At 44.9% G+C, this 144,179-nt stretch overlaps 1 protein-coding gene across 3 annotated transcripts; it reads left to right on the top strand.

Moving 5' to 3' along the window:
• The first annotated feature begins 33,518 nt into the window (after positions 1–33,518).
• Positions 33,519–92,597, top strand: ICE1 (interactor of little elongation complex ELL subunit 1). 3 transcript variants are annotated; one of them, XM_082454356.1, is made up of 19 exons: positions 33,533–34,088; positions 47,184–47,242; positions 47,886–47,914; positions 50,210–50,234; positions 51,001–51,112; positions 52,622–52,698; positions 53,674–53,711; positions 56,209–56,291; positions 56,509–56,548; positions 56,629–56,685; positions 63,255–63,341; positions 65,075–65,484; positions 67,755–72,437; positions 73,666–73,834; positions 76,428–76,588; positions 79,424–79,614; positions 81,488–81,594; positions 87,841–87,939; positions 91,566–92,597. In XM_082454356.1, the coding sequence occupies exons 1-19, from the start codon at positions 34,005–34,007 to the stop codon at positions 91,745–91,747; spliced, it is 6,693 nt and encodes a 2,230-aa protein (XP_082310482.1). In that variant the 5' UTR covers positions 33,533–34,004; the 3' UTR covers positions 91,748–92,597. The 3 variants fall into 3 exon arrangements, with proteins under 3 accessions (XP_082310484.1, XP_082310482.1, XP_082310483.1); XM_082454358.1 differs by lacking the exon at positions 81,488–81,594 and having other exon boundaries at positions 33,519–34,088; positions 91,566–91,704; XM_082454357.1 differs by lacking the exons at positions 47,886–47,914; positions 50,210–50,234.
• Positions 92,598–144,179: the final 51,582 nt, after the last annotated feature.

Raw genomic sequence — 144,179 nt, 5'->3', positions numbered from 1 at the left:
CCCCAGCAGGGAAGTAACGTCTTGTGTCCTCGGAGGACCCGCACTTGTGATTGGACCTGTTCCACGGCTCATCGCAAGGGAGCTCCCTCTGTAGCAGGTGTGGACTCTGGCCATCCTCATGGCCTTACATTGAGACTTTTTATTCACGTGATAATAAGCACCTCACACAGTCTTCTGCTCTTTCTTCCATTTCACAAATGCTAGTTTAGCTTCTTCTATGCAGAGTGACTTACCCCAAACGCCCATTTGTACTGTGATAAACCTCTACATAGATCCTCCTCAACTTACTATGGGGTCACCTCCTGGTAAACCCTGGTAAATTGAAAATGTGGTAAGTCAAAAATGCATTTAATATACCTAAGCTACCAAATGTGGCTTAGCCCAGCCTGCCTTAAACGTGCACAGAACACTTACATTAAAAGACAGTTGGGGGGATTCCCTGGTGGTGCAGGGGTTAAGAATCCGCCTGCCAATGCAGGGGACACGGGTTTGAGCCCTGGTCCGGGAAGATCCCACATGCGACGAAGCAAATAAGCCCGTGCATCACAACTACTGAGTTCGTGCTCTAGAGCCTGAGAGCCACAACTACTGATCCTGCGTGCCATAACTACGGAGCCCGCTCGCCTAGACCCCGTGCTCCGCAACAAGTGAAGCCACCACAGTGAGAAACCTGCACATTGCAATGAAGAGTAGCCCCCGCTCGCCGCAACTAGAGAAAGCCCGCGCGCAGCAATGAAGACCCAACACAACCAAAAATAAATAAATGGACAGATAAAATTTAAAGATCGTTGGGAAAAACCATCTAACACAAAGCCTATTTTATAATAAAGTACTGAATGTCTCCCTTAATTGATTGAACACTGTGCTGAAAGTCGTATGGGCACAGGCTGGTTGTCAATGTATCAGTTGTCAACCCTCATGATTTTGGGGCTGACTGGGAGCTACAGCTCGCGACCACTGCCCAGCATCATGAGAGAGTGTTGTGATACATATCACTAGTCCGGGAAGAGATCAAAGTTCAAAATTCAAAGTACAGTTTCTACTGAATGTAGAGATATTTTGTGCCATCATAAAGTCAAAAAATCATAAGTCAGTATTTCTCTTTCTCTGTCTGACTTACTTCACTCAGTATGACACATTCTAGGTCCATCCATGTTGCTGCAAATGGCATTATTTCATTCTTTTTAATGGCTGAGTAATATTCCATTGTATATATGTACCACATCTTCTTTATCCATTCTTCTGTCGATGGACATTTAGGTTGCTTCCATGTCTTGGCTATTATAAACAGTGCTGCAATGAACATTGGGGTGCATATATCCTTTCAGACCATGTTTTTCTCTGGATATATGCCCAGGAGTGGGATTACAGGATCCTACAGTAGCTCTATTTTTAGTTTTTTAAGGAACCTCCATACTGTTCTCCATAATAGCTGTATCAATTTACATTCCCACCAACAGTATAGGAGGGTTCCCTCCTCTCCACACCCTCAAAAAAAATGATACAAATGAACTTATTTACAAAACAGAAACAGACTCACAGTCACAGACTTAGAGAATGAATTTATGGTTACCAGGAGAGAAGAGTGTAGGGAGGGATAGTTAGGGAGTTTGGGATTGACATGCACATGCTGCTATATTTAAAATAGATAATCAACAAGGACCTATTATATAGCACAGGGAACTCTGCTCAATATTATGTAACAACCTAAATGGGAAAAGAATTTGAAAAAGAATAGATACATATATATGTATAACTGAATCACTTTGCTATACAACTGAAACTATCACAACATTGTTAATCACCTATACTCCAATATAATATAAAAAGTTAAAATGAAAAAAAAATTGCATGTAGAACCATCGTAAATCAGGGACCATCTGTATATGTCAGTCTCACCAAAAACAAAGGTGTCATGTTCTTTCTTGTTAAGTGAAATGAATAAGGAGGATGCAGGGCAAGCAAACACACTCTTGGGGTGTTACATCTCCTCCTAAGGTCTTCAGATATTTATATTTACTTTCAGGATAGTCAGTAGGGTCAGACCCTCATTTGCACAATCAACTTTACCTGATAGCTCCTGTTCATGCTTGAAAACTCAACTCAGAGTCATCAAAGGCAGGGATTCTGTGCTAAGTCCTCAGCACCTATGCAAACATCTACCAGAACTAATTAGATGGCATTTACCCATCTGTCCTTCCCCAGTAGACTCTGAATTTCTTGAAGAGGAATTTTCTTCCTCTTCTTACAAGGGCACTAATCCCATCACGGGGGCCCCACCTTCGTGACCTCATCTAAACATAGTCACCTCCTAAAGGCTCCACCTCCAAATACCATCACAGTGGGTGAGGACTTCAACATATGAATTTGGGGAGACAAGAACATTTAGTCTACTATAGGTAACCACTAGCCACATGTGACTATGGAGCCCTCGAAATGCACATAGTGTGACTAAGGAACTGAATATTTAATTGTATTTTATGCTAATTAATTTAAATATATATTTCAATAGCCAGATACTGGGGGTGGCACTCTCAGCTGTCTGCTGGGAGAAGCGGCCTGGCCAGAAGGAGAGGCAGAAGAGGGGGAGCCAATGGGCCGTCCTGCCATTGGATCTGAGGACACAAGAGGCCCACAAACACTTCCAAGAGTGAGGTCTGCGGGGAGGGGGAGCTACCAACTGAGAAGGGAGAGGTTCCAGGGATGCTCAGGTCGACTCAGGGAAGACATGTGTGCAATGCCTATGGGACCTCTACGTGGGCATCTCAAGGATAAAACAAGCAGGGAAGAGCCTGTAATGACTGACTCCAGAGCCATCACTCTGTCTCTGAAATATGAAGTCTGTCAACAGGACAAGACACTGCATTAGAGGCGGTCCAGCAACGTGTCTGTTTTCTCTCTCAGAGAGGACCGGGCAAGTCATACAGGTCCTGGTCAGCCACTCAGCTCAGATCCAAACAGCTTGTCATGGGGCTGGAACATTTATTTAGGGGCAAGGGGATGGCTGAAGCCCCTTAAATCACCCCCACGCTCTATTTCCCACATACCTAACTGTTAGATAAAGTTGTTGAGAAATCCTGGAATGCCCCCCAGATTTCCTTAAACCTTATTTCTCACAGTGAAATCTCAGCAAAGAGATAAATTTAGATCCCCCCGTTCAGCAAGCCCCGCACCCTGGTGATTGTGCAGGATGATGTTTTCGATTACACTTTTATTATCTCGTGTTTCTCTTCCAACTGAGAATCCCACTTTCTCATCACTTTCCAGTTCCTCCTGATCTGTATTCCTTTCTCCTCCTCACAAGACCATCATGAAACTGCTTCAATCACCAGTAAATGGTGGAAAGAATGAATGAGTTTGGCTTTAAACACTCCTAAGTAGACAGTTGGGAAGTGGCTGAAAATTAAAACCAGGCAGCTTAATGACATTAGTGAGGCCTGCTTGAGAAGATGAGCCTGACCTCCAGACTCTGGGCTCAGTGTATCGATGACATCAGAACTCCGAGGGGGTGGCTGAGGCCAGGAGCCCTGGAGCAGAGGAAACCGTGCAGTAGGGCTTGTCTCTTCTGTCCCACAGGAGCCCAGCTTGTCTCACGTTGAAGTAGGAAATCGCAGCTTCCTCCAATCAAGGAGGGGAGCTGAGGGTTCCTGCAGAGAGGAGCTTGGCATGGAGGCGAAAGGGGGATAATCCTTTAGCATCTCCCCAGGGTTCAGCCCTCTCCCCCCAACACTGGCTGAAAATGTGGAGCTGCAACCATCCAATCGCTGACCCCAGGGAGCCTGGTTTGACTAGATGTTTTCACTTGCTAGATTTCACTAAAAACTTTACAGAGTGACTTTTACAAACTTATGATCCAAAACTCAGAAAGGGAGATTAGGTGTAGCTTGGGGAAAACAATGGGTTGGAGCATGTGATGCTTTCCATATTAACAAGTCTCAGTTTGGAGGTTTGGGATGGGGGGTTTCTTTTGATGTCTCATTGAGAGCAAACAAAACGTGAATTGTCCTGGCACCCCGTAAAGAACATCAGTGCCACGATTGTTAATTATCTAATCGCCTCAAATATATTGAGCATTTTATCAACCACAAGTAACAATGAAGCTTAAATAGACTCTTATTAAAATATTCATTAAAAGGCAACCATGGAACCACCACACAGATTCTTTCAATCCCCAGAACAGCAAGCCAGGCAGCAGTGGGGAAAGTGATTTTGCCAGACACGGAAAGAACTTTGCCAGGTTCTCAGCATCAACCTCTTGGGAGGCTCTCTGCATATGCCATGCATTCTACTTCCCCCAACCAAGATCAAATCTCTTCTGACTCATTTTTATTTTCCCAATCACACACGGAACATCTCAGTAGCACAGAAAATATCTAAAGCCAGTGCAATCCTGGTGCCCCCAACAAAAAGGCAGTGAGTGTGGAGTCAGTTCTAAGACAGCCCCCAGATTCCCACCATGGTCCCTCAACCCCATGGTGTACACATTGGCTCCCAGTCTCTCAGTCAAACACTTATCTAGGTACTGCTGTTATGGGATCTTGTTGTTGGGATTAAGGTCCAAAATATTGAATACGTTGACTTCAGGTTCGGGAGCTTACCCTGGGTGAGCCTGACCTAATCAGGTGAGCCTACACACGGGATAAGACTCTTCCCGAAGAAAGAAATTGGAAGACTGAGGGTGAGTCAACATGAGGGGGACTCATGTTGCTGACTTTGAAAATGGCGGGGGACGACTCACATGGCAAGGAATGTGGATGGTCTCTGGGACCTGGAGTCCTCGGTCCTACAACCATGGGGAAATGAATTCCAACACCAACCTGCATGACTTTGGAAGCAGAATCTCTCCCTGAGCCTGTGGAAAGGAAGGAAGCCCAGCCAACACCCCGGTTTCACTGTGTGGGACCCTGAGCAGAGAACGCAGCCTCACCGTGCCTGGCCTTCTGACCTGCAGAACTACGAGCTTATAAATAGCTGTTTGTTTACACTGTTAAGTTCTGTGACTTCACACAGCAAAGGAAAACTAACAAAATCTGCTGTGCAGTCAACAGATGCAGACTCCTGAGCAGAGTCCCCCGTCGCACAGCCGCAGGACGTCGGTGTTCTCAGCAAAGAGGGCTGTCCTCCAGCCCTCATTGGAAAATGGGGAGGGCTGCCCAGAAAATGCACAGAAGTCGGTCAGAAGAGTCGAAACTGACTCCAACATAGCGTGCATCCCGTTGTCTTATCAGTGCTCATCGTTAATTCCACCTGCTTTCTTTTTCACTAAGAGAGATATTTTGTCTTTTTCACAATTTTGCTTGAAAAAGCATAGTATCAGGGAAATACCGTTTCCTGGGCTACAGAGCTTAGAAAGCTGGTATTCACGGGGATACCACCAGGCAAGTCCCTGTTTTTAACTTTTTAAAAATGATACTTTGGGGCTTCCCTGGTGGCGCAGCGGTTAAGAATCTGCCTGCCAATGCAGCAGACACGGGTTCGATCCCTCGTCCGGGAAGATCCCACATGCTGCGGAGCAACTAAGCCCGCGAGCCACAACTACTGAGCCTGCATGCCGCAGCTACTGAAGCCCACATGCTTAGAGCCCGTGCTCCACAACAAGAGAAGCCATGGCAGTGAGAAGCCCGCGCACCGCAACGAAGAGTAGCCCCCACTCACCGCAACCAGAGAAAAGCCCGCGCACAGCAACGAAGACCCAACGCAGCCAAAAATAAAATAAATAAAATAAATTTTAAAAAAAATGATACTTTGACAGAAATTTGGCAAAAGGATATTAAAGTCCTCAAATGGATGTTTCTTCTCTGCAACAGTAATTTAGCATCAAGGAATTTACCCTCTGGATATAATTGGATAGATGTGGGAAGACAACTATAAGGAAGTTTGGGCAACTTTGTTTAATGAGAGCCAAAAGAAAAAAAAAACCAACATACATCACTGGTTCTCAACCCAGGGGGATTCTGCCTCCGAGAGATGCTTGGCCGTGTGTGAAGACAGTTTTAATTGTCACAGCTGCAAGGGGCTGCTACTGGCATCTAGTGGGCAGAGGCCAGAGACGCTGCTCAACATTCTACCGTGCCCAGGACACACCCACCACAGAAGATGACCCAGCCCCAAATGCCAACAGTGCCAAGGCCAAGAAACCCTGACCAAAATGTACAACTGCAGAGATTAGGCTGAATCAGTTAAAGTGCAATGTTTTTTGCAAGCATAAGAAAAAACGATGGTATTGTAGGTCTAGATTCATATTTATGTTTAGAACTCATTGCTCAGTGAAAAAAATGATTATAAATTTATACTTGAAATTGTCATATGGCTAGAAAAAACATAATAAATACTTATATATTTATAGAATATTATATCTCATGTTTCCCATGGAGAGACTAATTATATGTGTCTATAGAAAGTAGCATATGAATGAAATATAATTATATATATACATATTATCATATTTATTCTTCTGTATCTTTTGTCAATTGATTTATATATCAATTGACTTCCTTTGTGGTGTGGTGATGCCTGAGGTTCCTTCACTAAGGAGTCCTGTCTCTAAGTGAAGACACAGTTAAAGCTGTTATAATGTGGCACATATATACAATGGAATATTACTCAGCCATAAAAAGGAACAAAACTGAGTTATCTGTAGTGAGGTGGATGGACCTAGAGACTGTCATACAGAGTGAAGTAAGTCAGAAAGAGAAAAACAAATACCATATGCTAACACATATATATGGAATCTAAAAAAAAAAAAAAAAGAAAGAAAAAAAAATGGTTAGAAGAACCTCGGGGCAAGATGGGAATAAAGATGCAGACCTACTAGAGGGTGGACTTCAGGATACGGGGAGGGGGAAGGGTGAGCTGGGACAAAGTGAGAGAGTGGCATGGACATATATACACTATCAAACGTAAAATAGATAGCTAGTGGGAAGCAACCGCATAGCACGGGAAGATCAGCTCGGTGCTTTGTGACCACCTAGGGGGTGGGATAGGGAGGGTGGGAGGGAGACGCAAGAGGGAAGAAATATGGGAACATATGTATATGTATAACTGATTCACTTTGTTATAAAGCAGAAACTAACACACCATTGTAAAGCAATTATACTCCAATAAAGATGTTAAAAAGAAAAAAAGCTGTTATAATGCATGTGCCTGGAGAGATAGCACATAGACCCTTTATGAACATGTACCCTTCCTAGGAAGCTATTGATTAAATCGGTTGGCCTGCCTGTCACTCAGCTGAGGAGCAGACAGCTTTGGTGCTGAGCTACAGGACTACTCCTAAGAAGGGTGGACCTCTGAACAGCCCAGGAAAGGGATGCAGATGGGGTGGACACAGGTCCTGCCGCTTTCCCTTAGGCCAGCCCTATCCCTCCACTCGCTGAGTCAGCCTGAGAGCAGCAGACCCGAAGAGATAGGGACACACAGGACTGTCCATCCCAAACCTGGCCTCCAGCCCTGGCTCTGCCTGTGACTCCAGTTTCCTCGTCTGTGAAGTGAGCGCGTTAACCAGCGGTCTCCAGGAGTTTTGCAGTGCTCTGATCCTCTGGATTCCCCATCAAGTATCTGTCCCTGCGATTTTGCAATGAATGGTCTCCACAATGACCACTGATGTTCCTGTTGAAATCGTTCTCTTGGCTTGACAACTTTCTTCTGTTACTTTCAAATGATCACAGACTCCAGGGAGGAGTTTAGGTAAACCTCTTTCCAAGTTCTGGGTCCCAAAAGTCCCCCCAAAATTTCTTCCTACAAAACATTCTCAATCAGGGATGTGTAACCGTGGAAATCCAGAGGGTCAGCCAGCCCTGCTGCTCCCCTGGGAAGGAGGCTGGACGTGTCCTGCGTTTTCTAATTTTTGGTTGGTTCTGATCCTTCACTTGATAACATAATTTTCCCCTTTTTCCTTAAAGCCCAATAAATATCCCACTCTCCAGTGCTTTATTCTGGGAGTAATATAATTTCTGCCTGATCTGTGAGTGCATGTGAATATCTACTCAAGATTGTCATGTGATTTAAGGAGTGTTGAATTCTGTAGATGCTTTGAAACCAGGTGACTTTTGCACCTTATTTCTATTGGGTTGAGCAGTGCGGTGTGATTGAGAGAGAAAGGAACAGCTTTGTGAATAAACAAAATCCCCACAGTATCTTCAGCTTCACTACCCTGTGTGAGGATGAGCTCAGGGGTCCTCAGCCTGGGCGCTATTGATGTCTGAGGCTGGACAATCGGTGTGTGAGGGTCTGTCTTGTGTGTTGTAGGATGTGTCACAGCTTCCTAGGTTACACCTACTGATGCCAGTAGCCCTCCCTCAATCCAGACAGTGTGACAATCAAGAATTCAAGAGTGTCACATCACAGGCCACATGGGGCTCCAATGGCCTCCACTGTTAGGTGGGGAAGGAGCTCTGGAAGCTTCTCTCTCTCCAGTGAGGAAGGAAGCCTGCTCTCTGTGCCCCACAGGAATGTGGTCAGTCCCAGACCACGTTTCTGAAGAGTCATCTGTCATGTTGAGCAGTCAAATACCATCAAAGTAAATCATGACTAAAGAAGCTTGGATGATACAAAACACTGGGTCCAACACATACATTTAAGTGTTATAAGTGATCATCTCTTCATGGTAGAACTAATGATAATTAGGACCTATTTTATTTTATTTTTTGTATTTATTCATTTAAGCTAGATTTTCCATTTTTTTAATAATCATTAAATTACTCATTTAAAATTTTTTATTATTTTATTTTTATATATATTTTGTTGAAGTATAGTTGATTTACAATGTTGTGTTCATCACAGGTGTACAACAAAGTGATTCAGTTATACATATACATATATTCATTCTTTTTTAGATTCCTTTCTCATACAGGTTATCACAGAATATTGAGTACAGTTCCCTGTGCCATATAGTAGGTCCTTGTTGCTTATCTATCTTATATATAGTAGTGTGTGTATGTTCATCCCAAGCTCCTGATTTATGCACCCCCCCTAACGTTTCCCCTTTGGTAACCACAAGTTTGTTTTCAATATCTGTAAGTCTGTTTCTGTTTTGTAAATAGGTTTGTATCATTTACAAACCTATCTGTATCATTTTTTAAAATTAGATTCCACATATGAGAGATACCATATGATATTTGTCTTTGTCTGACTTACTTCACTTAGTATGATAATCTCTATATGTATTCCTTTTGAAAATTTTGAATGCTTAGAAAATAGAAGAATGCATACAAATGTTTAATATACACTTAGGTGATGTAGTGGACACACCCTAAGTTGACTCCAACCCAGTGATTTATGTCCTATGTAATCTCCTCCTCTTGAGTGTGAGTGGGGTTTGTGACTTACATTTGAACGACAGAATATGGCAAAGGTGATGGGTTGTCATGTCCATGGTTATATGTCATGTAAGATTCTTCCTTGGCAGGCTAGAGGAAGAGAGACTCTCCCTTGCTGACTTTGAAGAAGTGAGCTGCCGTCTCTTGGGACCACCTACAAGAGGGCCATGTGGCAGGGAAGTGCAGGGCAGCCTATAGGAGCTGAGAGTGGTCCCCCGCTGACAGTTGGCAACAAGGTGGAGACCTCAGCCCTACAACCTCAAGGAACTAGATTATGCCAATAATCTGAAAGAACTTGGAAGCAGATCTTTTCCCACTTGAGCCTCTGATGAGACCAATGCTCTACCTGACACTTGATTGCAGCCTGGCAAGACCCAAGGAAAGGACCCAGCCAGGCTGTGCCTGGACTTCTGACCTGCAGAGAGCATGGGATCACTGATACCTGCTGTTTGAGGTGAGTTGTTAACCAGCAATAGATGACTAATACAGGCAGCTTCCTCTCCTTTGAGAACACATGAACAAAATAACCTCCGTAAGAGGTTTATAATCTCCATCAGAGATTTCATAAAATAAAAATAAAATTCAGGGCAACTTGTAGCCAGTTAAGTCATCTACCTGTCAGCACTGACTGTCATCACTGATGTTAGGAATGAACTAATGGGCTAAAAAAGTGAAGCTAATGAACTTCACAGTCTTCATATAGCAAAGAATCAGTCAATATACTGTATTTATATAGTGTATATACTGTATATTTTATGTGGATATAACAATTACTGTATAGTATAACACAGGAAATTGTAGTGTGTATTTTGCCAAGGTTTGGCCATAAAAGGAGGAAGGGAAGAGGATTTTATCATGACCATCACTTGCCCAAACATTCTGGTAGGTTAGGAACGTGCTATACTAAACAGAAACAGTGGGTGGGTTCTTAACCTTGGTTCCACCCATCATTTCCCACCTAAATTCTCTGAAGTGGTGACAACAAACTGTACCTAAATCTTCAGGCAAGAGGGCCCTCTGTGACTGCTTTGGGGTGTTCACACATTCCAAGGATTCCCTGAGACCAGCCTGCGCTTCTGGGCTGCAGTGGACACTCCTCCTCCCCGCTGCCAGGTCTGTGCCACCTCTCAGCTGTCCAAACGTTGGTCATCCACCCCGACCCAGCTGCTCAAACTGTCCCCATGCCTTTCCTCCACTGCCCTATAAGCCAGTGACTGGTGACTCATGAGGTTTCCAGTTCTGGCCTCTTGCTGTCCCAAGCCTGGCCCGATCATTGTTCTGTGTCTCTGTCGCATGCAGTGCTTGGACGAGGCTCAGAACTACTCATTGTCAGAAGAAAAAAAAGGTACACAGGGCAGGAGCCTGTCACACCTGGAGAGATGAGGGCTGTGCCCCTTCACAGAGGTGCATCTTCCCAGGTGGGTGGCCAACCAGGCCAGGGCTGCCTTTAGTGTTAAGGGAAGATGTTCCCAATGATAACGCCAAACCACGTGTTCAGTAAAGATTTTTAAATGCTGGTTGTTCCTACAGTGATGCGAAGCTGCTTTCTTAGTGAGGGGAAAGGAGATGGTTTTTTTTACAGCACCCTGTGAAAACAGAATTCTGGAAACCTGCTTTGGAGAATGTCTTTTTTAAATTAAATATTTTAAGTAATTAGGATAAAGTACTCTAGCCAGGAATAATTTTTTTTAACATCTTTATTGGAGTATAATTGCTTTACTATGGTGTGTTAGTTTCTGCTGTACAACAAAGTGAATCAGCTATACATATACATGTATCCCCATATCCCTTCCCTCTTGCATCTCCATCCCAACCTCCCTATCCCACCCCTCTAGGTGGACACAAAGCACCGAGCTGATCTCCCTGTGCTATTCAGCTGCCTCCCACTAGCTATCTATTTTACATTTGGTAGTCCATGCCACTCTCTCACTTCGTCCCAGCTTACCCTTCCCCCTCCCCATGTCCTCAAGTCCATTCTCTACATCTGTGTCTTTATTCCTGTCCTGCCCTTAGGTTCTTCAGAACCATTTTTTTTTAGATCCCATATATATGTGTTAGCATAGGTATTTCTTTTTCTCTTTCTGACTTACTTCACTCTGTATGACAGTCTCTAGGTCCATCTACCTCACTACAAATAACTCAGTTTCATTTCTTTTTATGGCTGAGTAATATTCCATTGTATATATGTGCCACATCTTCTTTATCCATTCATCTGTCGATGGACACTTAGGTTGCTTCCATGTCCTTAGCCAGGAATAATTTAGATCTTCAGAAAATTTATCAGAATTTTCCAAAACTAAGGAAAAGTAGATGATTAAAAAAATCAGATTATATAGAAATGTCTCATTATAAAAGATTTGGTAAATAATTTTCTAAAGAAAGAGAACATTTTGACAGAAAAAAATATAGCAATAAAAGCCCATGATTCCATGCATCCTCAGCTATTATTTATAACCATTATCACGTTTGAGATACATTTGAGAAAACTGGTGTTACACTGAAGAGGATATAAAGCACAGAAAATTTGAGCTGAACCATTGGGATTGACCAGTATAACCTTGCAAAGGGCCATTGTCTTCATACTGATGGCCAACCGAGGCTAAGATCCCTATTTAGCGAACGACCTGTGATCCTCATTGGTGTGTGGGGCAGAAGAGGTACACTGCCTTCAAAGCTGACCTCGACAAGCCATGCTGCATTCATTATGTGTGTATTCCTCTCTCTAACAAACCTCCCTCTGATAAGAATACCTGAGATTACATTTAGAGCCCTCCTGGATAATCAAGAAAAATCTTCTCACCCCAAGATCCTTAACCTAAACACATCTGCAAAGTCCCTTTTGCCGTACAAAGTAACAGGGGTGGGATGTGGATAAATTTAGGAGCCATTACTCAGCCCACCACACCAAAATGACACCAAGAGCCTGGGTGCTTGGCCAGGATGACAGTGCAACCACCCTGCACGTGGCCCCTGATGGCCCTCAGAGACACACGTCTTCACCACAGGGCACAGAACAGTGAGGTGACAGGAAGGACCTGGGCATCGAGGCATCCATGCTGCTGAATGTCGGCTCCCTGAAAGTCCCACCCGTGCAGGCTGAGGACAGAGCAAAGCTGAGTTTGTCACTCACCAAGGTACAGGCAAGCACTACCTTGATTATCTTAGATTTGTCTTGGAGGGGGTGGGGCAAAGCTGGGATATTTATGAGATTTCTGGTGTCTGGTTTAAGGCTGGTCTTTCAAAGTGGGGTGGGATTAGGATTGCTTAAAGTTCATGATGTAATAATTTAGGAGAGGCAGACTCAGCAAGTCTTGAGGGCATATAATCATACACCATTATCCATTGCAAATCGAGTAGCCTAATGTTCATTTAAATTAATATTGAGGAAGCTCCTGAAATTAGCAATAAAGTTATTTGCAAGTTTTATCCTCCTGGGCAAGAGTTATCTGGAAAGGTGACGTCAGGTTGATTTAGACAGTGGAATGGTAAACCGATGTTAATGTAGACAGTCAGTTATGTGGGTAGACTTTTGGGTTCTCAACACCCAGCCTACCAAAAATTCCTAAATGAATCAGATTCAAGCAGAGCGTGCTTCTGGGAGGTCCCCACTTGATAGAAAACCCAGAAGGCACCCTTAGGAACTGAGACGGTCAGACCAATGGTGAGGGCAGGACGCCGTGCCCTGGGTAATTTGCAAAGAGGCAGCTGTCAGAGAGGAACATTCTCTCCGCATGATTTCCAAAATCCACGCCCCGGATGACTTCCAAGGGTGTGTTCAAATGACAGAAAATGTGGACATGGAGATGGGAAGGGGGAAGAATGCCTTAAGTGACAGCCGCATGTGTTGCAAGTGACCAGCGCACAGCTGGATGCCCTAACCAACCACATGGGATGCGGTTCTGCTCCGAGGAGAGGGTGGGTCAGTGTCCCACACCGAGGTGAATTCTGGATGTGGGCAAAGTGTGAGACTTTTTTTTTTTTTTTTAATTCAAATAAAACAACGTGGTGTTAACCACATAGACCTGCTTCTAATGAGAGGTCACTTGTGGCAACGGAGGAGAAGAAAGTTAACAAGCACTGAATTTATGAACACGAGGTGTCTCCATATTGTAACATCTGCTTCTTACTAAGCACCTACCGGTCGCTCAGATATTATATATGCAACTAACTCGACAAAGGAAAGTCTCGTTGCCCCATCTTACAGATGAGAGAATAAAGACCCTCTCAGAGATCAAGTGTCCAGCCAAGGCTTCACAGTGAGCGGCTATGTCCTAAGGCTGGATGTCTTTGCATGATCCCACACTGCCCCCTGGCATTTGCAGGAAGCTGCTGCTGCAGTTGCTGTTGACTCGGCAGGGTTTGCACAATACGTACGACTAATGTGTGCACTTACACCTATACGGCTTAACATTAATCATCCATAGTACTGTGTGTATTTTTATGTCTGTCCTTCAGAAAAGAGAAGAAATCCGTCCGAGAAACTTGTCTTCCTTGGAGGTCCAGCTTGTTAGACAAAACCCTTCTCTTCTCTGACTTTCCACAAAATACAGTGTCCTTGGGGCCCAAACTCCTTTTCTGGAGCTTAAAGACCACCCCACAACCCACCCCTTGTTCAGTCTTCCCTCACTTTGCCCTACACAGTCTTCCCTCTGGCCACATGCTATTACTCACCTGCCCTCGATAAGCCAGTACTTTTATGCCCAGTAAGCTTGCCAAAGCTACTTCCTCCCCTGGGAATGTTCTGACCCTAATGGCTCTGTTCTTGGCAAAATCCTTCCTTAATGTGCAGCTCAGAATTCCAAGCTCATCTCCTCTGTGAAGGTCCCTGAATATCTAGTAAAGTTCCTGCTACCCCACACACTGTACCTCTCTGCTCCTCTAGCATAGTGTTTGGGGAAGAACATCACAGCACAGGAGGTGCTCACCTGGCCAGGTAGTGTCCCTCGGCCATCTCCACACCCAGAGCAGGGCCCAGCCTGGAGCAGACGCTCTGTCCACATGTGATCAATAAACAAAAGTGGAACAAACGTGCTGATTTCTAACATGGACCCTCACTTTTTGGGGGAGACTTTAGATGAGGAAATAATGCATCCTACTCCTATAACAAATGGGTGTTTCATCAAACTTAGTGCGAAAAAAGAATTCCCTTTAAAAAAGAATAAGAGGGACTTTTTGGATAAGGGAATTGAAAACATATACGCTGGCAAGAGCAAGGTTTTGGGTTTTTTTTTGCCTTTTTCTTTGCCAAATTAGTACCATTTGGTTCAAAGACAATCGATCATATTTGTCCAGTTTAAAATTTATTGGATTCCTTTTATTTTTCTCAAATTTCAGATCTATGACTTAAACATACTTCACAAAGGAAATGGCACCGTCCTCTTCTTGTTGCTATTTATCAGTGAGAAACAAGGTGCTTTACAAATTACACTGCACTTCACAGGATTCCTGTTAAGTGAGTCAATATACATACCCCCATTTTGGGGACAGAAAACTTAAAACACACATGAAAAAAATGTTCTAAGCTCACAAGAAATGCATGCCCGGGTTGCTATTAGAATGTAAAGTATTTAACACCACCCTCCAAGGTTGATGGCAGGAGTTATACTTCCCCATCTGTTATTCTCAAGTGTTCGTTTCAGTTGCATGACTATGGAGTAAAGCTTGCTTTATGAATGGATTTGTGATATGCATTGTGGAAGGTGGCAATAACACAAGTTTCTAAGCAGAGGCTCAGGCTAAAACAACAGCAACACAAAGCAGTGTGGGATTTAGTGCATAGCTCAGTTGTATTCTAAATCCTGTAGGAATTCATAGGACAAAGCAATTATCCCGAGCTAGATAAATTAGGGGTTTGCTATGGAAAATGTGGGCTTGGGCAGGATATCAAAGGTGGCAGCATTTGGGTGGATGAAGTTATGGGCAGGCAGTTCTCTCCGTGAGGGAGATGCTTGGAATGCGGGCACAAGGTGAGGTGACCCAAGGAGTGACTGGGAGACCCAGGGTGGATTAAATGTACTAATTGGTAATAAAGCTTCAGAGGTGCGGGAAACTTGGAGGGAGGGGTGAGGCAGGAGGATGTTTACCCCATTCTATGGCATCTGGGCTTTGTCTTGTAGGTTACCTTAGTGACAGAGATTTTAGGGAAAGAGAATAACCTGGTTTTTTAAAAACTGATTTAAGAGAACAAATGTGTCGATGCTATTAAAGACAAGTGGAATGAGATGTCTGAGGCTGCGTGGGTCAGCCGCAGTCTGGGTGTGAACGGGCAGTGATGGAGCCAGCCTGAGCCAAGCGAGAGGAAGTAAGGATGGGGAGAAGAAGAGGGAGTAGGGCGGAAACAAGTGAACTGAGAGCCGGTGGGGAGACTGAGGGGTCTTTGAGGGAAACAAGGGAGATGGGCAGAGGAACTAGCTTAGGGATCAAGAGTTCAGGTGTAGTTTTCACTCCTGCCTCCAAAGCCAATATGCATGCTACCAAGCCAGACGCAGGCATCACTAGGTATTTTAAACAGAGAGGGATTTAGTGCAAGGGATTGTGTGCTTCCAACAGGGTCAAAAGGAGGAGGGGTCTGTACACTCACTGGGCTCGGGGAATAATTCCGGAAGTCCTTTCTGGCTGTACTTCCTCTATAAAGAGGAAGGTGGAGAATCATGGTGGAACCGGTGGCTTCAGGAACACACAGCCTTCGCTGTGTTCCAGGTACCAGAAAACTGTCCCTGGAGGTGCAGGAAGTGAGGGCCTAGACAGTGGACCACGGCTACAGGAGCCCGACATCTCTATTCTACGAATCAACTGAAATGGCCGAGGTGGCAGCAAGGTAAGCACGGTTGCCCTTCTGTCTGGCAACTGTCCTGGGAGGGTATCTGCTTCTCAGAAGTTAATTCCCATCCAGACCGAAACTGGAAAGGAATAAGAGAAACACCGTCTCAACCTTGGCCCTCTGGGAAGACACATCAGGAGTTTGGAATGGACGTTGAGAGCTGCCACTCCAAATGTGCCACAGGATCAACCCACACTGAATCTTCCAAACCACTAGAAGGGCAACAAAGCTCCTGCCCAACATAATAGGTTTATTCTTCATACAAATAAAAAGTAACTCCACCTTCTCCGCAAAAGAGGAGAGATCCCAAGTCTTGTCCGTCAGCGTGTCCATCATCGGACCATTTCCTCTGACGCCACAATATCACCTTCTGCAACCTAAAGACTAAATGAAGAAGCTAACCATGGCCAACACACCATGTGTAGAATAAAAAGAGAAAAGTAAAGAATGGAAAAAGGAACTTGGCTAAGCTATCTTTACAGAATAGGAAAGAAACTTCTGTAGTAACTGTGGTCCTCACTCCCACAAGTGGTCACAAAGCCATAGATATTATTTATATTTATGTGATTACTTACAAATTACTGCCTTTTCTCCACTCAGAAAATAATTCCGCTATTTACCTGGTAAATTGAACCTTTATTCTTAGCAGACTTGAGCCCTTTAGGGTCCTGTCTCTGTTGGATGATTGAATCTTCCATTAGCCTTTGCCCCTGGTTGGGAAGTTCTAAGAGCTGTCCCTGAGGATAACCTGGGTTTCAGCATCTCTTACCTGGGAACTAAAGCCTTTAGACAAGTAAACCTCAAAGTTGAGGACATGGAAGCAAATTTTGTGTGCTGGTCACTAGGGGTGATAACAAAAGGAGCCAACCCTACTTCCAAGGGTCTGGGGTCCATGTATTTCAGCCACTGGGAAAATAGCACCAAATATTGGTCACCATTTCAAAGCATATACCGCATTCTATAGGACATCACCCACCCTCATGTGATGTCTCCTGATGGATGTCTTGTCTGGGTACCCAATACATCATTCCAATATTTTGAACCTCCAGCTGCCTCTGGATGTTGGGGAAAAAAGAAAGACTGCAGAATCCAGAGGCATATGTCTTTGCCACACTACTCTTTCCATAAAATGTGTACTTTGGTCAGAAGCAAGGGTGGATGTGCCACCATGATAATGAATAGCACTCCTTCAATGGTAGTGTAGGCAGAAGCTTTTCATACCCAAAGTGTCTATTCCAGAGAGGACAAATCACGGTCCCTGTCAAAATGGAAGGGTCCGATGTAATTACCTTCCTCTGGGTGTTCGTCTGACTCCTGTCGACTGTAAAAAGAAATGAACCACCTAAAAGTTGAGAGTGTTATGTTTTATTCGGCGGACATTCATAGGACTTCAAGCCTGGGAGACAGAATCTCAACTCTGAGAGACTGCTCCAAGGAGGTGAGAGGGGAGCTAGGATCTACAGAAGTTTTGCAACAAAGGGCAGGTAGTTGGAACATCAAAAGATTATTGTTAATTAAAGAAAACCAGATATCTCAAGTAAAGGAATTTAGCGCTTTTCTATGTATGAGAAGATGCAAGAGTTTGGGCTCACTGAAATCATTCTTTTGCTATGCACCTCAGCTATCTGGGGCCAGTATCCTGTGCTTTCTCATCCTGAGTTTCCTCAAGCTGCACCGCTGGGGTGGCTGCAGTCTGACGATGGCTAGATGGCCGGCCGGCATTCCTTGTGTCCATCCTGAGTTCCCTCAGCCGTATGGGGTGGCTGCAATCTCTGATGGCTGTTACATCCTCTGTTTACTGCTATGGCAGACAATATTTTATTTCTCACTCCCCATGGAATGACACCATATCTGACACTTGGTACTGTTAGCTCTTGGCACGCTGAGCCCATGGCAGGCTGACAGATCAGCTTTGTGAGGGAAAGCCCATGCTGTTGTCCCACCTTCATCTTCACCATGGCCATCTTGCTCGTGGAAAGCCAAGGTGATGTGGGGAAAGGCTGACTGACTGTCACAGGTAGACCATCTGGTCCACCTAGTTGCTGCAAATGTCTCTGAGATTGGTGCCCTTTGGAGAGCACCTGTAGGAAATAGATTCCCTTATACTCTGCGTCTGTGCCTCTGCTCCAGACCCCTTGTCACCAACCCTCCAACCTTATTCCTTCCAAGTCCCTAAGCAATCAAACTCCATCAACTTCCCATGGATCAGTTAAGGTCTGCACCTCCGGCCATAGCTCCTTCCAATAAAAATGAGGCATTACATGAACTGCTCGATTTCTGCCCCAGGGAGAAACTTCTTTCACTCCTCAGCTACAGGGACAAACCCAAGAAGAGCTATAATTCTGCAGAAATCTATCCTGGCCTGTTACCAGCATACCATGCAGGACCCTCTGTGAACTAGGCTTAATGTTTCCCTCCTTTGACAGCTGGGCATAGGACCTTTCCATGAAGCCCGTCAGGAAAGGAGCAGTGAAGCGTTAGTGGGGACGCCAAGAGGGGGAGCCTCTTGTTCAAGCGATTTTAATTGACCTTCAAGACCTGCTGATGCTCGGGCTCACCTATGTCACTTCCCTTTGACCAGGTGCTACTATGGAAGCCACACGTCATGACCCAGTTAGCTCATAAGGACACACAATGTCCCTTGGTTAGGCAATCTCCTCCAGGGCTCAGTAGAGGAGAGCCATTTTAGCAAAAAAAAAAAAAAAAAGTTATACTTATTTCCATAAAAGGCATTACTTTTTGTGCCAAAAGTGTAAGGGCTTCACCAGTTCCCCTAGGAGGGCCTGCAATAGGTTCCATGACACATCTGGTCTGTCCCTCTGCATCTGCTGGGAAGCCAGGTGTCAGAGCACCTTGCCTTCTCTTGCTTCGACGCCCTCTAAAGTTGCTTGTCTTTCAGGTTACTCAATAAATGGGTCAGGGCTGCACACCCAAATGTGGTGCATTCTGCCTCAAAAAAAAAAAAAGTCTGGCGTCTGACGAAGCCTTGAGCTTCTTTCTCAGTGGTAGGGTCTCAAAGACCAATAAACTGTCCTCTCCCATGTTGGGATATATCTGGACCTGCAAAAAATTCACTGGTTGTGGTGGGCTATGAAACTTTTCATAGTTTTATCTTGCCTGCTCTTACACGTGATAGGATATTTCTGGCTCACGAAGCTCAATAAGCACGATGCCGTCAATAAATTCAACCAATATGGTGCCCTGTAGAGTGGTAAGATAATCAAACTCCCTATGAGTCAATTGTTATAGAGAATGAAAATACTGATGCAGATCAAAGGTTAAGAGTCTAGAATATCTGATACAGTTTGCCCAAACTAAAGTTATATTCCTTTTACTCTAGTTTATTTAGTGTGTTTCTAATCCATTCCAAAACGTATTACCCAGGCTTCTTCTCATGTAATTAAATACAGTCCTTCCTAGGTATCCAAGGGGGATTGGTTCCAGGACCCCTCTAAGGACACCAAAATCCGTGGATGCTCAAGTTTCTTACGTAAAATGGTGTAGTATTTGCCATATAACCTACAGACATCTTCCAGCGTACTTTAAGTCATCTCTAGATTAATACCTAATACGATGCAAATACTATGTAAATGGTTGTAAATACAATGTGAATTCTATACAAATACTTGTAAATACAATGTAAATGCTATGTACGTAGCTGCCAGTGAGTGGCAAATTCAAGTTTCCGCTTTGTGGAACTTTCTGGGATTTTGTTGTTTTCAAATATTTTTGATTCACAGTTGGTTGAATCTGTGCATGTGAAACCCATGGATACAGAGGGCTGACTGTATAAACAAATTATAATTATTTTGATGAGTATGCATTCTCTTCCTGAGTCAGATTTCTATACTTTGCTTCTAAGGCATGTGGGGATCTGATTCTAATTACAGGTCTAGGGGCGATGGGGGAGGTAGGAACGGGCTAGGAGAGAACTAGCATTCCTTTCAAGGAAACTCTGTCAGATGCAGATAAGACTGACCTCATCAGACAAAGAAGGAGGAAGTTCCGTTAGCAAGGGAATCTCCCCGCTTCAATTCTCTGGTTCCAGCTCAACCAAACAGTCCCCTGTATTTCAAAGGAGACCTGGCCAGGCTTTGAATTCAGCAGACATTGCAACTCAGCAATGTGCGCGATTGGATCCTATGATAATTTTGGCCACGTCGGCAGCTACTAGAGAAGGAGCAACACACATCAGACTTAGGAGCTCCTTGTGCGACTGTGCCTTAAGCAGATTGTAAACCCTTGGGCTTGACCCTTTCTTTGAAATCTGCAGCTTAGCCACAAGCAGCCAGCCCACCCACCCTCCTTATGTTCCTCATTCTCGCCATGAGGTTGTAGCAGCCACTCGCCCACCAGTGTCTTGCCTTAACAGGCTCTTTATTCCTGCAAACTTCAGGTGACGATTTAGGCAGCTTTGTTAACACGAGTTCGTGCGTCCGCCGCACAGTGAGGCCAAACAAACTGAAACGTTGGAGTTTGGAGCAGAGAAAGGTTTATTGCAAGGCTTTGCAAGGAGATGAGGTGGCTTATGCCCTAAAAAGCCTCGAGCTCCCCGAAGGGTTTCGGCAAAGTCTTTTTAAAAGCCAGGTGAGGGGGAGGGAGTCTCAGGGTAGGTGATCCGATCGTGCACAGTTCTCTGATGGGCTGATGGTGAGGGAAGAGGGTGGTGTCACAGGGGTTCACATGACCCGTCCTTAGGCTCCAGGAGGCCTGGAGCTATGTGCTCATGGTCATCAAGTCGTTAACATCTTCCATTTGGTGGGCGTTTTTCACATCTGCAAAGCAACTCAGGAAATCTGCATCAAATACTATTATCTGGGTACTTCAGAGAGGAGCTAAAGCAGAGGATATGGGGGAAGGCCCCTTAGGGTCCTGCTCGGTTACAGCTTTTCCTATTCTGTGCCATAAATGCCCAGTTTCTAATTTTCTCATGGTGATTGAATCCTTACTGCCCTAGAATTCCATCAAGACAGATAGATCATCTCACAGTCTCAGTCTCTGAGGGTCTGTTGCCTACAACTACTTTTGTTGCCAAATTCCATACGAGTTAAGAATTAAATTGCAAGAAATAAAAAACACTCCAACCACTTTAAGTATAAAGGGATTTAAAACAAAGTATCCATAGAATCATTGGACACTGAGTTGGAAAAGTGGCCCCAGGCTGTGCCTGCAGGAATGGCCCAGTGCTCTGCAGGCCAAAATTGATCAGGAGTGTCTACCTGGGCCAAGTGGGGAAGGCCCATGGTCAGGGAGTCAGTGTCAACCTGGTGTCTCCAGGGACCTCTTTTCCTAGCTGTGCAAAGCAGTTCCAGCCATCACTGCTGCAAAGGGCTCTCAACACCTAAGAAACTAGTGACGGCATCCTGGAATACTGCTGGAAAAAAAATCAAAAACAAACCTTACACAGTCACAGCAGCAGAAACATGACCTCCCCCTTGCTTATTTCTTCCGAAATACTTGTGAGTGCATCTAATTGGCAGAAGCTAGTTCACATCCATCAGTCTAACTGAAAAGACATATGAGCACAGTCATGTTTGCTTTCTAGACCTTAAATCTGAAAAAGACACGCCAGAGAGACAGTAAAGGGATGTGATTGCCAATCACCTCTCTCTACCACATGAAGTCATGTTTAAACAACAGCATAGTGTCTACGTTAATTTTACGCAATCCAGTGCCTTGCTTTGAATTTACTTACTGTATGTATCGTTTTTCTTTCAAAGATAAAGATTTGCAAATTCAGTACCACTGGAGAAGTTTGTTGTTTTCTTTTCTACTATCTATATTTTGTCTACAATTTGATGTAATTGCCATGATTTAAGTTTTGGTGTCCTGGTTTATAGCTACTTAATCTCAACAACTAATCATTGTTAAGCAGTTAACTAAAGAAGTGCTGAGCAAGCATTTTTGCTCATCCTTTTAAAATAATTGTTTGTATAGGGCCAAGCCCTTGATTTTTATATGATATTGATATAAAGTTCTTTATTTATTTATTTTTGGGGATTTTTTTGGTTGTTGTTGTTTTGGTTTGGGTTTTTTTTTTTTTTTTTTGCTACGTGGCTTGTAGGATCTAAGTTTCCAAACCAGGGATTAAACCTGGGCCATGACAGTGAAAGCCTGGGACGCTAACCATTAGGCCATCAGGGAACTCCCACAAAGCTCTTTAAATAAATATCCAGGTGTAACTCAATTTCCCAATGTTATTTGACCATTAGGCTTTTGCAAGGCTTCCTTCTTCTTCTTGCATGGTTTCAATGACAGGAACTCTTACCTCCTAACTCTCGGTTACTTGATCCAGAAGTGAGCTCCTGGGGGTGAGGTATGATGAGCTTGCATCTCCTCATCCCAGCACAGTGCACAGGGCCTGCCATGGAGGAGGGTGGTGGCCCATAAAATATGTCCAGTGAATGAACACATGAAAAAAATCTGCTGTCATAATCACATAATCACCCTCCCACATCTGGTTTCCTCTTCCTGAAGTCGTTGCTACTATTGGTCACCTTAGGAATAAAGGGAGCCACTGGAAACCACAGCGGACAGTGCAGTCACAGAGTCCCCTGGAATCGCCACTTGTGCTGGAGGGACGCCCAGCATCCAGTCTTCTACCTTGAGGGGAAGAAGCGCCTGCCTCCGTTTCGGTATCCGGCCCCGCCCGTATGCCACGGGGTGGGAGGCGGCCTGTGCTCCTGGCTGTCCAGCAGGACACGTGATCCAGACCTCAGCTTCTCCCAGCCCAGAGGCTGGTTTGGGTATGAGCAACTGATGTAAGTTAGCCAGGATTTTGCTTGTAGGAGCAGGTACTTCTCTCCTAGTGGATGGGAACCCAGAGGACCCACCCTACCATGTGGCTGGGCAGGGAGGGCCTGTCTGATCCCTGAAACAGAGTTAAAAGGTCAGATGTGCTGACCCCTGGATGAGACCAGTTAACATGAGTCAACACATTCTTTTAAAAGTCAAATGAGGTTAAATTTCCTGTTTCTTACAACTGAATCATTTCTAAGTGATATGGCTACCCAGCTTTAGCAGAGCGTTGAGTCACTTTGTCTACTTGAAATTCCCATGATTGTTTATATTTTTGCAAAGAAAAAGGAAGCGTCATTATCCTTTCCCCTTTGCTCTTTCCTTCCACATAAACTGGATGTCCTAGTTCTCGAGAACCAAGATGGACTTGACAGCCTGCAACTCCTACTTCCAGAGTTAAAAGATGGGATGTGATCTGTCTTCACAACAGCACTTCTCAGATCTTACTTCTGAATTTTCAAGGAAATTTCAACCTATGCTTAAGCAGATATTTAATTTATTTTCCTCAGAAGCTGTAAGGTTCCTTACTGGATAGAAAAGGTATTTTTTTTTTTTTAAATAGGAATTCAAAATATAACAGCGAATTCAATAGGATATATCCAAGAGGCATTTGGGGTTCATACTTTCCTATTTTTTTAATGAAGAACATTAAGCTAAGATATATATTTTTCACTTTAGAATATGTTGAATGATTGTCTCCACACCACATATCTGGAATGTATTGTTAAATTTTAGCACCATTTTTCTTTATGTCAGGGCTGGAGAATGAGGTCAAAAGAAAATTTATGGCCAAAGATGTTTGGTATCATTTTATCTAAAATTCAAACAATCGCTAGACATTTATTCTAAATGAAAGCCATTTTGTTTTTTCCCCCTTGGCAATCCTTTCCTGCCAGGATAATTTACAGAATGTGCTATATTCTCATGATCTTAGAATAAAACCATCCCAACTCGCAGTCCGGACCTCCAATTTCAGAAACAAAGAAGTTTTGAGAATCATGGCTTCTTAAGGCCAGTAAAAAACTCAAAACATTACTTTTCAAAACCTTTTTGTCATTCGGGGGCCCAGATAATTCTATCATGTGATCTTTCCTTGTGAAATCCATAAACAACTCTTCTTAAGTTACGCACATCTTTGGAGAAACACATCCTTGATTTCCTGCCTGAAGCTGATGCTTTTACCCAACTCAGGTAAGACACCCGGTCTCCTAGTCTATTTCTGTATGACAGCCAGAATGAGAAGTTTTTAATGCAAATCAGATCAGGCCATTCCATTTCTTAAAACCTTTAATGACTGCCCATTGCACTTAAAATCGAAAGCATTTCTAGCCTGGCTTACAGGACCCTGTAGGATCTGGTCCGTGTCACCCTCCTCACCTCAGTTAATTAACACCGCTGGCCCCTTGCTCACTACACTCCCGAGTCCCTGAGCTGATTTATGATGCTTTAACATGCCAAATTTCCTCCTGACTTGGAGACTTTCTATTGTTATTCCCACTGCCTACAACTTTGTGTTCTTTTTTTAAATTAGAATTTAATTTTTAGAACAGTTTTATGTTCTCAGCAAAATAGAGTGGTTAGTACAGATATATTCCCTGTCCCCCCCCTACACAGCCTCCCCCTGTTATCAATAGCCCCTTCCACGTGGTACATTTGTTATAACTGGTGAAGCCACACTGACACATCATAATCACCCAAAGTCCATAGTTTACGGTAGTGGTCACTCTTGGTGTTGAACATTCTCTGGGTTTGGACAAACGTAAGACATGTATCCATCATTAGCATATCACACATAGTAACATTTTTTTTTTAAATAATTAATTAAGTAATTAATTAATTTGGCTGTTCCAGATCTTAGTTGCTGCAGGCGGGCTCCTTAGTTGTGGTATGTGAACTCTTAGGTGCAGCATGCATGTGGGATCTAGTTCCCTGACCAGAGATGGAACTCAGGCCCCCTGCATTGGGAGCGTGGAGTCTTAACCACTGCGCCACCAGGGAAGTCCCCAGAGTAGTGTTTTCACTGCTCTAAAAATCCTCTGTGCTTCACCTACTCACCTCTCCCTCCCCCCAATCCCTGGCAACCACAATCTTTTTACTGTCGTCACAGTTTTGCCTTTTCCAGAAAGTCATAGAGTTGGAATCATACAGGATGTAGCTTTTTACATTGGCTTCTTCCACTTAGTGATGTGCAATTAAGGTTCCTCCATGTCTTTCATGGCTTGAGAGCTCATTTCTTTTTAGTGCTGAATAGTGTTCCATTGACTGGATGTACCAGTTTTTTTTATCCATTCACCTACTGAAGATCATCTGAATTGCCTTCAGGTTTTGGCAATTATGAACAAAGCTGTTATAAACATCTGTGTGCAGGTTTTTGTGGAGACATATGTTTTCAGCTCATCTGGGTGAGTATCAAGGTGCACGACTGTGGAGCTCTTGGTTGCTAACCTCACTAAACTATATTTTTTATCCAGATATTCATTAATTACTCACTGATTCTTTCCACAATGAGATCTGTTGAATAACTGCCACGTGTGAGGTGTGCTCTAGGTACGGGGACAAAGAATGATAAAAAGTGCTTCTCCTCCATGAAGCGCCCATTCTTGCGGAGGGAAGCCGTCAGCAAACGGACAGATGATGCTGGGTGGTGACGAGAGCTCAGTGAAGAGGAAGGAGGACGGACAACACGGCTGCTCTGGGCAGGCGTGTCAGGCAGGCCCTCTGGTCGGGTGGCCCTGGAGCAGAGACGTGACTGAGGCGGGGGAGGGAGGCCAACAGATGTGGGGGGAAGGAAGAGCCTTGCGAAGACCTTGGGGTCAGAGGTGCCTGCCGTCACGATGCAGCCTGAAGGCCAGGAGCCGGGTCGGGGTGAGTAGGGGAGAGAGAGAGGGCGTGAGAACACAGAGGCAGCAGATCTTCCAAGGACAGCTGTGACTTCGCTCTTTCCTGGTCCAAAGAAGAATCTGATACGACTTCTGTGCGAAAGCATCATTAGGATGAGTGTTATGGGGACAGACGTGGGGGAGGGTGGTAGGTGTGATGGGAGCCTGGGAGCTCCACGTGCTTTGACTGCAGGCTGCCCAGCTGCCCGCGAGCTGGACGTGGGCTGACGCAGGAGAGGAGGGAAGGGTCCTCCTCGGCTTTGGGTCTGCAAGCGGGAGAACACGTGGCAGTTAACCAGGTGGAGACGGTCAGGATGCGGTGAGAGAGCACACAGGCGGGTGACGTGCTCTTCTGGAGCTCAGGCCAGAGGCCCAGGCTGGACGGAGTCAGACGGTACTTAAGGCCGGGTGGCTGAAGGCCGCTGTACAGGTAGTGAACCTGGAGGGAGGAGAGGGGGAGGGCAGCAGCGGGGCCACCTGCACTGACACCCTGCGAGGTGAGCCAGTGGGCCCAGTAAGAGGGACTTAGCAGGAGCACCCTCAGAGAGAGGGTGCCGGGAGCCCGGTGAAGACCCAGATGAAGGAGGAAAGGGTGACGGGCAGCTGCGACAAATGATGCTGAAAGTTGTGCAAGATGAGGGCTCCATGCTGAGATGTGCGTCCCCCATCTTCAAAAAATCTCCCCCTCGCCTCCCTGTTTTCCCTTCCAGCCACCAAGAAAATTAAAGACGCAACTACCATGATGTAGGGCAGTGGCTCTCAAACACCGTCCCCCCAACCCCGGGGACACTGAGCAAGGTCAGAAGAGCGTTTTGACTGTCACACTGGGGCTGGGGGGGTGAGGGGCTACTGGCATCCGGTGTGCAGCCTGGAGGGGTGCTGTTTAATGCCCTAATATGCGCAGGAAGGCTCCACAGTTTTCCGAAATTATCCGGTCCCGGAGAGCAGCGGCGTGAGGATGGGAAACACTGACGAGGAGGGAGAATCCGCAGTGCGAATGCTGATGGCCGGCACCGCTCACAGACCCGCCTGCTGCACAGCCACTGCCTTCAAGTCCTTCTCCCAGACTCCAGGTGGGACCCTCGCCTACAGCCAAGCTCACGGGTGCCTGAAAACACTTCCTGGGAGGCGGCTGAGGACATCAACGGGCAGTTTTGTGTCAAACCTCGAATGGGGTTCACCAGACCTCATATTTAATAACCATGGAAAGATGATGGCGAAGTGCTGTTCAACACAAATGTCAGTTTAGAGGACTTCCCTGGTGGCGCAGTGGTTAAGAATCTGCCTGCCAATGCAGGGGGCACGGGTTCAAGCCCTGGTCCGGGAAGATCCCACACGCCGCGGGGCAACTAAGCCCGTGCGTCACAACTACTGAGCCTGCACTCTAGAGCCTGCAAGCCACAACTACTGCACCCACGTGCCACAACTACTGAAGCCCGCGCGCCTAGAGCCCGTGCTCCACAACAAGAGAAGCCACCGCAATGAGAAGCCCGCACACCGCAACGAAGAGTAGCCCCCGCTCGCTGCAGCTAGAGAAAGCCCGCGCGCAGCAACGAAGACCCAACACAGGCAAAAAAAAAAAAAAAAGTCAGTTTAGGAGATGTTCCGCTTAAATTAGCAAAGATGGTTCCCTTTCAATGATGACAAGAAGGGATGCTAAGAGCATGGGAATTACGGGTATCAGAGGCATCATAGAAACAGATCATTTCCAGAGTTGGTCTTCCGAGAGCTCAAGGATACAGGACAAGCCAGCAGAGGCTGCGGGGAACCAAACCTCAGCTCAGGGCACAGACTCTGAAGGGGGTGGGTGGGACAGGAGGGAAGGCAATGCCCAAGGGAAGGGACTAAAAGGAAGTGGAACAGTCACTGTCTCCAAAAAATAGTAGAACAAGGAATGACTTGCAGCCCAGAGAATATCATGGCTAGAGGTGGGCAGAGGGTTTTAAGTACCTGCTGGACCAACCGAGGTGGCGGCAGGACTCCCCAGGTGAGGACTGAGCCGGCAGCGCAGGTGCGCAGGGCCTGGCGAGGGGTTTGGGCGGGAGGACCCAGGCAGGATGTCCAACAGGCAGGACAGCTTCCCCCGGCCCTCGTGAAGCTCCGTCTCCCCAGCAGCTTTGATTCCCATGAAGTGGAAAAAGAAAGCCTGTCTCAAAAGGAGCACCGCCATCCTCGGACAACGCCTGTTAGAGACCCTTCCTTCCGATCTGCCTGAAAGGATCCGGGATCAGAAGGCGTCCACGGGCGGCCTCTGGTGGCCTCTCCACCCCCTCTCACCTGCAGAATCCAGCCTTGTGGTCACCCTGGGCTGGGACCCACTCTCGGCCTTGAGGCGGTAGCAGCGAAGGTTATTCTGGTAAATGCCCTGGTGGGTTTTCTAAGAGCACAGCCCCCTCGGCAGGCCTTCACCCAGACTCCGGCTGAGCCGTGGCTCTGAGAATGGAAGAGGTCCCCAAGCCTCTTCTGGGAGAGAAGGCTTTGCTTTACGTGATAAGTGGAGGAGGCCCAGCGGGGCTGGGGGAGCAGAGCCGCGGGCTAGCAGCTGCGCCTGAGCTGTCAGTCCCTCGACAGGACTCCTCGGAACTGTCTTCTCAATGTGGGCCTGACTTCCGGGCTTCTGGGTTCATCTATGCTTTGTGCGATTTTAGCAAGGGTCTTGCTAAGTCACTTGAACCAGAATCTTCCACTCTGGATACCGGATCTCCCCAGATTTCTAACCCTCTTCCTCATCCTCCACCGACCCCAAGGGAGGCCTGATCACCCGGCCTGCCCTCAGCGAGAATCCTGTTAGCATGGTTTAGCCAGAACTTCTGCCCTCCACCCTCTCATGCCTGATGTTTCCTTTTAGAAATGCTCCTTCCACTGCCCCCCACCCTGCTCCACGGCTATAAATTCCCACTCTTCCTGGTGTTATTTGGAGTTGAGCCCAAACCCCTACCTCAAAGCCCCATCACAGTGGTCCCTACAGCTATCATGATGGTGCTCTGTAAGGCTTCCTTACTGTTCGTTGTCAAGTGCTGTGAATAATTTTTTTTATTCAACAGTTAGGAAATATTTTGTCTTTAGGAGTCCCTCAGAATTTTCCTGGGGTCACGCTGCAGTTATCCTAGGGCTCCCTGGAGTCTTATGACCACAGCCATCGGAGAGAGGAGTGATATACAACAGCGGTCCCCAACCTTTATGGCACCAGGAACCGGTTTCGTGGAAGAGAGTTTTTCCACGGACGGGGGTGGGGTGGGGGGCGGGGGACGGTTCAGGCGGTGATGCGAGCGAGGGGGAGCGACGGGGAGCCATGGGGAGCCATGGGGAGCGACGGGGAGCCATGGGGAGCGATGGGGAGCGAGGGGGAGCGGCAGACGAAGCTCCGCTCGCTCGCCCGCCGCTCGCCTCCTGCTGTGCGGCCCAGCTCCTAACGGGACCAGTAGCGGTCCGCAGCCCGGGGGTTGGGGGCCCCTGATATACAGCACGGGAGGGTGAGGTTATGTGTAACCAGAATCATCAAGGGCCTAGACAGACAGACAGAAAGGAGAGATGGGAGACCCAGGATAAGAGAGTTTGGTGAAGTGAGAAGTCAACCAGTGGTACCTTTGGATTGGCCAGATGCTGGTGTTTCTGAGGACAGGGAGGGGGGCGTTAGATGCGACCATTTGGCAGGCTGAGTCTGAAAGTAGTGATGACACAGCCCTGTACCTCTGGTTTGGGAGGGGGTGGGACCACCCAGGGTGAGCAGGGCTGGGAGCATGTCTGGTTAGAAAGAGGGTGGCTGGCGGGGCCACTTCCTCAGTGTGCTACTTGTTTTGTCAAAGAGTGAGCCACACTCACAAGGGCTCTGTGCTTGTTTGGTGCTTTGCTGTTGCATCTTAAGATTCTTCAGAAGTTTTGAACAAGGGGTCTGGCAATTTCGTCTTACATTTGGCCTCACAAACTGTACAGATGATCCTGGGGCCGGAAGGCGCCAGAAGTTACTGGGACTGTAGTGTAGGAACTTTTAGGAAGCAAATCCCTGAGACCGCAGGAACTGTCTCACGTGACAAGGAGCTACAGCTGCCAGATGTTCACAAAATACCCCACACTCCCCCGGAGAGGGCTTTAGCAACCAAGAAAGTCCTTTAAAATTGTGCTTCAGCTTTAACAATCGTATCAGTTTTGCATTCTATTCCAAATTATGCTTGTTTTAAAACAAAAATGGGTTCTTCTGGTTTCTGAGTGAACTCGATCTTCCAGGAAGAAGTAAGGTGCTTACCCCTCGAACTTAAGAGCTGGGCTGTAAGCAAAGTCACAGGGCCTGCCGCCGATCCCTGGGGGAGGATTAAAACCCCACCATCGCCTAGGGTAGTAAGAAACACCGAGGCAAAGGCACGCTAGAACCAAACACGGTGGACTCGACTGGGCAGGCGGCAAGGTGGCTCCTACAAAATACCTCCACATAGGATGCCCCAGAAGACGGCATTTCTACTCCCGTAAGAAGGGGCTATATCATAAATAAATATGGCTGGAAATTCCATTTGGGCCTAAACCACAGACAGGGAAAGACAGACATCTTGTGGGCTTATGTTAGCATTACATCACAGATGTGGAAACTAATATAACTCCATCAGGTAATATCACTGAGCTGTAGACTGCTAGAGTTGCAGCTACTCCATAAGACATCTCTCAGGGTTTTAAAAGAAAGACGAAACATAGTTTATTTTTCTTATGGGTAAATGCAACAGATGAAAGAATAGCTCTTCATAAAACAAAATACAACAACATTCGAACAACAAACAACTTTCCATTTTGAGTTCCTGTGATAAAAGCCTTGACTTCTAGACAAAATCTATTAGCCATTTCAGTGGAATCATATGTTAATAAATTAAATCATCAATTTAATTAACTTTTTAATTATGTTATACGCTAAAGCTTTAATTGTGAGAAGTTACCAAGTATCTGGGAGATGATGTTGAGGGTGTAGGGCAAGAACTCAGACTTTTATAGTTATTTCTCCTCTAAGTAACTAACTGGACTCTACAGGCAAGGGGTCCACCAAATCAGAGTCAGAATCTAGACATCCCTCCAGGTCTTAGGACAGTCTGACAGAAAAACACAGCTTTCCTTGGAATTTTGACCAAAAAAAAAGCTAAAACACCAAACAAAACCAAACTTTTTTTTTTTTAAATGAGTAGGCTGGGGATATTATTTCTCTATTTTCCAAAGTGGATAACACCATCAATGAATTGCTAATACCTACCCTCTGTATAGAAGATCCTATGGACTTGGCCCTGTCCTTGTCATTTTACACTTAAATTATAGCTAATCCTCTGTAAGGAAATACTAGCTCAAATAGGTCACTTGCTAGAGACTTTAAGGCTAGACATTTGGTTCCAAAGCCATTGCTCACCACTTTCTGCAGTGTAGACGTTTGCTTGCTTGTTTCCATCACAATGACAAAACAGGTGTGGCCCTTCATGTGGGAAAGAGGAAAAATATTATTTTCAGCATTCCTTAACTAGTGGCCAACATCAATTGCCATCATGAACTATAATGACACTTGTTTTTGTACAGCCTGCCAGGTAAGAATGATTTTTACATCTTTAGAAGGTTTTTCAAAAACAAAAGATGACACAGATGTGCAGTAGAGACCTGCATATTTATGGCCCCAAAAGCCTAAAATATTTTACTATGTGGCCCTTTATGGAAAGTTTGCCCACCTTACATTACACAAACCAGACTTTTTTTTTTTTTTTTTTTTTTTTAAGGGAAAGGTTTAAGCATTTACCCTGTCTTTTTTTTTTTTAATTAATTAATTAATTAATTATTTTATTTATGGCTGTGTTGGGTCTTCGTTTCTGTGCGAGGGCTTCCTCTAGTTGCGGCAAGTGGGGGCCACTCTTCATCGCGGTGCGCGGGCCTCTCACTATTGCGGCCTCTCTTGTTGTGGAGCACAGGCTCCAGACGCGCAGGCTCAGCAGTTGTAGCTCACGGGCCCAGTTGCTCCGCGGCATGTGGGATCCTCCCAGACCAGAGCTCGAACCCGTGTCCCCTGCATTGGCAGGCAGATTCTCAACCACTGCGCCACCAGGGAAGCCCCAGACTTTTTTTTTTTTCTTTAAATATCTTATGAGAAAGGCAGAAGTTGAAACAAATGCACTTCCACTTTTGAATGGAAGTGCTTATTCTCTTTCACCTTCAATTAGCTGCAGCAAATTTGACTCACTCTGACATCCATGGAGCACCTACAGTGTACAGCGCTTTGCAGCGTTTAAAAGGAAAAAGCACCTCTAAGACATCAAAATCACCACCGTACAAGTCAAAATGTGGTGTTATTAAAAAAAAAAAAATTGCTCAGTGCTAAGGGACAAAAAGGGACGTAGGTGTTACCTGCAGTTGTGGAGGAGGAGGACGACAGCCTGTCGAGCTGGGGGAAGACAAGGGCAGGGGCCCAAAGGCAGGAAGGCAGTAGTGAGGGTTCCCAGTTCCAGCAAGGGGAGGTGCGCTGTGTGCCTGGGTGCAGTGCAGAGGGAGATAACGCTGGAGGGTAAGCTGGTGCCTCCTCCACGAAGGGGACTCTGGAAAAAACACTCATTTGGGAAACCTTAAATAAAAAGGAAGTTACTCTTAAGACCAGTTGTCTGGGATCGGAAACCAGAAATGGAAAGTCACCAGGACCGCGAGGGCCTCCTTTCCCCTTTCTCTTTCAAGGTACACCTGCTTCCCCGCTGTCCATCTGCTTACTTCTCTTTTCACTTTTAACCCTACTCTTGCTTTCTTCGCATCCCACAGCACCTCTTCGGACAAGTACAGGTGTGTCTTAAGTGCCCACGACAGGTAATCTAGGGATCTGCTGGATGGATACCTTGTCCCTCCACTTCACAGCAATCGTCAGCCACAGAGCGTGTAAGCAAAGGCAGGGGTGCGTTATTTGGAGAGGAACCCAGAATGCTTTCTTGGAAGGGGTGTTTTCAGTTGCAATTTCCATCCTGAAGATTTAGGAAGGAGCGGGTAAGGTCTGGACGTCTCCTTAACACATACAAAGCTTGTACTGAATGCTAAGAATTTGGACTTTCTAACCAGACGTCGGGAAGCCACGGGAGGCTTCCGAGCAAGGTACCGATGGCAGCAAGCTGTGATTATCAAAAAGAGATTCTGGTGGCAGTGGGTATTGGAATGCAGATGGGAAAAACTTCGGTTCAAACAAGAAGATCGGGACCTGAATGTATCCAGGAACTGCGGTCAGGTGAGGATTTCTTTTCTTTTTTCCCTTTCCAAGAGATTTTAAAAATAAGACTTGGTAGTAGCTACCAATTAGTGGCAGGGTCGCCGAGGATTCGGCCAGGCGCTGTGCTTGGCACCTAGTGGGTGGCGGTGCCCACAGCCGAGGCTTCAGGGACGCGGCGGGGATGGGTCTGGAATGAGGCCGAGGACGGCAAGTGGACACAGCAGGCAGGGAGAGCTGCGGGGAAGAAAGACGCTCCCGGAGGAAGGACTGGTCAGCGGCGACGACAAACTAGGCAAGGCGCCAAAGCGCACCGGGCGCGGCCGAAGGAACCACTCGGTGTCCGCCGCCGCGCGTGGCGTTGGGAGCTGTAGTCCTGCCGTCTCCTCCTGGACCCGGCCGGACTCGGACAGCGCCCATCCCTCCAGTTAAGAATCACGCACTGGCCCGTCCGGGTGCGGGGTCCTCAGGACCATGAGGCGCCTGGAGTGACGTCATGCTCAGGTCACCTCCCTCTCGTTGAAGGTTTTAGGTGTCTATGTGAAGTGTGCCACACAGCAAGCCGGCAATGAATGAGTAAACCCTACACCGTGGAAGAAGTGCCCCTCGATGTCTCTTCTCTCCTCGACGTTTCCTTCGCGCCTGTCTTCCCCACGGTATCGGCGCGGCTCCGCTCCCTATTTTGCTCAGGCAGCGCCTCAGGCAGCCCCGCGCCGCGGCGAGGGGAGGAGCGAGCCAGGGCGGGGCGGGGTCCTGGCCCGACTGCGTCGCGCTCGGGGGCCGCGCCGGGTAGCGTTTCTTTCTAGTGCCCGAGGCAGCTCTGGCTGGGAGAGTGGTTCGTCAGCTCCACGGGGACCTCTGTGCACGGATGGACCCGCCCGGACCCGGCGGGAAGCGGCCTGGCAGGCGGCGGCCCCGGCGGTGTCAGCAGAGGCAGGACAGGGCCGAGGTCGCGGGTCCCTGAGGCGCGCGGGCTCACCGGGCCCGGCGGCGGCACCATGATGCCGGGCGAGACCCACTCGGCGGCGCCCGGGACGGCGGCGGACCTCTCGCGCTGTCAGGGCTGCGCTTCCCTGCAGCAGGTACGGCGTCTCCCCCGGGCCGAGGGTACGGAGGGGCTGGGCCGGCCGTCCAGGGCTCCGGCTGGGGGTCGGGCCGCGCGCGTGAAGCCTCCGCGCGCTGCTCCCACTCCCGGGCGGAAGCCCCCCTCCCCCCTGCCCCCCTGCCCTTCTCCTGCAGTTGTTTTGGGAACGGCTTCCTTTGCGTTATTTAGGTTTAGGATCCAGGATTCATTTACTGGGATGCAGTGGGTGGGGAGCGAGTTCTGGAGGGCCCCCTGCTGCCATTATGCAGTCACAGGGTTCCTCAGGGCTGACTTGTAGGTAGATGAGGGTTGGTCAAAATGACAAGGGAAGCCACCTTTCCCAGGATAAGGTTTTTTTTATTGTGTTGGTCCGTCCTCAAAATATTTCTTGCCTGGGGGCAGGTTCTTATGCGGCCTGCGGATTGGCCGAGAGGGTCGTTCATCGATTAAAGGCACGCAGATCCTGGAGGTTCCTAACTGTAGCGCGGTCTGTGCGCTACCGTGACAGAAGAGATACTAGTGTCTGGCCCCAGGTCTCACGGAGTCGTGGAAATAGTCCCAAGTAGTCGTTTCCAGTAGACTCTCCCAGCTATCTGATATCAGGAGTCTCTCTTCTGGCTATCAGTGTCTTCAATGGTAAAGCGGAACTGTCTACCACGGTATTGGCATGTAACTAAATTATCACCTATTTTACTTAGTGTTTTAGGCACCACGGACATAGTGGTGAACAAAGTAGGTGAGATCTGCCGTCATAAATAAGATACATGTATGCAAGTAAGACTTTAGAAGGTTTTAAGTGTTAGGAAAATAAAGGAGGAGTTGGAGTGGAGGTTTGGCCTCTTGGCTGGGGTGGCAGCAGGCAGGGTGTTTTTGAGGTGGTGGCGTTCGGACATCTGAATGATGAGAAGACGCAGACTGGTAGAGGTGTGAGAGGAGCTTTCTAGGTAGAGGGCTTAACGGGCGAGCGGTGATTGACGTGAAAAGGACCAAGGTGTCTTTGAGGAGCAGAACGAAGTCTGGGTGGTGTGAGTGTAGCGCAGAGCGGAGAGCACTGATGAAACCAGAAAGGAATGTAGACTAGATAAGCTTAGGGTTTTGTTTTGTTTTTATTTTAAACTGCATCATCTATGAACTGATCCCAAACATTTAAGGGCTGAGGGTAGGGGAGGGAGAAAAGAAAGTCATGTGCTGGCACTCTGAAATAGAGGGAGAGCTACTAGTAAAATCATTGCCTGAGCTGAGCTGCCTCACGTAGGCATTTAGAACGTGCTTTTGTTTTTTTCTCTCAAAACCCAGGAATGTGAGTGAAGTTCTCTTGACTCTTTCACGAGTTATATTTATTCTTTGGGCCGGTTTATTTACTCAGCAAATATTTATTGATCACCTGTTGTGTTTTAGGCAGTGCAGTTACACAGTGGGGGGAAAAAGCAAATATTCTCCATCTCTTGGAGCTTCCATTCTAGGAGGTGGGGGGAGGAGATAGATTAAACAAGTTATGTGAGAAGGTAATAAATGTGCTGGAGATGAAGTGAGCAGAGAAGGGAGGGGAACAAAAGGGTGAGGAAGGGGCCAGGGGCTAGTGGAATTTAAATAGGGCGTCCTCACAGAGGTTGTATTTGAGCAGAGGTGGTGAGAATAAACTCTGCTGATGTCTTTGAAGAAAAGCATCCCAGACAATAGAAACGTCAGGTGTGGGGGCCTGACACAGGAGCTTGACTGGTGTGCTAGGGGAGAGCAGGGAGGTGCCGTGGGCACGGTGGAGTGCACGTTGGTGTCTTCGTCTGCTTGGGGCTGCTCTAATGAAGTCCCATAACGTGCGTGGCTCGTCAGCGACAGGAATTTATTTCTCATAGTTATGGTGGCTGGGAAGTCCAAGATCAAGGGACTGGCAGATTTGGTACCTGGTGAGAGCACGATGCCTGCCTCATGCGTTCTTGCTGTGTCCTCACATGGCGGAAGCGGGGAGAGAGCTCAGAGCTCTCTGGGGTCTCATTTATAAGTACACTAATTCCGTCCATGGAGGCTCTGCCCTTATGACCTATTCACCTAGCAAAGGACCAGTCTCCAAATGGCTATCATATTGGGGATTATATTTCAACATATGAATTTTGTGGGGGACACGAACAGCCTGTAGCAATCAGGGAGTTTGATGAAGTCAGAGAGAAGAGAGCCTGACTGTGGGAGCCCTTAGAGACCATTGTAAGGATTTGGGCTCTTACTCTGAAAGGGTAGTGAGTCCTGGGAGGCTTTTGTGCAGGAGAACGACTGGTGTAAATTATGTTGTCCAGTTGTGGATCTGATTTTCCTTCAAAAACCTGGTCTACCTGTAGTAGTCCCCATCTTGGTCCAAGTAGCAACTGTATCCTTCTGGTAGCTTAGGCCAGAAACTAGATGTCATCCGTGGTTCCTCACTTTTCTCTAACAGCCTGCATCCAGTCCATCAACTGATTCTGTTGGCTGCTTTGTTAGCCACCCATTTCTCACCATCCCCACTGCTTCCGCCCTTGTGTGAACTGCTGTAATCTCTGGCCCCGGGGGTTTTTGCAGTAGCCTCCTGGCGCCGCCTTCCTTCCTCCTGTGCCACATTCCTGCTACTGGCTCTCAAAACAGCAGTAGGAGTTGTCCTGTGAAGTCCCTAAGTCCCAGGGTGTGCAGGCCTTTTCCGTAAGGGGCAGCATCGTAAATATTGAGGTGTTGTGGTCTCGGTCACAGATACTCGGCTCTGCCTGCCTAGTGTAAAGATGGCCACAGATAACACTGCGGGAGTGGGTGTGGTTATGGCCCATGGAACCCTGATTTGCAAGAACAGGCCAAGGGCCTTAGTTTGCAGACCTCTCTCCTAGATTGCAGTACTCCATTGCATTGGGGTTTTCTGTTGCCTGGAATGCTTTTTTAGGGGAAGAGAATGGTTGTGAGTGGAGTCCTTGGAACAAGTCTTTAATATTGCAAAGTAAGGCTGGAAAAATAGGTTCCTGGCAGATTATGGAGGACTACCTGAATGGTAACCACCTTAAAGTTTTGTGCTTAATTCCGTTCGCATCGTGAACAGTGAAGGGTTTTGCATGGTTACTGCACAAGAGCAGTGTTTGTAGTAAAAATAACCGGTGGTGGTGTGCATGCTGGATTGAGGAGGTAAATGATTTCACTGATGCATGCTAGTGGTAATAAAAGGGTGGCTTAATTTAAGGGTCTTGGTACTGGAAATAGAGAAGAAAAAGGTTCTGAGTATGAGGAACTGCAAAGAGTGGACAGATCGCAAGTCAGGAAAGTAGAAGGTCCAGAGATTTAAATCCTGAGTGACTCTGAGAACTATGGTAGAGGTAGGAAAAAGCAGACACCAAGATGGGAGAGACGTTGGAAATGTAGGAGCGAAGCTTTGGAATGACGTCAGCATAGGGGATTTTCAGCTGTTTTCACATTTGTTTGTAGTGCGAGGTGCCTCCAAGGTACTGTGATATACTTCCAGGGAAATAGTGAAGCAGCTGGGTCAGATGGGCACTGAGTTCACTGTAAGAATTTTATTTGGAGAGGGGTGGGGATAGGAGAATGGAGAAGTGTGTTTGTTCTGTCTCTTAACAGAAACCCAGCGGGCTCATGACTAAGGTGCGCATGGAGTGGTGAAGCAAGGAGAAACAGAGCTACACAGGAAGCATACAGGAAATCAGGATGAGAAAGATGGAGGGCAGAGAACAGGCGATGGCATTTGCCAGGTAGTAGGTCCATGATCGGTCACCGGTAGAAAAGAAGTTTCTGCAGGGTTACATAGTGTCACAGCAAGTTCTGTATTTCAACTAAAATTGTACCAGGGAGAAACGAAAGAGGTTCTGTACGTAGAGAAGGCATCCTGCTGTATAGCTTTAACACACTGAGACTTCTGGATGTTGCAGAACATATACGAGCACATTACAAGCGTGTTGCCTGCAGGAGCCCTGGCGTCAGTGCTGTGGCTTCATTCTGAACCTCCGTGGGAGGCTGGCTGGCTCTGTCCCCAGTGGAACAGTGCTTGGGTGCGCTGCAAGTCTTCCTTCCTGTCTCACTCCTCCCTGCCCTCTTTCTCTTTTTTTTTCGGCTGTGCCCACAGCTTGCGGGATCTTAGTTCCCTGACCAGGGATTGAACCCGAGCCCTCAGCAGTGACAGTGCAGAGTCTTAACCACCGGACGGCCAGGGAGTTCCCTGCCCTCTTTTTCTTTAGTGGGTGCGGAGATACCCACTAGTCTCTCTTTTTCTAGTCTCTCACATCACCTTATCTGTTTGCTCATCCTTATTGGTTATAATGGTTTATCACTGATCTGTAGCCCAGCGTGAATATGGGTTGCCGAGCTTTGGGAATCCTAAGCCAAGGTGGATCCTTACTCTGGTGATATTGTGTACAATTAAACAAGTCTTGAGTGGTTTTAAGTCAAGCTGGCATAAGTCCCTTTAATTCTGGTGAAGGAGAGGCCCTTTTATTTTACTAGTTTCAGTCATTGCCGAGTGAAACAGTTTAACTCTCTTGGGAATCCAGATGGGAGTTTGAAGCACATAGTTATACTGTTTAGCTCATGTAACTAGGATAGAGTCAGAATAAATGGTGTCTGGTTGTCCTTGGAGCAGGTTTGAGCGAATTATTTATATAAACTTTTGTTGGACTCCCACTGATAATCGCCAGTGGTTGGAACTTCATCGTTTGGAACTTGAAACCTGCTTGTCCCTAGACATGCTGATTTGTAAGTGGTTATAAAGAGTGCTCACAAAATTGTAATTCATTCATTCAGTGAACACTTTTCGAGCGTCACCGCGTCTGTGATGCCGTGGCATGTGTTGGAATACAACCATGAACAGAAGAGGCATGGAGCTTGTGTTGTGGTTAAGGTTACGGATGAGTGAAAAAGCAACCACCGTTTAACTGTAGTGTAATAAGTACACGTACTTATTGAAAAATATTTGAGGAAAAGTGGGCCTGCACAGGTCAGCTACATGTTGGTCAGGGGTCACCTGTACTATTTGGGGGGACGTTCAGGGTAGGCACCGTGGGAGCGTCCAGGAGGGACAGCTGAAGGCTGTATAGCGGAAGTGAGTCTAGGCCTGAAGGATGATTCCTGACTAAACAAGAGGGAAGAGATGGAGGGAGAGTGTGGACAGAGGGCGCATCACATGCAATGACTGGGAGGGGAGACTGGAGTTTGTGATAGAGTAAGCACAAGGCAGAAGGTGAGGAGAGGAAAGCGAGGCCAGCGAGGCCGGAGCCTGCCTTCCCGGGCGCCGGAGCCTCTCAGCTCGTCCTGGTGGGTGCATGCAGGTGGAGGGGGGTTGGGGGTGGGCTCTTACCACTGTGCCAGAGGGCATCACCCAGGGTCCTGTCTCACCGTTCAGAGGCACACTCAGCTCTGACACAGCTCGACCTAGACTCTCAGTTTTAAGTAAGAGCAGTTAATAAAAAGTTAGCAAACAGGAGGAGGAAATCTGGCTTATCAGAGAGGATTCAGGCTGACCAGTTAGCAGATCACCCACAGCAGAGTAATCAAGGAGATTAGTGTGGTTTTAAAAAAGAATTTGTTTTGAAATAATTGAGGACTCATAGGAAAGTTACCAGAATAGTGCAAAGAGCTCTGGTATTCTCTTCACCCCATTCACAGGTTGTCAGGATGGTTGCATTCACTCCATCACGGGTGTGCACACACGTACACTTTCCCTCCCCTGCGCTCTCCACGGAGCGTTTCCTCGAGACCTGAGCACTTGTCAGCAGAATGAGCCACAGCTCTCCAGTCAGGGTGTAAGCCTCGGTGCAGGGTGCAGCACTTCTCTCCAGCCCATAGACCCATCCGATTGTGCTTAGGTTAGGCCCAGGTGCAGCTTTTCCCTTTCTGGTTCAAGGTCGTATAAGGAAGATGTGTTGTATGTCATCGTCCCGTCTCTTCAGCCTTTTTCCTTTAGTCTTTCTCTGTCTTTCACGTTCAGGGCAGTTTGAGTACAGCCTTGTATTCTCTGCGGAACATTTGGCCAGGTCTGGAGACATTTTTGGTGGTTACACTGTATTAGTGATCTCAAGACCACACCAGGTTCAGTGATTCCCTAGAGGGACTGCTCCAGGGCGTGGAGTGAAAGGATTGTAGTGAAAGGATACAAAGGAAAGGCGAGTGGGGTGACGTGCAGAGGAAACCAGGTGAGTGACTTGACTCATGAATTCCTCTAGCGGTGTGTTGTGACACGTGTGACGTATCGTCTACCAGGGACTCTCATTAGAGACGCAGAGCCCAAAGACTGCTAGGGGCTGGTCGCGTGGGCACCCCCTGTCTAGCACGTACCAAAACTCCAGACTCCCAGAAGGAAAGCAGGTTTCAGCATCGGCCACATTGCACAGTTGAGGTACAGGGCGCCACTCTTGTCAGTTTGGGGAATGGTGGGAACCCTCCAGAAATCCAAGTTCCCAGACGCCAGTGAAGGGCCCACGTCTCGAGCAGGCCTTTCTAAGGACAGCAGTCTCAGGCCTGCCCTGTGAACTCTTGTCTGCACCACCCCTTGGGGATGAGGCAGTGCTCTGGCCACATCGTGAGTAGAAGCTAGGGAAGCTGGCAGGCCTGTCCGTGCAAAGGGCAGCCCCACAGCTAAGAATCTCCCATCTTCAAATGTTAGTATAATTTGAGGTCGACTCAGGCAATTTAGTTATTCCATTATCATCTGTATATTTCCTTGTTCGCTCTGTGTCTATGTATTGTACTTAGTGGTTCAGTAAAACCGCTTTCCTAACTATACTGCCGTCTCCTCTGTCCACTTCTCAGCCCCCAGGCCCACTGCGTGCTCCGTGCCAAGGCCCCCTCTCCTCACACTGTGTGCTTAGCCACCACGTTGATCCCGCTTCCCCGAGAAGGGGGGGGAGATGGGAGCACAGAGTGCACTGCCTCTCTTTTCTTTTCCTCGGTGCTCCACGCTCACGGTGGCGTTCAGGAGGCTGTTGTATGGCTGAAATGAACAGTGTGCTACGGGGGGGGGGGTATGGGGAGCGCATCTGAGTGGCATGGGGGGCGGGGGCGAGGACTGCTCTGGGGGCTGTGCTAGTGAACACGTGAGTGGGTGAGCGTGATAGAGCTTGAGGAGCTGGGCCCGAAGGCAGAGAAAAACAGAAGGTGGGAGTTATGACAGCAGAGAGGAGAGAACTGGGGATAAATCTGAGCTTTCCAGTAGATGTTATAATAGAAGTTCCAGAAGGAGAGGACAAGACTGCGGGGAGAGAAGCCGTAATCAGAGACGCCAGGCCACCTTCCCCTTGCCTGGAGAGGAAGAACAACACCCTGGACCCTGCGTCCTTCCCTAGAGGCTGGACAGCAGTAGCGAGGGCACATGGTGTGTGTACCCGTTCAGTGAACGTGAGTCAGAAGGGCCCTACTGCCTTCCACCTAGACACAGGCCGCTCAGCATTCACAGTTCTGAGATCCATTAGTTAGAGACCTTGATTGCAACCAACCTAAGTGACCTTTGAATCAGATTGGAGAAAAACCAAAGAATGTTTTATTAGGGCACTGCAGTAACAGACCAGATTCAAGCTGCCACTCAGCCAGGCCATAGGAAAAAAGTTAGGGACTGGAGTTCAGTAGGAAACTAAGAAGTGGTCCTCTCTCAGTTTGTGTTTTATTTTCCTGTGTAATGCTGTGTTTTGTGATTTTAAGTCTTTAAAATCAGAGTTATACATGAGCATAGCTTAGAGAGACAGCTAGATGAACAGAATTTGTTAGCCCCCAGCCAGCCTGCCCCCGTTCTCGAGAGACACCACTTTTGTTTGCACTCCGTGTGTTTCATCTGGTTAGATAATAGATGTATATTGCTGCTTCTTGTTTTTAAGTTTTAGGCGTATTGTTTGATTTCTGACTTCGGAAGGTGAAGATTGAGCTGTCTTTCTGCCCTGTACCCCAGCACCCCTGAGCATTCCCTCCTGCCCCCTGCCCCCCAAAAAAAGTCCTCTCAGTGCAGCTATGATTTCCCTTAGGTCACTATTCGGAGTTGACATCATTATGACTATTTGTTATTCAGAGCCAAACTATGGAGTAACTTACAATGATTTTTCCTTACCTGTGTGTTTTCTTGTTTCCCCGATGAATGACTATTTCCTTAATTCAGTGTTTTCATCTTGAAAATGTTAATGAGTGTTCACTATGTGTCAGAGACCAAGTTAAACGCTTTATATGGCTCATTCTGTTTAACCCTGATAGCGAGCCAGTTAGGTAACCCCCCACCCCCCAAACACACACGCAAACCAGTGTTTAAGTCTCCTTATCTATACCATTGGAAATAGTACTGAGGCAGGGATAAGTTAAGTCAGTTTGCCCAAGGCACCCTTCCAGGAAGTGGTGGAACAGGAATTTGAATCCAGCTGTGTCTAACTGTAGAGCCTGAGGTTTCTGGAACGTCTCTGGCACAGTTCTTGACATTACAGAATGGCATCTGGAAGCAAGACTGGGAAGATGAGATTGGCTAGCAAAGAACTCGAAAGAGAATGGGAAAAGAAGGTTATTTAAAAAATAATCCATTTAAATGCGTGATGACGCTACATGGCGCTTGCAGTTCTCTGCCAGTTAGGTAGAAATATCATCTTGATGCCTTCATTCCACCAGATAATTCTGTCGTTTTGTTCTTAAGGGAAAAAAATCCCCTTCTGGGCCTTTAGAGCTGCTCCAGTCTGGTGTGCAGCTGCCTTCCTGGATTCTCTTTACCTCTGTCCTGCGCCCACCTCGTCCTCTCTCAGTTTACTCCAGGATTTGGGTGGAGCGTTTACACATCCTTCGGCACCTCCCTGAGCAAGGATGTCTGGGAAGTGAGTTTGTGGAGACTCCAGGTTTGAGAATGTCTGTTTTGCCATCATGACTGGCTGATAGCTTCTGCAGAATTTTACCTTGGAATTCATTTTCCCTCAAAATTTTGAAGACTTGCTTTCTAGGTCTCTAGAGGATTGTTGAAGTCTAAAGCCATTCTGATTCCAGGTTCTTTGTACATGACTTGTTTCATTTTGATTTTTTTCTGTCATGATTCTCATAGGATCTTTGTTTTGTCTCTGATGCTCTGAAATTTTGTGCTTACGTTTCATGGTTTGGATCCAATTTGTACCCATGTGCTGGGCCCTTTCAATTTAGAAACTTCTGGCTTCAGTTCTTGGTTCTTTCTTCTTGAATATCAGTATTTCTTTAATGATCTCTCCATCTTTTCCGTTCTTCTCTCACTGGAACTCTTGTTGGGCATGTGATACTTCTTGCACTGACACTCTGATTTTTATTTTTTCTTCATTCTTTCCTACGTCTGTGTTTTGTTTATTTGTGTTTAAATTTTGGAGGACATTTTTTCAGCTTTATCATCAAATCTTCTGAGTCTTTTATTTTGCTTCCTGGTTTTTAATTTAGTTATAACAGTTTTATTGAAGTATAATTCACATACCATAAAGTTCATCCTTTTAATATGTACAGTTAGGTGGTTTTTAGCCTATTCACAGTTAACACAACCTGGTCGCCACTTGTAAAACATGTTTACCCTGACCTGTGCCCCCGCCAAGAAACCTCTTAAGCATCAGCAGTCATCCCCCTTCCCCAGCCCGCAAGTCCCTGGCTATCACTAGGCTACTTTCTGTCTCTCTGGATTTGCTTATTATGGACAAGTCATATGAATGGAATCATACGGCATGTAGCTTTTTGCGACTAGCTTCTTTCACTGAGCAGGTTTTCAAGGTTCATTCACATTGTAGCATGTGCCATTCATTCCTGTTCATTGTCAAATATTCACATTGCATGGCTGTACCACATTTTATTTATTCATTCATCAGGTGATGATGGTTCATCCATTTATCAGTTGCCATTTAGTTTATTTCCACTTTTTGGCTAGTGTGAATAAATGCTCCTTTAAATAAGAGTGTACAAATGTGACATGGGCATGTTTTCAGTTCTCCTGGGCATATACTTAGGAATGGAATTGCTAAATCATCGAATTAACTGTTTAGCATTTTGAGGAGTGTCAAATTATTTCCACAGCAGCTGCACATTTCCTGTTCCACCAGCAATGCTGTGAGGGCTCCAGTTGCTCTACATCCTCACCGGCACTTGTTATTGTCTGTCATTTTGATTTCAGCCATCCTCGTGGGTGTTTTTAATTTTTAAAAACTTTTTGAAAAACTTCCAAGAACTCTGAGTATTCCTTTTAAAAATAGCTGCTTGTTCTTGTTTTATGAATATAACATCATTTATCTCAGGTCATGTTAATTAGTACCTTTAAAGGTTTCTCAGTTTTTGTCTACTCCAAGTTGCTTTGGTTCGTTTTGTTTTGGTCTCTCTTTCATGTTACAGGTTTCTGTCTGATGTTTGGAAATCTTCGATTGTTTGTTCATATTAAGAGCGGTAGCTAATACAGTGGTGGCTGCAGAATGCTGAGTGTTGTGGGCTTTTGGACCCTGAGCTTCATTGCAATAGGTCTGGGTGGGCCACTTATTGATTGAAGAATATCTCATGTCGCTACTTTAGATCTTGTCTCCAGGCTGGTTAGATTTCCTCAGAGAAACTGCTTCTAGTCTCCTGCCTGGAGGGCAAAAGGATTGGCTGCCACTGTCTGGGAGCTTAATGGGAGAAGCAGGCGGTCAGTATCAGCGCAGTGTGCTTAGATGTACCTGGTCCCTCTGTGTTTGGTGCATTCCACCTGCCCCAAGTGTTCACAGTGTTCCAGGCAGAGGCTTCTTCAAAAAGCAGACCTCCTCCTGCTGGATGGGGGAGGGGCAGTTTCCTGGTAGCAGAGCGGAGTGGGGATTTGAGGGTTCATGCTTACCAGGAAGCTTGCAACTAGTTCTCGTCTTAGTGACCCCCGCCCAGCCTTCCTGAGGACCCTGGCCCCTCCGTGCTTGTTGAAGTTTTGCAGTGTAAACTGAGAATTGAGTGGTTTGCCCCCCTTGCCCCGCCACCTGCCTCTCCTGGGTCTGCTAAATCAGTATTCTCAAGTCTGCTTTCCTGTGTTCATTTGTCTTTTATCCGCTTCTCATCCTTGTGGGTTTGGCCTTTGGGGAAAAGAAATCCCTTGACTTTAGTTTTAGCTGGTTTTAGGGAGGGAGTAAAAGCAGATGCATTATTTACCCTCTCTGCCTAGAAATCTGCCGTGTAGAATTTATTTTTTACATAATGAAAGATTTTTTTTAAATGTGGAAAGCCAAATACACTAAAGTTATTGAATAGTCCATTCATTGTCCTTTGATTTATAATGTTCAGAGTCTCTACTGTACACAAGAATCAATTCTAGAATAAAGATAGAAATACGAAAAAAGGGCATAAAAGTACTAGAATAACATATGGAAGACTCCTTATGATTTAGCATCTTAGGTGGGGTAGAGCCTTCTAAATATATTAGGAAACCAAAATTTAAGAAAAATGACAGATTCAACTATGTGAATATTTAAAACTATTGTATTCATATGTAGTTGTATGTTAATGATCAATTGAGAAACATACACAAGTATATATTTGTAACTTTTGGACCAGATGTTACTGTTCCTCATATATTGCAGCTCATAAGACAAGTGCAACCACACCAATGAGCAAATGATATAAGGGGCCGTTTTTCTTACTAAAAGAAAAATGATGAATGGCCAGAGGAGATAAGGAAGATTTCTCAGTATCACGCATAAAGAAATATAAATGAAAAATATGTCTCTGAGATTACCAAAGCTCCCAGCTATCAGTAATGCAGGGAGCCTATTTGGACTTTATCCTAGGGGAAACTGGAAGTGTCTCCCAGAGAACTGGGCAAGGAAATACATTGCCTGTTGTTAGTAAAGACTGAAAAGGACCTAACTGGCCTTCAGTGGAGAACTGGTGAATTGAGTACATCCAAACGTATTTTAAATATATAGTGACACTTCTGAAAGGATATATACAAAAAGTAACAGTGATTTTTTTTTTTTTTTTTAAGATTTATTGATTGATTGATTGATTGATTGCTATGTTGGGTCTTCGTTTCTGTGCGAGGGCTTTCTCTAGTTGCGGCAAGCGGGGGCCACTCTTCATCGCGGTGCGCGGGCCTCTCACTATCGTGGCCTCTCTTGTTGCGGAGCACAGGCTCCAGACGCGCAGGCTCAGTAGTTGTGGCTCACGGGCCTAGTTGCTCCGTGGCATGTGGGATCCTCCCAGACCAGGGCTCGAACCCGCATCCCCTGCATTAGCAGGCAGACTCTCAACCACTGCACCACCAGGGAAGCCCAGTAACAGTGATTTTTGACACGTGTTATGATGCGGTAACATATACTTTTTACTTTATATATTTTAATGTATAGATTTTTTACTTTAGTAAATATGTTACATGTATGACTGCAAAGAAAATGCACATATTAGCATGAAGGGAAATAGTTCTGTAATTCTCAAAATTAGTTAGATTACCTAGATAGAAAAAGATGTTTTGGGGATAATTAATGAAAAATAAATTCTTATTTCTGAAGTGTTTATCAGTGAAAAAAAGGAGACATTAAAGGAAAAAGTCACTTAAAGAAAAGAAAATCTGTTCAGTTTTAAATCTTAGGAACATTTTGAACAGTGTAACTAATGTTTTTTTCTGTCAAGTTGAGAGCAGTAATTTAGAGCCACATTTGTAGTTTGTCCTAAAGTGTAACATAGATACTTATAAAAAGAAGTTTCACTGAATCTTGTCCCCATTTTAATATTCGTATTTGCTTTTCCCATGTTATTTTTATTTTTTTGCTGTTTTTAATAATTTACCTGTAGTTTTGGATTAAGTTCGTTCAGAAATAATGTGGAGTGAAGTGTAGACTGATGGTTAGTAGTAATCAGTGAACTAAAGTAATGAATATTTATTGAGCTCTCGCAGTGAAAAAGCACGCACAGTCAGAGCATCAGTACAACTGTCTTGCTGTTAGAGTGACATCATTCCGGTAAAGAAAGAGATTCAGAGAAATGCAGCATGGGCTCAAGGTCACACAATACCTCTGTGGGTTTATACTCAACATAAATAATAGATATACCTATTTCTGTTTATATAATATAGTGAACAGTATGTTTATATTTTATAATAAATGTTACAGAAAAAATAATAAAGTAGCTTATATTATAAAAGCAAATAGCTAACTGTAGCTTTTTTTTCTTTCAGAATTTAAATGAATATGTTGAAGCATTAATTACCCTGAAGCAAAAAATTATTAATACAGAGTGAGTATGTTTTCCTCTGTTTGGCCGAACTTCGTGAACCTGACATACAGGCTGGAGCAGATGGTGGTGGTGTTAGACCCCCTCGGGCTGAGAGTGGAACTGGGGTTGCTCACCTGGTGCCTGTGTGGTGTGGGTTATAATGGAACTCCTCAGGGCCTGACGCAGGCCCTCGGCAGCGAGAGCGCAGAGTCCTAACCGCTGGACCGCTGGGGAGTTACCAGTGCTCAGACCTTTACAACGAGGCTCAGGCGTTAGACCATGATTTTTGCTAAACTGGAAATTTTTTTTAAAGCTGTTTTCTGTCTTTAAAGCCTTCTTAGCTTTAGGACTGGACATCAGATTTCTTTGTAGTAAATTTCCTGGTGTGAGATTGTTTTTTTAATCCTGTGAAAGTCACAAGAATTTATAGGCAAAGATATTACTTAGATCATAGGAATTTTAACTTAAAAACTCATATATCACTGCAGTGCTTTTAAGGAATTTAAGGTGATATGTGTATGTGTGTGCATATGTTTAATTAATTAAACATAAATTTGTTACAGGAAACCTAGGCAGAAAGGTGCCTTATACATTTGGAAACATGATTTTAACATAGTGTGATTTCTAGATTGAAAAAGTAACATAACTCTTTTCTTTGTTACAGTAATTTGTTGACAGAATATCAGAAGAAATGTGATGATATCCTTTTACTGGCTTTTTCCTTGGAATTTTTAAGAATGTAAAGAAATGTGAGAATTTTCATAGTTACTCTTTGGAAAGCGGTGCTTACAGGCTCCAAGTAGGAAGTGCCCCTGACAAGCGCAGTGAGCAGCTGTCTTCTACTCGTAACACACGTTTAATGGTCAAGGCTGCTGGCCTCCTTGTTATAGAATGTGTTTTGTTTTTGTCATTGATTTTGATTTTCTTAAGGTTTCGTAAGCTTTTTAAAGAGTAGGTCTTTTTCATTTGTACTGAGGACATGACCAGTGCTCCTTAGGTTTAGGAATAATGTGAAGCTGAACATGATGCTGTGAGAATATTTTTGGATTTCTATAAGGAGTGCGCTGTAGGAGTATTCAGAATGTTGGAAAATTAACTTTTGTTAATTAGTTCTGTGACTTGTAGAGAATTAATGAATATATCCCAAATCATAGTGTAAGTTTGTATCCCCAGGACAGTCCTTGGTCTCTGCGTCACCGTTTTGTCCAGTAGCCGTTTAGAGCACCTGCAGGCCTCTGTATTTTCTTGGCAGGGCGGAAGTAGTGTGCACAATCATTCCTCCCACATCTTGTGGTGATACTTACCTGAATTAAGTGTCTCCTGTGACAGTAAACATGCATACGTGTGACCCGCAGCCTTAGCTTCAGTATTGGAGCAAATACTGCTGTTCAACTCTGGCAGTAACCTGAGGCCTCTTTCAGTATTATTTCTGTCATTCCTAAACTTCTATGTAATCACCAGTTGTTTGTTTGTGTTGGTACCATTGTATCTAATTTGTGTGATTAGAGTAATAAAATCAAGGCATAGCATTTCGATTTATTTTTAGTATCTCAAGTTTGACATTCAAAAAAATAGGTCTTTGAAAATTTCCTCATGTGCTTTATTGAAACTATCAGTTTAACTATAAATGTATGTTATTGCAAGAGTAATATCTTTGATTTTGAAAGCTGTACAGAAACAGTTATTATAAACACTTCTAATTAGCTAAATAGGGAAATAGACAGTTAATTCCAGTATTAGGAAAATATGTGTTCATTGTATCCTTTTTGGAGGAAATGGTATGAACTTTTTGAGGTAATTACAAATGTAATCTAGCAGGGAAATTATTGATTTACTTTTCTAAAATTTATAAAATTTTAAAATCAAAATTATTAGAGTAATTTATTAAAAATTGATAAAACTTTTTGATTATTCTTGAATTTCCCTTCTGCAGTGTGCTAATCTGCTTCAGCCTCAACTATAGGTAAATACAGATTTTTTTAAACACATCTGACATTTGCTCACAATATGTATTCATTGTACCTCAAGTATGCAGTTGTTTGCTCTACAACCTGAGGTGCCAGTGTTGCAGGTTTAATATGGCTTCTCGTGTGACTCGATTCTTTACTCTTTTGTGTCATTCTGACTGTTCTGTTGTTTATTAGTTCCTCTTTGTACAGGGCAGAGAGTATATTTTATTTCATCAGATATTTTTTGAATTCTTCTTTCTTGCAAAGACTGCAGTAATTTAGGATGAAACTCCTTAATCTTCAGAAGTTTACATTCTAATAGAGGAGGGTACAGATGTGTTGTGACCAACAGACATTTCTATATTGTGATATGAGAGTAGGATTTGACAGGCGGTGAAACTTAAAGGAATGACTTTTTGCTGTCTTAGAACATTTTACTGGCAGCATGATGGGAAATGAAGTTACCAAATTGTGCAGACTGTAAAAGTGAAAGGTTTTCTAGATTTTATGTTCTCCCTGTATTTCTTTTCTCATTGCTCGTTAAATACATATATATATATTTAATTCACTCAATATTTATATTCATTAAATATATGTATACACACATATATATGTGGTTTTAGTGAGTACGTAACTCTTGTTTGCTGGAGTTGTGCTCCGGACTGTGAGAAAAGAAGGACAGGATGTTTGGGTATTCTGATATATACAGGATTCAAGGTAGTTTTCATTAGTTGCTTATTGCTTTGTCTTTATTCTTGGAATTTAATATTAATCGTATAGTTAATCAGGAATCTTTTTTAATTTAGAGAAGTACATATTTTGACTTACGGCACATGTTATAATTAATAGGAGTAACTCAGTAAAAAGCTTTATCATATGTTATAGATGGAACTTTGAATGTTGTTTTCTAAGAATTATGATCTTGCCTGTATGTTTATTGAACACAGATTATTGAAGTTTTAAGGTGGGTTTTATCTTCAGACAAGATGAAATTGTTTTATCGTCAGTAGATAAAATTGTCACAGTTTTCTTTAACAAGTTTTACAGCTGCAGTTTGCAAGAAGGTAAGCTAGCTACCTGTTTTCTTAGTGTATTTGGGGTAGACACTTATCGGACTAGATTTTTACACAGATTCAACAAAGTGCCACATAGAATTGACCCATTATGTAGACTGGTTCTTTGATGCTCATAATAAAAGAAGATTCACATTTTCCTTACTGTTAAATTGTCCAAATGAATTTCTTACCGAGGTCTTAAATTACAGCCTAGTGTCTGATTTTTCAGTAAATTTTACTGATCTTGTGGCCACTGAGATGAAGTTTATTGCTATCAGTTATTGTTGTCTCTGTGAATTGGACAGTTTAATGTGGTTGTTTATCATGTATATTTTAATCAATTTAAAGTAGTCTTACTTAGAATTTAGTAATGTTTTATACTCTGATTACATTTATCAATTAGAAGAAGGCAAACTATGGTTATAAAATGACTCACACAGTTTGCCTATCATTGAACTGAAGTCAGTGGTGATGAACTCAGGATTGAAGAGCCAGATCACCTGGCAGATCATCCAAGCGTTCTTGTATTCTCCAGCAGATTGAGAGCCTATTGCGCTTGCTTCTCATATGGTTTCGGATGTACTTTTATTAGAAATAGACTCATGTCAGAAATAAAAAGTGATACATAAATCATTTTGGTACAAATAGAGAGAATGCATTTAAAAAGAGAGATTCTTTGTTTTTAGTTAGAAATAAAATTGAAACCAGTAGATATATTTAATAATTCACTGTAGATACTTTTGCATAATAACGTTAGTGTGTTGTCCATTTTTAGAGAGAATATTACTCTGCATCACCAAGTGGAACAGATGCTTCAAAAAATTTCTCCTCTGCAGAAGTGTCAGGAAGAACTGGGATCTTTAAAAGCAGAGTTAGAAGAGAAAAAGGTACCTAAAGTAATTTTCCTACAAAAGGCTGTCGTCAGTAAATTAAGATCTACTTATTTACTATAATTGGGACAAGGGGACATTTTATGTCTTAACAAAGGAAATAAATGATAGTCAAGACTCGAAGTGTATTGCTATACTTAGAGAACATTGAACTAGTTGATTGATGGCTTGGTCCTTACAGTAATTATTAGTAATTAATGTAATGCTGTATTAGTTGCTTATGCTTTTTGAGAGGTTCAGTAGAGGAACCATTTTAGCTATGAATTTTTATGACTTTATGTGCCCTGCATTGCTTGCCTTTTCCATTTTTCTTGCTGTAAGTGTAAAGTAACATGCAAAAGTTCAAACTTAAATTACAGAAATTATGTTTTCCATTTCAAAACCCAGTCGCACTAAGTAAAACTATTTTAAATGCTATAAACTTATTTTTTAATATAAATTTTGTTTTACTGGAGCCTTAGAAGAGAATTCATGGCTTTTATAAATTAAAAAAAACTCTGAAGCCAGTGAAGTTAGGTGGTTAGCATTAGACAAGTCGTAGCCAAGCTGGAATGATTCCTGGCTCCTCGATCTGATAGTATTTGTGCCTCCCAGTCTTCAAATTGTTTCATTTTAGGATGCCATGCACCTCTCTGAGGTTTACATACTTTAACAGTGGTCGATTTTCCTATTTCTATAGAAAGTCTTTATTACATATTTAACTATGCGGTGAAAGTTAAACAGAAACAATCAAGATGTTGAATTTTGTCTACCTCTGACTACAAAGTAATGTCATCAGCCATACCTGAGAGGAAACATGAACATTGGAATCACAGCTGAATAATAAACCTAAATAGTCACTCTTTCACTGTGACGTTCAGAGAATTACTCAGTGTCTGGATCCTCCGATCCCTCATCTGTAAAAAGGGGTCATAAAGCCCGTCTCTCAGAGCTTTGGCGGCTGAAGAGCTATACACATTATATTGTACTGTGTTATCAGGCTCAGTAAGTTTCTTTCCCATTCCGTAGTGCCCGTAGCGTATACATATTGATTGGTGTTAACATATTTTCCCAAATTATCATTAAGTATAATGTTTTATTTTATATTTTTGCATAGTAGTAATAATAGCTTACATTTATTACCTCTAAAATTGCTTTAGGTTTTGTTGAATTTTAATTGGCTGCAACAAAAATATTAGCTATTCGATATTACGAAGATTTGGGGTTATTTTAAAATTAGTATATTTTAAGTTTTATAGCTCTGTTTGATTAGACTGTTTATCATATTACCTCTGTTAAGGATCTGGTTATATCCGTTAAAATGTTCAATGAATTGTACTTTGGTCTCCTGCCTAATCATATGTATTCATTTGGTTAATTTCATACTATTAAGTGATAATAATTTAGCTTATCAGGGTCAAAATCCTTATCACTGGTGGTCAGTGACTTTCAAGTTGTTGATATATATATATATATAGATATATATATACACACACACACACACACACACATTTATTTCTTTTTTAGAGTTCTCTGAAGTTGTATCAGGATACTCATCAGGAATATGCTCGTGTGAAAGAAGAATGCTTGAAAACTGATGCTCAGTAAGTAATTACTGTGGAAATAGTGTTGTCAATACTGAAAATGTGTAATGCTTAAATCAGTAGTGTTTCTCTTTTCCCCGTCTTTGGGTATGTTGACCATAATTAACCAGGTGATCTTGAACTAGTCTCACAACCTTGGTTTCCATATCTGTAAAATGGAAATTATACCTATGTTGAAGGATTAATAGGAGTACATAAACCATCTTATGTTAAAGGCCTGCACAAAGAACTCCATAAAAGTTTTTATGTCTGTATGTGTGCATGCTTGTTTGTCTGTATTTCGTATTCATAGAGAAAACATGATTACCGTCTCACTTCTTTGTACCATTCCTTTAATAGGTATCATCTGGAATGGGTGTCTGTGTTCCATTAATGAAGGGGGCTCTTCCAAAGAAGTCAGTTGATTGTTTTGAAGTTTAATACTATATTCACGTTGTTTACAAAACTCCTGAGCTACACATACAGTAGCTTAATGTAGATGCGATGTCACAGTAATTCAGAGACTTTCTCAAAGGGTTTCCTACCTTCTCTGACTCAGAAATCTATCCTAAAACAAGTGCACTTTTCTAGCCACTGCCTCCTGTAAAATGGTGGTATGGATATTGTCTGCCTATGCTCCTGTGCTCCATAACGTGCTCCTGAAAGTAACCTCACCTAGTCAGGTGCTGGACTGAGTCCAGGATGCCACCTGGACACATCAGCTTGGCTCAGAGATGAGCCACACAGGCATGATATGCCACAAAAATGCAGAGTTTTAAAAATCCATTTTACAGATATTACACAGTAAACAGCATACTATTCTTTCTGAAGTTTACCTTCAAAACAGTTGCTGGTATTTTTAATGATTGATGTGTTATGCTTGTGACTAACATTTTCTTTATTATGTAAATCTCAATAATTTAAAAAATTATGTGTATCACAAATTGTAAAGTTACTTTTTTTTAACCATTTTAATTTATACAATTATATTATCAGGAAGAAGAAACTAGAAGCCAAGGTGAAGAAGCTGGAAGGTAATTGGTACTCTTGTCGTCCAGCTAATGGAAGTCATCGTCTTTGTATGAATGATTGGTAACTGTACAAGGCTGTGGTACTTGGTCAGGTAGTTGAGTCCTGGGTTTTGATGGTGCATCCCTGGATGAGTGCATTAAGGGTACCATTAGGAAGAAGGTTGAGTACTCAGTTACTGGATAGACATGGAGATGGAATGTGGCATATCCTTGAAGTGTTCACTCAAAATAATAACAGCCCATACTTTTACTGTAAAAAGCAGCGATCAAGAAAAGGACTTAAATTTTGAAAGTTGAATCTCATGGGGCCCTCTCATTTTTTTTTTTTTTTTAAATTTATTTATTTATTTATTTATGGCTGTGTTGGGTCTTCGTTTCTGTGCGAGGGCTTTCTCTAGTTGTGACAAGCGGGGGCCACTCTTCATCGCGGTGCGCGGGCCTCTCACTATCGTGGCCTCTCTTGTTGCGGAGCACAGGCTCCAGACGCGCAGGCTCAGTAATTGTGGCTCACGGGCCCAGCTGCTCCGCGGCATGTGGGATCTTCCCAGACCACGGCTCGAACCCGTGTCCCCTGCATTAGCAGGCAGATTCTCAACCACTGCGCCGCCAGGGAAGCCCTCATTTTTTACTAATGAAATAAATGGTTCTAGAAAAGGATACTACTTTTTGTACTGAGAAACTTGATGTATTTGGATGGTTGTGACACACTCATGATGGAGAGATTTCTGTGAGATTCCCTACACTGGGAATTTCCGCTGTGTCCCTGCCCACTCCCCCACCCCCGCCGGCACCCCGAGTTTGGTCAGGGCCTTCTGTCTACACTGAGCAGGCAGAGGGCCACACGAGGGTCTGCTCAGCCCTCCTGTGGCAGCTAAGAGCCCTTTCAGGAATTGAATCCGAGATCTTTTCTTCTGTTTTCTCCTCCTTCATTGGGTGGTTGTGACGTGGAAATAACATCAAGTAGAGACAAGTGTGACCTGCCAGCCCACCCCTGGTCCCTTCCTCCTTTCTCTCCGGCACAGTCTGGGGCTGCCCTCGTAGCTGTGGGGCTCATGGGCCTGCTCTGTCCTCTGCTTCAGAGAACGGGGTTTTTTTTTTTTTTTTTTTTTTAATTGAAGTATAGTTGATTTACAATGTTGAGTTAATTTCTGCTGTACAGAGTGATTCAGTTATACATATATAAACATTCTTTTTTTTAATATTCTTTTCCATTATGGTTTACTACAGGATATTGAATAGAGTTTCCCTGTGCTAGACAGGAGGACCTTGTTGGTATCCATTCTGTATATGATAGTTTGCATCTGCTAACCCCAAACTCCCACTCCATCCTTCCCCCAGCCCCCATTGGCAACCGCAAGTCTGTCGGAGAACAGTTTATTTTCATTTCAAGTGTGAAGTGAGAATTTGAATAGAAGTTGCTGAATATATTTCCAGTCATTAACTTGCCTTAATTGAGCCCAGTTTTTCAGACTTAGGTTCTAAATATTTTGCTAACAAGTTTTCCTCTGATTTGGTTGTTGCACAAACATTGAGTGTGGCAGTAAGTACAACATCACTGTGTTCTTTCTCAGTATTACCTTCTCTCGCTAGTGTGTGGAGATGTGTCTATTTAAGGAAAATTTTTAAAGGGATCTAAAATGCCTGTGAGACTATATGAAGCTTTTGCAGCAAACTTCCTTTGAAGCGGAAGTGTATTCCCCATGTGACAAAAATATTTTTCTAGTAAGTGACAGGGCATAATAATCAGGTAAAGAAATACTGAAGTTTGTTAGAGGAATCAGGAGAGGATTGTTACTGTGGTGTTTATAGGATTTTACTTTTCACAGCAATTGTGTATGAACATATTCAGATAAAGTCAATACTGCTCAGGTTAATAGTATATTTGAACCATTCAGTGCTTCAGAACCAAAAACTCGAGTTAAGAATTTGCTCTAGATCCACAGGAGAACTATAAAAATACCTTAAAAGTAGATCTATGTAAAGATATTGGGACTTAGGATGACTTGGCTTGATGCAAGGGAACTCCAGGCAGGAAGGAGTAAAAATATAGTAAACATTGAGAAGATTGTCCCTTCCCCCAAATGAAGAAAATGGTCTTAACTGTTGTTTGATAAAATCACAGTTCTAAGTCTCTAAAACTTGAATGTTCCTGATTGTTGAAGAACAAGGGGACCACAGCCTCTCCCTCTAAAGATCTTGTACATTGGCTTGTTGCCTGACTAAAGGGTCGGGGTTGGCTTGTTTCAGGATTGGAAAGGAGTCTTAGGGCCTAGTTGCCAATTCTTCAGTTTTGTAGATAATAGTTTAGACAAAAGTGTTCCTGCATTTATCCCTGATTCTGCTACAATACTGAAAGAACAGTAACTTTTTACAGAATTTGTTTCAAATTTTAAGAAACGAGCAAAGCTCTCAATAGGTTATTTTGAGAATTTCATTAATGGTAATTATAAATGTGGTAAATTACTTTTCTCTCTTATTTCACTGCACTCTTTAAATAAAGAGGCTGCTGTCAAGCAAACTCAGGACTTCAAGCAACTAAGGAATGAAAAGAAAATACTTGAAAAGGAATTTAGGAAGACACAGGTAATAGATAACCGCAGTGCCCACGCGTGTTCAGATCTTCCCTGCGGGACTCCTTGGGTCCTCTGTAAGCCCCGTGGGTCCTCGTCATGAGGAGTCACACGTGAGGCCCCCAGCTGAGGGCAGTCAGCAGTGCCCCTGGGTCGCCCCCTCTTACATCCCGTCTAGAACTAGCACTCCTTTATCCACTGCAAACACTGCTCGTGTTTTGTTTTCACAGGAAAAGCTTGATGAATTTTCTAAACAGAAAAATGAAAAGGGTGAGTATTCAGTTAATGCTTACTTAAGAATTCTGTTTTGACACACAGTATTTTCTAACTGTTTCTTCCCCACATTTTAGAGTTGAGACATATTGGAACACAAATTTCAAGTGATTCTTATGGAAGCATCGATAAAAGTGAGTATACTACAAATTTAGTTTCAATCTCTTTGCATTTCTTTTAGTGGTTTGGGAGGTTGCTTGTTACTCTTACCTATAATTGTGGGAATTCCTGGGCTTGTACATGTTTTTTGTTAGAAGAAACCATCTCCTATTTCCTGTCTTCATTAGATCTGTGTATGTTATCACCTTGCTGTCTGATAGAATAATACAGTGAATGAAAGAGTCAAAAAACAGTATTCCTTGGGAAAGAAAACTGGGAGAGCTATACTTTCCACACTTTTCAATAAATGAGTATAGTTTCCTCATTAGATTACAATTTATCAAGTTAATGTATTAGATTTCATAGGTGCCAAATATATAAAAATGGTTAAAGTCAGGCAGGGAAACTGTGGAGTCAAAGCCGTGGGGTGTATTGTTGGAAGACAGAAGGGTTTAGGGAAGGCCGGAAGTTACACAGAGGAGTGCGGTGGTGCTCACAGGACAGGGATGTCCCCAGCGCCCCCGGCACACTGAGCTTGCTACCTCGTGGACGGGGAGGTGTAACATGAGAAGTGGGGACGCTGGAGTTTCATGTCAGTCTTTCTACTTACTGTTTGACCCTTGGCCATTGACTTCCCTTCTTTGTGTTTTCATTCCTAGTTGTAAAAAAGAGATTATGAATTTCTTCTCTGCCTATCTTGTACTATTTTGGTAGAGATAAATTTAAAAAGGCAAATAAATAAATAATGGTATTTTCAAAGTAAATAATGGTATTTTCATGTCACTCATGTTTTCTCCAAGTGGAAATTATTAAAACCACTTACACTGTTTTGTGCAAGTATATAGTGTCTCTTCAGAAGTCTCCTTTACCTTTTTTCCTTCCTTTAATTTTTTTTTTTTTTTAATCCATAGATCAAGACTTAAGACTAACAGTTGGTACTTTGCAGTTGCCCAGGCCCTGAGTCTGTTTATCACTATCACTGATGCATAATTCCATGTGCTTTTGACTTTTCTTCCTCCTCTGAGGTGTGGAAAGTGAAACTTTGAGTAACAGGTGCTGCTGAGAGAAGCAGGACTCGGCAGCACTGGGCTTTCCCAGCTGACAGTCAGGTGTGGAGTTTAAGCATCTTTCTTGTAGGGTTCTGCTGTCCTCAGGCCTCACTATTTAAAACACAGCCGTCACCCACTTCCGTAGTTGCTCTCTAGCCTTACATTCTCTTGTTCCTTCAAAGAACTAGTTACTTTCTCAAGTAAAATCTTTTTTTTTTTTTTTTTTTTTTTTAAATCTATCCTCACTGTGAGGGAAGGGATACTGTTTATTTTACTTTTTCCAAACAAGTAAATAAATGAAGTCTTTAGGAATCTGCTGATTATTCAGCTGTGGACCTTGATGGGTTTAATTCCTAATTCTTAAGTATATCTTTAACACTTTTCTTTGTTCATACCTGACTTCTGAAAAAACCTTACGAGTTAGGCAGAAAGAGCACTGGGTCGGCTTCACTTTTGAGAAGACTGCCTGGGGGCTTTGTTGGTCTGCCTTCCTTTCAGATTCCAATAAAAATGGCAGAAGATTAAGAAGAAAAGAAAAGAATAGTTAAAAAGTGCTAGAAATTAATGAGGAAGGTGTAAAGCAGGTGGTGTCAGTTGGTGATGAAACCCCAAATTACAGAGAAAAACAGCAGCCCTCAAAAAGCAGGTTTTCACTGCAGAAGTCTGTGCTCCCCAAATCACAGGAGTGGGCATGGGAGAAGGAGCAGTGCATTAGCAATTTGCCAGGTGACTGATTAAGGGGCGAAAAGCCTGCAGCCTTCTGGCTTCAGAAACTGTTCCTGGCAATAGTCCACAGGCTGTGGCCCGAAGTTTAGTTCTCTAAAGTGTTTGTTAGGACATGGGAAGACCCGGAGTGGGTGTGTATGTAAGAAAATTGGGTTAATTATGGCTGCTTTGAAGGATAGCACCTCCTGTTCCCAGAAAATGAGATATTTGTATACGCCATGTAAGTCCTCACAACCGTATTCACTCTGCTTCCTCCTTCTGAAGACAGGGTCCTGTAGGTTCATGAGATGAGGACCTGCATTTATTGCCAGAGGAATAGGACTAAAAATGGAGGCTGTAGAAATGTACTCTGGCTGTGAGAGACGTCACTGAGAAAAAGCAGTGACAGGAAAGAAAGGCACCGAGCTCAAGGGAAACTAGTCCCTGAGGAAACTGTTAAATCATGAACAAGAAGAAAATGATAACAATTGAAACAGTGTCTTTAGAGAACATCTAAGAACATATCCGTAGTCTGCTGATGTGAAATCTGAGTTGGGGTTCTCAAATATTAAAAATACGTTGTAGAAATAAACCCATTCGAAAGGCTGGATTGTTGAGTGGACAAATAGAAGATTGCTATAATGAACCAGGAGATTTAATTGTGGACATCTGTGAGAATGTGGTGTAAAAAGATAAGGAAATAAAAGGTATTAGGGAAAACCTAAGACTCTGGAGCATAGAGCCAGCCAGGTGTTGTAATAGTCATCTAGGACTTCTCAGAGGGGAGAACAGAGCTGTAAGGAGAGAATGTGATCAAGAAATTCTATAGAAAGAAACTTCCCAGAGCAGGACACTGATACAATATTTATATTAGAAAAGCCTCCCAGCTGTAGAGCATGATTTTTATGTATGATCTCCATCTCTGACTTGTTCAAAGGAAATACATTTAAAATCAAATGAAGCAGAAAGATTGAATATAGGAGGATGGATAAAGAAATTCCAAGCAAATGCTAACTTGAAAGCAGTAACACAAGGCAAAGAAATAATTCACACCTAGAAATGAATTTACATGGATTAAAAGGAAATATTTAGGTAGATTAAAGGTACAATTCATCAAGAAGATACTGCTCTTATGACCTTTGAGCATAAAACTATGAGCATAAAACTATGTCAAGTAAAATGCTTGGATATTCTAGGGGGAATAACCAAATCTGTTTTCATGGGAGACTTCAGTGTGTTTCTCAGAAATACAGAGTAAAAGCAAGAATTTAAACAGGAGATAGAATTGGAATCATAATTGCAAGATGGATGATTTACATATAACTCTTAAATCACAAACTTTGAATTCTTTAAAATACTTTTCAAACATATATAAAAGCTGACTATTTACTAGACAATGAAAAGCTACGATCTAATATGAGATATTAAGATACTGATATTTCATAGGATATTAATAAAAATCTCTCCTACCTCCGCCCTGAAAAACTGATAGCTGAACACACATAATAAATACAAACAAACCCCTCTTGGATAACAGAAAAAATAAAAACTGAAATACTAAACTGTTTTGGAAATAAACAAAAGCAGGGCAGTATTTATTAAAATCTTTGAGATATAGTCAATATAGTATTCAGTGAGTGGTTTGTGGTCTTAAGCGATTATGTTAGAAAGCAAGAATTACAGAAAATGAAGCAAGAATTACAGAAAATGAATGACTAAGAAGGTAGGAAAATACAGCAGAAACCTAAGGAAAATCGAAGGAAGGAATTGATGAAGATGGAGACATAAATTAATGAAATAGGAAACAAGGCATTTGATTTGGGACCATTAAAACTAATAACTGGATCTTTGCAATGCTCGTGAAACTGACAGCTCTTTGGCAAATCTGATCAAGAAAAGAAGAAACAAAAACCGAATCACACCAGGACTGAGAAAGCTATAAAAATACATTTGGAGAATTATTTTTAATTTACAAATTTATATTCAGATTTTATCATGTTCATAAAATGGACCATTTTGTAGGAAAACATACTCAAATTGACACAGACTAGGTGTTGCAATCCTGAACAGAAAAATAACCCAGAAGAAATTTTTTAAAATACGTAAATATCCAGCACCATGGAAGATCTAGGTGGCTTGCAGGTGAGCAAGCCTGAAGTGGAAAACTGATGTCTTTATTATTGTTTGGTTTTAGAACTTAAATAATGTAGAATGCTTCCTGTTTCATTCTCTTAGACTAGCATAACCCTGTACCAAGATCAATTAAGAATAACATGCATACATATCTTCAAGACTCAGAGCTCTGTTACTTAGGAATAAAGCTACAGAAGTACTAAATAAAATTTTAAGAACTCAAATCTATTAGTAATTTAGAATATGGACAAGTTATGACTTAAGGATTTATCTCAGGAATACCACAACAACTGGTTAAGAGGAAAGTGATAGGATCATCTCAATTCAGTACCCATTCCTCATTTAAAAAAGAAAGTTTGTGAGGTAATAACAGAAAAAAACATTTTGAACTTGAGAAAGGTGAAACCCTAAGAGCATAGTCATTTCGTTCCATCCCTTCTGTGTGTGCTGGAGACCCTAAGCCATGCAGCCAGGCAGACACAAAGAGTCGGAGCTGTGAGTGCTAATAAGGAAGAGTCAGATTGTCCTCATTTTAAATGATGTGACTATCTATGTGGCAAAAGGAAAACAGAAGTGTAGCAGCTGGGGAAAGTGCTGGTATATACAGTGAACACGCACAATGGGCCATCATTAGCCTATCAAAACGGGTGGAATAAGAACAACCCGATCTCAGGTGGCAGCCGACCTGAGATGTCCGGGGAAAGACCTGAAAGCAGCATGCCTGCCTCCGTGAAGGAAAACTAAACCATCTGAACACATGGATAAATGCTATGTTCCTGGATCGAAAGACTCAAGGCATAAAGATGTGCATTTTCCCCACTTGTATTTATAAATATACACTCTAAAACCAGATGGTGAAGGCTTATCGGAAAGAATAGCTGTTTGGAATAATAATTTAATTTTTGAAAAGGAAAATTCTGAGCCACATTCATGCCTGCACAGATATTAAAACATCCTGATAAAACCATCGTGTTTAAAGAAGCGTGCTGTTCACGTGGAAACTGACAAATCAGTGGAGTAGGAAAGTCCAGAAATACTGTATTCAGAGATGCCTGGATTTTGATAAAGGAGGCATTTTAAAGGATAAGGGGAAGGTGTGCAGTTCAGCTAAAGGAGGTTTTTACAACTAATGATGCCACAAGATCATTTTCTGCTTTGCTGGGAATGGATAGCTCTTTTATGTCAGACTGGAAGTAATGAATGCGTGCTCAGCTGAAATAGGCCTAGCTCTGGTTAATAGCCTCCGTAAGCATAGAAAAGTAACTTTTTTTCTTTTTTTTTAAGGTTCCTTGTTTGCTGCTTTGGGTATACGTAATAAGCAGGGATCCTGGTCAGGTCATTTAAGCAAAGGGGATTACAGTATTTGGAAGCAGGCTTTTGGGTAGGTTAAATCACAATGTAGATAAACTACTTGATCATAGAATTTTGAAACTCAAAAATAGATGTACCTCACACACAGTGACAGTGGCTGATTTGGCTCAGGAGAGGTTGGAAATGTCCAGCTTTTCAAACTTCTCTGTTTTTGTGCCCCATTTGTCCTGGTCCTCTTACTATGGACTTCATTTTTTAGAGTGATGTAGTTTGCCAACTTAAATAGGGCTGACCTCTTCCAAAATTTGTGATTCCTTGTAGAAATTTTGGTTTAAAAGGTTGGTCTTTTTAGCCTCTCTAGGCCTGGATTAAAGATTTCAGTATTTTCAATAAATGATTCAGTTTAAGAACTTCCAGTGAACTATAACAGAACTTAAGGGTGGACTGAAATTACCTAATACTTAATGCTATTTTCAGTTAAATTTTAACTAGTGTGGGTTGTCTTTTTATGCATATTTGACACAAACTGTTCATGTTTATATTTTTATGAATATTTTTTGCTTTGGAACATTTTTGGGAATTTGTGTTCTTAATGTTAAATTGACTTTAAAACCATAGCATAATATTCTTAATGTTATATGACTTTCATTAGGCCTGTGTTTGTTATAGTTGCCCTTTGCTTTTCAACTTGAACCAGTGGTTCTTAACCATTTTAGGAAATCAGACCCCTTTGAAAAATATTTATGAAAACTCCAAAGTTTTCACTTTCCTTATAGAAGCATATGCTTCTTTCTGTGTGTCTGCTCATGTGTGATTCTCTCTCCCTATTCATGTTTATACACACACATTTTTGTCTCCTCCCATTTCCCCTTAAGGCCATTAAATTTTTTTCTAAGATCCATGAAGCCCCTAAGTTAATTACAGCATGGTCAACTCTGATGGCTTTTCCGATAACCTCATGGAACTGAGGGGATACTGTTCTTTGTTCTTTGTAGACTACATAGAGCCATAATCTCTTACATCGGTCATTATATCTATGCTTCCCCCCACCCCTGACCCCAGTCTCATATCACTCTCTGTAGAAAGTACATAGACCAAAGATTTATTTATACTGTGCATTCATAACGGTGATAAAGGCCTTTAACAACAAGTAGATATGGTTTTTTGAGTCCTACCCCTGTTTGCACCCCACCTTCCAAAAAAAACCCGAGCTTGTATTCATCCTATCAGTAGACCTTTGTATGAGTAGCTGACTGAACTGTGTGCAGTGATTGAATTTGGGGAAGATGTTTTAAGTTGCCTGGTTTTCTAATTCCCTAGTAAATCCCGGTTTTACAGGACTGTGTTTTGGCCTTGTGTAGAATGAGCCAAATGACATGACTTTAATACTTTACTTTCTTTCACAGGAAAAGTAAAACTACTTCTGAAGGAACTCTGGCTCTGTATAAACACAACACACAGACTACCTGGTGAAAGCAGCAGATTTGTCCCAGGTGAGAGAGAAGCTTCCAGAAGTACATTTCATACATGCAGTAGAAATGTTTACTGTGGGCATTATATGCCTTCAGTTTTTAATATCTCCTGAATCTCACACTGAAAGAGTGAAATAAACTAGGATGGGTACTTAAAGTCATACAGAACTCCATTCCCTCCAGGGTGACTTCTAGTCTCAGTGAATGCCTCTGGCTTTTTATTTCGTAATAGCACCTTTCGTCAGGGAGTATTCATGGAAACTGGAAGACACATGGGGGGAGATGTATATGGCAGGTGTACGCGGAAGACCGAGTTTCACCGTTTTCCCACTTTTGTCGCCTCCCATCCCAGGACCCCATGTTGCATTTAGCAGTCATTCTTCCTTTAATTGCCCGCAGTCTGACAGTTAACGGTCTTTCTTTGTCTCACATCTCTGACCCTTTTGGAGAATACGAATCATCTGGTAGAATACGAATCTTTTGGTTTGTGGGATATTTTCTTGTCTGAGAGCGAAGCTGTGTATTTCTGGCAAGAGTCCCCCAGTAGTGTGCCAGGGGAGAGGGTGTGGGGTCTGCATTGTCCCTGGGGATGTTAACCTTGATTGCTCGTTTCAGGTGGTGGTGGCCAGGTTCCTCCATGTAAAGTTTCTGTTGCTTCCTTATTCATTGATTATCTTGAGGAAGATGCTTTGACACCGCAAATATTCTGTTTCTCTCCAACTGTAGCCCGCTGATTTTAGCATCTCTTGATGGATCTTGTCTGCTACGATTACTACTCTAATAGTGGTTTTTGTATTTCCCTCATTCCTCCTACGTGTATTAATTGGAATTCTTCAGTAAGGAAGAGCCGTCACTTTTCACCACTGACTTGTTTATTCACTATTTCTGTCAGTGTAGTCTCACAGATATTTATTTTATTCTGTATGTTATAATACAGTACTTTCATTATCTTATTCAAATTGCTCCAGATTTGGTTATTGGGACCATCTTTAGTTTGGCTCCTGGGTCTTTTAGGCATGTCCCGTCCTGTTTTGAGTACTTCTTTACTTCTGGTACTGCAAGCTGTTTAAGGCTCAGCTTGTATTTTCCCCTCCCCAGCCCTGTTATCAAACACTGCTCCAAGGAGCCCTGAGGCCTTCTGCAAAATGTATTTTTACAGCTTTCAAATATGACAAATGGTTATTTCTAGTTATCTCCTAGGACACAGTGTTTTTACTAACAATTAGCATTACTGCAGTATACCAAAATCCAAATCCAAAGAGAACCAGCGTTTTCTAGTAGTTTTCTTGTTGCGTTATAATGCAAAGTATTTACGTGACCTAGTCAGGTTCCTTAGCTAGAGTATTATACAAATATGGTCGTGGAGTAGCCTAATATAGGTTGATTTTAGACAGGGAAGATAGTGTTTCCTATCACCTTGTATGCAGAAGCTGTTTCTCCCCAGTCCTGCTGATTTCCCAAGAGAATGAGGGCATCGTCAAGGCCCGTTACCATGGCGGCGGATGGGCGCCTTGGCATGGACACCCTGCTGCTAATGGGACACGGGCATCTCACCATCCACCTGCCTGTCTTCTCGTTTGCTTGTTGTGAGGGAAGCATACTTCTGTGGAATATGTTCAAGTCTTACAGGATACTCTTTAGGAAGGATTGGTTGCCTTTTAAAAATGTTTCTACTTGGATTTAATGCAAGCATTTTGAACTGTTAAAATAAGGCTTTTTAAAAAGTTTTCTTTATATATATTTTTTCCCCACAGAAAAACCTGCCAAAGAAAACCCCAGATCCTTCGAGTCCAGGGAAGATGGTGTGCCCCCTCCAGCAGGGGGCAGCCCTCTCAGGACCTCGGCCGTGCAGACGTGCCTGGCAGAGCTGTCCATGGAGATAGAGGGCGACTTCTCTGCGTGTGACGACGCGGGGAGAGAGAGGCCGGGCGGAGCAGCTTGCCGTGACGATGGTGTCTCTCAAGAGGACCGGAATCCTGAGCCTCTGACGCAGGGGACTGAGGCTGACCGTGCTGACTTTTCTGATCACGATCATTCTTTTGATGAAGATCTTCAGGCTGCCGTCGACTTCTTCAAGCTCCTGCCGCCTCTTCTGTCCCCGGTGCCCTCACCCCCTCTGCTGTCCACCCCACACCTGGGTGCATTTCCGTCCTCACTCTCACCTGTAAGTTGACACTTTGCATTACCTGGTGGCCACGTTGTCCATCCTGCTACGGGAGCTCAGACCAGGTCGTGTCAGGGAGGAACGTGAGGATTTAACAAGGCGGGCCGGTGCCCTTGGGTCCACGTGCACATACGGCTTTTTTCATTTTGTACTAGGGGTGCATTTTTATTGTTTTCATCTACAGTGTACTGTAGGCCTCCTGTGTCTTAATTGCTTACTCTTATCTTTAGTGCCTGACTCATAACAGATATGGAATGAATGAATTAAACAAGTGTTTATAGACATGGAGTTTTTCAAAGATGGGAAGTCCATGTATAGAGCATGCAGGTCAGTTAGGTTGCTGAATTCCCCATCTTCATGCAATGAATTCACCATCTTTTTGTGTGTTTGCAGAATGGTTTATTGTAATTTCTTAGGAAGTTAGTCTTGACAGGGCAGATTTGTATGCTTTTTGGCTTAAGGAACAGATAAATGACTCCTTGAGTCACATCCTTCATTCGGGAAACCATAATGCACGTCTGTTACGTTCTGGAGCTGGTGCTAGACATTGGGAAGGCTGAGGTGACATGGGCCGGGGTCACCCCGGTGGGGTCTTGTCTTGTGAGGCGGTCGCCCCCATAACGGGGCCGTGGTGGAGTCCACGCTGCTGGGAAGCATGCTGCCGGAGGGGCCTGGACACGGAGCTCACGCCGGAAGGAGGCCGGGCGGAGGGCAGCGGGAGCGTCTCCAGCGAGCGGGCGTCCCGGCCCAGCGTGTGGAGGGTGCGTTGTGTCAGGTGGAGGAGCTCTTTACACAGAGGTGTAGGACTCGGGGCGAACCTGACTCTGGGGAGCAGTCACCCAGACCGGGTCCCCGGGTCCATGTGTGTCCTAAGGACTCTCCATTGTATCCTGAAGGCAAAGGGAAGTCCCCGGTGGATCCAAAGAAGTGGAGCTAATGGTCCAGTTCCACTTGAAGGTTTTCGTTTAGTCACAGTATGAATGGGGAGGGGGAGGGGAGAGTCGTGAAGGAGGCAGGACTGTAGTCGGGAAGTCATTTAATCAGCAGTTTCCTCAGTTCTTGACAGCTGAACAGTAGTAGCATTTGAGTCAACCGGTTTGGAAAAGGTCCCGAGGTTGAGCGAGCAGCACGTCTCGAGAGATTTGCGGTGCGGTTGTTAGGCGAGTGGGGGTCGAGGATGCTGGAAGCAACAGAGAAGAAGAACCTCTTTGGGCGGGGAGGTAATGTTAGGGATGTTAAGTGCTAGGTGTGCACGGGATTTCCAGGTGCGGCGTGTGCGAGGTGCACCCCCGTCTATGGGCGTGGCGCTCAGCCAGGCTGGGTGGACGCAGGTGCTGGGGTGCCTCAGCCTGGGGGCCAGCAGAGGCCCGGGGCTGCGTGCTGCCATCCAGCCGGAATGCGTGTGTAGAAGAGGGTCGGGTCCCGACAGTCCTGGGGAGCTGTCAGTGCCGACGCGGCCAAACAGAAGAGGAGGAGAGAGGTTGAAAATGGTCAGGACAGCGGAGGAAAACCAGGGGGTGATGGTGCCCTAGCGTCCGAGGGAGGAAAGGATTTCTCCAGTGGGAGCAAGTTCATGTCAACGGTGGTGACCCTTCGTCAGTCCCTGGGCCTCGCAGGCCAGGGGGCACAGGTGGCTGAACCGGCTCTCCTGGGGGCCGTGTGGTAGCTGCGGGTCGCTCAAGACGGGAGGGGCTGGTGGGGAGTCAAGGGGGACTTCCGGAGCAGACCCGGACTCAGGGGCCGTGGAGGAGGCAGAGGTGTCAGGGTGCAGCACAGGCATGAGGTGTGGCCAGAGGGGTCTGCAGGGTGACACCCAGAGCGATGGCCGGGCTGGCGCTGGGGCGAGCTGCACTGGGCCAGAGCCCGCGGCTCGCCGGGGAAGGCAGGCGGGGCTGGGCAGCTAGAGGCGGAAGCCTTTTGGGCCAGAACATGGGGCGTCAGAGTTGAGAGGAGGCCTGCTTCGAAGTTAGGAGAACAGACGTAACCCTAGGCTGAATGTGGAGTAGAACTGGGAAGCTTCTCCGTTTGGGGAGAAGCAGTGTGAGTGCAGGAAACGCTGGGGAGAGGCGGCTTCTTTAAGGAGAGAAGGTGAAGCAGTGCTGTGCTCGTTGAGACCTACCCATCCATTGATAGAGTCCAGAGAGTGGACTACCCTTTGCTCAGATTCTTCAGGAAGCACACACTTTTTTAATGCATTTAGTTGGTAGCTGCGTTTAGTTGACTGCAGTAGTATTTTACTAACTAATTAATATAATTCATTTATATTTAAGGAAATCTACTTCGGAGAGTGTACGGATTCCAGTGATCATGACTCGGCCCAACATAGAAATTCGGAGCCTGTTTCAGAAGATGATACACCTGAATCGCTGGACTGTTTTAGCTCATCCGGAAAAAGTAAAGGAACTGGAACATGGGAGGAAAAGCTCCAACCACACGAAGCCACCCAAGCTCTAAATACATTGGAAGTCAGTGAGGTGACAGCGGTTGGGTTTGGGACATTTACAGCAAACCTGAGAGAACCTGCAGCCGCGTTCCCCTCTGCTCATGAGAAACACTGGACAGTGTCATCTGAGTCCGTGAGCGAGAGAGAAGAAGGTGTTTTGGAGGTTCGGGAGATGGATGGGTCAGTGCAGACAGAGAAGACAGGTCCTAAAGCCACGGGCAGCGAGCGTGTTGAGACGCTGTCGAGCAGCCTGGCTCTAGAGGAGGGCATGGCGCTCGGGACGTCAGCCTCGTGTCAGCCTCCCCTGGGCCCGTGGCCATCGAATGAGCCCAGCGTACCTGAAGGAAAAACCCCCGTGTCCGGAGTGATAGGATCACCCAAATCGGAGGTGACCAAGCGGACACTGACTGATGGGGTCACTTCGGCATCAGGTCGCCTGTCCACTTCTGGTCATTTTCAGGGACTGTCTGGAGAATTGGAGAAGGAAAGAGAAGCGATGCCAGGGTTCGTTTCGGGAGACCCCTCTGCCCCAGGAGCAGCAGGGGCCGCGCTGGCTGCCGCGGCGCTCGGTCTGGGGGAGGAGTCGTCTTCTCCCGTGGCCTCGGGAGCCTCGTCTCTCTGCGGCCACCCCCGCTCTCCCCCTGGGCTGGAGGATGACGCTGAAACATCTCTTCCTCCTGAAGCAGGCCCTCTCGAACTGCCTCGTTTGGAACAGGCTGCCATGCTCACCATGACAGATGTGCATTCTGAGCCCCCGGAGTGTCCCATAGGAGAAGGCCACCTGGAGAACAGCTTACGCGCTCTGAGCCCAGTGTCGGAGGCGTCTGATTCTAACGGTCAGAGGGGCAGCGAGGTGGGGTGTACGACCCTTGTGAAGGGCATGAACGATATCTGCTCACTCCTGCAGTCAGGATTCTCGGGAGCCGCCAGAGGCGGGCCGGGTGAAAGGCCAGGTCCGAGGGTCGAGCTCACGCCGAGTCGGTCAGATTTCACATCGTCGGCAGGGCCTCAGTCTGGCTTGATCAGGAGTGGCTTTGGCTTTGGTAAAAGCACTTCATGGCACCACAGTGATCTGTTACGGCGAAGTGGTGAAGAAAGGCTGGGACCTCAACCTGAACGTGAACAAGAGGCGGCGGCGTCCTCAGAAAGTAGAGGCTCAGCGTCCACGCCTGAATGTGCTGGAGAGGATAACAGTCCTGCGGGGTTCAGGGCGCCTGCATCCTTGTTGCCTAACCAGGTGTCAGTTATCACCAAGCAGGCACGGCCCGAATCCATGCAGGGCGCACGATGGGAGCCCTCGAGACTGGCTAGGAGGGAGCCCCCCTTAGTAACAGACGTTGATAATGGGGCTGGTCGGACGCCCTCTGGAGCAAGATGTGGGGAGAGAGCGCACACAGCACCGAGAAGCAGGGGGGCGGCTGCTACAGAGAGCGCTGCCCCGCGAGTCTCCTCCCCCTGGAGAAAATCAGACTTTGATTCTCCAGGGGGTTCTTTACCAGTAGAAAGTTCCTGTTATCCCTCAGATCGTACATTATCTTTCTCTTCTGGCGACATCCTGGTCCCAGACCAAGACGTCGTGATGGAAGCCGCAGTGCAGGAAGAGGTGCAGAAGCAGAGCCCGTGTCTTCCTGCCACAGATGTGGACACATCCAGGCTGGATGTGGATAAACTTCCAGCCACGGAGGTGACGCTGTCAAGAGGTTTTCCTGCTGGAGACACCGTCGGAGCCTCTGGGGAGGCCCTGGCCGTGACACGGGACCCGTCTGTTGTAGAGCACGGCCCAAAGGAGCATCTGCAACTGCCCTCTCACACTCCTGGGGGGGCTTCTCCTGCAGCCCTAGACACTGCAGAGACCGCTCTTTCACCAGCGTTTGGCAGCAAAGGTGAGGAGAAGCGTGCTGTGCCGCAGAGTAGCCTCCCTGGTGCCCTGCACTGCTACACGGGCATCCGCGAGGCAGGCGGAGGTGACACCGAGGTAGAAGAGAGCGAGGCGCCGAGCTGCAGCGAGGGAGAGAATGACCCCGAGGCCGGGCTGGAGGACGGCCAGCAGAGCGCGGTCGGTGCCTCCGGCAGGGGCCTGGGGGCCGCCGGCGCCGGCGTGGCCGAGACCAGGCCTTCCGTGGAGGTGGGGCGCCTGGCCGCGGCTCTGCGGGACTGCACCCTCGGTGCGCTCTCCGAGACAGCTGGGCTTTCTGCGTCCGAGGTCGTGATGTTTCTTGAAAGTTGTCAGTTAGGAGGGTATAGTTCGGGGGACTCTGTTTCAGAATGTTCTAGCAAAGGAACCCTAAATGAAGGGATGAACAAGGAATTAAAGCAAAGGGAACCCTCAGGAGAAAAGTACAGAAAGCACGTGTGTGAAGAGGAGGCACTAGAAGCCTCTGAGGTGTGCACCGGCTCCTCGGAGGACGACGACTGCCCTTCAAGGGGCACAAGGCAGCTGGCCCAGCGCTCCTTGGAGACGCTTCCCGGGGCGCTCACCAGGGTCCGCCAGGAGCTGCAGGCCGACCGCGAGGACGCGGGTGGGCAGGATGCACCTGATGGCGTGACAGCAGAGCATGAGGAAGAGCAAGTGCTGCCTCGGGAAACAGCCGGCTCCTCTGCGCCCCTGACACCGGCTGGCTCGGGCGCTCGGGGCGGTTCTCCCACTGGTGGTGGGCCTGACCATGAAAACACGCACAGCAGGTCTGGGGGTAACTTGGATGCGACCAGGCCAGTGGATGGTAAGGAAGGGGTCTCGTCAGAACCCCCGGAGCCTTCGCCCCTGTGCGCTGCCCCGGGAGTGGGGCCGGGGGACATGGCGTTTCAGTGTCAGATCTCTACAGTGACCTCCGAGGTTATAAACGTGCTGATAAATAACGATCAGAATCTAGTCATTGAGAAAGGGGACAACTGGACCATCATCAACGGGGTAACGCTCATGCCAGATGTGGACCAGGTTATCCTGTGTGACGCTCCTGAAGACGCCCCCGTTTCCCCGGACCCAGAAGGGCTGGCAGCTGGCTTCATTCCCGTTCCTTCCGAGAAGTCCGCAGAGACCGGTCGCCCTGGCCTTCCTTCTCAGGAGCCCCAGTGTGGCAGTAGTGTGGCCGGAACCCAGGGCGATATCTCAAGCAGCGGTCAGAGTGCTAACTTTGATAAAAGTCGTTTGCGGAATAGACCCGTTAAACCCAGCGTGAGGATTAGCGCTGAGATATATGATCAAAACTTTGAGACGCAGACTGTGCCTTCGGATCACACTTACTGTAATTCGAAGCTAGAGCCGCTGAGCAAAAATAAGAGTCGAGCAAAGATTTCAAACAGAGATCAAACACACAAACCGGTAAAGACGTTTGCGTCGAGCAGAGTGGAGACGACTCAGAGTGAAGTTTCTCCGTCATTTTCCGGAGAAAGAGGGAACGGAAAAAGTCAGAGGAGTCAAATGCAGACCGTCCTAGCCAGCGCCGACACGTCCACTCCTGCGGACTGCTGTGCGGACACACTGAGTAAGATCCGGCAGGAGGTGGGCCCCCCCCTGCCCCCGCTGCTGGCTCCTCTCATAGCCACGCCTCCAAGGACTTCACAGCCAGCCTCTCCGCTGACATCAAGTTCCAGCCCCTCCTCACCCGTCTCTCCCCGCGGCCCGATCTCTCCGCCGTGTGAGATCCCGGTGTCTCCTGTGGTGTCTCCTGTGGTGTCCCCCTTGCTGGAGGAGCCGGGGCACTCCTCTCCTCCACACGCGTCCCCATCCCCGTCCACCGCCCCGGCCAGTGACAGGGTCTTGTCATCGCCTTTGCAGTTTTGTGCTGCGACCCCAAAGCACGCCGTCCCCGTGCCCGGCCGCCTGCCCCCGTTCGCCTCTGCCCATCCGGCGGTGGCAGCGCCCCAGGAGAATTCCGTGAAGATCCTGGACACCATGTACCCAGAGCTGTCCGCCAGGGCCCGCACCCTCAGCATCCTCAAAGGGAACATCCAGCTCACGCGAGGCCCGCCGGCAGACCCCAAGAGCCTGCCGGGGCCCGCCAGCGCCATCAGGGGCTTCAAAGCCATCACTTCAAGCTCAACCGCCTTTGTGAAAGCAGGGGGCAGCTCTGGTGGTGACTGTAAGCGGGACAAGTCGAGAGATCTGGGGCCTCCGCAGGATTCGGGCGGGAAAAGGGCACCGTCAGCGGGTGCACCGAGGAGCGCTAAGAGGTTGCGCCTGGACAGCGGGTCCCCGGAGCCAGAGCCGCCCTCGGAGGGCGTCAGCCGGAGCCCCCAACGGAACCCCTCCCAGGCTGCAGCCGTGAGGGCAGAGGAGGAGGGGCGGCGTCTTCTGGCCATCGGTGCAGTCTCACAGTCACCCCTGAGCCCCAAGGAGACCGTGGAGTCCTACGACGGCGCCGTAGCGGAGGCCCTGAAGAAGATCGCGGAGTCGTCCTTTGACCTGTTACCTGTCATTCGTAGTCATGTGTATGTGGGAAACATCTCCAAAAAGCCTGTGATGAGAGATCAAGAGAAAGAAGTTGTTTATGAATTTAGCACAACAAAAAAGGTATGTGGCTCCTTTGCTCTGGGGGCGTTAGGAATCGCATGTCCTCAGACACAGGCCGTCTCCTGTCAGCAAAAGGGGAGCTGGCCCTGAACAGAAGTTTATTCTCAGAGATGGGCAGTCACCCGTGTAAACGTTAGGACCTATACTTTATTTCTAGCCAGCATTTTATACATTTGAGAAGTGATAAGGCGTTGGAGATTTGATAATTTGTATTCACCAAATACCTTAAAATTTTAAAGGAAAAAAAAAAGTCCTGTCAGGACTTAAATTGCGTATTTCCCATTGATTCTGGCATGCTTAAAAGCTCGAAATGATTTGCTTCAAAGCATCAAATTGCTGTGTAATAGAGCCTTTCTTTTCTGTGAATGGTATTATATACACACTTGAGGATTTTGAGAGTCAGAAAGGTAGTGTGTGGGTTTCGCACCCTCCCCCCCTTGATGTAGGTCCGAAATCAAACAGGAACAGATGCTTAGTTTCGGGAAGGGGGCTGGGGGAGGATTATGCAGATTTACCTACATGGTTTATTAGGACTTCCCTCGGTTTTTATTTTCTGCATGTTTATGTTGATACTGGGTGGATGATTTCCAGTGTCCCATGGATTATGCTTTGTCGGTTATCTGTACATCCTTGGAATCACAATGGTATAAATATTTATTTTTCTTAGATTGCATTTCAGAAAGCACAAAGCAGTACAGGTAACTTTGGAAAGATGTTTATTTTCAAATGACTGAATGTATCAAATTATTTAATGCTCCTTTTCCTGGGCGAGGAAAACATTACCCAGTATTTTAAGATCTAAACAGGATAAATGTGTAGAGTACGTTGGAGTTCAGAAAACAAGAATGGGAGTAGAATTCGAGTGGATTTAATACACACATACAGATTATTTTAGTAAAAACCAAAAAGTGGTCATTTGTAGGAGTGGTGGTAGTGACAGTAGGCATCCAGGTGTCCTGGGACTCGCCCCGTGGCCCCTGCAGCCCCACTGACCCCCGGCCGCCGACAGGCGTGGGCTCTCTCCACCCCGAGCCTCACGGCTTTCCCTGCTAAAGCAAGTTACCACGGTGGGTGTTGTCCTCTACTCTCTGAGACAGGGCATGTTTTATCTTTCCAACTTTCCAAAAGGTACTTAATTTTGTAACTTTTAGCTGGTCTTTAGTAGGCTGAAGATAAGTATCAGTGTACATTGCCTTTTCGTTTTTGTTTTTTGTTTTTTCCAATTCAGCCTTTAGCAGAGTGCTTGCTTCACTCTATTCTCTCAGAACTGAAAATTCAGAAGATGTCTGTGGAGCACAATTACATCCACGCCCTCTGCAGAGTGTATGTGGGTATTTGTCGGCAGCTGGGAGACTTGGAAAGAGCTCGCTTGTTTTGCTACAGCCTACTTAAGGAAGGTATGTTTAGATGGCGACATTCTTGTATTGAACACGGGTTGTTGCTTTTTTATCTGCTTATATGTGCATCTGTATTTTCAGCTAAGGTATTGCTGTGTATCTTTTAAAATCATGTTGTCTTGTGCATTTGCCAGAAGGCATGAAGAGCCTTAGCTATAGACCCAGCTATACCTGGTTTTCAGTGGGAGAATTTGTGTGACTTAAGCTTACTTCGGTCAGTATATACATTTCCACTTGTGTATAAAAGTGTATCTCTCATTAGTGTGTATCGGTTTTATTCCTTGTGCAGCTACTTTAGAGTCAGATATAGTTGACACAAGATAATGGAATCATTTTAAAGTGACAAACCGCTCTGCTCTGTTACTAGCTGGAAAGGGCAGAAACGCTAAGATGGATTCATAAGCTCATGGAAAGAAGAGTTTCAGGGAGAAATGGAAAGGAGGGCTGTCCTTTGATTCTCTTTTCCTTTTACTACTATTTCTTAAGTCTATTAATGGAGCAAATAGGACTCCTTCTTCATATCAGATCATCAGTGGAAACATTTTAATATAGCAAAGTGATACACAAATGGAATTTAATGCTACATCAGAGAGTCTTATCTAGATTGCAAAGATTGATAATCTTTTACTACCATAGTGTTTATGGGGCTTAAATATCAGGATAATTGAATCTGTCACTTGCAGAGTTGTGAGTGAGGCTGCTGTGTTTGTTGCCCACTTCATTTATTTTTTCAGTCACTGACTTATTTAACAAATAGTTACGGGGTGCACATAAGTGTTAAGGCTTTTGATGGTGACCAAACCCAGGTATAGATACAGCCTTCCAGTGGGGCGCACACATCAGGTTTTATCAGTGAAGGGCAGCAGGAAGCAGGGCGCGACAGGGTCTCTGCAGAGCCCACGTGAGATTTCTGGTTCTTCCTCAGACACACCCAGCCCGCTCTCACCTCTGGGTCTTTGTAACAGGTTCTCTGTCGGGAAGCTTTTCCCTCTGCTTTGCTATGGTTACGCTGTTACCTTTTCGTTTGCTGTCTCTTTCCTCTACTAGGTCACGTACTCTGTAAGGACAGGGATTTTGTTTGTCTTGTTCCTACTACATCCTCACCCCAGAAGAATGTGTTGTATGCTCTCGTTAAGTATATGTTGAATGAATGACTTGTGCTGTGGAAGGTGGGTTTGAGAGAGTCTCAGGGGTCAGGGAAGCTTTGCTCCTCGGAGTGCCTTTTGAACTTAGATGTGAAGATAAAAGTGAGGGAGAGAATTCCAGGCAGAGGGAACAGCATGTGGAGTCCTGAGACAGGAGGAAGTATAATCAGATAAGCACAAGGTTTCCAAAGTAACAGATCAAAATAGTGCAGTGAGTTTATGCTTTGAGTTACCCTCTCTCTATACACCCTGCAGTGTTAGATAAAATAGAACAGAGAAAACGAAAAAGATGCGGCGTCATGCCAAACAAGATACGAATCTTCGTGTTGACTGATACAACCAGTTGCGAAACACTTCGACAGTTTTTTATAAAATTAAACAGTTTATCATATGACACAGATATGTCACTCTCGGGTACTTACTCAACAGAAATAGAGACATATCCACATATCCATATACAGTTCACAGGTATTCAGAGCATCTTAATTCATAATAGCCCATGTTTGGAAACAAAGGTCCATCAGGAGTTGAATGAAAAACCAGTGTGGTATATCAAGCAATTGGAATACTACTCAGACAAATGAGGAAAGGGCTAGTGATGCGTGCGGCAACATGGATTTTGCTGAGAGGGGGATGCCAGACAGAAAAGGGTGCATGCTTTACGAATCTCTTCATAAATATTTGAGAAAAGGCACATGTGCAGAGTGACAGTAAGCAGATCAGGCTTGTCTGTATTTGGGATGAAGTGATTCACTGAAAGGGTCAGACCATGGGAATTTGGGATGATGGAAATGTTCCATCTGTGGGTTGTAGTGGGGGTTACATGGGTGTGTTCATTTGTCAAAATCCTTCAGACTGTCTGCTTAAAGAGTGTATTTTATTGTGTGTAAGCTGTGCCTCGATTAACTTGATTAGACAGACAGAAAAGACAAGCCGTGGCATTGGAGAAGGTATTCATAAGAAATGGATTATCAGTCATAATTTATAAAAAAACATCCCTTCATACCAAAAGCCTTAGGTGTTCTTCAAGTGAGTTCTGTCTTGTAAATGCATAAAACATGGCCTGAAAGGACACGCACCAAATGGGCGGGTTCTGGGTGCAGGGTCTGGAACCTGCGAGAGGAGGTTTGCCTTCTCTCCTTGTTCTGGAGTTTATTGCTCTTTTCTACAGTGGTGTATACTCATGCACTGTGTTTCAAATTCTGTTAAAGAAAGTTGGCCAAAGGGAAAGAAAGGTTGGCTGGGGGGGCGGGGGGAGGGGAGGGATGGGTGGGAGAGATGGAGAAGCAGAGTTGAAATAACTGAGGCTGGGGCCTTGTCAGGCTTCCTCCCTTTAGCTTTAGGTGGCCCTGCTGTGCACAAGGGGAAATTATTCAAATATATTCTTAGTTTGTCATTTATTCACTTAATCAGACATAAAGGTTTATTATCTTGTTTTTTTCTCATAGATTTTCCAGAGTCTGAAAAATTGACTTTGTTCATTGCAAACATGTGGCATGATATATTTATCTCTCAATCGGTGATTAATAAGGCAATGCAGTTGGTAGCCAGGCAACGCGCTAAAGGAGAAGTTTTGAACTGTTTGCGAGCTTTCCTCAATTGGGAGAAGGTGAGGTTTCTTTTTTTGTAATACTGTACTTGTAGGTCTTATATAAATGTTATTATTTGGTTTTGTATTAGTTTGTGAGCATTTCAGAGATATTATTCTTCATATTAGATCCTTTAAAATAACATTTTAGTCTAAGCTTATGCATTTTGTTCATTAAGTATGCATGAGACACTTTGGGAGAAGTTGTAGACCTGTGTGCTGTGTTAATTGAACAAAGTTTCTTTTGTGTACTAATTTATGGCTGATGAAATCTATACATGTGCATATATATGTGAGGGCTCGGAGGAGGTGCACATCTTTTGCTTCTATAGTAGGTACTTAGGTGAAAAAATTGGTATCTCAATTCCTTCCTGTTACGATTTTTTCTGAATCTAATATTCTCTGTTTTTCTTTCCAGTTGATGGAATTTGTGTTTGTTCTAAGTATTGTGTTCCATATTTTCTTTCATTATCTTATTTTTTTTAGTGACTGATATGTTAATATAGTATCTAGATTGGTGTTCTTTTCTTCATAGATTTTCTCTAATGAGAATCGCTGGTTGCTGAATTGCTAGTGGTAATCTTTAAGAAGAGGTATTGAAGTCAGTGAGGGGTTGACTTTCACTTTGTTCTGCCCTTTTTAATGACTGTATTACTGTCCTCTTTTAAAAAAATTCTGGCTTACGCATGTAGTCGACTTTTGTATGTCATTTTGCTTTCCTTTTTAGTACTTTCTGATGTTACTCTTCATTAGACTTTTATTTTCTTATAAAAAGAAAAGGAAAGGGCTATTGGAGGATAAAAAGTTAGGGAATTTTAAAAAGCAAGTCTGTAATTATCTCTTCATCAATCCACCTAGACAAGCCAGAGTGTATTGGGTGAGGTACCATCAGACTCCAGTCCCTTAGCAGCGAGAAGAGCATCCATACACGCGTCTCCACCCTCGGCGGTTACCTGCAGGGCCACTCCTGTCCCTGCCGGGTCCGCCTGCTTGTGCACTGGAGCCTTCTCCTTTGTCCTGTTCAGGATGAAGCCGGATATGTTTGGATGATAAAACATGATTAATGAAGAAGGTAGAATTCTAATAAGTGTGTTTAGCCTGTATCATATCAAATAAAAATATAAAGTCAAAGCTATTAAAAAAAAAAAGAGGAATACTTGGGTGGGAAAAAAAATACCATTATAGTACAAGACTTCCAAATTCTATCCTACAGAACTCAATAGGTGTGAAGCACAAATATAAGTAAAGAGGTAGTGGAATTCAACAATATAAAAAGTAAACTTGAATGAAGACTGTATTTTTTCATATGTCTGTGACATTTGCAAAAACCAGTCATGCATTTGACCTTAATTTTTAAAAAGTAAAGAGTCTACACTCAATTCTCTGGCAATGACTCGGTAAAATTAGACAAGGAATTAAAAGATTCTATAAAAATTCCCTGGAGATCGAGATACACAGTCCTGGACAATCTGTGAACAAATAGAAACTCAGAAGTAAAATCACAGTATTTGGTATGAAAGGAAAACCCTTCATACCGAAGACCTCTCGTTTTTGGAAACCTTACACTCATTGAAATAGTTTAAATGTCTTCATTATTAAACAAGTAATAAATAAAGTTCCCTGATAATCATCTTAAAAATTAAAAATTTGAGAAGGAATCCAGAAAAAAAATATAGTTTAAAAGGTGTAATAGTAATGAAGTAGAGAACAAAAAAAAAATTGCCTTTAAAAAATACTAATAAATCAGGTAACTCAGTTCAGATTAATGTAAAAAGAGAAAAGCAAAAATGTTCAAGATTTCAGAATGAGAGAGGCAGTGTGAGTAGAGATGGGGAGGGTGAAGAATGAGAAGACTGCCGCCTACAGCTTCATAGCAGGTTCGGAAACCGAGGATGGTTCCTTAGCAACATAAAAATGGTCAAAATTGGCTTTAGGGGTAAAACGCTGGAATAAACCAGTTGTTTTCCATTTTAAAAGGTTGAAAAGGTGACTAAAAATTTAGTATACAAGAAGCATGTATAGATTTCATCTGAATTTAATCTTTAAAGAACCAACTAATTCCAGTCTTTTTCAGGTGTAAGAGGAGATTGAAAGCCCCTTGTTCATTTTTAATAACAAAACCCAATAAAAAAAGAAAAAAATTATAAATCCACTGCTGGGTATGTACCCAAGGAAAGTCAAATTTATGTCCACAAAAAGGCTTGTACATGAATGTCCAAAGCAGCATTATTAATTACAGCCTAAAGCTGGAAGTAACCCAGATTTCTATCAATAGGTGAATGGACAAACTGTGGTATATCCATACAGTGGATTCCTACTCGGCAGTAAAAAGGGGTGTTCAAGCTACCTATATGTGCAAGAACGTGGAAAAATATCAAAAAAGCATGCATAGGTGTAAAAGAAGCCAGACAGAAGAGTCTAGTACAAGCTGATTCAATTTTACGAATTTCTGGAAAAAGCAGACTGATATCTAGGGTCAGAAAGATGACAGAATGAATTTATTGAAGAATTTTTTAAAGATTAAAAATTGTTTTTTAATAAAACTTTAATTCTCTGATTTCAGTTAATGAGAATTTGCATTCCTATCTGGATTGCAGTATCTTTCCTACCTGACTGGATTCTGCATTCTGCTTGGAGCTTTTTTATCTGGCCTGTCAACCACCATTGTATAGTCATTTTAGGACAGCTGTTATGACTAAGATAAACATAGTTCTTTATTCAAAATAACTTTCAAAAGGTGTCTTTGAAAATTAAATGATTATTCATCTGATGCTTGTTAATACTCTTTGAGATCACCCACATGAGGTATGTTATATTTGAAACTCTAAATTTTCTTTTTTTTACCTTATTTGCTAGAATGCTCCTGCAGATGTTGGCTTCATGGTTTCAAAGCTGCTTTTGACCATACAGTTATGTCCAAAAACAGAATTTCAGTCCAGTGAAAGATTTGGTGAAGACCTAAGTGATAACACTTGGGAGTACATATGTGCCATTGATCTGCTCTGCTGCCATCAGAAGTGGATTTGGACACATGACAACATTATAAGGTACAGGGCTATTCTGCTAACCTAAGTTGGGTTATTTGAATTGTCAGGTAGTCTGTTCAGTGATTGCTGAATTGTGGTTTGAACCATTTTTGCTGTTTAAGGCAGCTGAAACATTTACAAAGCACATTTTGATTTGATTTGAGTAAGAGTTAATAAAACTACTCTTAAATGCCAGTGTCACTGCCACATCCCCTCGCTTTATTTTTTTATGGTACTTTTCACTACTTTTCACTGTATTCTCTTATTACTAAAGGAAAATGAATCTCATGCAGGGGGGACTTTGGTCTCCCTGGCCTCCCCCGGCGCGTAGAGAGGGCAGCGCCCACACAGGAGAGGTGCTCAGCGAATACGTGTAGATTGAAATGTGATGGTCATTATCTTAATGTACAGATACTATGGAAAAACCCACAGGAACAGAAATACTCAAACTTCTGGGTCAGCAGCTCTTCTCACTGGGGTTTCAGGAGAGAACTGGGCCTGTTAACGCTCAGGCGTCCATTTTATGTAATGAATTAACTTTTCTCTGTTCATCTATCTATGCAGCATGTTTGGAGAATGGAGAAAGTAGTCAAATAACTGTTCTGCAGTTAATTACAACCCGTAATTTTCTTAAAACCCTGACTGAGAAGGGCTGGTTTAAAGGGGTTTATTACATTGAAAAGGATTCACCAAAGGATTAATAATAGTCTGTATCTTTGAGACACCTGAGGAATATATTCTGTGGAAATCTGTTCTCTTGTTTTCCCTTCTTAACACTCGGGAAAGATTATACATCTGAATGTCAAATAATAGGTAATTGAATTATGGAATGTCTATATAATGAGATACAGCCATATTAGAATAAATAGATATACATGGATTTTTATATACTGACACAAAAGTGTTTTTCAGTCTGTTACTAAGAAGGTGCCAGGACAGTCTGTTCAGTGCTGTCTGGGTAAGGATGTGTGAGTGGCTACCCTGGGCCTCATCTTCCTGGAAGCCCAGGAGGCAGGGGCCCTTCTATCCCCAGTGACAGATGAGACCACCAGGGGTGGTGCCAGTCACAGGTGCTTTGTCCAAGGTCCCCCCGCTGGCGGTATGGACAGAGTGTTGGATATCAGGATCTCTGCCTGGGCGATTCCAGACCCTGATTCCTAAGCACTGCAGTCACTTTGACTGTGGTTTTTACATACATGCAAGCATAGAAGTCTGTGGGAGGAAAAGCCCCAAATTAAAAGAGTGATAGTTATCTGAGAATGTGTTTTTAATGTACATTTTCCATTCATTTGTCTGTATTTAACTTTTCTAATATTATAAATACTATGTAAGAAGTTAATACATTTTTGAAAAGAGAGAGCAAAGAGGAATTGCCACTGTTTTCAGTCAGTAGATCTAGTTTCTTTAATCCATGTAAAGTGTGGTTCATTTCCTCTGGTTTAGTTCTTTGTACAAAATATAGCCTGTTTGTCCTTGCTTCACCCCGGGAAACTAGGCTTCTGGAACGCAGGTGCCGCCTTACGTCTGGATGGTCCACGTGAGGATCCAGACCCTGCTGCTTCCAGTCCTGTGACGTGGGGGCATTGTTCAGCATCTCTACGCTAACGCCTTGTGAAAAGGGTTGAATAGAATAAAGATGCAAGCGTGGGTGTTTGCAGCCTTTTTAAAGCCACTGCAAGCACAGAGATCCTGAATAGCTGGAAAGTTTGTGAGCTTTCATTGTCTGCTCTCATGTTAGCCAAAAATGCTACATCTTTAAAAGTTCCTCCTCTTCACTAATTGTCTCCTATGGACCATTTTTAAGATAAGTTCTTCTTAATGTTTGAACGATGATGGGTGAGCATACTTTCATATACATACATACATGTATATATTTGTTGTTGTTATTTTGTAGTAAGGAGCTGTGGCCTGTAATGGATAAGTGGATAAAATACAGAAAAGGACATGCAAACATTGCATACACTCCTGATATTATCATAGCGTCAATACTGAGGCTCATTGGTGAGTTGTCTGTTGTATTAAATTTGTTCTTGTTATTGATGATATCTTGGTGAGAGAATAAGTGTGTAATAATATATTTTGACTGAAACTTCACTATAGTAACTGACTTTACAGCCACCAGAGTAGGTACTTTTGCACTAAATTAATTTTCATTACTCATACTCTTCCTTTGTAAATTAACATTTTATTCACCTTTTTCAGATTTAAGATTTTTCATGTTAGTACATTTTATTTATAATTGAACTCTTGAGTCTCAGATATTAATTTTAATATACACACATGCACACACTTGCATATACACTCCAGTATACATAAATTGCTATAAATTACAGTTAATTTGATTTTTAAAATAAGTAGATACTTAATCCCTGCTTGCACCCCAGATGTTTTTTTTCATACTCGCTCAATAAGGATAACTATGTACTTCTATAATTGGGAACTAGTTTTATTTTGTTTCTGTAAATTGTAAGCTGAATAAACAAATTTAAATCATTGTTTAAAAATATTTTAAGTGAAATATAGATTCTTTTTAATCTCAGATCTAAAGAGGACCTCAGTGGCCATTTAGTTCTGCCCCTCCCTTTCACCCACAAATCTTTATTTTTTATTTTTACTTATTTTTTCTTTTCTTGCCCCATCTCTGACAAGCTGCTCTCCAGTCCAGGCATCATTATCAGTGATGAGGTCTGTTCATTATTAGAAGGCTCTCTTTACTTTGAAGTGACTCCTCTATCTGCCATGTATTGATTGCTTGAGGGCTGACAAAACAAGGTTCAGCCTATTTCTGTGTCAGGGCCCTTTAGATCCTTGGAGATAGTTATCATGACTTTTAAGTATCTTTGGCGTTTAATTAATTAAAACGCCAAGCTAAAACCATCTGAAATAGGTTTGAGAATTTTTAAATCACGTAAGTCAGTCTTAATAAATGGACCACAGTAAGAAATACAATATCCCTGACTAATTTTATTACTGTATCTGCATTCCTGCACTGTGCACATTTTACATGCAAACATAGGAACATTGTGGTAAATAAATATATAAACTGGGTCTTGACAAAAACCTGGTTTCAAGGTGGACATCTAACAGTTTTCGCTGGAAGTAACCTAACATACACTTGGAGTTAAGATACAGAACATGAAAGCATGAAAGTGTGGAAGTGGAGATGACTAAGCTGCCCAGTGGGGGGCTTCCCTGAACGCCTCAGGTCCAGTGCCCTGAGGACCACTGTCCGTGCCAAGCGGGAGCAGCAAGGACACAGAAGGGCCAGTGACCTCATTTTCAGCCGTCAGCTGGTGGCATGTGTGTGTCTGGAAATTCTGATTTTGGTAGCAGCTTCTCTTATGGATGCAAGAAAGAATGTGTTTATACTTTGAACTAATTCATTCCAAATTGAGAAAGCTTTTTGAGAATTTAAGAAATTAGGAAAGGTGTTAGGTCTATAAATGCTTACATGTTGACCTAGATGAAGAATCTGTGGAATTTGCTGAAGAATACACTTTTGAAGTCACACTTATAAAATATGGTGTGATTTTTGCTGTTATCATTGCAGTGGTTGTTTCTTTGTGTACTTATTGATTGTAACAGGAAGGGAAGTGGGAGTGGGAGGCTGTGTTTCTGGTGGTCGACCCCACCTGCTCTGGGAAGCATGTGTGACGGAGGGTCGGCCTCACATGTCATTCTCCTCCTCAGTTAGCTTTTGTCAGCTTTGGTTGATTGTCCAGACTGCCTGAAAAGCTTTTTTAAAATTACAAATTCTCAGGTTCCAGACAAACCCGCACAAGATTATAGAAATACTTTCGAATATATACCTTAAAAAGTAACTCATTTGTGAATTAAGAATATGGTCATAGTTTATCTAAAAACAAGGATATATAATTGTAGGGAGAAAACCTGACTGGTAGTTTTAGTCAAACTCAGACTAATTTATTCTTTAAATCTTTAAAATATAGCTTTTGAGAAAATAATTTATAACATTTGATAATACATATTATTTAGAGTAGTATATGTATATTTACATAATTAGGAGTGATATAATACAATGATGTGTGTCATAGGAATAATGTATAATTAATATATAATTAACAATACTGTATAATAAAATTATAATATGTAAGTAAATAAATTTAGTTGAGAGGATGGCTAATTAGAAAGGAAGTGTAATGTCAAAAATGAGAGCAGACTCAGGAATGGCAGACCCTGCTGAGGTCCGCAGGTGGACCAGGGCAGGTCGAGCTCGTGTGAGTGAAAAGCCTGGTGTGGGGAGGGCGAGAGGGGCCACTGGGCTGTTCCCGGAGAGCCGGGGCTGAGCTTTGCTGGGAGTCTGTTGGCGCTGAAGGCACCCCCCTCGCCACACCCCCGAGCAAAGCAGGGGCTGGGGTCCCAGCGAGCAGCGGTGGGCCGAGGGGGAGGGTGGAAGCAGGTGAGGCCTGCTCTTTCGACTGGGTGGAATCCTGAGAGGTGGCTTTAGGGGTGGGTGTGTGCTTTCCTTTCCACACACCCGTCTGAGTTGGAGTTTGAACCGTTTCTAAGAAGAAACTCTGCTGGAGAAGCTTCTTGCAGTTTCTGAAGCTGACATTTACTAAAGAATTAAGCAAATGATTAACTTGGTTGGCTGTGATTTCTTAATAATAAATGAAGTCACACAGTAGGCATTCATAAAATAAAGGAATTGTCTGTATTCTTAACTCCAAATTTGTAATTCCTAATTGGATTTTTACCCCATAGGAAATAAAAACAGGCTATCTGGCAAAATGGTTCAGTGTTATCTAACGTTGGATTGGGGTATGAACACCGCTGTTAGCAATTGAAATGGTTACATGTGATTATTAAATGGGGTTTCTCTAACCTACCTTAACAGTAATGGATTAAAGAGCATTTTGTGGAACATTTGGATTGCTCTGGACCCCTGGGCACGCGGAGGAGCGGGAGAGCCTGCTCCAGGCTGCTCGTGTCCTGGCGGAGTCGGGGCCTCTTTGGGGGGGCAGGAGGTAGGGAGGTGGTGAGCCCCTGTCTGAGGTCCCTGGGTGGGAAGGGAGCAGAGTGGGGACGGCAGTCTGCCTGCCACTAGTCGCAGCGGAGTATAAAGGTATAGAATACCCCGTTTCGTGCCCCAAAGAGCTTTAAATTCTGAAATGGCCCACCTGGTGTTAGCAGAGCCTAGAAGCTAGGGTAACACTGTTTCTCACGTCAGGTTTTTGCACGTCAGGCCGCAATAGCCAGCGCTTGGTTGGTTTCTGTCCAGTGTCTCACCTTGTCGTTCAGCTTTTCTTTGCAGTTGTCTTAACTCATCCTTTCCTTAACATACCTGCATCTGAAATCTTGATTGAAAACCCTGGGTAGCTGTCTTGCTCTGATCCCTGCCCTGTAGACTGGGTCTCACCTTCCCTAAGGCCGGCAAGCTCTCCTCCTCAGGCTTCCGTGAGTGGGGAGTGTTGTCTTTGACATTGAGACTGACTCCACATTTCTTACTTGAATTTTAATATGTTGGCTGAACTGCCCTGGACTCACTCACCTCCTTCTGTAGAGGGACTTTTCTTCCCGTCTTATTTAGCAAATTTGTCCATCATCTTTGTCAGGTCATCATATATGTAAGCCTTTTCCCCCAAACCATATACCTCAGACTCATGATTTCCTCTTATTTTATCTCTGATTTGCTCCGTTAACTTAAATAAAGCTTTATAAAACCCACTTCATTAAGCATTTTTAATTAAAAGAAAGGGAGCCATTATAATGCAGTCATGTATTATCTGGAAACACATGCATATCCCATGGCCAAATGGTCCTATAGCTGTGCTAGGCCCGCACACTGTCCCCTTCTCTGCTAATAATCATGCATTGAATGCTCCCGATAGATTGTCTCAGAGGACAGGTCTGGTGACATGCAGTTATTAGCACTTTGATCTAATTGCAAGGAGATATCGAAGAGTGCTCAGTACCTAGAAATTTCTGATCTCTGAAGTATATTACTTTTCAGCCTGTGAAAGACTTCCTAAGGGATTATCCATATGTTTACAGTTTCATCCTGGACTAGGAATTAACCGGGGAGTCATTGATCAGTAGGAATTTACTGAATGTCTGCTGTCTATCACCGCATTCAGGGTGCGTGTAACTAGCGCTAAGCCAGTTCCTATAGGGGATGCAAAGTAATAAAGTCCCTTTAGTGTCCCGTGCCTCAGTTTCTCCATATTCAACACAGAGATGAGGCTGATGGGCTGGGTCACATCTAAGCCTGTGGGCTGTTTGTACTATTGAGAGAGAACATGGACACAGAACAGTGAGCATGCAGGATAATGTTGTCGTAAGAGCACACGAAGAGGACTTGGGTAAGACGGCATCCAAGGTGTGTCCCAGAACCCTCCTTCTGTGTAACAGCAGGGGCAAAAGGACATGAGGCCTGGCCGTGAGGGAGGTGCACAGGCTTCCGCTTTGAAGCAAGCTGGTTTCCACAAGACCATTGGAATAAAGGAGGGTCCGGATGGGTGGGGACTAGGTGAGGAGTGTTGTCCTGTTTAGTCCCCTAGTGAGACCCCCAAAGACGTTTTGTCACTCCAGGTTTTATGTGTCAATTATTGTACTAGAAATTAAAACCAGGAGTTTAAAGAAATGTTTACTATTCACTTAAAATTAATAGTAAGAAACTAATGTTAATATAAATGATATTTTTAATGAAAAACTATTTCCAAAACAAACAAAAATAAGAGTGAGCAGAACGGAACATTATCTTGCTGCAAACCTCTTCACTGTCTAGATTCATAGGAGAGCTGGTTTCCCATAGCTGCTCTGCATTCAGTCTCTGGCTGTATGTTGGTTTGGTTGAAGTATTTGGAGAAAGTCCAGTCTCATACAGATGTGTAGTTGATTAAAGGAGTATTTTAATAGCCCGCTCAAGTAATTGTGGATATTCTTCTTTGACACTGCAGTGGAACTCAGCAGGCGATGATTTCTTAAAGGCTAGTTGCAGTGGGAGATCTGAAACCTCATCCGTGAACTTTGCTTCTCTGTTGCACCAAAGTGCCTGGGTCCACCTGCCTTGTTGAAGGGATCTTTTGCCCATTCATGATTTTGTAACATCACTTGGAAAATACTGATTTGTACAGATCTTCCGAATGTCAACAATATCAAGAAAGCAGACATTAATATCATCACTGATCTCATCAGAGAAATCTGGAGTATTTGAAGCTGTCAAGCTTAGGGTAGGCGATGGAAGTTTTTCCAAAATTCTAATTTTGCTTAAGAGCTCAAATTTTATCATTGACAACAATGATAAATTTCCTTGCAGTGACAGGTTCACTTTACTCATTTCTGAGAAAATGTCTGTCTCGGTCTAAATAGCCATAGTTTGTCAGTGGTTCTTTCAGTGAAAAGTGGGTGGAGAAAGCACCCAGTTCCCCTCCCAGCTGAAGCAGCTGCACAGGTGCTTTTCCTGGAGAGAGTTGGGATGCCGAGGTGCCAGGGGTGTGCTTCACGTGCCCTTCCCGTCCCATCCGCGGAAGATCGCAGAGCGTGTGCTTAGGGGTCTAGATTTCATACGAATCATTGTTACCGGTTCACGAAGGACATTCTGAGTGAGTTAGCTTTTCCGACTGTGAGCCCCTGGCCATGGAGAGTGACCTCCATGTCACTGCCCTGACTGGTGCTGAGGGTCCAATAGTTTGATGGCCACTGCCTTTGCACTGTCAGGCTACGTCTCAGCACTGGAAGGAAAGCACATCACTTCTTAGTGTCATTGGGAAAGCACAGTTTTGACCTTGAGGACCCCGGGGGTTTAGTAGAGCGCACTTGGGAGCTGCTGCTCTACGTGAGAACGGAGGTTGTGTTAGACAACTACGTTGTAACAGCAAACTGTGTCTTATATTTAGTCCGTTAACCCATAGAAGTTAGTCATTTCACTCTGAGCCTGCTAAAACCATTCATTCTGCTAAACCCCATTTATTATATGATAACTGGGAAAGCGACACATTGTGTATCTGTGTATCATCTGTATGTGTGAGTAACAGAAGAGATGCCGAATCATTCAGTCAAAACAGCCCCCCACCCCGGGACGGATGGTGCTGTGTTGAGTCCTGATGCTTTACTGTTTAATTTGTTTTCATTTAAGAATAGGTACCCATCTAACTTCAGTTCAGGATCCTGACGCTTAATGTACGTGTTAAACGAAAAAAAACATAAGTTTTAAATTCTTATGAAAAGTTAACATTTAACCACAGATTGTTTACATTTTGGTTTTTTTATTTTGCTTTTCCCTAGGTCGTTTAGGCCAGTTGGGTTTGAAGGAAGGGTTTCCATCAGCTGTGAAAAATATTAGTGCCGTTATTGGTATGTTTATACAGCATGCCCAGGATGAAGGTAAAACTTTTGTTTATTATAATTATTTTAAAATCATTTGCATTCCTCTTACTAAATCTGTTTTGAGTTCTTACTACGTGCCGTGCTCTGTGCATCTCTCAGTGCTTGGGGGAGAGGAGGTTGATCATGAAGCCACACTCTGCCCGCGTTCTCAGCACTGGCATTTGAACGTGTGTGGGTTTCCTGTTGTTTCAGTGGTAGACACTCGCCCTGTTGGGCAGCGCATCCCTAAGTAAGAGGAAACTCTCTTGTCGTCCTGGTGCTGACGTTGTGTCTCAGAAACTGTCGGTACTATCTTCGTGCTGCCCTGTGACCTCCGACCAGTGACTCAACCTCAGCTGCCTGCAGAGGCCTGGCTGAAGTTGTGTCGTGATGACCAAGTGCGGTCACACGTGTGAAGCAGCGACCTCAGTGTGGCCTGGGTATCACTGAGTACTTAGCATCCCCAGAGAGCTTGGAAACTGGAGGCTTTTTGTGAGCCAGTCTTCATAGTAGTGGTTTCCTTTTCATTTGTATACCTCAGAGCATGTAGTTTTATATTCTTATTCCTTTGTGGGAAGAGATTAAAACTCAAAAGTAACCCTTTGAAGCGATGAGTCTCATTTTTATTTGAATGTTATGCAATCGAGGAGTAATGCATCCTTTTTCAGAAATAAGGTGACCATATGTGTGTGGATTTATCTCTGGGCTTTCTATCCTGTACCATTGATCTGTATTTCTGTTTTTGTGCCAGTACCATACTGTCTTGATTACTGTAGCTTTGTTGCATAGTCTGAAGTTGGGGAGCCTGATTCCTCCAGCTCCATTTTTTTCTCAAGATTGCTTTGGCTGTTCACAGTCTTTTGTGTTTCCATACAACTTGTAAAATTTTTTGTTATAAATGTAAGACCGGACACTATAAAACTGTTAGAGGAAAATATAGGAAAAACACTCTTTGACATAAACATAAACCACAGCAAGATCTTTTTTGACCCACCCCCCGGAGTAATGAAAATAAGAACAAAAATAAACAAATGGGGGCTTCCCTGGTGGCGCAGTGGTTGAGAATCCAACTGCCAATGCAGGGGACACGGGTTGGAGACCTGGTCTGGGAAGATCCCACATGCCGTGGAGCAACCGGACCCATGAACCACAACTACTGAGCCTGCGCCTCTGGAGCCTGTGCTCCACAACAAGAGAGGCCGCAACAGTGAGAGGCCCGCGCACCGCCATGAAGAGTGGCCCCCACTCGCCGCAACTAGAGAAAGGCCTCACACAGAAATGAAGACCCAACACAGCCAAAAATAATAAATAAATAAATAAATAAATAAAAATTAAAAAAAAATAAACAAATGGGACCTAATTAAACTTAAAAACTTTTGCACAGCAAAGGAAACCATAAACAAGGCAAAAAGACAACACTCAGAATGGGAGAAAATATTTGCAAATGACGCAACAGACAAAAGATTAATCTCCAAAATATACAAACAGCTCATGCAGCTCAATATCAAAAAAACAAACAACCCAATCAAAAAACAGGCAGAAGACCTAAATAGATATCTCTCCAAGGAGGACATACAGATGACCAAGGGGCACATGAAAGGATGCTCAACATCACTAATCATTAGAGAAATGCAAATCAAAACTACAGTGAGGTATCACCTCACACTGATCAGAGTGGCCATCATCAAAAAATCTACAAACAGTAAATGCTGGAGAGTGTGTGGAGAAAAGGGAACCCTCTTGCACTGTTGGTGGGAATGTAAATTGATACAGCCACTATGGAGAAACAATATGGAGGTTCCTTAAAAAACTAAAAATAGAACTACCATACGACCCAGCAATCCCACTACTGGGCATATACCCTGAGAAAACCATAGTTCAAAAAGACACATGCACCCCAGTGTTCATTGCAGCACTATTTACAATAGCCAGGACATGGAACAACGTAAATGTCCAACGACAGAGAAATGGATAATGAAGATGTGGTACATGTATATGTATACAATGGAATATTAGCCATGAAAACGAACGAAAATGGGTCATTTGTAGAGATGTAGATGGACCTAGAGTCTGTCATACAGAGTGAAGTAAGTCAGAAGGAGAAAAACAAATGTCATGTATTAATACATATATGCGGAATCCAGAAAAATGGTACAGATGAACCTATTTGCAGGGCAGGAATAGAGACGCAGACATAGAGAACGGACATGTGGACGTGGGGGGAAGGAGAGGGTGGGACAAATTGGGAGATTAGGAATGACATATACACTACCATGTATAAAATAGCTAGTGGGAACACTCTATAAAGCACAGGAAGCTCAGCTCGGTGCTCTGTGATGACCTAGATGGGTGTAATGAGGGGGTGGGAGGGAGGTCCAGGAGGGAGGGGATACATGTATACATATAGCTGACTCACTTCATTGTACAGCAGAAACTAACACAACAGTGTAAAGTGATTTTACTCCAGTAAAAAAAAATTAAAACAAAAAAAAGGAGTAATGCAGTTATACAGTTTCCATCGGGAACACACGGTGACATCTGAAATTTACATCCGAGATGATCTTAACGTGTAGGTTGTCTTCAGTGTCTAGGTACGCGGGCTTCAGTAGCTGTGTCTTGCGGGCTCAGTAGTTGTGACTCGCGGGCTCTAGAACACAGGCTCAGTAGTTGTGGCTCATGGGCTTAGTGGCTCTGCAGCATGTGGGATCTTCCCAGACCAGGGATCGAACCCGTGTCCCCTGCATCAACAGGCAGATTGTTAACCACTGCACCACCAGGGAAGCCCGGGGAACGTAATTTTAAAGCTGCTGTAGTACTGTCTACATCTACAGCATTAACATTTGAATGTGTGTGTTTTGTGATATTTATTTTTAAATAGTAGTAGTTTGCGCTATTGGGCATTGCATCACTAACAGTATATAGTTAATAATAAGTTTTAATGAAATAACTCCTAAATTTTTTAACTAAATGATTGAAGTGAATTTAACTAAAATTGAACTAAATTAAATTTGAATTAAATAACTCCTAAATAAACTTATACTTAATGAGAACTCTAATATACTGTAATCTCTAACCTAGCTATAGTCTACAATTAAATGCCATGATCAATAGTCATATACTATAATCTAGTGTGTAAGAGTATAGTATATGCTATACTACATACTAAAAATTAGTTTTTCACTTGCTCTCATTTCATCATGTTTTTCATTTCCGAAGTCCACTTATAAACACTTCCAGGGGGTATAATGGAGTCATTTATTTGACAAATGCTTTGGGATCCACATTTTACTAAAACTTAAACATGAGGGTGTGATCCTTCCAGGACCACTTTGGAAAGCTTAGCACTGATCATGAGAGGGCGGGCGCTTCAGGCCCTGTACCCCTACTCCGGCTCGCCATCCTCTGGGTACAGGCAGCGCCAGGAACCTGTAGAGAGCTGTGCAGCGTTTGGCTTTGTTTTTGTTTTCCATTTGCAGAAGGGATTTAAATGAACTTTTTCATTGTGTTTTTTTTTTTTTTTAATATTTACTTTTCATTGCTGGAAGAAAGTATTTGTTGAATAGTATTTTATTAGATCAACAGCATGAACGTTTTGCATAACGAAGATTTTCTTGTGTGATGACTGATGTGGAAATTCTTTTCAGACATACCGTGGGGTATCCAGCTGGCAGCTGTGTACGCCCTGTGTGACTTGAGTCCCAGCAACCCAGCAGAGATCTCCAAGATCCTGGAAGCCTGGCGCACGGAGACCTCTCGCCGCATCCCCTCCGCGGTGCTCAGCTCCCTGGAGGAGGTCAGCACCCTGTGTACGGAGGAGCGTGGCTGACGGCCCCGTGCTGTGCCCAGAGAAGTGCCTTCCCGCTGCTCGAGTGGAGACAGATCTTCAGCTTCCAGGGTGCAGACCGGGGTTCCAGAGAGAGACGTCAGGGAGATACAAGTGCTGGGGGTGGAGGAGGAAGCAGGGGCTGCTTTCCCTAAACCGCACACATTTCACTTATGGCTGCTGTGATCACATGACATGGATTGTAATTTGTTGTGTCTTGGTCAAACAACAGAAACTTGAACTTAGCCCTTTTTTGCTGCAGAAAGTGTCCTTTTAGTCGCTTTTAAAAATTGAGTGGCATTTTATAATGAATTTAATGTAAAAACATTGATTTGGTTCCTGAGCCAATTTTGGACTTTGTGCCCAAATGACTGACTAGGAAAAGATGAGGAGGCCAAAGCAGTGCTACTCGAAGACTCTTCCACTGTCTTAGCTGGAGGTGGGCTACAGAGTTCCTCTCAAGGTATAGAGTGCAGCTGATCAGAGTAAATAAACAGGGAGAGCCTTTAGAACTTACTTTAATGCATTTCTTCAGATCTCTAAAGTTCCTTGCAAATATTTAACTATGAATCAGGAAAAGGAGAGCTGAGGATAGAGGTCGCCGCGGGTGTTTGTACCTCGCCGTGTACATACAGACGCAGCCGAGTGCGGGCAGGTCTCTGCATGTGCCGTGTATATATGGACAGCCTATAATGTGTCTCACATTTGATGATATTCCACTTTCGGAATTTTAGTATTTGTACATAGGAAATGGGTTTAATAACTCACCGTGGTCCTGATTTGTCTTATATTCATCATTTCTTAAAACTCTTGTATGTGTTTTTTATAATAAAAAATAAAAGTAAGCCATGCACACGATTGTCCTGATCAGTAGAGAGTGACACTTGGCCTTACTTCTGCTCCAACCAGAGATGAAGCAGATAGTCAGTGCCCACCAAAGACAGAGGAGGCGGCCTGCCAGCGGGACCCGCCTCCTGGACGGAGGCGTGGTCGATCGCCCGGGTGTGAGGGGGTTTGAGCGCTCTCCCAGGTGCTCTTGGTGAGAGCGGGTACCGTGTAAGCGCCGCTTGGCCCTCAGTATTGGATGTCTTTGTTTAGCCACAGTTGCTACCCTTTAAAAATCACACTGGACAAGTGTTTTGTTGCTTCTTCCTCCTGTTTTTTAAGTAATTATAACGAACTGAGATTTGTAAACGACTCTGCCTTGCCCTTTAGATGCTTTTTGTTGGGTGTTCCCTCTTTCTGCCTCTCTCTTGGGCCTGTGCTCTGTGCCAGGGCCTTGCTGGGAGGAGCTGGTGAAGAAAGTCAGGGCCAGGTTCTCACAGGCCTGTGATCTGTTGGTGGAGAGAACCCTGCACAGTCACCCCAATAAATCAACAGTCCAGATTTGGGGTTTTGTGGTGAGGGAGATGGAGCGATCTGCAGAAGAATAGCAGGGAGACTCCTCTCTTTCTGTTAGTCAAGGAGGGTCCCTCCGAGGAAGTAACAGGTGAGCTAGGACCCGAGAGAAGGGCGCCACCTTGAAAGGAGGGGACCCTGGAACGCGTCCCTCCCAGACAGGTGCGCCGGCTCCGAGAGGGGAGGAGCCTGCCGTGTGTGGGCAGGAGGCCGGTGTGGCCAGAACATACTGTGTAAGGGGGCGAGCGTCCTTGGTTCAGTGACACAGGTAACTGCCAGTCACTGGGACCTGGGCAGCCCTGGGCTCGGTCACGCTCCTAGGGAGATTTGAGCAGGTGTCACGGTTCACGGGGCTGTTCTGTGACGCAGGGCAGGAGAAGGGCGGGGCGGGAAGCAGACGTGTCAGGAGGCTGGGCGTTGATGCTGGTGGCCGTGCAGGCCATCGGGGCGGATGGATGCCACACGGGTCTTGGAGGTGGGATCAATGCTGAGTTCGTGAACTGGGGGTGGTGGGCAGATAGGAATCAGGGTTCCCACGGCACCTGGGCTTGGGGACAGGAGCTCCGGGATTGGTAGTGGGAGTCACATGTCCTAGGCGTGTGTCTGGGACGTGAGACATCCAAGTGGAGGTGGCAGGGAGCCTTTACAGGCGGAAGTCGAGTTCGGGCAAGGTGGGGACACAAGCTAGGAAGCTGATTGAGTTTGGAGGTTATTTAAAGCGCATGGTCACCTGGGGAGGAAGATGGCCTCCCTCACTTGGCAGGTCGTGTAATTTGAAGATGCGTGGGGGAGGGAGGAGGGAGAAACGCCGGGGAGGCAGGAGGTAGTGGCCAAGCACCTTGGCTCCTGCTACTTTGCCCGAGTCAGGGAGGCAAGAAGGCAGGCAGCTGGCCCCGGAGCTGCTTGAGGCTGCGAGGTCGGTGAGGAAGGGGGTGGCCGGTGGTTGGATTCTGCTTCCTGTGGGTGGCGGTGAGACCGGTGAGCGTTTCCCACAAACGACAGGCTTGGGGAGGGTTGCAGAGTGAAAGGGGGTAAGGGGGAGAGAGAGCAGGTCTGCACACGCAGTTTGGGGGTACATTTGCCTAGTGAATAGATTTGTCATAGGATTCAAAACGTTTTTTTAACCTCAACAGTTTGAGGTGTTCTTAATTGGTGGAGGTTAGGTGGCCCCTGACGTTGGCTGCTGGCTGCCGTTGCTTGCCCACGAGGACGCGTGAGGCTTACGTGTCAGCATCCGCTCCTGATAACACACAGGCCTGAGCTTGCCTGTCGTGCTGCGTCACTCTCAGAGGGTGAAACAGTTCTAAGCTGTGGTTAAATTTATTTCTGGTCCCCGGGAAGAACATGGTTGTAGAGTTTTATCAAACACACACACACACACACACACACACACACACACACGCAAAAAGGTAGGTAAACATTTGAACCTGTAGTTGGGTGGGGCTTTAGGCTGGCGTCAGTCTGTGCACCCAGGCGGCACAGGGGTCCTGGCGTCCTGGCTGGGTCCTGCACGCGGCAGGCAGCCTGGCCCGGGGGCCTGGCCCTCTGTGCCTGCAGCCGCTCACGTGACTCGGGGGCCCGAGGAGCGGGCGGTGGCCGTGAGAAGGGCGTAGAGCAGCGTGGCCAGTGACCTTAAGGGACGTCTTGTCCCCATGCACCTCCTAGGGAGGCCCCAGCTTTTCCTTCCGAGCACAAATCAGCCTGGAGGTGACACTTCAGGCTGTAATCCCCCCCACCCCCCTGAGAATACTTGGTCACATTGCTTACTTTGTTTTTTAAGAGAGGATGTGACAGCGTAACTGACAAACTTACGGTATTGATGGAAACCTGAAGGGTTTGCACCGGGAGTGGAAGGAGCAGCGTGGTGCCGTTAGAGGGCGCTGTGGTCCCACCGTGAACAGCAGGGTCCAGGGCGCAAAGGGCCCCTCCTGTCTGCAGCCGGCGCGCTCCGGAGGACAGCTCTCTATTCATGCTGTAGGCTTCGAACGGAGTTAGTTTTACTGCCCAGGCCCCTTATCTCCAGAAGTAGTGGGAGAAGATGTGTGGAAAGGGTAGCTTGTAAAGCTGATGGAATTCAAGAGCACAGTAATACCCGCCCCCCCCCCCCCCCCAAATAGAAGCAAATACTTTTCCAGCTTGGTCAGATTCTTTCCTGGATATTTTCTAACGATCCTAAAACAAAATGCTCTGACCAAAAATAAATAAATGAATAAACAAGTGGCGAGTGGGTGATAGTGATAGTGCGTGGGAGGTTCTGTGACACGGGCCTGATTAAGTCACCTGCCCACCTGGAGCGTGCTCAGTTCTTTACAAATAGCATTCCTAGAACCGTAGTACAGAGATTCATGAATGGGAGTCTAATCAACCTGCCTGACCAGGGCCAGCGATGCCACAGAGGTCTCCCTGGAGAGTGTTCTAGGAGTTTAGGGGACCTTGGAAAGTAAGACAGAGCCATTAAGCTAAACACCTTCCTCTCTTTTCTCCTTAATTTGCCTGACACTTCCTCAGAGAAATTCAGTGTGCTTGTTGTGACTGTGAAACAAACATGAGGTTCCTTTTCTTGCCTCTAAAGAGAATTTTAAGGAAGACCTACTTTTATAGCGTGACATTTCTGTCTTTGTATGCTCGGATTATTTTTATGAATTAAAGAGCCGTCACTGTATTGCAATCAGTTTGCTCAGCACAGCTGAACAGTTCTAACGATGTAGACAAAGAATTGTGAGTGAAGAGTGGTGGTGAGAGATGGTTGATTCAGTTTTATAAAAAGGGAAGCAGCTGCTTGCTTTTACGAGGGACTTTGGGCGTTTGTGAAGGGCTTTAGGATCAGGGCTTCCTGCCTTAGGGGCCTCTGCTGTCCTGCTGGGAAAGGCGTTGCTGCCTTGCACCTGTCCGGGGCTGTGCCCTGGGGGACGGGAGAGGGGATGCCTGGCGGGCTGATCCCCAGACCAGTGGTTCTCAAAGGGCACGGCCTCACCCCGGACCCACTGGGTGCCAAACTGGGTTGTTGGGTGTGTACCAGCCTCTAGGGAGAGGCGTGCTCCCTGCAGCCAGGGAGCCTGCCCTGGGCGCCTGCCACCTCTGCTCTCCCAGCCGCACTGCCTTCAGGTCAGATGTCCGCTCTCCAGGCAGCCTCCCCCCTTGTCCCCCTCCTGGTCCATTTCGGTGGAGATTTAGGAGGAAGAGGAGGGGAGCATGTTAACTGCCTTCCACCATCTGGAACTGAATCTAGTCCCCGCCAATTTCTCTTTTTCATTTTTTATGTTGTCTTTAAGAGTATTATTTTTTCCTAACAAATAACCATTCATTGCTGCTCTGAGATAATCTCACCCTAAACCGTGAGTGTTCAACTGACAAAACTCCAAAGAGGAGGAGAATGGGGGCAGAAGAAGTGAACCTCAACCCCACCCCGCCCTTTGCATTCACAGAAGGCCCCCTCTTGATTGCCACGCTTTTATATGTAAATTTGTACTATTAAGTATCCACTTTAATAGCTTAAATTGTAATCCAGTATGTTTAGTTTATTTAATGTTTTCATGCTAGTTTTATATGCATATAGTGAATTAAACATTAAAACAGTCCACACACTGGAATGTCAGTCCCCCTCTGCCCCGTCCCGCAGGCCCTGCTTCCCCAGGCAGCTCTGTGACCAGGCTCTGGGCTTCCTTCCAGAGACCCCAGGCCCAGCTCTGGCTGGAGGAGCCAGAATGTCACGGGCCACACCTGCTCTGCCCCCTTTTTTTTAAAAAAATTAATTAATATATTTTTGGCTGCGTTGGGTCTTCGTAGCTGCGTGCAGGTTTTCTCTAGTTGAGGCAAGTGGGGCTACTCTTCGTTGTGATGCATGGACTTCTCACTGCGGTGGCTTCTCTTGTTGCGGATCACGGGCTCTAGGCATATGGGCTTCAGTAGTTGTGGCACGTGGGCTCAGTAGTTGTGGCTCGCGGGCTCTAGAGCACAGGCTCAGTAGTTGTGGCGCACGGGCTTAGTTGCTCCGTGGCATGTGGCATCTTCCCGGGCCAGGGATCGAACCCGTGTCCCCTGCTTTGGCAGGCGGATTCTTAACCACCGCGCCACCAGGGAAGCCCCTGCTCCGCTCCTTCTGATGGCCCCCAAGGTTAACAACAAACTCAGGCGCCTGCCCTGTCTCCTGAGTGCATTTCCACTCGGGAAGTTGTCCCCAAGGGTGGAAGGCGTGGGGAAGGGAGAGCTTCGGGGCTGCTGTCCTCTTGTCCCCCAGCGGGAGGAGAACCCCGCGTGCCCTCCGCTCGGCTCTGCTCTCCACTGCCTTTCCTGAGCCTGCAGCTCCGGGGGAAGGGTCGGCGGGCCGTGCTGTCGGGTATCCGCCCAGCTGTCACCCCAGGCGGCCTGAGCACCTCAGCTCCTAACTCCTTGGGTGTTTGTTTCATGAACAAAGTCCAAGCCAGCAGCATCAGTTAGATTCTTAAAACCGTCCTTAATAAAAACACAGCAAAACCTGAAAGGAGGTAACCATACAGATTTTTGGGTAACGGTCACATTTAAAGTTTTGTGATGGTTCTTGAAGAAAAAAACACCTTGTGATGTTTCAGGGATTGGGGTTTAAGGCAGTCAGTGCGTTCATGGTAAGGTACCCTTGTGTCACCAGGGACCCTGAGGTGCTGTCTGCCCTTTACTGCTCTGGTCCCACTGTACTGAAGGCACCTTGGTCGCGTGGACTCAGGAGGGGCCTGGGGCTGGGAGGCAACCGACAGGATAAGGCCCAAAACTCGAGGGCCAGGTCCTCTGCCCTGCCCAGGGCACCTCGCCCAACGAGTCTCTCAGCAGCCGGGAACGTGCCCCACGTGCGCTGGGCAAAGCCCCACCTAGGCCGCCCATCAGCCGCCAGCGGGTAATCAGGACTTTTTAATAGAAGACAACAGTCATATTTGCAGGTGTTTGGGCAACCCACGCGTGACTCCAGAAACATCCTTCATAGGAAGACTGGGGGTTAGTGTCGGTGTCTTTCTGCAGGAGAAAGGTCTCCTGGCCTGTATCCCTATATGTTTTCCAACCATTGCTTCACCTTTGGGGAAAAAAATAAGTTCCCAGAGAAAGAGGATAGAGTTTTCACAAAGAGGCATTTAGCCTGCAGGGTTATTTTTTGCTTAAGTGGAGGCCCCTGCCAGCCCCTATCCCTGACCAGGCAGAGGAAGGTCAAGGGGCCTCTGATCCCGAGCCGCCGTCATTTTGGGACGCTCCCATCAACGATCCAAAGGCTGGCAGGACTCGTCTCAAGCTTCTGCTTTTCCATCACCCTGGGGATGTTGGGGAGAACCTGCCAGTGTAGGGCGCTTGCTTCCTCCGGAGCCTTGTTAGTGTGGAAGCATCTAGAAAAGCAGACGTGGGTTCTGTTGTGGTGACAGCCGTTCTCCAGAGTTATGATATCTGCCCTGAAGCTGTGTCATCGGCCGAGGGAGAGCCCAAGAAAACCAAACACAACCCATATCCCCCCTTAAAGTGCTGAAGAAGTGCTTTATGAAATGTGAGTAGCGCCTCCTGCAGGTCAGTTTATAGCTACTCTTCCTGCCTGAGACTCAAGGAACCTGAGTTGAACTGGAGAGCCGCATTCAGGGAAGGAGGAAAAGGGCGACTCAGGGTCTAACCTCTCGGAAAGTCTGTAACTGAGGACCAGCCTTTATTTGCATATTGAAAATCTGTCTGTTAAATCAACAGTGAAGCAGAAAATAGAATTTTAAAAGCATTCACTCTTGACCTTTCCTATTTGTATTTTTAAAGGGACTGAAATTTAGCTCCTATCACCTTGGCAATCGTCCGGAATAATATTTTTAATGTGTCTTTCTGTTTATAAACCTATTTGTTTAGTGATGGGGAAATGAGTTTTCTGGATTTTGATGCAATTTTGCAATGCATAACTTTAATTTCTAAATAGAAATACTGGCATTGGAAAAACTAAAGTAAGGTAAATACAATTTCTGAAACTGTAAGTTCACGTTCTTTTTTTCTGGCTTTCTTTAGCTGTGCATCCCATTTTTAATGCACTTAAGAAAAAGGAAATGTTACCATGAACGATTTGTTTTAATTCACAGGTTGAGCTTTGCGTTTTGTCCTTCCCTGGCATTCCTTTCCACTCAAATTCCACAATCTGACCAAGTGGAGAGAAAGGAAAGGGAGAAAGAAATCTTAAAAGAAGAAAACCCTTGTGCTGGCTCCTCAAGTTGATTTTTATTTTTATTTTTTTCTCTTTAATCCCATACAAGTGTTTTCAATGGAAAACACATTGATCTTATCGGTTTCCTTGCTCCCCTCCAAGCTGGGGGCCGGGGGCCGACGGCTGCCTGACCTTCCCGGCAGGGGCCTCTTGGTCCTGAGCACAGGACCCTCCACCCATCCCAAGGACCTCCTCCGCCCAGACACAGAAACACGGGTTTAGGAGAGAAAAGAAACAGAAGGACATCAAGGTAGACTTCACAGGAACCCAAATGTGCTCCTGGTGTCTTGTAAGGAGGAAACTTCCACGGAGGCAAAGGCTGCATCCGCTGCTGGTGGCAATGCTTCTAAGGGGCCTGGGAAGGGGCCTCCAGCACAGAAGTTTTGAGAAAGCAATGAGAAAGTGCACCCTTCCCTTTTAACCTGACCACAGTGCAACTCACCTGGGATTACTGACGTGGGTTCTCAGATGGAGGCTGAGTCTGGAATGTCTATATTCTTTTGTGACTTCACTTGGCTCTTTGCACCCCTGGGACTTGTCTTTTGTCTCAGCGTAGCAGAAACAAGCCAGGTATACCATAAATGATATTTTTATGAGTCACCCAAGAAATTTTGCGGGGCTCAAAACTTTTTTCTATAGAAAATACAGACAATGCCCCTAAAACTGCCCATGCAGATAATGAGAATCTGAGCTCAGGAGACATTCAGCCTTGGAGACATCTCTTTGTTTCAGTCAGTAATTCCAGTAGGATCCTGCTGATTTGTTAGTTGACACCATTAGTAATTGCTCACCATTGGAATGACATTATTCTGATCACTTGCATGTGCCTTTATTGTTTTCTTGTGGTTGTTGTATCTGGGTGGTTTTTTTGCAGGGGTGGGGAGTGAGAATTTGCTTTCAATGTTCAAGTTCATACATGGATATCACAATATTCTTTGTTAACTATTGAAGCAATTATGTGCCACTAATTTTATTTGATTAACTTTCTAAAAGTTTTACTCGGTAGTTTGTCAAGACAAACTACTATTTTTTAAAACAGAGGAATACTGTATCTCTGACTTCCTGGGAGCCTGCTTGAGGGTCAGGCACTGCCATCTCCGTAGGCTCAGGCAGGCATGGTGACCTCAGCATCCGTGGATGTGGGCTTGCGAAGAGCACTAAGCAGAACTGTAGGAGCCTGAGGCTGCTTCTAGCAACCCGTGAGGTCTCCAGTGTCCAGGGATGAAGCATGTTTCCTGCGCCCCAGATCATGTGTTTCACCGTGTTAGACTGAGCACACGTGACAAAGGTGGCAGAAAGGTCAGACTTGGTTTAAGGCCGCTTCGTTGTCTCTTTGATCTTGGGTGGCCTCGGCCTGCAGCGGCTTGAAGCAGGGTTTCGGTTCCCCAGCCGGAGATTGAAGTCAGGCCGCAGCAGTGAGAGGGCTGGATCCTGGCCACTAGGCCACCAGGGACCAGGGACCAGTGACAAGGGCCTGGCCCGTCAGCTGTGTAGAAATGAATTTCCACAAAGAGACGGAAAGTAGTGAAACAAGTGAAGTGTTTATTAGGAGGAAAAGAGTACCTGTGAATAGACTCACACGGGTGGCCTCGGAGAGTCGTGCCCTCGTGGTAGTTTGAATCACGTTTATGGGACATTTCTTCTGCGTTTACTCTGGCCAGTCATCTTGCTTTGCCTGGTTCTGAGTCCGTATGTGGTTTAGCTCAGGGTCCTCCCCTGTGTGCACGTGCTCTCTTAGCCAAGATGGATTCCAGCACAGAGGCCTATGGGAAGGCTGACATCACCTACTATGGGGTGGTGCCCCTTCCCTTTTGACCTTCAAGGAGTCTTTCTGCACGTGTGTAGTCGGGAAGGTCTCCTTGACTTCAAGAATGAGGAATATGTGGTCTTTATCTTTCATCTGGGCAGGGCTCAGCTCCTCCTATTATCCTCCTGCTGTTATGTTCACCTTGGAGTATCTGTCGCCAGGGGACAGACTCTAGCGGCTCAGCCTGGGGCCCATCTATCTCCTGCCTCATCTTGGCATCTCCTGGAAGAAGAAGGATGCTGGTGTAGCCTGGCCGGTAGAGCAGGACAGTTAGCTGAGCGGCAGCAAGAGCACCGTCAGCCCCCTGCTCCCCAGCCCAGGACACAGGCGTCATCCCCACAGGGGTCTCTGCAGTGACTTCACCACGACCCACCTCACCCGAACCATGGTGCCAGGGCCCTGGCGGGACAGAGCTGGCAGCAGCAGAGGTAGGATGCAAACCAGGTCTCTGGCTTTAGCCTAGAACCCACCTGGTTTTCAGCGTCCATGCCGCTGGCTCACTGCCCCATTGTGTGTATCCACATGTGAGGTTTCTTCTCTGCAGAAAGGGAAAACAGCACATTTTAAGACTTCACAGTTACTTCTACTCTATCAGATAGATTTTACCCCAGACTATCTCACAACATTTCTGTGTAATTACAGCTTTGATTACATACTTCCCTTCTAAATTATTAAGCTTGCACAGACTTATTCAACCTTTTACTCACAAAAGTCTGCAAGAGCAATTAACACCAGACAATGTCTAGTCATTATTTAAAAGTATATATTTCTGCCAAACAATTAACTTAAAATTAGAAATAAGTGTTAAGCACTGTTCTTTAAATCATAAGGGCTTGTATGAGATTTAAAACAGTAAAAGTAAATTTGTAGTAATGATACATTTACTTTTCAACTTAGCAATATCTACATTCATGTCAACGTTTATAGTTACCAAAATAAAGACTAATATGAGAATCACTTTCACATGATATTTTTAAAGTCAGAATGGGCCAGTGGCCTGAGGAAGGAGCTGTCTTTCCCTTTTGGAAGGTCTGCATGGTGGATATCCAGATGAGTGTGTAGCTACCTTATCCGAGAAGGACACACATCTCCCCACACTTATCCAAATCCTGAAGTGTGCTTTCAAAATATGGCTCCTGAGGGCCCCTGGAAACTGCAAACAGACCCATTTATTGTCAGGAGAGCAGGGCTGAAATAGAAGATAAAGAGGGAATCCTGCAGAATTGCAGACAAATAGCACAACTAAAAATGTTGAATCAAATATTTAAAATATAATGCCCATTTGAGCCAGCAGAAAATAAGGGAATCTCCTGAAGGTCATAAAGGGCAGGGAAGAAATCCATGGGTGGAGGGATCACTGGGGCATCAGCCTGGATGGCACCTGGTGGGAGGAAACCAGTCTCGGATGGTAAATGAGATTGAGGTTTATGGGTCATGAGGAAGGTCAAAGGAGACAAGGCCTGGGGCCAGAATAACGTGGTCACATCACTGACAATCCCACCCCATAAACCCAGGAGGCTTCGGGTCAAGCCAAGGAAAAATCCACAGAAGAAGGCAGGAATTGAAACCCGCCCTCCCCCCCACCCCCGACCATCCTAGCTATGGGAGGAACAGGAAGAACCACACACACACACACACACACACACACACACACACACACACACACACCAGTATCTTGCATGAGAATTTCTACCCAAAGACCTGTACTCATGGGAACTTGGGCAGGAATGTGGCCTCAATCCCTCCAAATTAGTTGACAGTGCTTCCAATTCAGTAGTACTAAAGCACCTGGAAAAGGCAAATGTGTATCCTTATTAGAGAAAAGTTCTTTTTAAACCCCATTTTTGAAGACTCCCCACAGGTAAAGTTCCAAGGAGCATGAATTCATACTCATGCTGACAAAATTATTAAACAGATGAGAAAAAAACCCACTCCACGAGTGAGAATTTCCAGAAACCACAAACTCTGTTTGAAGTCAAGATTTATGGAGTTTGTATATATTTTATTTATCAGGTTTAGAATACATAAAATTATTGTCTTTAATATGTTTAAAGAAATGAGGGGAATATGAAAGTATGACAAAAGAAAAAGAGATTATGAAAATTTATGAGGCAGCAGATTTGATGAAGAACAAAATAGAACTTCTAAAAACAAAAAGATACAAATACGTACACACACGTGTATTCCAAGTACAAAGCCAAAGGACAGGATAAGAGCAGATGAGTTACAAATGATGAGATATTGTTATAAGATTGCTCTGAATAAAATTACCCAGAAAACAACTCAGAGAGACGAAATGAGAGAAAACAGAAGGTAAGAGATGTGGAAGAAGTCTCTTTGGTTAGAAGGTAGAAAATGACAAGAGACCGTTGCTCTCAATAACCCAAACAAGATGTATACGCCACAAAGTCACAGTCTTTCTAAACCAGTCAGAGAGCTGAAGATGCAGCTACAAAAGGAGGGGGGAACTGAGATAAGTCAGCCAAAGGCATCCTGGATTTTCAGCTGCCAAGGTCTGGGCATAAGCAAGAGACCTGAGAGAATCCTCCACTCCCCCAAACACTTCAGGTTTTCCACTGACAATAGCTACAGGTGGGGCAGGAAAGCTGAAAGGAATCCCTCCAAGGCATTCCAGGCAGAACAGAGTCTTCACAAATGTCCAAAAGCCTGTGGCTGGACCAGAAAGCAAAGGGAACTCTCCAACAATGTACAAAGCTGTCAGTTGAGTTGTAAATCAGAGAGAGATGTATCATGGCTTGGAAAACTGGTGGAAAACATGAATAAATTTGGGGAATCTTGGTAGCGTTCACACCTAGAGCATTGCAGAAGGGAAAATTCTGAGCCCACTCTCAAAATATCTGTAGCTAGTAGTGAACTGAAACAAACTAAACTTGCCCAAAAGCTCAGACCCAGTTTAACTATAGAACAAATTTACTCCGTCACTCCAAACCAGTGACCTGACACAAGCAAAAACTCTTTACTAAAGGGAAATATTATTTACTTTAGACTTTATTGTTCTAACATCTCATGATGAAGAAAGAAAACAGTTAATAGAAGTAGAACTGTAGGTGGCCCAGATGTTGGAATTATTTGACAGGAGCTTTAAAATAACTAGAAATATGCTAAATGATCTATTAGAAAAAGTGTGCAGTATGGATAAGGAGATGGTGAATTTCAGCAGACACAAAGAAACTGCAAAAATGAATCAAGTAGAAATTCTAGAAATGAGAAATAGAGTATCAGAAATAAATATTTTATTGGTTTTAATAACAGAATGACTCAGCAGAGGAAATAATGAGTGAACTTGAGGACAGGTGAATTGAGGGGAAAAAAGCAAACCACAAATAAGTAAACAAACAAACAAGAAAACCCCCAAACAACAGAATAGATAAGAGTGTCTTAATTTATGGGACAATACCAAATGGTCCAACATATCTGTACTTGGACCCCAAGAAGGAAAAAAGAGAACAAGAAGAAATATTTAATTAGATATTTGCTGAGAATGGTCTAAAATTGATGGAAGACATCAACCCACAAATCCAAAAAGCTCAGGAAACACCAATCTGGAAAAATACAAGGGACACACACACACTAACACACACACGCACACACACACACATATCCCACTCATACACAAACAAATGTCAACCTAGAATTCCATATCTTACAAAAATAGCCTTAAAAAAAAAGATAAAGCAATCTCAAACTGTTCCATCCAACAATTTCATTCTTGAAATGGCAAAATTATAAACTGGGGAGACAGAATAGTGGTTACCAAGGGTCACTGATGGAGGAAGAGAGGAGAAAGAAGTTACTAAAAAGAGCAACACAAGAGATCCTTATAGTGACAGAATAGTCTGTATCTTGATTGCATTATGATATCTTGGTTATAATATTGTACTGTAGTTTTGTAAGATATTATCATTGGAGGAAACTGAGTAAAGGATGTATGAAATCTCTCTGTATTTCTTACCATTGCATGTGAATCTACTATTTTCCCAAAATGAAAAGGTTAATTTAAAAAATTGGAGGCAAAATAAATCCAGTTTTAGAGGTGAAAGTTAAGAGAATTTCTCCCAATCAGAACTTCTCTACAAGAAATACCAAAATAATTTCTTCAGGCTAAAGAAAAATTATATCAGATTCAACCCCAAATCTGTAGGAAGCAATGAAGAGCACCAAAAATGTACAAATTTGTATAAATTTAAAAGACCTTATCAATGTGAATGTGTATTCTTGGAATTGTACATATGTATCTGTGAATAGTAAATTTCATAATTTAAAAAAGTAAAGAGAGAAAAAAATCAAGGGAGGTAATACCATCTGGAGACTGTCACACATGCTATACTACACACAGGAGGAGTGAAAAGAAGTGCTCTTTTGACAGCAGGAGTCTGACAGTGATAAATAAATACGGTTGGTAAGTCAGAGGGGTCCCATGCAGAGAAGCGTAAAAATGCAAGAAGAGGAGTTGGATCTTGTGAGGTCACCTAATGCTCCCAGGTGTATTAAAGCCAGTTGTCAAAACTTGTGTTAATAACCAAATTGGGGAAAGATTTTATTGTTGCTAATATTAACACCTTGTAAATCAGGGTCTGAAATGTGCTTGTGTGAGGTCCAATAGAACAAACAAACAAACAAAAAACCAAAAAACAACATCAGTCACTAATTCACTCCAAAAAAAACCTATTTGAGATGAATTATAGACCTAAATGTAAAGCCTAAAATAAAACAAAACAAAAAACATAGAAGAATGTATTTGTGACCTTGAGGTAAGAAAACATTTCTTGTGAGGCAAAAGGTGTGATCATAAAATCAAAAATGATAAATTAGACTTCATCAAATACACAAAAATTCTTCATCATAAAACATTATCAATAAAATAAGAAAGCAAGTCACAGACTGTGAGAATATGTTCATAAAACAAAGTATTTGTATCCAGAATATATAAAGAACTCCTGAAATTCAATAACAAGGAGACAGCCCAATTTTAAGAGGCAAAGGCACACAGGCACTTCACAGAAGAAGGTATATAAGTGGTCGATAAACACATGAAAAACTGTTCAACTTCATTAATCACCAAGAAAATGTACATTAAAAACCCAATGAGGTGTTACCACATGCTCCACTAGAATGTGTAAAATGCACAAGGTTGACCACAGCAAATCTGGAACAGCTCTGGGGCAGCCAGACCCTGCACGGGATCTTGGCGGGACTGTGAAACAGTACAGCCATTTTGGCAAAGTGTCAGTTTCTCGAAGTGTTAAATCTACTTCTATGACCTAGTAATTCCACTCCTGTTGTGTGTGCAAAATAAATGTGTATGTATGTCCATGCAAAACCTCTTATAAGACTTTTATAACCATCAAACCTGGACTGTTGATCAACAGAATGGATAAGCTCTGCTTGTTCATACAGTTGATTAGTACTCAGTGAAAATTTTTAAAAAAGGAATAGATGACTGATAAGCATGTAATAGGTGTAACTCTCAGAATAATAGGATGACTGGAATAAGCCAAACACAAAAGCACATACTGTATAATTCAATAGGTACAAATGTCTAGAATAAGCAAGAGACCCACGGTTTCTGGGTGGGAGGGAGGGACTCGGAAGGTGAGGCAGCAGATGTGTGCTGGTGAAAGTGCTCTGTGCCTTCGTAATATTCATAGAACCTCATGGAATAGTCTACTTGATATCTGAGCATGTCAATGTGTGTAAATTATATTCAAAAAATGTTTTCCTTGTGTGAATTTGGATCATTTTGCCACACCCTGGCTGAGAGAGCAGACCTGAAACCTGAAGTTGCCTTCACAAGGAAATTTCTAGAGGGAAAGAAAGAAACCATGCTCCTCCCTCTGTGATCTCCTACCACATGGCTCTCTCTGGTCCATGGAGAGCGAGGTAGCTGACCCAGCAGCATGGTTGCTCTCTGGGAAAAGATGACTGTTCATCCTGATGGAGTTCCAGAAAGAAGGGAATAGACGCCAGCTGGGGTTGTTTACTTTAGGTGTCAGCTTGGCTAGGCTGTGCTGTTTCTTTGGTCAAACACCGTTATACCTCTTGCTGTGAAGGTACTTTCTAGATGTGATTAACATCTACAATTAATTGACTTTAAATAAAGGAGATTACCCTTAATAGTGTGGGTGGGCCTCATCCAATCAGTTGAAGCCCCAAGAGCAAAGACTGAAGTTTCCCAAAGAAGAAGCTATTCTGCCTCAAGATGGCAACACAGAAACCCTGCCTTACATTCCAGCCTGCAGCCCTGGGGAATTCAGACTCGAGACTGCCGTGGCAACTCTTACCTGAATTCCCAGCCTGCTCCATGGTCTTCAGACTTTCTGGCCCCCAGAATCATGTGAGACAATTCCTTAAAATAAATCCCTCTCTCTGTCTCTATATATCTATAGCTAGAGGTATAGATTATATATAGATATATGTAGATATACAGATATTTTATATAGATATCTCTACATATATCTATATATCCAGAGATATGTATAGAGAGATTATATTTATAATCATACTTATCTGTCTGTCTGTCCATCCATTCATCATATCACGGTCCGCCAGAGACACCGAGCCACATTCCCTGACATATATGTCCTATTCTCTGTGTCTCTGGAGAACCCAGACTAACACACCAGCTGTATTTCCCTCCGCCCCAGCCCAGCGTCCTGAGTCAGAGGAAGCAGGTGGCCCAACGTGAAAGGTCATTTATTTGGAAGGAAGCATTCCTGAAGTGATCGATGAGTGTGTCTTCCAGCTGGCATGTTTGGGGACAGGGGCATTCATATTTCTGAATCCAGAATCCCTGGAATGGGGTGCTGCACTGCTCACCACATAATTCTTCTTGATGTACCTGTTCATTATTTCCCCCATGAAGAATAGTGGTCAGATGCAAAATTGTTAAACCACAATCCTGGTGTTTGTGGGCTTTTTAATCACAATGTACCTCTTTCTGCTGAGGGCCACTGCATTGTTGAGTACTGTAGCATGAACTCAGCAGGGGGGTGAAGGTCAGCATCTCATAGTTATCGTGGGAGTAGCTGCTTGCGTGTGACGGGAAACCCAGAATGAAGGGGGTAAGGGGACAGGGGGCTTTGTCCATCCCACCTGGACCACGCCCACACAACCACGCAGCACAGGCAGGGGGCAGCCCTGCCCCATCCTGCCCCGTGGGATGTATTAAGCCCTTTGCTTCTGTGTCCCCAGATCAGAAGGTCCTTTCTGTGGTCACATGGTTGCCTCTGAAAGCCATGGCATCCTCCGTCTCGTACGTGGTGCGCAGTACAGACCCTAAGATCCCACGATGGGTCCCAGCTGCAGCCTGGGATCCTCAGGGTATGAGAGGGTGTGGGGTTGTCATGCGCACACAGTTAAAAAGACAGTTGCATCCAAACTGGGATAGGCCACAGGCTCCAGAGCAGGAGTGTAAGGCGGGGCTTGCGGAGGAAGCCAGGAGGAGCTGCCCTCGCCAGGACCTTCCCTTATTCCGCCGTAGACCCTGATGCTTCCCCACACCGACCGCCGACCACCAGGCAGAGGGGTCTGTGCTCCTGCCCCTCTACCCCCTCCGCCTCTTCTCTTTTCTTCCTTCCTCATCAAAGGCACAGACAGACGGGACCCGGGTGGGGCCTGACACCCCCGCCTTGGAGTTGAGGCACAGGGAGCCTTGGATCCTTTCTCGCTCATCATTAGTGTGTTTACTTCACTGCCTCTACAATCATCTGCTCAGTTTTACCTGTCACTGTGGGTGACTGTCTGGGGGGGCCAGGGGAAGACCACCCCCCAGGCCCTGCACTTGGCCCCTCAGCTCTGGGCTGAAGGCCCATCACCTGCTTCTCTCCTGTAACATCAGTTGGATTGTGTGTGCCAGGCGTGTGCCTAAGAACTGCCCAGGAACCACGTAGGGTATCAATTTCCCCAATAATGGTTCCAAATTATCTGCAAGAAGCCCACCACGGCTGGCTTCCTATGAGCGATAATAATGTCCTCTCAGGTCAAAAGGGAAGCAGTTGGTGGACAGGACACCATGTGTGGCCCTCCTGCTGTGAGTGAACCTTATGGAGAACCAAGGTGAGGGGCTCCAAACTCAAGTGCGACTCAATCCCCACAGCCAACTTTTAATTTATCTGTTTTTCTGGGATCAGAAAGTTGCTTATAAAATTGTTAAGTCAAAAAGAACCCAATATAATAAAATTGAATAACTTTTTGGTAATATAATACAAACCAAAATGCTGCAAGTAGTTTCAGAAACAACCACCAGCTTCCAAGAATAAATATCAGGATGGGTGCTTATGCATTTTAAGGCTCTTGCAGAATAATTTAATGGTGTATGTTCTACAGTCCATTCATTTTGTTGTTTCTGAACCTCGATTCCCAATTCGGTCCAAGTGATTATAGAGATATTGCAGGAATGATTCTCCCCACAGCTAGAAACACACATTTGGGGATTACCACATGTCACAAAACTATCTTGAAATAAAGACAGCCAATGTTCCATAATAATTGTAAAGACAGATGGAGGGAAAGGGAAGCTCTTGTCTGTGAACCCCTTCCACATGTTGGCCTGTCCTCCTGGACAGATTACAGATCATGCAGGTGGTGGGTAAGGAGATGCCATCCCTGTGCCAGACCTCTGGGTACAAAGTTCTGTGCAGCCCCTGACCTCACCACAATTTGACCTTGGCCATATCTCTTTGAATCCTTCACTCTCCATGTCTGGGAAACAGGTGACAACAGGACGACCCCCATAGGTTGTTTGAGAGATTGTGAATGTGAAAGTCTTAGCACAATATCCAACTACAGTTAATGCACAATAAATGTTACCTTCCATATGTTTGATTTCATGTTCATAACAAGCCTGTGAGATAGATCTCTTAATCTGTCTTAAAAACTGAATAATTGAAACCAACGCTGCATTCCCCAGAAAGCAGAGCCTGGGCAAAGGATTACATGCTGGTGCTGTACTGGGGCATGAGACACCAGGGCTGCCATTTTCATTTGCTCCATAACAAATGCAGACTGGCGGGCTTAAACAACAGACCTTTATTTCTCACAGTTCTGGAGATCAAGGTGTCTGCAGATTTGGCAAGGGCCACGTCCTTCCTGGTTTGCAGATGGTGGTCTTCTCGTTGTGTCCTCATGTGACACAGAGAGAGAGAGAGAGAGAGAGAGGAAGTAAGGTCTGGTGTCTCCTCTTTTAAGGACACTAATCCCATCACAGGACCCCACCCGCATGACCTCATGAAAACCTAATTACCTCCAAAAGACTCCATCTCCAAATACCGTCTCACATATGAATTTGGGGGGTGGGGGTCACATTCAGTCCACAGCAGCAGGGAAGCAGTGCCAGGGAGAGCCACGGCCAGGTAGGTGCTCAGCAGGTGAACCTGCTCTGCTCTGCAGGATGGCTCCAGGCAAAGCAGTCCCCGGGCAGGAGGAAAAAGGGGGAGTGTGTGCTCCTGTGTCCTGGGTCATGTTGACCAAATTTTCCCCCAAGTTAATGGGACTGCACTTTCCTGGGGCAGCTGCTCGGGAGCCAGGTCCCAAGCCTTTGACATTTTAACAGGTTCAAGAAGTGGTACCAGTGCCAGAGACAAGGGCAGGGAGCCGCTCAGCCTCAGGCCAGCACTGATAGTGCTGGAGCAGGGCTTCCTCTGGGCAGGCAGCTGGGGGCCCCGGGAGGCTCAGGAGATGCCTTGTGGCTCAGGCAAAGCCAGGGCTGAGGGGCCTGGAGACAGTGGCAGAGAGAGGCTGAGGAAGGCATCCTACGGATGCGATGGGTGCACAGGAGCTTGGTCCACAGCGAACGCCTCACCTGAACCAACTTCAGGAGGCTGGACTCTACCCTCTGTGGAACCAGACCTCCACGCTCAGCCTCACGGCAATCTGAGGAACGTGCACTCTGCATGAGCCTTGCCCAGTGTAGACGCCACAGGATCTGAGCAAGGGGAGCCCAGCCCCTCCACCACGGGGCCCCGCAGGAGCCCTTCTGATAAGAGCCACTGGTGTCCTCCCCTTCTCCGGTCTGTCCAGGTCCGGAAGGATTGACTCCAGCCACTCTTGACCCGGGCCTGACCTGCCGCTGTTCCCAGGGAGATACTTTTCACTATTTTGCAACATATGGGAGAAATGGATCCAGAATAGTCTTCAAATAAGTACAAAGTGTGCTTCCCTGGTGGTGCAGTGGTTAAGAATCCACCTGCCAACGCAGGGAACATGGGTTTGAGCCCTGGCCCGGGAAGATCCCACGTGCCTCGCAGAGCGACTAAGCCCGTGCGCCACAACTACTGAGCCGGCGTGCTGCAACTACTGAAGCCTGCGCACCCTTGTTCTGCAACAAGAGGAGCCACGACAATGAGAAACCTGCACACTGCAACGAAGAGTAGCCCCCGCTCCCCACAACTAGGGAAAGCCCGTGCGCAGCAACGAAGACCCAATGCAGCCAAAAATAAAAAAAAACCCAAATACATAAATAAATTTATTAAAAATAAATAAATAAATAAGTACAAAGTATTCACCCAACAAACAGATTGCCCTGTATATATAAAGGTCTCTACGAGGAGTACAAATATGTTAATCAAAGTTCTATTTCCACACATTTGGGAAAGGTCACAGCATTACCACCTGATGCACAGAAAGCCACAAAGGCCCAGCCGGCGGGGTTTAGAACTGACTAGCTCATCCTGCTGCCCGTCGCTGAGCGATTGGCCCCTTGCACTTGGTGGGGACTTTCTGAAAGGTCCTCAAGAAAACCCTGCACATCTCATTTTGACAAACATCAAGTTTCTCAGCAACTGTCTTGGAGCCTGGCACGTGGACATTGCCTGTTTGGGAGAGAATTTCACCCCAAACCATGCGGCACGGTTGTATGCCTTTTTGTTTTGGGGTCAAATTCCACTGTAAGAAGCAGCTCTTCTAATCTGTTTTCTGACTTTGCTGTAGTTTATACCTCACACAACCATTACATCTCCTTGTCCACCAGAACCAGCTAGAATTCTGAAGCTTGAAACCACGCGAGATAGAATAGAGCCTCCACTCTCATCTATGCTTTGGACAGTTGGTACCTTTAAGCACTTTACTGAGGTATGATTGACATAGAAACAGCTGTACATATTCAACAGACATGACTTGATAAATTTGGAGATAAACAGCCATGGAACATCATCACCACCTACGTGTAATAGGTGATATCCATCACCTCCCAAAGTTTCCTCTGCCCCTCTTTTCTTCCCCTTCTCTTTCTCCTCCTCTCCCTCTTCCTCCTCCTACTTCCTAATATCATTTTTGCGTGTGTGATGAGAACACTTAACTTAAGATCTACCCTCCTGGCAAGTTTCTAAGTATGCAATACAGTATCACTAACTGTAGCCGTTATTGCTGTACAGTGGATCTCTAGGACTTATTCGTCTTATAACTGAAACTGTGTACCCTTTGATCAATGTCTCCCCATTCCCCCCTCCCCTCCAGCCCCCAGCAAACACCTTTCTACTCTCTGCTTCTATGACTTTGACTTTATGAGGTTCTCAGTATCAGTGACATCATATAGTATTTGTTTTCCTGTGTCTGGCTTATTTCACTTAATATCTTCCGGGTCCATCCGCATCGTCACGAATGGCATCTCTTTAGTTTGTCTTCTACTATGTGGGATCCATAACTGGACACAATGTTCCAGGTTTGGTTTCTGAGTGTGAAATGGAACAGGATAAAGAGATCCAGAAGGGCAGACATAGCTCATCTTATCGGGATTTTACAGGATGAGAAGAGACGAGAACTCTGGTTCTCCCAAAGCTCCGGTGAGGTGGCTACACTTAGGTCAGGAAACCGAGGCACAGGAAGGCTAAGTTGCCTGCCCGAGGCCACATCACGCTAGAACCATGGGTCACTTATCCAGGACACCAGGCCTTGGGGGCCCAAGCTTGGTCACTTGTCTGGCTGGCATGCATGAAGTCCCCCCGATCCCCACCTCGGGCCCTGTGCTAGCGCCAGGCTTCACAGGCATCGTGTGGGACGTGGGTCACTGCTCCAGCCTGGGCAGAGCTTTTAGTATCCCAGTTCTGTGGATAATATGGCTACTTGCATGCTATTCCTCTGAGCGCCGTGTCATAATACTCTGATCTGCAGAACTGCAGATTCCCGCCGGTGATGCTGACAGACGCTGTGGGCGGGGCCTGGCCAGCACCAGCCACCCACTGGCCCTTTTCTAGTGGGGAAGCTGGCATTCGGCTGGTAGAAGTACTGGTGCTCCCTACAGCTGTTCAGGGTCAGGCGGGCATCAGTTCCGCAGGACCAGGGTCCATTCTTATTGGTGATGTCAGCATCATACGGTCACCAAGCATGTCAAATACGACATCTCTCGTTGTGAAGGTAACCTGGTTACCAACATCATGCACAGCTGGTCCTCAGTATTTGCGGATTCCATATTTGTGCATTCACCCACTTGCTAACATTTATCTGTAACCCCAAATCAATACTCTTGGTGCTTTTATGGTCATTGGCAGATGTGCCCAGAGCAGTGGGAAATTTGAGTTCCTGACACACACGGTCCCAGCTGAGGGGGAACCAAGGGACTCTGCCTCCTGGTCTCGGCTCTCACCCTATAAACAAGCGTCCTTTTCATGGTCTATTTAGTGACACATTTTTCTCATACTTGTGCTTCTCGTTGATGACTTTACTGTTTAAAATTGCCCTTGAGCATCATACTGAAATGCTGTCCAGGGTTCTAAGGACAAGAAGGCTGTGATGTGCCTTTTGGGGAAAATATATGTGTTAGATGAGCTTTACTCAATCATGAGCTACAGAGATGCTGGCATGAGTTCAATGTTAATAACTCAACTATACATGAAACAAGTGTCTTCAAACAGAAACACACATAAAACCAGGTTCTGTATTGATCGATTCACAAAACTGTGTGGCCAGAGACGTGCAGGAGCCTGGCTCCGTGTTTCCGCAGGAGCCGTGGCTCAGCACTAACTCAGGGTTCAAGGAGGTTTCATAAAACAAACTACCAATGATATCATTGCCTAGACCAAGGCTCAGTGAACTAGGCCCTTGGGCCAAACCGGGTCCACCTGCTGCTTTGGTTTTGCTGGAACTCGGCCACCAGGCTGTTCGTTTACTACTCTCTGTGGCTGTCAGCAGACTTGAGTCGTGTGCTAGAGACCAAACAGCCGTAAAGCCTAAATATCTGGTCCCTTACAGAAAATTTCTCCACCTTGTATACAAACATGATGTGGCTTCCTGGTAAGGGAGAACCTAGACCCAGGCTCTGGTTCCAACTTGCCCCTGACCCCTGACCCCTGACCCCCGATTTCAAATCCCAGCTCTGCTTCTCAGCAGCCTAGGGCAGGCTGCTCAACCTTCCTGACCCTCAATTTCCTAAGTCCACTCTAAAAATCAGATACTTAAGGGTTGTTTCTTAAATTCCTTGATATTATAATCCTGTTGAAAGTGGGAAAAAGAGTGTGTGTTTGCTTTTTAAAAAATTTTTATTGGGGTATAGCTGATATACAATGTTGTGTTAGTTTCAGGTGTACGGCAAAGTGGTTCAGTTATACATATACATATGTCCACTCTTTTTTAGATTCTTTTCCCATATATGTCATTACAGAGTATTGCATAGAGTTCCCTGTGCTGCACAGTAGGTCCTTATTAGTTATCTATTTTATATACAGTAGTGTGTATATGTCAGTCCGAATCTCCCAATTTATCCCTCCCCTCCCTTCTTTCCCCCGCTGGTAACCATAAGTTTACTTTCTACATCTGTGACTCTATTACTGTTTTGTAGATAAGTTCATTTGTACCCTTTTCTTAGATTCCACATATAAGTGATATCATATGATATTTGTCTGACTTATCTTTGAAGCACTATTCACAATAGCCAAGACATGGAAGCAACCTAAATGTCCCTCAACAGATGAATGGATAAGGAAGTGGTGGTACACATATACAATGGAGTATTACTTAGCCATAAAAAGAACGAAATATTGCCAGTTGCAGCAACATGGATAGACCTAGAGATTGTCATACTGAGTGAAAAGGCATTATTTAATTCAACTTTTTACTTCAGCGTTGCATATAGTCACCCAAATGGTAGATGCTGCTGGTGGCCCCCCACCTGATATCTATTTTTTTTCTTCCCTTCCAACTGTGGTAGGCAGAAAAATTACTCCGCTCCAAAAAGGATGTCCATATCTTAATTCCCAGAACTTGTGGGTACATTACCTTACATGGCAGACGGAAATTAATATTTCTGATTCCTTACTGATCTTGAGATAGGAGATGATACTAAACGATCAAGATGGAACCAAAGTAATCTCAGGGTCCTTAACAGTGGAAAAGGGAGGCAGAAGAGGGAGAACCAGACAGATAAAACCTCAGGAGAGACTTGACTGGGTTTTGCTGGCTTTCAAGATAGAAGGAAGCCACAGACCCAGGAATGCAAGCAGCCTCTGCGAGCTGGGAAAGGCAAGGAAACCTTCTCCCCTAGACTTCCAGGAGGATTGCAGCCCTGCTCGCACCTTGTCTGTAGCCCATTAAGACACGAAAGACTTCTGACCTCTAGAACAGAAAGAGAATGAATGGGTATTGTTTTGAGCCACCAAGTTTGTGTTAATTTTTTCACAGTAGCAATAGGAAACTGATACACCCTTAGGATTCTCATTTTGGAGCAGCAATGAACCCAATTAAGGAAGTGTATTTTCTAGCCTCCTTTGCACATGGGGTGGCCGTGTTATTGAACTTGGACTTGGGTCCGCTTGCCCACACAGTAAAGCTGGTCTACTGACACCGGGTTGTGGTGAAGGAAAGTGCAATGTTTATTGCAGGGCATCAGGCAAGGAGAATGGGCATCTCATGCTCAAAAGACCTGAACTCCCTGATGGCTTTCAGGGAGGGGTTTTTAAAGGCAGTGTGAGGGAGGGAGCTGCCAGGTGTGTGATCAGCTTGTGCACAGTTCTCTGATTGGTTGGTATCAAGGTTGAGTTTTGAACATCACCAATCTTCTGGTTTCAGCCGGTCTGGGGTCTCTGTGCTTGCAGTAGCAGTTTCCATCTGGTGGGTCTGCTTCCTGTAAACACAACTTAGGAAGATGTGTTGGGCCCTTATCTCTATCTTTCAGGGAACTGGGAGTTCAGTGACTCTGCGATGTGGCTGATCTATAGTCTAAATTGTTACCTGTCTCCTGGCCCAAAAGCTACTCTTTGTTTCTACACCTTCACATTTCCTGATCATTAACTCTTGAGCCAGCCCTCTGAGACTCAGGGGAGACCTGAGAGACTAAAGCCTTTTACTACAAAGGACAGGGACACAGGAGCTTCTATGTGGTTTTAATTCCCCCTTTACTTTGATACTCCTCAATCTTGAGGGGAACAAGTTTGGGACAAGAAAGGGAACAAAATTTTTGATAGAGAGGTTAATCATAAACTCGGCAGAAGAACTCAGTTTTAGGGGAACTTGGTTTCAGCCATGTGATTTTATTCTGACAAATGAGATACACTTGGGTGGGCTTTCTGGGAAAACTTTAAAAGTCAGAAGACTCAGCTGGCACTTACCACTTTCCCTTTACCTTTCTGCTCATCCTTCTTGCTGCCTAGAATTTGGATGTGATGGCTGGAACTGCAACAGCCATCTTGTAACCACAAGGAAAGCCAAGAAAATAGCAGACACTGTGTTCCTGACATCACTGAGCCACTGAACCAAGGCCAGCAACCACCTGCCTCTGGAATTCTCATTAGGTGAGAAAACAAAACTGCCAGTTTTTAAAAATGACTAAATGCAACATAGGAGCTAGTTGGTTACGACCCATGAAAGAGGATGGGGTAGGTCTCCTTGTACCGAGGTCCTATGAGAGTGGAGTTAAACGTGTGTGGTCATTCCGTCCAGTATCAAAGTGATCATGGATGCCAGAGGCTCACTTTACTTGGAACTGACCAGGTCTGTGGCTGTCTGGGTCAGCTGGTTCCCTTTCTGGTTCTCCCTGCTCCTGGTCAGGGTAATTCACCATTGTGTCATAATCAAGAAGGATCTTCTCATAACCCTACCAGCTAGTTGTTATTTCATTTTACAGAGGAGGAAACTGGCTCTTACGCAAGGGCAGTGCAGACACTGGCCTATAATATGGCCCCCGGGGCAGGGCTCTGCCACCTGTAGGAATGTGACCATCAAGGAATCGGGCCTCAGGCCACTGAACCAACCTCTCTGTGCACAAATTGCCCATCTGCAAAACCAGGACAATGCGGATTGCTAGATCCTTCTAAGTGAATCCACATACATACAGCGCTGACAACAGTGGCTGGAACACAGTGGTAAGTATTCAACAATAAAACAGTTATTACCTGTGGAGGACGATGGAGTATTTTACCCAAATCCCCTCAGATCCCTCCCTGCCTTTGCGTCCACCTCCCCACTGGAGCTGTAGCTCTTCCTTGAGGCACTGACCTTGACCCGTCCTCCACGTGCACAGACAGGAAATGCCCAGAGTTTAGGTCCTGCCACCCCACCCGAGTGGCTGGTGACCCGGGCCCGGGTGTGGGACTGTGACCACAGCATCCTTGTTCCGGACTGGAACTGCGCTGAGGCATAACTCACACCCCGCGGACCCTCCAGAGTCAGGCTGGGGCTATATCCCGCTTGGCTTTTCCTCCTGGTCCAGCCTCGACTTCACACCATTTCCCGCCTGCACCTCCTCCTCATCACACACACTCTGTTCCTTGTCTCAGGTCTGCTTCTCGGGAACCTGACCATGAACATCACCAAAGGACGCCAGGTCCCAGACGAGGACCCTGGGATTGGACCTGCTCTGCCGTGCTGTCCTGTGTCCCGCCGGCCCTTCCCTGCCCAATCGCATTTCTGGTCCTCACCTATGAAGTTCTGCTGAGCTGCAGAGAATGGGACCCACTGCTGGTCCCTCGTGGGGCTGGCCTGGGGTCCCTGCTCCCAAGCACCCCTGCAGGCTCTGGCCCAACTGTGTGAAGAGCCACTGTGTTGCTTTCCTTTCTCTTCAAAGGCCCAGAAAATAAATCCTTGTTTCTCAAATGGGGTGGCAGTCCACACGGAAAGAAAGCAGGTCGGAAAACACGAGTCATCTCTTCAAAGAGCATCTGGACATGAGAAAGAGGCCTTTCTGTTCAGTTTCCAATGTCAGTGTAAACAAGAGGGGAGTTGAAGGTTGTCCTCGGGGCCCCTGAGACCCTACAGAACCTTTTTTTCTTCACTGGCTTGTGTTAGGTTCACTCCAAGAAATGCAGGTGGTGGAATTCATGGGGTGGCCCTGATAAGTGTAGTGGAGCAGTACGTGAGGGCAGTGGGCATCTGGTGAGCCCTTGGGCACAGCACAGAATCCCTCGCTGAGGTGGGAGGTGAGGTAGGCACGGGTTGGATGTCTAAAGGTGCAGGTGTGGTGGGTTCTAAGGGCCCAGGTGTGGTAGGTTCTGAGAGTCCAGGTGTGGTAAGTTCTGAGGGCCCAGGTGTGGTGGGGTCTGAGGGCCCAGGTACAGTAGGAGAACATTGGTTTGAAATTGTTTCAAATGGCAGTTGTATAATTTCTCTCCTCAGCATTGAGCTCCCCACATGCAGGCAAGCAGTTGGATTTATTTAGGACCAGTTTTTGAAAAAAATGGAGATACTAATAGCTTTCTGTCAGAATTGTTGTGCTAATGACATGGGATAATACAAGGAAATCACCTTTGCATATCGTAGGCCAGTGTACCAATATAAGTGGTCACACCTGACATGTAAATATCGCTGATACTATAAACTAGAGTGTTTAATTTGCTTATTTCCCGGCTAAGCAGAAAATAAAATATTTATTTGCTTGTATATGTGAAATGTATATGCCAAGCACTCGAGTGTGGTCTGGGGGAAGAGGTGTTTCCTTCTGCAAGTCCAGTAGCCTGCAGTGTCCTGAATTACAAAGGTCCTTGATGCCAGCCCAGAACAGAGCTTAAGCGAAAATGATTATTTTATCTGTCATTCTCTTCTTGTTTAGAAGACTTAATTGTGGTTTATCTCATATTGCTCTTGGAAAACTGGGGAGCTGACGATATCAGTTGCAACTGTGGGATGCATTTTTAAGCAGATATTTATTTACATAATGTGCTGCTTCCAAAAACCAGCTCACCCAGACCAGATGTTTTTATCGTAAGCCCTTGGTATCTGTGAAAAAAAATAAAACAGCACAGCGAGCTGACCATTAAACAGCGGGATTTCAAGGAGCACACTCTTGCAAAGGATGTTTTGAATATTCTTATACATTTCTTAGTTCAAGGAGCTACATTTACCTGAGAGAAGATGAATTGTTAGTTGTTTTGGAAAATAACAGTAAGGGTATTTGAATCTGTTTGGCCAAATTCACTCCCGTTCCAAATATTTTTTTGTAATTTTTTTTCCCCTAATGCTATTTATCTAGAGCTTGTGCTCTATCCTCCTGTTACTCTCTGAGGAAACTGTGGGATGATAAACAAGGTGGACATTCTATCATAGTGACACCACTGATCAAGATTATTTTTTTTCTCATTCTCTTAACGACTCTGGGTCTGGGTCTCTCCAATACCTTAGTCCGATTCTTGGACACAGCTGTCCTGAAAACCCCATGGAGAACAACCCTTCATGAGCTTTTTTTTTTTTTTTTAATAAAGTTATTTATTTAATTTATTTATTTTTGGCTGCTTTGGTTCTTTGTTGCCGTGTGCAGCTTTCTCTAGTTGCGGCGAGTGGGGGTACTCATTGTGGTGGCTTCTTTTGTTGTGGAGCACGGGCTCTAGGCGTGCAGGCTTCAGTAGTTGCGGCACACGGGCTCAGTAGTTGTGGTTCACAAGTTCTAGAGCTCAGGCTCAGTAGTTGTGGCGCACAGGCTTCGGTGCTCCGCAGCACGTGGGATCTGCCCGGACCAGGGCTCGACCCTGTGTCCCCTGCATTGGCAGGCGGGTTCGTAACCACTGCACCAACAGGGAAGCCTTGCCCCCCCTGCCCCCCCTTCTATGAGCTTTGATGGAGCCTCAGAGCCCTACTCAATACAGTGAGCCATGCAGCTGCTTGGAATTAATCTCTCTTTTGGGTTCTCTCTCTCGTTATGTATCTGGCCTTGCCATGATCTGAGGGTCCCTTCTGCTACCTTCTTCCATCTCTTTTTTGCTCTGTCTTTCTCTCTCTCTCCCACTTAGACTTGACAATCATTCTTTTTGCTTTCTCTCTCTTCTTCTAAATCATATTCCGTCTGTTTTTGTACCTCGTGCTTTAATGTGCTTATGATTCTAGCTGCCCTTGTCATTCCACCTCTACATAAATTTGTGAGATAAACAAAACTGTGAATTTTATGCTTCAAATTAGTATTTCTCTTAATTATAAAACTTAATTTAGCTGGAGAGGGCACAGAGGCACAGGCACACTCATAGATTATTTGTGTCACTCTAAATTGTTATAACTCTGAAAATAAATTTGCCAATATGCCTCCAGAGCCTAAAGTCATTAATCCTCTTTAACCTGGTAATTGAACTTCTGAAAATGTACCCTTTAAAACTAATCTGAAACTCAAGCATAAAATCACATACAAAGATATTTATGATGGCATCATCCTTAATTACTCCAAGTGGAAAAGAATGGAAACATCCCGTGATAGTAAAATGGTTTTAAAAATGGAAGTAAATACAACAAATTATTCTGCAATGAGAAGAATATTAGTGTAAAGCTGGGTGAGTGTTAAGATGGAAAATTTTCATAAGGACTGGCAGAGAATTTGAGGTCAGGATAGAAATAGATTGAGAGGTGGGACTCAAGACAAGTTTGAGTGACATGGGCAGATGCAATGGCGGGCGTTCTGGTTGAGTGCTGCGTAACAAATGACCCCAAGCTTTGTGGGATAAGACAGCAATCATTTTATTATGTTCACAAATCCTGTCGGTCAGGAAATTGTATAGAGCACAAGAGGGAGGTCCGAGGTCTCATTTGGAAAGACTTGAATGACTGGGCAGACCAGAGGCTGGAGACTGGAACCATCTGGATGCTTCCTCACTCAGACATCTGTTGCCTGGGCTGGGATGGCTTGAAGGCCGGGTTCACCTGGGACTGTTGAGCGGGGCACCCACACGTGGCCTCTCCTCCCCCAGCTTGGGCTGCTCACTGCATGGGGCTGGGTTCAGGAGACCACGTGGAGGCAGCACAGCTTTTATGACCTTGCTTCAGAAGACACAGGGTCACTTCCACCATTCTGCTTGACTGAAGCAATCACAAGCTTACCCTGATTTAAGGGGAGGGGACACAGACTAAGCCTCTTAACTGGAGGAGTGTCAAAGAAGTTGTGACCTTTTTTCTTTTGCCTACAAGGACCTAAGCACCAAGGCATAAGTGGATGGAGGAGATGTCACTGCTAAGAGTGTCCATGGTGAGAGACTTTAGAAATCGATAATGCAACTAAAGACCCTCCCTCTGCCTACAGCAGACTTGTTCAGCCTCCAGAGAAGACAGAACACTTGATGCAGAGGGGCTTTCGGATCTTGTTTCCAGGAGAGCTAAGTAATAAGAGGGGTAGTAGTCCATGTTGGATAATATAAAAACATTTCTATTTAAAGGTGGAAGGAATTACAACAAATTCTTGATTTCTATGTTCACTTGTAGAAACTCTATTTTCTCTTTTATTAACCTTTGAAAATTTGTAAGCAGAAATTAAAATCTATGCCACAAGTCCTGAGATAAATTGATTTATTATCAGATGCTCATTATATACAATTCTAGAAAGTTTTAAAGAAATAGATGTGAATACATTATAGACTGGGTTTGTTCATACCCACCTGAGGAGTCGAGGAAAAAGAACACAGAGGATCAGAGTCAATCTATAAGATTGAAAGAAATACTCCCCTCTTTCTCTCCCTCTCTCTCTTTTTGCTTTCTTAAATTTGACAGTAAATTTTATATAGTTATAAAAATGTAATTCATTCAATAATCTCGCTGAATGATTATACCCAAATCTCCTGACTCAGTGGTCTCCCATTCTGTTTTCTTGTGTCTCTTCAATGGCAAGTACTATCATATCCTGTCTTGGATTATAGTTACTTATACATTAATCTAACCCATACTAGATTATATTCTAGTATATTTTATGCATTTAGCATGTGGCCCAAATATATATTTTTAATTTAGTTAAATGGCTCTTTTCCTGCCTTATTTTTGGGTATGCACAAAAATTAGCAGTGAAAGTTTTCAACCCCTTTTGTATTTCCTTATATGTTTGGGGCATCAACTACAGTTGACCTTTGAACAACGAGGGGGTTAGGGGCATTGACCCCCAGTGCAATAGAAAATTCATGTGTAACTTTGCAGTTGGCCGTTTGTATATGCAGTTCTGCACCTGCAGATTCAACCAACCATGGATTGTTTAGTACTGTAGTATGTATTTACTGAAAAAAATCTGTGTATAAATTCAAATACGTGTTGTTCTATACTTATGTTATTCCATTTGCAATATAAAGTGTCTAAATTCATGATCATTCATAACTTTTATCTTTTAATTAGGTTTTTAAACATTTTTTAACATGAATGGACAGAATAGTTTGCTGTTCTTTAGGGAGTATTTATTGTGTTCTCTGAGAGCAATGCTATGAATATTACTGCATCGTCCACGTTTTTACCTGATCCCCTGGTCACCGGGTGCTGACTGTCTTCCTAACAGCTATGGGAAAATTGAATAGGAACAGAAGCTCAGTAGGAAGCTGTGGATTATGTGGTCAAATCCTGTTACATTCTAAAGTGCTCTTTTCTTACCTGAAAAATGGGATTTATGATACCCGTCTTACCTACATCATGAGGTTATTTAAGAACAAGTGAAAAAATAATGAACGTATAGGATAATTGTCATTGTACACATACTTCAATGAGAGAAGTGGTAAATACACAACACCAGCACTGCTGCTCTCCCCACCCCAAGCCTCTGGTTGGTACCATTCATTGTAGTAGGACCCTTTGTCATTGACCTTGATTCAGCATCAGGATCTTTCTCAACACAGTGCTGACAGATTAAATTTGGCACCTGAGATAAATCTGTGTTAGGGAGTGTGGCTTCTGAGTGAGCAGAAATACTCACTGGGCACAGGGCTTGCAGCTTTCCCATGTCTGTGCACATCTCTGCTCATTCCTACAGAGGTGGCTCCCCACCCCACTTCTTCACCTCTTTGCCCTCTCCAGCAGCCTGCTTGATGGGGTCCTAAGAGTGACCAGGCCTGGGGCTGTGCACTGGTCAACCCTGAGCACCTCCTCCATTCAAACGCATCACTGACCCTCACTCTCCAGGCTGGATCCCAAGAGGAAATACGTAATAAATCTCCCATTTCTTACCACTGAAGACTGACTTGCTTGATTACATTTCTCTGCTATGTCATCTGGCTTTCTTAATTAAAGTTGTTTTTGTTTTTTGTTTTTCCTGAGAACACATTATTAAGTTTAAGGTTAGGTTGTACATGTTCCAAATACCTTATTCTGCCCCAACCACTACTTGAAACTTATAATTAAATAACCTGGAATGTTTTAAAGAGAGGTGGACAATTTCTAAGAACACAGTATGATGAATCCTGAGAGAGATTTCCCAGTTTCATAAAAATTAACTCTTTAGGCCCTTCCTGAAACCAAAGGAGACAGGAAAAGAAAAAAAAAAAAAAAGAAAACTTTGTTAAGGAGATGACTTTAAAGAATGTAATGAATGCACTGCACCATTTGACTTCATATCTGTGGGTACTGCCCAGTGAAATGTGTCTTTCTAGGCATCTGCCCTGCTAGTGGGCTATGGAGGATATAAAAGAATCCACGTGAAATGCTTTAAGCAGTTAAGAAGAGACTTGCATTTCTAGTATTGGAAGATGAGATAATGCAGACCAACTTTTCCACCAAGAATAACAGGAAAAACTGAACACACTGTAAAGAGAAAAGGCCCATCTGTTTATAGCCATTGCAGAGCTCCCGAGACAGCAAGGATTTGAGGTCCAGGATCCCGGATGGAAGTAGAGGCACTGAAGAAACCCTGAGGGAGGTGCCACTTTCCTCTCAAGGCCCTTGTACCGGCTAAAAGTCTGAGTATCTTCAGAGCTTTCAGCAAAAATTGGATCTCAGAGCCCAACACAAGGGAGAAGGCCTTCAGCTGGGAATCCTGCAAGGTCACACTTAAGAATAAGGGTGAAACAGAAATAGATGAGGTCTCACAAAGAATGAAGCCTAGAGCCCCCTCGCCCCCCGACTGCCTGTCTGAAGGGAGAATAAGCTTTCCCTGAAGAACGATAGCACAAACCAGCACCTCATGGGAGCTCTAATTTCTCATGCCTAAAGTTCTAAATGCAGATTAAAACAACAGGGGTGAAAACAAATAAGGACAGACCAAAGACAAATAGAAAAAACTAGGAACAAAACCACAGAAGAGGCAGATATTGGAATGATCAGACACAGACTTTAAAATAACTGTGCTTAATATGTTCAAGAATTAAAAGCCAAGTTAGGAATTTCACCAAAGAACTAAGGAACAGTTGAAAGATAGCATCCAGACTGAATCATAGAAAGAATAAATGGTGAAAAACATGGCAAAGAAAGAAGAGACTGGGTGACATTTCTAGAATTGGTGAGCAAACAAGAATGAACCAGGGGCAATCCTGAAAGAGATAATGGCTGAGAATTTTCCAAAACCAATGGAAGATGTCACAGATATAAGAAACTCATTGGTAATTATCACTTTGTGATATTCATCAAGCCATACATGTCTGAATTCTGATTTTCCTGTGTTTAGGCCATACCTTAATTAAAACATTTGGAAAAACAAAGAACTAAGGCTGAATAATAAAAACAGTGCAATTCAACGTGGCATTAATGGTATAATGGCACAGAAAACTCAGAGCAGACATAGGTATATATAATGCTAAATTCTTTATTAAGTACTGAGTGAATACAATGGTGGAAAGATCAATGTTTTCCAAGTTAGCTAGACCTGGATTTCAATCCCAAATCATCGCCTCACTAGCTCAGTGATCTTGGGCAAGTTACTCAATTCCTTTTCTTAAAGAAGGAGTTACACTTCACAGGGTGGTGTCACTAACACAGTGGCTGCCTTGCTCCTTTATTTCTGCATCTTATGTGCTTGGTGACACCGTAGTCCCCCTTCACCTGGGCAGCAGATTGAGTTTGGACAAAAACACAATTGCCCAAATGCTTCTATCCTTAAACCCATGAGCACTGACCTCTAGTGGCTCTGAAATCTGCCTGGTCTTCATACTACGCTCCCTGATCACCATTTATACCTTCTCCTGTCTCTTGAATACATACCGCCTTTTCCTCCATCCTCGACATTAACTGATGTCTTTGCTTCTTTAGTTTCATGGAGAAAACAGGGATGATCAGAAAAGAACTGCTCCAAGCTCCAGCTATCTCTTCTACTGCCTTCCGGCAGCTGTGCCCACGCCTCTGTCTCCCTCCTGTGTTCGGCATGAACGTGTGCCCTAAATCCCATCTCCTCTCAGCCCCTTTCTCCTTTGTGATCAATGTCTCCCCTGCTGGGTCCTTCCACCAGCAAGTGAACGTGCTATTCTTTCCAACAGTTAAGAAACGACCTTCCTTTTAGTCCACCATTCCCTCCAGGAGCTGCCCCAGTGTTTGCTCTTGAAATGACTCAATCAGGCGTTTGTCCCCACCTCTCCAGTGGTCTCTGGTTAAGGTCACAGTTGACGACCCCAGGGCTACATGCAGGGGTTAATTCTGGGCATCCCTCTCATCTGGCCCTCCCGCTGCAGGTGCTCCCAGCTGACCACTGCCTCCTTCTGTGAGGCTGCCTTCACTCAGCTTCCGGAACACACAGCTGGCTCTCTTCCTGAATCCAGGAAGTGGACTTTGCAGAACTTACTTTTCCTTCCGACCTCTAAGACTTGGTATGCCTCAGGTTCTATCCTCGACTTCTTCCCTCTCTAGTTACACTTGGGTCTCTTGGTGGTAAATATACATTCACTCTTGGTTCCCAATTTATATCTCCAGCCATGACCAACATCCTGAACTGCAGACTTTCACATCTAACTAGCTACGCAGTGTCTTGTGAGTCTAACGGGCATATGAGACGTGACGCGTCTAGGTAGAGCGCCTGTGCGTGTCCTCGCTCCCTGCCCTCTGTTCTCCTAATTGCATGCACGGCAGCTCCATCCTTCCCGCTGCTCTTTCTCCCTTCCACCTCCTAGTCCCCCAGCAAATCTTGAGAGCTGGGCCCGTCATGGGGCTCCCGACTCTGGCCACTCTTCCTCGTCCCCCGCCAGATCAAGGTCATCCATGCCTGGATTTTTGCAGACACCTCCTGCCTGCTTGCCTGCCACTCCCCTTGCTCCCACTGTTTTCATCCCAGAGCAAGTCTATTAAAGCCGAGCCTTGCTGTGTTCCTGCTGGCCCTAATAGGGCTCAGGGGTTCCTGTATGCCTTGCAGAGAAAGCAAAATTTCTTACATTGAGCAGCAGTGCTCTGTAGCATTTGGGCCTGTGTCCTCCCCAACTTCACCACCACCACTATTCCCCGCGTGGCTCAGTTCCTGCACACCGGCCTCCTGCACACGGGCCTCCTGCACCGCACTCTGCCCGCACTGGCCTCCAGACCTGCTGTCTCCACCTGCACCTGGGCCCCTGCTTCCGCTGTTCTACCACCTCCCCCCAGACAGCAGCACGGGCTGCCTCTGCCGCTGCCCTCTGCCAGGCCCTCCCCTCCTATGGGATGCTTCTCTGGACCTCAGGTTAACTTCCTTGGCTTTGCTTTTCCCCTGACCATCTTCACCACCCAGCACACTATATACTTCTTTCTGTTCTTACTGTCTTCCCTCTCTCCCTAGAAGAGAAAGTCCACGACGGGGGACGCTTTATCTGGCTGGCTCGGGGCTGGCTCTCCAGCGGTCTTCTGTGTGTGGCATGAGTAGGTGCCCAGGAAGACTGGTTGAGTGAACGAAGGATGATTATAAAGGTCCTGCGGAGAAGAAGGCGTCTATGAATTACATGTCCCTTCACTTCCTCTTCAGAGCATTTCTGCAGGAGGTGAGCCGTGGGCCAAGGGGATTGGCTGGTCCTGATTCTTAGGGCCTTCTGCAACCGACCCTCATGGGAAGTGTCCAGAGCACCAGCATCCAGCTGGACTTTCTATCAGAAGTGGCTTTCCCCGAGGTCAGGGGCCGAGGTGGCCCTCTAACGGTCAAGCTGACAAACTGAGAAGGGAGACATATTCCCTGGGCCGTTGCGTTTGGGCACCTGATTCTTGGCACGGTGGGCGCTTGCTGCCCCAGGGCTGGCTGGGTCTGTGATGTCCGGTGGTCAGCCAGTGGAGCTGGCCTGATGGGCCATGGGCATCAGCCTGAGCCCCCCGCTGGAGAGGGCCATCCTCACGTTAGGATCAAGGCATGGGGTCCTTCATGCTGTGCCTGGCGCTGAGCTTGGCCCGTTGCACACGATTTGCATTTGTTTGCTGCTGTTTGAGGCAAAGCCAGCTTTAGTCTTGATGGAAATTTTATAGTCAAGAGACAAATACAGCCACAGGCTCCCTCAACGCTGCACAATCCAATCCCTCCATTTCACACACAAGGAGGCGGAGGCCCAGAGAGGTGCCTGGAGCCCCGTCCCCCGGGGGGCGATGGGGAAGCGTGAAGCTGTGCTTCCACTGCGAGGAGCAAAACCAGCTGAGCTGTCCAGTTGGCTGGTTGCCCCGCCATGCTCTTGACGTGCTGCCCCTGGCCACCTGCACTTGAACTAGCAGGTGTTTGGAGTCTTAGAGTCTGAGAGATGCGGCCACTGGCACCCGGGTCAGCAGTCAGCCAGAAGCTCCCAGCTTTGTTCTGGAGCCTCAATCTGCAGCTCCGGAACTCAGGTCGTCACCTGCACCCACTCCATCCATTGTCATGGCTCCGGCTGCAGCCTCTTTGCCTGGGAGGAAGCGTGCAGCACGTGCTCCAAGCAGGGGGAGAGGCAAGGGGTTGGCCCCTGAAATGGAAGCTCTTTTAGAGAAGTTGGAGATGAGGCAGACGTAGAAGTCCCCGGAGCTGGCCCTGACCTGGGGCGCAGGTGCAGCCGTGTGGCTGTCAGCAGACTGGGCTTCCCACCCCAGCTCCGCCTCATCCTCACCTGGGTCACGTCGCCTCCTCAGGCCCAGCTCCCTCATCGGCACCGACAAGCCCAGCGAGGCTGCTGTGAATTTTTTTTTTTTAATAAAATTAAAAAAAAAATTATTATTTTTTGGCTGCGTTAGGTCTTCACTGCGGCACGTGGGCTCTTCGCTGTGGCACGTGGGCTCTTCACTGCGGCACGTGGGCTCTTCGCTGTGGCATGTGGGCTCTTCACTGCGGCACGTGGGCTCTTCGCTGTGGCACGTGGGCTTTTCTCTAGTTGTGGCGTGCAGGCTCCAGAGGGCACGGGCTCTGTAGTGTGCAGCACGAGGGCTTAGTTGCCTGCAGCATGTGGGATCTTAGCTCCCTGACCAGGGGTCAAACCCACGTCCCCTGCATTGGAAGGCAGATTCTTAACCACTGGACCACCAGGGAAGTCCTCTGCTGTGAGGTTTTAACAACGTAGCCCAGGCCTGCGCTCGGGCCATTATGACATTGCCCTGCCATCATGAACCTTGAATAACGGGGGCTATTTTTACCTTTTATTAGTACATGCCAGGGCTTGTTTCTCTTTTCTGTTCTTCAGGGAATTCCCTGCACATGGGAAGCACTCTGGAAGACACAGACCCAGGGACGACCAAGGGCAGAGGCGCCCTCCTGATGGAGCGTGCGCAAGGGTCTCAACAGCTTGACTCCCACTCAGGCTGCTGACCCTGCCCTGCACTGGCCGGGCCCCGTTCAGGCCTGAGCAGCCCTGGCCACACTGGCTCAGGCTGGGGACACACAGTGTCTGCGACGGCCATCACCCAGAGAGGCCGCGGCGGCTGTCAGCATTCTAGATGACTATTTCATTTCAGGATATAGATGGTTGCTACCCTGAGGTCTAAAGCTGGGTCTGCTTAGCCTGTGGCCTGATCCCCCCGTTAAAGCCCCACTTGTGCCCACTGCTTTCTCCTTAAGCCGAAGGCTCTGGTGAGCTCTGACCTCCTGAGAGGTGGGTCCTCGGGTGGAGATGGACACCTATGTCTTCTAAGGGGAAGAGGGGCTGAGAGCCGAGTGCGGCGAGGATGGCCTGGGTTCTCTTGACTGTTCTGAAGTAACCAATAATCAAAATCCTCATTTGGAAAGAAAAAAACAGATGCCACCAGGAACAGCTGAACACACTTTGGTGAGACTCACAGCATCGAAAGGAGGAGGCCGTGCACAGGCCCTGGGGCCAGCGTGCAGGCAGAGGGGCCGGGGAGAAACGGGCTGCCCTTCAGCTCACTTTAGGCCCGGTGCTCAGTCCCTGTGAGAAGCTGCATCTGCCCTCCCGGGAAAGGCAAGGAGCCCACAGAGGAGGGAAGGGGACAGACAGAAGGACAAACATTGAGAGCTGACCGTGCAGGGTGTGCTGGGCTCTGGAGGCCCAGAGGCAGCTGCCCTGCCAGCCTGGGTCGGGGTGCTATGGAGGGGAGAGAGGCCTTCCTGCAGATTGGCCTTGAACTTGGTCTTGACAGGTGACAATTAACCAGGAAAGAAAGCAGAAAAGAATGCTAGTGTCCTACAGTGCAAAGGGAAGAAAAAAGAAGAGTAAATGTCCCAAATGAAACATGCCGCTCTGGGCCACGGTCTCCAAGCCGTCCTGCTTTGCTGACGTAGGTTTTGGGTGTTGAGCAAGACAGGGGAGAGGGCCGGCAGGAAGGGCCCAGGTTTGGGAGAACTGTACAAACCAGGCTCAGAGGCTCGGGCTTTCTGCCGTGTCTGTTGAGTCGGTGGAGGCCCAGCAGGTGGAAGCAGTGAGTGGATCTCTGTCTGGAGAGATCCCTTGGTGGAGATGCAGAGATAAATGATGGACCAGAAAGAGAGGAGGCAAGGGACCCAGAACCTGTGAAAGAGAGAGCGAGGTCCAGAAATAGGTGCAGGATCGGCCCTAATGCATTGCCTGATGAGGAGAGAGAGGCAGGGACAGAGAGGCACGCTGGGAGGTCTCCATGTGGTGACAGGCAGAGGTCACCAGGATGCAGCTGCAAGCCAAGGAGTGCCAGGCACGGTCGGCAACCCCAGAGACTAGGGGGAGGAATCGCATTCTTCCCTGGAGCCTCCGGGCACCTGCTGACTCCTTGGTTTCAGACTTCTGGCCTCCAGAGCTGTGAGAGAAGACAATTCTGTTGATTTAAGCCACCACGTTCGTGGCACTGTGTTACTGCAGCCCTAGGGAACTGACACACCACGCTCTGAAGAGGCAAAGGAGACGCATACAGGATTGAAGGGGCGCAGAACAGGGAAGACTTACGTACAGTGGGAGGAGCCTTGGTGCAGCTCAGGCAGAGCAGGAAGGGGCAGGGGAGGGAGGGGATGCAGCGAAGGGGAGGGACGGCCGGGGCAGCCTGATACATACACCAGGCAGAAATTCCACAATCTCAGCTAAAAACCTTTGACTATCCACCGAAAGACATCCCAGGCCTTTGAAAATGCAGGTTAGATGATAAAAGAGAGTTTTCTCTAAGCCTGATCAAGAATAGAAGGATTACATCCCACTCAAAGGATGAACAGAACTCACGGAAGGAAACGGTGTGTGTCAGTTAGTGGGGTAACCTGAGGCCAGCACTGTTTAATCTACTCCAGGAGTTTCTGCCCTTCACAGATTTCAGAGGACACTTGGGTGTGATGCCAAATCCGACCCCTGAACTCCAACACACAACCTTGGGACCCCAAGGCTGTACTATTGTTTCTTTCGATTGTTCCTCCCTTGTCTCAGAATACCCTCCCTTCCCTAATTAGCAACTGTTTGGACCTGCCCTTTGGAACTCAGGGAAGGTCATGGAGGCTGGATGAAGCTTATTTCCTGTAATCAAGAAATGGGAGGACACAGAAAGACTTTTGTGCCCAGGAGTCCCACAGGGTCCTGCTTGGTTTAAAATGCTCGGCATTTATGGATTCCTGGCAAGGCTCTGGGTCTGTGGGCTCCGTTCTCCAGACTAAGGGACCTGGTCTTGGATTCCCAGGACTGCTGCAACAAAGCACCACAAACTGGATGGTTTAGAACAACAGAGATTCATTCCCTCACAGCTGTGGGAGCCGGAAGTCTGAGATCAAGGTGTCAGCAGGGCCTCCCTCCCTCTGAAGACTCCAGGGTAGGACCCTTCTTTGCCTCTTCCTCTTGTGGCGGTTGCCATGGGTCCATGGCAGTCCTTGGCTTGCAGAAACATCACTCCAGTCTCTCTGCCTCTGTTGTCACATGGCTTTTGTCCGGGTGTGTCTCTATCTTCTTTTTATCAGGACAACAGTCATTGGGTTAGAACCCAGCCTAATCCACAATGACTTCATCTTAACTAATTACATCTGCAGAGGTCCTTTTTTTCATATAAAGTCACATTAAGAGATTCAAGGTAGACTAGAGTCTTGGGGAGACACTTTCCTAGCCAGTCCAGACCTTGTAAATACTTGTCTTCTCAAGCTCAGGTCCCAAGCTCTGATGCCCCTCAGCTGTGTTCATCTCACTTGACTGACTGATTCTTTTTATAATGAAGACTTCCTTGAGCTATTAATGGGTTTTACGGTACGAGTCATTTGAGAAGAGTAGAACAACTAAAGAGAGGGTAAAGTTATGTCTGCCCTCATACAAACCAGTTTAAAAAAAAATAAAGAGTAACTTGGAAAGATGATTTTTTTCCCTCATCTAGTTGGCCGAAAAAATCATATTAGAAATCCAGAGGTAATGTATGTTTTCTATACATTGTCTTCTATAAAGTCATGAGACCCAAATATTTTAAGAACTCAAATGTTTTTCCTTAACAACATCACCATACAAGTCATCTCTCTCCAATGCTTGGTATGAAAAATCATGCCGCTCCTGTCTGCTCCAGCCTGGGAAGGAGTTATTCCCTGGACATTTGCCTTCTCAGGTTTCTCCCTGGGCAACCATAGAGGCTGATGTATTTCTGATTGTTTTTTAAACATCATTATCCACTTGTTTCGACTCCATTGTTGCTGTGTGGAAGATAGTACCAGGTGGCATGCCACTTCTCCTTTAATCGTGGGTGTGAAGTCTTTTCAGACATTAGGTAAATCTACACTTACAGCCTCCTCAGACACATTGGGCTCTGCTGTTCTATGCAACATTTTGTGTCCTCACATTTTATTCATTGTCTTGATTTCTCATGTTTATGTTATAAAATCAAATTTGCCTCTTAGCAGCCTAAGGCTCGGTGGTCTTGAACTCAGTACTACTCCAGCATTGCCACCTTCCAGGGGCTTGTGTTGTGTGATGGTTTCTGAGTCACAGTGGACTTAGCCTTTTTATTTTTTTTCCTGATTCAGAAAGACCGACCTATTCAAGTGTTTTATTGTGAAATTAAGAACATATAGATTGCTTTTCAAGAGAGTTCTTTTTTCAAAGGAATGTAAGATTAAGGTGCACACATCTGCCATCTGTAAAAGGCCTTGAGGATACATCTGTTCAATAAAGAGATTGTCTTTTTATTTGCTTTGATTAAAAACAGCAGCATTCCCTGCTGCCAAATAAGTCACCTGGGTTTCATCTCACTATAAATAAGTGGAACAGGCAAGCATCACAATGAGATTCACTCAAAACAGCAAGGCAAAAGCGTCCCAAAAATGCTCCCTGAGGCCACGAGTCATTGCACTTTCAAGATCACAGGCAGCCAGTTTCTTAATATCTTTATTTTCAGCCATCTGGTCACACCATCTCCTGGTACTGGAGTCCTCCTGCTCTGTGTCCATTGAGCTCAAAGACATACATCCTGGCTTGTCTGTGGTGTATCTGGCTCACGCAGTGCTCAGTTGGATGTTGACATGTATCCCTGCCATTTTCATATGGTCAGGGGGAGAGAACACACCATTTTACCAGTGCCTTTGTGATGGCCACAGTTAGGTGCATTTAGATCCACAGGTCTGGAGTGGAGCATTCAGGAGTGTGGGATGTGGGAAAAAAAGAAGACAGAAGCAGTCTACTAGCTCCAGAATGATGTTGATGATGGTGTTGATGATGGTGTTGATGGTGATGACAGCAGTGACAATGATAGTGATGATGATGGGGGGGGTTGGTGATGATGATAATAACAAGGATGATGATGATGGTGGTGGTGGTGATGACAGTAATGGAGATGAGGATGGTGATGGTGATAGTAGTGACAATGATGATGACAATGATAATGATAATTATGGTGGTACTGGTGATGATGGTAATAACAAGGATGATGATGGTGGTGATGATGGTGTTGATGGTGGTGGTGATGACAATAATGGGGATGGTGTTGGTGATGATGGTAATAACAAGGATGATGATGATGGTGATGATGATGATAATAATGATGATGGTGGTGATGACAGTGTTGATGGTGGTGGTGTTGACAATAATGGGGATGAAGATGGTGATGGTGATGATGATAATAACAAGGATGATGATGGTGGTGATGACAGTGTTGATGGTGATGAGGACAATGATTATGGTGGTGACACCTATCATTTATAGAGAATACTCTATTTCAATTGCCTACCTCTAATTTAATCTAACTTAAGCCTAAAGCCCTAGGATGTAGTTCCTATTATTAGCCTGATTTGGTCAACTTGGAAACTCTCCTTAATGGAGTCTTACTTCTCTTGTTTGGGGTAATTCTTTTGGAAAAGCTATGCTATGGATTCTCGGAAGGTCCCTCACATGGACCTATCCTCACACGTGTGATATTGAAGTCAGGGTGTCATCCATCACATGACCCTATGAGGTGTAGAGGTTGAGATTGAAGACAAAAATGTTTAGAGGAGGGTGAGAGCAGATGAAAAGGGCTTAATATACCAGCCTTTGCCAGGAATATCACAGTGTTTTATGCCATCCAAGATTACATGGGCTCTCTCAGAGTTAATGGTGAGGATGTGGACTGATGCAGGAGTCATTGCTGATGATGATTTTAATGTTACCTGAACTGGACAAGAGCTTCTCCTGACAGACCACAGAGAGATAGCCAAGCTCAGGGTACTGATTCTCCAGAAGATACCAGCAGAACCAGCTTTACATACTTGTTCTGAGAAGCCTGGAGCTGTAAGATGTACTGGGATTCCTTATGCTTTCTCTCTGAAGACCCCTCAATCACTCAAGATCTCAGAAATGCCTAGTCAGGGGCAACTTCCCAGGGAGAGTTTGACCCACCTGATTCTTTACCAGATCTTTGTTTTCTGTGGTTCATTCACTCCCAACCCCAACGGGAGTTATGACTATACAATCATCTACATTTTATTTAAAATCTATATGAAAAAGGCCATGGAATTGTAATGTTTCATGCTTACTTTACAGAATAATAAAATAATCTATATTTTATCTTCTAGATCTTCTTTGTTAAAATGCCACAAAAACGACCTAGTTTAATGGCTGCATTGAGTCTAAACTGTAGGTGTTTTGATTTCAAATTCCATGTACTTTTGTCTCACATATATCCATATCATAGTTCAAGATGACCTTTCTCTGGCAGAAGTCAAGAGGAAGAGTCCAACTTTATGAGGAACCTGGGATCTTCTTACCAGGCCCTGGTCTCTGGGCCAAAAGACACACGTGCTCTGCAATCTACAAGGTTCTGAAGCCGAATTTGACCTCTGTACCTCGACACTGAATTAAATCTCAGAGACAGAGTTTTGGGTTAAGCAGAAAAGAATAGCTTTGTTGCTTTGCCAGGCAAAGGGGGCCACAGTGGGCTAATGCCCCCAAGACTGTGTGTCCCGACCTGGAGGGGATAGTGAGGAGTTTTATAGTAATGGTTCAAACAGAGCGTGATCAGCTCATGGACATTCTTCTGATTGGTTGGTGGTGAGGTAATTGGGAGTCAACATCATCAACCTTCTGGTTCCAACTGGTCTGGGGTCTCCGTGCTTGTGGGCAGCAGACAGTTAACTTCTCTCACCTGGTGGGGTTTCAGTACCTGCAGAACAGCTCAAAGATATTGTTGTGTGTATCCCTTGAGGGGGAACCAGGACCCTGCCCCAAGGCTGCACTATTGTTTCTTTTGACTGTTCCTCCCTTGTCTCTGCATCCCCTCCCTTCTCTGATTAGCAACTGTTTGAACCTGTTCTTTGGAACTCAGGGAAGGTCAAGGAGGCTAAATGAAGCCCATTTCCTATAATCAAGAAATGGGGGGACACAGAAAGGCTTTTGTACCCAAGAGCCCCGCGAGGTCCTGCTCGGTATCATTCCTCAGGGGATGACTTAATAAAGGACGTGTTTTTTCAGAGTTGATCTGCCCTCTACTCCCAAAGAATAGCTATATTCTTTTTTTGTTGTTGTTAAATGTTCAAAGTTCCATTTATTTATTTATTCCATAAACTTTTGTGTCTTTTAGAGTACCAAATACTGGTACTGTAAACAGAACCTATTTTGAATTACATATCAAAATCTGGTCAAAAGGGTAAGTTAGAGACTCCCAAGGAACTTATTTCCAACTTCAGCTATCAAATTTTAAAGTTCTTGTGCTTTCAAGTTTGACGTTTGAAAGCACACATTTCCTCTTTTTAAATAAAATATAGCACATGTCCATAAAAGGTACAAATCATAAATGTGCAGCCAACGAATTGTTACCAGTTGAACACCCCTGTGTACTGACGTCTAGGTCAAGATATAGCAACATCGCCAGGCACCCAAAAGTACCATTCATGCTGCCTCCCAATCACAACTAACCACCATGTGACTTTAACATCTTAAATCAGTTTTGCCTGGTTTTGAGTTTATCTGCTTGGGATTGTATACAATAGTATAATTATTTTGTTATTGTTCGTTTTTCATTCAACTTATATTTGTGAGATTCAGCCGTGTTGTCGTATGTGGCTGTAGTTTGTTCATTTTTGTTGCTTTGTGATGTTTCATCAGTATTAGTATTCTACCATTTGATGGATATTAGAGTTGCTTCCAGTTTGGGACTATTACAAACAAGGCTGCCACAAGTATTCTCATACATGTCTTTGGGTACAAACCAAAGAGTACCATGGTTGAGACATAGGGCAGGCATTTGTTCAAAAGATGCCAAACATTTCCAGGCAACATGCTTGTTACTGTCAATCCATGACACACCTATTTTGGAGGGTGTGTCATGGTGTTCCACTGTAGTCTTAATATGTATTTCTGTAGATGACTAATAAGATTAGATGCATTTTCATGTGTTTATGAACCATTTAGATACATTCTTTTGTGAAATTGCCTGTTTAAATCTCTTGCCTGTTTTTTTTCCATAGGATTGTCTGTCTTTTTCTTGTTATTCTCTAGGGGTGCTGGATGCAAGGTCTTCAGCAGTTAGATAGGATGTAAATAACATACCTAATATAATACACTAATAAGCTCATACAATAATATTACTTCCTTAGTCATGTCTCTTTGATGAATACACTTTCTTAAGTTTAACATATGTCATTTTATCACTCTTTTCATTTTTATCTTTTCCTACTCCTCAGTCAGGAAGATATTCTTCGATGTTATTTTCCAGAATCTTTATTGTTTTGTATTTCATAGGCGTATCTATAACCACCTGGAATTAATTTTATTGTATTGTGAGAAATAGGGGTTAAAATTCACCTTTTCCATATGGCTGTCCAATGGGCTCATCTATTGAAAAGCCCATCGTGTCTCCCTTGCTCTCAGCGCCACTTTGTTATCCAGCAAGTGACTCTATTATCTGCCTATGCAAAACGGTTTTCCAAAGATGTTATTCCATTTTTTAAACATTTTGTTTAACCTTCTGTCACTACCAGTGTGTCTTAATTATAACTTTATAGTAAGTCTTGACGTCTGGAAGAGAAGATTTTCTTTCTTGTTTCTCTTCTTAAGATTGCCTTTTTTTTTCCTTTTTAAAAATATTTATTTATTTATTTGGCTGCGTTTGGTCTTAGCTGCGGCATGCGGGATCTTTCATTGCAGCACACAGGCTTAGTTGGCCCCGCGGCATGTGGGATTTTAGTTCTCCGACCAGGGACCCAACCCGCGTTCCCTGCATTGGAAGCTGGATTCTAAACCACTGGACCACCAGGAAAGTCCCAAGATTGCTTTTTTTATTGGACTGGTTAAGTTTTTATTAATCAATTACATTCCCCACCTGTATTAACTTCATAGGAGAGTACTCTTTTTAAACCGGTGATTACCCTCAGGAATGCTACAGGCAGCCTTGATTTACAAAGTCTAATAGAAATCAATCCTTTTACGTATGTCCACCCAGTGCAGGAAATTTAGGATGCCTTCACTCTACTTAGCGTCCTCCTGCCACATGTGTTACTGTTGCCCTTGATTTGAATTCTACATTATTATTATTTTGTACAGATGATTCTGCTTAGATTTATTCACATGTTTAAGTCTGCACTCTTGTTTCTTCTTTCAGTTTTCATCTGGAGTCTTTCTTCTTCTACTTGAAGAACTGCCCTTAGCATTTCCATTAGTGTGGTTCTCATGTTGAAAATTCTCTCCTTTTTGGTCTCAAGATGTTTTCATTTCACTTTCATTTTTGAGATACATTTTTCTAGGATTAACATGAATTTAAATTCTTGTTTTTGTTGTTATTTGAAGATATAATTTTATTTTCTCCAGGATTCCATCACTTCTAGCAAGCAGTCAGCTCTAACTCTTATGATAACAATTTGAAAGTAATTTGTCTTTTTTCTCTGCCTGCTTTCTCTTTTGTTTTTAATATTTTTTCTATGTTGGGTCTAGGTGTAGTGTTTTTGCATTTATCCTGTTTGGGGTTTGTAAAGCTTATTGAATATATTGCTTTGTGTATTTCATTAGTTTTGGAAAATTACCATTATTACCATGGTAAAATGACCATATTGCCATTATTTCTTCTGCCTCTTTATATTTTTCTTGTGTTTCTGGGACTTCAATTATAGGTAGTTTAGACTATTTCACCACATCCCTGTATCTCTTATGTTCTTTCTATTGTTTTTATTACATTGTCTGGACAATTCTTTCTGACTTACCTTTCAGTTTACTAATTTCATCTTCAGCTTTTTATAACTTTGTGTTAAATACATTAACATGGTGTCATTGTAGTTTTTCAGCTCTAGAATGCCCAGTTGGGTTTTAAAAACAGTTTCTGGTTCTCTATAAAATTCTATACCAAAATATTTTCCAGCTCTTTACAAAAATTCTCTGTCTAGCCTTTATTTCCTTAAACCTATTAAGACATTTGAAAGCCTGTGTCTGAATCCTTTATGAGTCGACTGTTTCTCTTTGTTTTAAATAATGTTTTCTTGACTCCCTATAAATGGTAATTTTTCACTGGGTGCAGGCGTTGTATTTGAAAAGTCATAGCGATAATTTGAGGCTCTGGATGACCTCTCTTCCTACACTGGGAGTTTGTCTACTTCTGGAAGGTAACTAGACCAGGGGAGTTAGAAAGCTGGGATTACCTTGTCTCTCTCAGGGATGAGCATAGTTCAGAGCTTGACTGCAGTTTGTTTCCAAGGTTCCACCTACTTCTGGTTCACCCTTATTCCTAGATTTACCCCCTTTGACATCCCGACTCAATGCTGAGGTATTTAGCAGAGCTGCCCTCCATGCCTGGGATGTCCTCAATTCTAGGTCCTGTCCCCACCCCATCTACTTCTGGTTCACCCTTATTCCTAGGTTTACCCCCTTTGACATCCCGACTCAATGCTGAGGTATTTAGCAGAGCTGCCCTCCATGCCTGGGATGTCCTGAATTCTAGGTCCTGCCCCCACCCCGGGCATCTGTCAAAGGCTCTGCCCATCTCTACATGTTCTGCAGCTCATTTCAGCTTGAAGAAAAGCATCTAGGGTAATATGGTCCCAAATGCCAGGCTAACTTTTTGATTTTTCTCTCAAACCTTGGTTCTGTAAATTTTTTATTGCTGTATTAGTTTTCTGACATCTTTAAATACATTTCAACAATATTTTCTCAGATCTCCTTGTTGTTTTCTTTGGGAAGGATTCAGCTGGTATCAGTGGAGCTGGAACTCATCTGTATAGTGATATCTTCACCATATATTAGAGAAATCTGTTTCACAGGAATTTTGCACATAACGTGTGAGAAAGTAATTAAATCTACCCACCAAGCTGAGGTCCTTTCTCACCAATCTCCTTCTCCACCACTGTGGTCATGTTCAAAATGACAGCTTTTACTCAGTGCTGCAATCCCTTTGCTCTAAAATGTTCATGGCACTTGGATGTCCTGCCAACTTAATTGTGTTTTCTGTTAATGGTCTGTGAAGTTAGCGTGGAGATGGTCACCCCCTTAAACACTGCATGGGACCACATGGCTTCTCCTCCCATGTCCCCAGCTGCCCTAGAAACTCTGCAGAGTCTTGGCCCCCATTGCACACCCCCTTCTTCCTTGAAGCTCAGATATGACTGTTACAACCACTCAATACCACTGCTGTAGTGGGAAAGCAGCATAGACAATATATAAACGCAGGCGAGTAGCTGTGTTCCAATAAAACTTTATTTACAAAAACAGGAGGTGGAGACTTCAAGTTGGTCCAGTGGTTAGGGCTCTGTGCCTCCATTGTGGGGATGCAGGCTCAATCCCTGGTCGGGGAACTAGGATCCTGCATGCCATGTGGTGAGGCCATAAGTAAGTAAGTAAGTAAGTAAATAAATAAATACATAGGTTAATAATACAAGCCACCCCCAAAATATTTAAAAATCAAATCAAATCAAATCAAAAACAGGAGGTGGGATGGATTTGGTTCATAGGCCATGGTTTGCTGACCCCTGATCTATCACCTTATCCTTGAGGATGGTGAACATTAGCTGGTATGCTTTCATCTCCTGACTGTATGAATATACATTATATACACATGAATGCAGGGTAAACTCCAGCACGTGGATAGATAGTATCCAGCCAACAGGGTGCTTAGACTTGAGAACATGAGGCTTTTATTCACTTAAGCCTTCCTTTGAACAAACAGTTTTTTCCTTTAGTAGACTCGTCGTTCAGCCTTGCATATTTGACTCCTAGAACATGAAGTAACCTCAGTACAGTTCTAAGTGTTTTTATTTTCAAGGCGATTTGTCTTTCAGATGCTCAGCATAAATTCTCCAGGCTCAGTTCTCACTCAGTATTGCAGGAGGCTGGGGGCTAAGTGCTGTCTCATTCTGGCAACCACTGCAGCTGTCACCAGGAGGAGGAGATGCCTGACTTTGAGTTACAGCAAATACAGCAAAACGAGACAGGCCACCCAGGGAACATGAGTGACGGGGACGGAAGGGGCGTTGGGATGACCACACAGACAAGAAAAAACACTGGATCCTGGGCAACTCCTCTTAAGAATATTTACTTCAAGGTTCAGCACCAGGCCATCAGACTATGAAATACAGGATTCAGGCGCCCCCATTAGGTGGCTTTTGAACAACTACAGTCAAAGTATTTACTCTGGTTCTACTGCTGTTGGTCTCTGGAATCAGTAAAGAAAGAGATTAATAGAAGAAAGATGTTATTTTACTTTTTGGGTGTGAGAAAACCAGCAAGCATCTAAATTCACATTTTCCCCAATTCTGGTTTACCTAACCTGAGTCTCCTGATGGGCCCTTTCAGCAAGAAAAGATGGGTCACTCCTCGTAGTGAGCTCAGGTGCTTGCATTGTTCTCAGTGACAAAAAAAGGCTCAGAATGGAAGTGTGGGCACCGCTGTGTGCAGCAGAGGAGCTGCCTTTGAAAGCAATCAACGTGCATCAGAGGAAGAATGCACAGAACCTTCACTCTGGCTGGGAACCACATTTCCAGCTGTCTTCATGGTCTGATTTCATCTGACTTTGTTCTCTACAACTGGGGTTCTCTGGTGTGAGGGGCAGACTTGTGTCTATAGCGGAACTGACAGTGATACATCCTTCCTATTCACAAGCCACTCATTTGAGAGGTTTGCAAGCACATTGTAGATCAGGGGGAATGTCTGTCTACCTTTCACAGGCTCCAGTTTGAAGGAAGGCTCTGTCTGTTGTTAGGAGATCTTTGGGAGATTTCTGTTGAAGGGTAACATCAGAAACAAAACTGTAAGTCATGTTGGGTACTGCAAGGACTTGGTGATGCACATAGCTCTGGACCGGACTCAAGGCTGTGTCCGTCAGGGTCTCAGCAGAAGATAGAATCGGTCTCAGATGGTTCAAGAGAACTTAAGGAAAGGCCTGGTCTCAGAAGTGCAGCCTTGCTTGAAGGAAACAGCAAAGGAAGATTACTGTTCCTCTCCCAGATCCAGAGGGCCAAGGTGGCAGAGTGTCTCTCTTTGACTAAATTCTACTTAGGGTTCTCGAAGCCCTCTTCCCAACTGCACCGTGACCTTTGGACTTTTGTGTCCACCTTCCCATCACCCAATTTTAGTAGCAATCCTGCTAGGTTGGTTTATCCAGAATCCCCTACCCTCTGTGTCTGAACATGGTGTCTATCTGATCAGGCTCTTCCCCCTCTCCATCCCCAAGGTGATGGGGGATCCCCCAGCCTGCCTTCCTCAGGAATACTGTTAGCTCTGTTTAGCCAGAATCCCTCCTTGGCTGTAACTTCCTACTTTTCCTCATCATATTCAGAGTTGAGCCCAAGCTCTCTCCCTGCTACTGCAAAACCCTGTTGTGTAGTTTCTACAGCTATTGCCATAGTCCCTCTGAGTGAATCTGCCTCGCCATCTCTAACAAGTGTCATGAAGAATTTTTTCTTTAATAAGAGGGAGGAAAGGGTTTTATCCGAGCTGAGCAGGATCCGTGAAGAAGGGACCCCAGTCACTGCTGGAAAATGTGGCCTAGAACAGGAAGTGGAGGAGAGACAGCCTGTCCTCTCTCCTTCCCTCCAGTCCCCTGCTGCTGCCTCCTGCTGGCCACACCCAGAAGGAAGCCAGCGCACAAGGGAGCCCTGTCCAAACAGCCCATAGGGCCTTGTGATGGGGGAGCAAAGGGAAAACAACCAGCATAGGCGTGGCCATTAGATTCCAACGGGCTGGAGGTTTTTGTGTCCTTCCTCTCTGCAACCCACGAATCTGGTCTCTTTGCAAGGTCCCTGGAAGGGGGTGGGTTGTATGTGTCAATTCCTGCATAGAAAGAAATATCTGCAGCCTTTAAAGCAGCAGAGCTTGCAGGATGCCTGTGGCCGTGTTCACTGCAGGACAAGATTGTTAGAAACCCATTGCTCCCGCTTTGACAGCTCAGAATGACTGGACCTGGGAGACGGAGGGGAGTGGAGGATTGGGGCCCCCGGGCTGCCTTTCCTTTCTCTCTGCTGTCCAGGGTTTTGCACAGTAACTGACACATAGTGAGTGTATTAGAGCTTTCTGAATGTGTAATGGAATGAATGAATTCCATTCAATGCGTAAATCGTATTAGATGAAGAAATCAAGGCACAAAGTTGGAAAGTGGTTCTGTTTACATTAATTAATGGTAGAGTTGGGGTGTGTGTCCGGGACCTCTGATGCCAGAAGTTGTCTCTCCTAACCCCTGTCTCCATGGAGTCAAAGAATTATTGGGGTTGCAGAAACCCCTTGATGGGTGGTTGGGTCGGTGGGCAGTTTTACTCACAGACATAGGACAATGAAGAAGAAAGCCAGGAGTTAGCTGTGTGTTCTGGATTAATCCAGGTTTGTCATTCCCTGTGACATTTGTACCTGTCACCACATGGCACAGGGACCCGCACAGGGCCCAGAAGAGGTGTGTGCCCATAGTGGAAATTAATATATGCTTTTTAGAAAGAAACCAGACAGCATGTGGGCTGAATATGTCTGAGTACGTGTTGCACTCACATATGTGTTTATAGTCAGGAGCTGAATTACATTCCTTCCAAATTCATATGCTGTGGTCCTAACCTACAGAACTCAGAATGTGCCCTTATTTGCAAATAGGGACCTTGCAGATGTATTTAGTTAAGAGAAGGTCACCCTGGAGCAGGTGTGCCCCTATGATTGGTGTCCTTATTTGAACACAGACATGCACACAAGGAGAAGGCCATGTGAAGATGAAGGCAGAGATCAGGGTGATGCTTCTAGAAGCCAAGAAAGAGCAAAGATTGCCAGCAAACACCCAGAAGCCAGGAGAGAGGCCTGGGGCAGGTCCTTCTTCACAGCCTCAGCCCCGCTGACACCTTGATCTTGGACTTCTAGCCTCCAGACTGTGAGAGAATACATTTCTGTTGTTTAAGCCTCCCAGTGTGTGGTGCTTTGTATGACAGTCCTTGCTGACTGGTACGGGCACACTGTGTATTTTATATATTCATCTTTGTGTTTATATGTATATAAATATGTGCACGCACATGTACCACACACACAGGCACACATATCGAGTGAGTCTTCCAATGTGTAAATGTCCCACAATGTCCCCCCGCACCCCAAGTCCTTGCAGGCCTCCTGTCTCCCTCCCTGGAGGTCGAGGAGCAGCCTGGGATCCGTAAGCAACCCTGGTCTCCACACCAATCCCTCCCTCTCTCTTCCCGTGTCTGCCCGGCATGCGACCTCCCATCAGATCCGAGTGAAATGAGAGCCCTGGTGGGGGGTGACTGTGCCCCCCCACCCCGCTAGGGCCTGCTTGTGGGCACTGACATGGTCCCATCCTCAACCGGGGGGAACTCCTTTGACCCTGGCTCTACCAGGAGAGAACTGAATGTTCGTAGCAGCACTATTCACAATACCAGGATATGGAAGCAACTTAAATGTCCAGAGGAATGGATAAAGAAGATGTGGTGTATATATACAATGGAATACTACTCAGCCATAGAAAAGAATGAAATAATGCCACTTGCAGCAACATGGATAGACCTAGAGATGATCATACTAAGTGAAGTAAGCCAGACAGAGAAAGACAAATATCATATGATATCATTTATATGTGGAATCTAAAAAAAATGAAACAAACGGACTTATATACAAAACAGAAATAGACCCACAGATGTAGAAAACAAACTTATGGTTACCAAAGGGAAAAGAGGGAGGGATAAATTAGGAGAATGGGATTAACAGATATGTATACTATATATAAAATAGACAACCAACAAGGACCTACTATATAAC

This window comes from Balaenoptera physalus (assembly GCF_965194825.1).
Source record: "Balaenoptera physalus genome assembly, chromosome: 3".
Taxonomy (NCBI): Eukaryota; Metazoa; Chordata; class Mammalia; order Artiodactyla; family Balaenopteridae; genus Balaenoptera; species Balaenoptera physalus.
This window is presented reverse-complemented; position numbering and strand designations above follow the sequence as displayed.

Bases quoted from the DNA above. Each gene is read 5' to 3' on its own strand.
- ICE1 (XM_082454356.1), top strand. From the start codon at position 34,005: ATGATGCCGGGCGAGACCCACTCGGCGGCGCCCGGGACGGCGGCGGAC. The intron at 34,089-47,183 runs GTACGGCGTCTC...TTTTTCTTTCAG, and splicing joins GCTGCGCTTCCCTGCAGCAG to AATTTAAATGAATATGTTGA. The intron at 81,595-87,840 runs GTGAGTTGTCTG...GCTTTTCCCTAG, and splicing joins GTCAATACTGAGGCTCATTG to GTCGTTTAGGCCAGTTGGGT.